General features: G+C 45.4%; 2 long non-coding RNA genes and 2 pseudogenes across 4 annotated transcripts; 2 read left to right on the top strand and 2 right to left on the bottom strand.

Annotated features, from left to right (window-relative positions):
* Window positions 1–32,383: 32,383 nt before the first annotated feature.
* LOC309654079 lies at window positions 32,384–91,646 on the bottom strand (annotated as a pseudogene). Its single transcript has 5 exons — window positions 91,638–91,646; window positions 88,673–89,274; window positions 62,385–63,518; window positions 60,553–60,790; window positions 32,384–32,412 (listed from the first exon to the last, which is right to left on the bottom strand). The product of its transcript is annotated as an uncharacterized misc_RNA (transcript).
* Window positions 91,647–92,818: 1,172 nt separating this feature from the next.
* On the top strand, window positions 92,819–104,548 carry LOC309654082. Its single transcript, XR_014259814.1, has 2 exons — window positions 92,819–93,613; window positions 99,735–104,548. It is a non-coding gene; the product is annotated as an uncharacterized lncRNA (long non-coding RNA).
* On the top strand, window positions 95,011–98,682 carry LOC309654081. Its single transcript, XR_014259813.1, has 2 exons — window positions 95,011–95,509; window positions 95,841–98,682. It is a non-coding gene; the product is annotated as an uncharacterized lncRNA (long non-coding RNA).
* Window positions 104,549–105,808: 1,260 nt separating the features above from the next.
* LOC309654080 (mitochondrial import inner membrane translocase subunit Tim8 A pseudogene) lies at window positions 105,809–108,648 on the bottom strand (annotated as a pseudogene). Its single transcript has one exon. The product of its transcript is annotated as a mitochondrial import inner membrane translocase subunit Tim8 A pseudogene (transcript).
* Between the last annotated feature and the right edge of the window lie 6 nt (window positions 108,649–108,654).

Raw genomic sequence — 108,654 nt, 5'->3', positions numbered from 1 at the left:
AAATCCACTTTCGGGTAATCATTTTGAGGTAGGATGAGAAACCAGGCTTGAAGAGGGCAAACATGACTCTTTCAGTTCACCAGTTGGACTGAGCTATACGTCAACTCTAGGTAATAGCGTGGGAACTGCACAAGCAAAGGGAGACACTGAAGATGACAATGGTAATGGCCGTACTGTTTTCTAATGGACAAAAAAAATGCTTATATTATAAGTTCTATTTCTCCTGCTTTCTGGCAGTATCATGCTCAGAGTGGAGTCCTGGCAAGGAAGTCAGGATACTTAGGTTCTGAAACCTGGTAATGACACTAACATAATGAGAGAACCTGAACAAGTCAACCCGACCTCTCTGAGCCTCAGTTTCCTTACTCGTGAAATGAGACTGAAAAAAGAGAAAGTTCTCTAAGGGCCTCCTAGTTCTAAAATGCTTCCAGTCTAGGAAATAGCATAGAAGTCAATACGAGTGCAGGCTGAAGGGAAAGACAGGGCAGGGAGAAGGTTGCTTCCAGCCTAGAGAACAATGTCTGAACCATACCACTTGGCTCTTCTGCCCATCTGTGCCCAAGATGGGAGCACAGGCAGTTAATACAGAAGAGTGGAAAACTGCTCAGTCCTTACAGCCATCATTAACTGTCTGATTTTGGGTTTCTCAGGAAGGGTCGATAGTAGAGGTGTCCTGAGAGCAAGAACCTTAAGATAATGCTGTTCCTCAAACGTAGTGAGAATTTCTCAACCTCCCTGAGTTTTTCATGACCCTCTTGTTCTTACAGAAAATTTCCAAAATCCATCTCTACTTGGAACTCTAAATTCTCTGCAGCATTGTCTTCCTGTGGTGAGCAATGCAACTTCCCTAACACGAAGTGTCTGCAACTTCTCCAGAGTCTCTGCCCCTGCCGTCAGTTCGGCATCGGCTACCGGTACCTCTTTCCAGACACTCATGGGTAGTGCCTACCTTTACCAACATTCCAGCACGACTATGTTATCTGGAGTTACTGACCACAGCCAGATCTCCACTTCAGCTCCTTCCTATCCAAGTGTTCTTGAGTGGGACATCACAGGAAGCACTGAAAAGAATTCCTCTTCACTCGGAGACTTTACTCTGGCACTCACTGACCGGCACCCAGCTGCTTCCTCCATGTTTATGGCAGCCCAGTATGATAAAACTTCAGACGCCAATAACATGGTCCCTCTATATCCATCACTTTCTGCCAGGCTTGCTCAGGGAGCACCATCTCAGATTCCAAATCAGGGGCATAGCCGCCTGTCACTTCCCTACCAGGAAGGAAGCCAGGTATATTACTATAACCAAGGCACACTGGGGTCTTCACTGTATGGAGAACTTGGCTCCTGCCCGCAATCCTATGGCTCCGCGTCATACACAGGAAGTAGGGCCTCTGCGCAACCAGAAATGGGAATGGGACTGAAGGAGATTCAGCCCACAAATATCCGACCACCAGCTTCCACCTCTGCAATCTGCCACCCTGTGTCTGCTCAACGCATCACAGAAACAAGTTTTCAAGGTGAGTATACAAACGGCAGAGAAAGCTGAAGAATGAGGTCGGCATTCACAAATGGGGTCAAATCGACAGCTGGGAAGGGGTGTAGAGACAGGTAGAATTTAGATCCTGAGCCTTTAGTAACCACTACCTTCGCTCAGTGCCCTCTGTTTTTAGACTCTATGTAAGAACACCTAGGGCTTCCCTGGTGGCGCCGTGGTTAAGAATCCACCTGCCAATGCAATGCGGGGGACACGGGTTCGAGCCCTGGTCTGGGAAGATCCCACATGCCGTGGAGCAACTAAGCCCATGTGCCACAACGACTGAGCCTGCATTCTAGAGCCCGTGAGCCGCAACTACCGAAGCCCACGCGCCTAGAGCGCATGCTCCGCAACAAGAGAAGCCCGCACAGCGCAACCAAGAGTAGACCCCGCTAGCCGCAACTAGAGAAAGCCCGTGCACAGCAATGAAGACCCTGTGCAGCCAAAAAAATAAATACGTAGAATAAATAAGTTCAAACAATCAATCAATAAATAAACGTAAATTTAAAAAAAACAAAAAAACAAAAAAACAAAAAGAACACCTAATGCAGGTGGGAAGGTGGCAGGGACACTGTAAAGGTCATCTATGCTACATGTACAAGAACCCCGAGAGCACACCAATAGGTACCACATTTTTCACTGCTGTAGCCGAGCATTCCCCCTGTACTACCACACTGTAGCACTCCCTTCCCTCGTCTACTGCTACAGTCTCTTTGGAAGGTGTCTCAGAACTCTTGTTATGAGAGTGCCAGTTGAAGTGTCCTCACTTCCGTCATTTATACCAGGATTTAAGACCTTGTGGTCCGAGATCCTGTCCAGAGAGCAAGCAGGCTAAGACTCTGTCTTTGTTTCTGTATTTCATCAGAAAGGGCTCTACCCCCTCTCCTAGTTCATGGTGTGAAGTGTTCTTAGCCTCTCGGGAAAGTGGGGAGAATTGAAAGGACTCTATATGAGAATGCTAGGCTTTGTAAAACATTTCAGTTGTTTAAAAAGAAGACTCATTTTGTATTGGACTTACAACAGTCCTATGAGATACAAAGAGAGCCAAGGATCAGTGACATGAAATGATCACCAGTTAAGCATTACAACAGTCACCGCTTACCTCGTAGCATAGGGCACTGTCCATGATCCTTAAGAAGAGTTAGTAGAAATGCCTTGCCCATCTTGCCCCTGAACCCCTTGAAAGGTACACGACTGCTGTGTTGGTGTTTAGGGGGAGCATCTCATTTACCAGGGACTGACTTCTCCCTTGATCCCTTTGTAGTGATGGAGCCTTCCCTGGTGATGAAAAATTCCCTGGGATTGCAACCTCCAAGCCAGACGTTTTGTGTGACACAAACTCAAGAACTCCCCAAGTCCTGCAGTAGCAGAAACAGTCACATACTTGAGAGTAACCCACCATCTGAACTTGGGGACATTTCAGTGACAGCTCCAGTCCAGAGTGCCAGGCGTCTCCTGGCCCTGCCTCCAGCTCCAAGCCAGGGACAAACAGAGAGTAAGAACGTGGAGGATATCAAAACCAAGCTGTCAAAGCCTCTGGAGGCCTACCAGATCCCAATAGAAAACCAAGATCCTCCACTACTCCCTTTGGGAATCCCTGATATTCCCCAGCCGCTGGCCTGCACCGATCCCCTCAGCCAAGAGGAGCAGCCTGGTTCTGAAAATGCTGATCTGGGAGAGAACAGCCTGAGTCGTCAGGACCTAGGGACACTTGAAAATGGGACTGAACCTAGCAGTGGTCTTGCAGACATTACTACACTGGCGGAGGATATTCACCTTCCCCAGCTCTTTAATTCTTGGAAAGATCTTGATCGATCCCAAGGTCCCAACGTGATCAAAGCTGAAGACACCAGAGCCATTAAGGTGAATCAGGTGCAGGAAAAGCCAAGTGTCGTAAAGGTTCCCTCTGATCAACCCAGGAAGAACAAACAGAAAGCCTCTGAGCCTATCGGTGGTGCTCCCAAGGCCAAAATCCAGCCAAAGGATCCAGAGTGCCTGTTAGGGGGAGAAGCGGTTATATGCACTGCTGCAGTCAGTGACAGGGCTCCTGCGAACACGGCCAAGCACTCTCAAGGCAAACCTCAGAAAGCTGCATCCGGAAAGATCAGCAAAACTGAGAGCCATGGGCAGGAAAAGACCAAAAGGACCAGAGGAAGAAACAAGGCTGAAGAGAACAAGCAGTCAGGGAACAAAGTCAAGGCAGAAGACAAGCCAGCAATCCCCAACACGAAGCGAAAGGAACACCAAACTGAGCTTCGCCAAGAGAGCTTTCAAAAGCCTCGAACCTCCCTTGGCGTGCGCATGCTGGAGTCTGTGAAGGTTCTTCATGCGCTGGGGAAGAAGAATGAGACGAAAACTGGGCTCTCTTCCTGTCGGCTCTTGGGAAATTCAAGCAACCCCAAAGACCCCCAGCCACCCCCAGCGATCCAGCCACGGCGGCATACCCCACGTGAGGGTAAGAGGCCTGAGAAAACGCAAGTCCAAGCCCAGAAACCAGACAGCAGTGCTGAAACAGAGTGTCCATCTCCATCCCAGTGTGAGCGGCCTCCTCCTGGGAAGGTCAAGTTGATACCTCTGCCTTTTTCTGCCTGGGACAAGCCTCAAGCTCGACCCGCTCCTCGGAGGCCACAGTCTCTGGCCTCACATCGGCCTGCTGTGGCTTACCGTGCCCAGCCTGGTTCTACTGACTCAGCTCAACCTGCTGCAGTCAATTCATCCCAGCCAGCTCCTGCCTCTTTGCCAGGTCCCGCCAAACCAGCTCAGCCAACTGTGGCCAACCCAACCCAACCGGCTTGGACCAACCATACCCAGCCTCGTGTCCCTCAGCCTGCTGCTCCTAGGCCTGCACCCTACAAAACTTCATCTGGCGCTTCTCTCCAGCGCGAGCCTGTTCCCCCTGCTGTGACTAAGCGCCAGTCCCCACCCAAGCTCCAAACCCAACTTCTACTCCAAGACTTCAGCAAGCAACGAGTTCCATGGAGGGAACCCAACGTGCCTGAGCCAGTCATGTCAAAGCCCATCGAACAAGAGCAGAGGCCAGAGCGAGAGGCCATGAAGAGGCGGGCTCAACAACAACGGGAGAATGCTGCCAGATACACCTCTTCGGGGAAGCTGCAATTTTTCACCCAGAGGGACAAAGAAATGGAAATTGCTGACTACTACGGATACGTCAGGTGACAGCTGCTAGGATTCTTGCTGCCACCTTGGCTACCAGCGGTTCTTCCATACATAGGTAAGATAGGTATAGAACCGAATAAGTAAATGGAATAGAATTAATAGATGAGTAATAAACCTTTCGAATTTTGAGATGCTGCTAACTGGGGCGTGAGAAAGGAAGGACTGAAAGTTGGATGGGAGAATGAAGGAAAGGGGTAAAAACTGAGGAAAGAGGAAGGAACTTGGCCCAGGGCTAGGAAGGCCAAAAGAGACGTATGGATTTAGGAAAGGAAGCAGGAGTGAGGATGAAATGGCAGAAGTAAAAAGCAGGGTCAGGGGTCTGGGTTGAAAGAACACAATTGGAGTAGAGTTGAAGGTGACAGGAGATGAGTCTAGGTTTACTAGGAGAAATAGAAACAAAGTCTCTCGGGGAGGTTGGCCTTAAGTCTCACAACCACCAGATAGGTATTTCAGAAAACAAGAGGTTCACGACACATCTCTGAAAGGTTTGAGTTGCCTTATTCAGGTGTGATTATAGTGGGGGAATAGGCAAATCTACCAGAGAAGTGGCTAGGGCTCAGAGTCCTCCTAGGGGCAGCTGACGACAGGGCCAGAGCCAAGGGAACTGCTGTATCAGGAGGCCCACGAACAAATCAGGGGCATAGCCGCCTGTCACTTCCCTACCAGGAAGGAAGCCAGGTATATTACTATAACCAAGGCACACTGGGGTCTTCACTGTATGGAGAACTTGGCTCCTGCCCGCAATCCTATGGCTCCGCGTCATACACAGGAAGTAGGGCCTCTGCGCAACCAGAAATGGGAATGGGACTGAAGGAGATTCAGCCCGCAAATATCCGACCACCAGCTTCCACCTCTGCAATCTGCCACCCTGTGTCTGCTCAACGCATCACAGAAACAAGTTTTCAAGGTGAGTATACAAACGGCAGAGAAAGTTGAAGAATGAGGTCGGCATTCACAAACGGGGTCAAATCGACAGCTGGGAAGGGGTGTAGAGACAGGTAGAATTTAGATCCTGAGCCTTTAATAACCACTACCTTCTCTCAGTGCTCTCTGTTTTTAGACTCTATATAAGAACAGCTAGGGCTTCCCTGGTGGCGCCTGCCAATGCAGGGGACACGGCTTCGAGCCCCGGTCTGCGAAGATCCCACATGCCGTGCAGCAACTAAGCGCATGTGCCACAACGACTGAGCCTGCATTCCAGAGCCCGTGAGCCGCAACTACCGAAGCCCACGCGCCTACAGCCCATGCTCCGCAACAAGAGAGGCCACCGCGATGAGAAGCCCGCACACCGCAACCAAGAGTAGACCCCGCTAGCCGCAACTAGAGAAAGCCCGTGCACACCAATGAGGACCCAGTGCAGCCAAAAAAATAAATACGTAGAATAAATAAGTTCAATCAATCAATCAATCAATAAACGTAAATTAAAAAAAAAAAACAAACAAAAAAACAGAACACCTAATGCAGGTGGGAAGGTGGGAGGGACACTGTAAAGGTCATCTATGCTACATGTACAAGAACCCCAAGAGCACACCAATAGGTACCACATTTTTCACTGCTGTAGCCGAGCATTCCCCCTGTACTACCACACTGTAGCACTCCCTTCCCTCGTCTACTGCTACAGTCTCTTTGGAAGGTGTTTCAGAACTCTTGTTATGAGAGTGCCAGTTGAACTGTCCTCACTTCCGTCATTTATACCAGGATTTAAGACCTTGTGGTCCGAGATCCTGTCCAGAGAGCAAGCAGGCTAAGACTCTGTCTTTGTTTCTATATTTCATCAGAAAGGGCTCTACCCCCTCTCCTAGTTCATGGTGTGAAGTGTTCTTAGCCTCTCGGGAAAGTGGGGAGAATTCAAAGGACTCTCTATGAGAATGCTAGGCTTTGTAAAACATTTCAGTTTTTTAAAAAGAAGACTCATTTTGTATTGGACTTACAACAGTCCTATGAGATACAAAGAGAGCCAAGGATCAGTGACATGAAATGATCACCAGTAAGAATTACAACAGTCACCGCTTACCTCGTAGCATAGGGCACTGTCCATGATCCTTAAGAAGAGTTAGTAGAAATGCCTTGCCCATCTTGCCCCTGAACCCCTTGAAAGGTACACGACTGCTGTGTTGGTGTTTAGGGGGAGCATCTCACTTACCCGGGACTGACTTCAACCTTGATTCCTCTGTAGTGATGGAGACTTCCCCGCTGATGAAAAATTCCCTGGGATTGCAACCTCCAAGCCAGACCGCTTTCCTATGGAATGACAGAGAACTTCAGAGAACTTGTCAAGATGAAACACCAGTCAGTCTGCGGGAGAAAGGGAAGAAGAGAACGATGGAAATCGTTTCTGGGAAACTATTTTTACATTATGTTTTGTTTGTTCCTGGTAAATAAACTGAAATCTTCTTAACATTCAAACAAAATCTAAACCACTAAATTCAACAACACAGGAGTATAACTTTTGAAAAAAATTTCTTTGGCTGCGCAGCATGTGGGATCTTAGCTCCCCAACCAGGGATTGAACCCACGCCTGCTGCATTGGAAGCGCAGAGTCTTCACCACTGGACCACCAGGGAAGTCCCAGGAATAGAACTTTTAAAGGAGAAGGTATAAACCCCTGGGTTATATGAACTGGAGATTTTTAGTAAGAAGTCAATAGATCTTTTGTTAGGCACATTTTATGTTAGGCTGTCTCCCTGCACAGGACGCAGGCGCCTTGAAAATGGAAATCACATCCCTCTATAGTACGTACCTCTTCTTTCTGCTTTGCAGTTTGCTGCTCCACTTGTTCAACCCCACCTAGTAATAACCTATACTTCCCTTGTTCCTGTTTTCCCATCTGGAAAACAGACAAAAGGCAACCAAACAACGCAAAGGTCTCAACAAATAAGGGATACCCAAAACCAGAGATGGCCAGAACTTCTGTATCCCTCATGAAACCTAGCCCGGTGTTCAATACTTAGGTATCATTAATACATGCGTGTTGACTGAAACAGTTGAAACGCAATTCTTCCACTTCCCAGTTTAGTTTTAGTCCTCATACAAAACCTGATCATCAAATTCCTTAATGCTAGGAATCACAGTGAAAAATAATTTCTCAACTGACTTCTGTCAGATGAGTGAGAACTAAGGTTAATTCAGTGTATCTGAAGCATAGAAAGTGAGGGCAAACGTGGCACAAGATGGGGCTAGAGAAGCAGAGAGGATTCTAGAGCACGCAGAGTCTTAAAGGCCACCAGTGTGTTTTCTATTCTCAAAACAATGTTTGTGAGCGATGTTTATGAGCAATGTTCCAACTTGCTTTGAAGCTTTCTTGTGTGAAGAATGGATTGGAGGGAAACAAGATATATGGACACTAGTTAGGACCTAATCGCAACAGACAGGCAAGTTCAGTATTAGGATGTTGAGGGAGAGCTGACAGATTCCAAAGAAATTCAGGAGATAAACTGAAGCGGGCTTAATGGGGTATGAGATGGAGGAAAGGAAGGTCTTAGGGAATTAAAGGGTTTACTGCACACATGAGCAGAGTCTCAAAATTAATCATTTGAACGTACAGAGGTGGATCTCCCAAATGACACCGGTTAGGAAGCAACGGTACGCCCTGTAGAATTCCTAGAGACAGCACAAATCAACTGTTTCGATGGAAAATTCGGCGGGACCCTTGATTTCCATGGGAATATAGAGAAAAGAGACACTGATCTGGCTTGCAGGTATTTAGGAAGTTGTTAGCCTGACATCACATACTAGTCTCATGTAAGTAGGCCGTCTGAAGTATGAAGCTTAGGGGAAAAACCTTGAAGAAAACTTAAAAGCTTAAGCCACACCTCTATACTACACCACCTTTCACAGTTTCTTCTCAGATAAGCAGCATCCCCATCAGTGAAGAAACTCACATCTCATAATAGGAACAACAGGCCTAAAAATTAAATGTGTGTCTTTGGAGGTCCCATCTATGCGATATCTTCCTGGTACCAGAAAAGTCCCCAGGAAGATCGATCTTTGCACCCCTGAAAGCTTACCACCAAGGAAAATGACTAGGTCCATAGATTTCCTCCCTCAAACCAGCCTACCTCACACATAAATCACTAGCAACTCAGCCCTTAACTCACATTATCACAGTCACAAGAGTGGTTAGGGAGAAAAGCACTAACCAGGGGAACTAACACAGAGGCAATCCAGGCCAAGCTGGGCTGGTGGCAGATATCTGCTCCTTACGCTCGGGTGCATAATGCGACTCACCACAATGCCTTTTTCACAGACCCTTTTTAAAGTTTCTCCACAAAATCCAACAGCTCAAGTTAGTTCATGACGCTTCAAGGTAAACAATCGTCAAGAGAAAAACATGCAATATGTCTTACAATGTTGGATTCCTTACAAATAGGACAAGGAAATAACCATGTAGACAAAACCAGAGCATTTGAAAACATCTGCGTTCTACAAACATACCAGTGAATGCTATAAATAAGGTAATATGACATAAAACAAAATGAAAACTAGATGTGAGACTGTTCTCTTCAGTGTACAGACTTCATGGCAGTTGCTGCACGATCTAGCTACTTATATCTACAACTCTCTGTTCTGTTAATACAAAATGAGGCCCAAGTGTGTCAACTTGTTTCCCACAGAAACCAAAAAACCTACATGCATCTCTTTTCTCCGGTGCCCTTTCACCTTACCTGCTCCCAGTTCTCCACCAATGTCCTCCTCTTTCTCTAATTATTCTCCTCTTCATTGTGCTTGGCCTTGCACCCAAGCATGCAAGACAGAGAGTCCTAGAGGTCCGAGATTCTAGAGGGGCTGTTTGCAAGGGGGAGGAGATTACGGTAACTGCCACACTGTATATACTTCTGTGCAAAGAAAGAGGGACAGTGTTCAGAATGTCTCTCACATATAAAAAGAGCTGGATGGCAGGATACCTGTGTGGCCCAAGGAACTAGAGCTAGCAAATCATGGGCAAAACAATTGCAACCAAAGGCTGGAAGAGGAAAGGTCTGCAACCAGCTCTGTCTCCTAGCTCTCTGGTATTTGCTGCCAATGGGCAGAGTCTATTTCGTGAAGCATCAAGCACTGAAAAGAAGACTCCTGCTGCTGGAAGTTGACAGGAAGGAACATCCAATGCAAGATCAAGGCTTGTCCTAGAAGCAATGCCCATAATGGAAGAAAAAAAAAAAAAAAAAAGAAAGCGGAAGAGAAATGTTAAGTCGCAAGTCCAACCTGGCCCCCAGCCTAGCCCAGCCCAAGGAAGGTAGGAGTCAAGGAGAAGAAACTAAAAGAGAAGAGCCTTGGACCACAACATTCTCCACAGGGTACACTCAACAAACTTCACCCTGCTCTTTAACCAAGTTACAACTGTAATAGTTCAAACTACATGGCTCTTTCCTTCCTAAGGATACTAGTTAAATAAGATCTATATAGCTCTAAGTATATGATACATAAAATAGAATACTCTGTAGAATATAAGTAACTGTTAGTTAATTATATTAATGAACGTCTGTAAGAAATGTTGCAATGATTTCCCTAATGGAAGAGCCTGGGGGAGGTAAATCTGTCTTCTAGGATTTCCTCCCCAGAGCTCAGAAATTGAGGGGTTGTTTTAGCTCTCCTACGCTCTCTTCACCCAAGCCCGCCCTCCTGTTGGGGATCGGACCTCCCTATTGGCTAGCTCATACCTTTCAACTGCCTGCTTTGTGACATCACTCTCCTACCAAACCTACTACCACTTGGTAGAGGTCTTGGGGTTTCCGTGGAGCCGTTTGGACCAGTAACCAGTGACCTTTGTACTGGACACGTGCGCCGTTCAGCTGCAGCCACTCAGACATCCTCTAGTGTTGTCTCCTCATCCCTTGTACCTGCAGTTGATGTCTCCTCTTCTCTGACCATGTCAGGTAAGAAAAGAAACTTTGGAAAGTTTTGCGTTCGATTTCTTTTGCCCCTAAATTGAGGAGGAGATTCAAAATAGCGTGGAATAATGAGGGAAAGTATTGAACTACAAGTCTGGAGACCTAATTTCAGTTTTGACTTTGACGTTTACTGTCTGTGTGACTTTGGACAAATCACTGACTGCCTCACAAAGCCTGCTGCTTTCCTTATCTGTTACGTTAGGATACCACATTGGGTTGATCACTCTGATCCCCTTCTTTTCCAATATTGAGCCTTAAAGGGTACCCATGTAGAAAATGAAATCAGAGACTTCTCAAAAGAGTGTTTCAACAGAAACATAGAAAAGCCAGGTGACACAGAAAACTAGCGATATGTACCAAGATGTTTCATCTCCAATGGTCTCCCTCCACTAGTATTTCGACTAGTTGAAAAGAGAGAATAGGGAGAGAGGATGGAGAGTACTGGGCTATATAGGGAGGCACAGAGTCAAACGTAAGCAAGTTTAGGATTGTTTTCATTAGCACAGGCCAACAGGAACCAAGAGATGGGAAAAAAATATAAGAATGAAGAGGGAAAGCATAGAGGAGCTCTCAAGAAAGAGGCAGTTTGCCATGGAATGTTGATGGGAGCCAAAGATTTTAAATTAAAGCAGAAACAGCACAGAGGGAAATCTGCTCAGAGCAGGGCAAAACAAAGCTGATGGTAGCAAATCCTTACATTAACAGACTAAGAAGGAAAGTAAGGCCAGAACAGGGGATCACCAGGAAGGGCAGCCTATCAGAAAAGTCATACTCCGTTTTCCTTCTTTTATTGCCTCTCTGAATACAGCTGGCACTTGACAGTTTGGAATAGAAACATTTTAGAAGTATGTTTTAGAAATGATGCTTCCTAGAAACCAGAAACCAAAGTGGTTATCTAGGGGGCTGCTTTTCAGTGTTCTATTCTTTCTAATTTTTAAACTAGGTAGACATTTGACCAATTAAACATTTTAAATGATATCTTCTACATTGAATCAGAAGGACTATTTCCTTTGTGTGATATGTAGCTTCTAAGGCAAGGTTGCTTTTCAATTTTTACAGTTATTTCCTTCCTAACACAGAGAGCACATTGATCAACAGCCATCGTTCGCTTGTAGATCTTAGCTACCGGAGAAGAAAAAGAAAAAGTCAAGCCCCCACATCTCTAATTCCCCATTTAGGGAATTCCCTGGCGGTCCAGCGCTTAGGACTCGGTGCTTTCACGGCCAGGGCCACGCGGCGCGGCAAAAGAAAAAAAGAAAACACAAACATCCACGTTTATCTAAAACAATGTTGTGGAGTCCTTTGGATTTTCTTACATTTGAAAATCTTTTTTAATTGGATTCTAGGGATGATGGTTTTTTGAGGTCTTGGGATGTCATCTTCTTGGATGTGGAAGATGATTCTAAGTTCTAGGATAAATACAAAAACCTTCTTGATACTTTTTAAGCTTCCTTTCTGCTTATTATATGAGTTATATTCATGGAAAGATATATTTCTCCTAGGCTTAATACCTGTTACTTGCTGGGTAAAAATATGAATGAGCACAATAATGAAACTCTTTTACACTTACTATTTTGCTGTCTGCTTTGTACCGGTTTTCATTGAAATACTTGTCTATATATGTTGTGGCTACCTATACATTCACATTTGTTGCATTCTGTTGCTTGTTGTGCATTTTTTACTGATTTATCGTCTCTGTCTGTATGCATTGGCTAGGAATTCATTCACCTCTATCACCTCCATCGTGTTTTTTGGTTAATAGTATTCACTAAAATAGAGTGGGCAAAATTCACTTTCATAATATTGCATGTATGGTACAGAATGTCATTTGTTAGTAAATTCATTAGGCTTTGATACTTGCCCACATACCCCAGTTTTCATTAATATCTATGGATTTCTTTTTCGTTACGTAACATGTTTTTCATGATTTTTCTTTGTCTTTCTAGAACTTATTGTATCTTCCTCCATATAAATCATACGCAATAGATCAGCTTATTCATCTATTAATTATTACTGCTATTATTATTGGTGGTGGTGTTATAACCACTTTATAGATGAGTAATCTGAAGTAATCAGATAACTTTTCTCTTTCCAAAAGCACTTAAGAAATCCACTTTCGGGTAATCATTTTGAGGTAGGATGAGAAACCAGGCTTGAAGAGGGCAAAAATGACTCTTTCAGTTCACCAGTTGGACTGAGCTATACGTCAACTCTAGGTAATAGCGTGGGAACTGCACAAGCAAAGGGAGACACTGAAGATGACAATGGTAATGGCCGTACTGTTTTCTAATGGACAAAAAAAATGCTTATATTATAAGTTCTATTTCTCCTGCTTTCTGGCAGTATCATGCTCAGAGTGGAGTCCTGGCAAGGAAGTCAGGATACTTAGGTTCTGAAACCTGGTAATGACACTAACATAATGAGAGAACCTGAACAAGTCAACCCGACCTCTCTGAGCCTCAGTTTCCTTACTCGTGAAATGAGACTGAAAAAAGAGAAAGTTCTCTAAGGGCCTCCTAGTTCTAAAATGCTTCCAGTCTAGGAAATAGCATAGAAGTCAATACGAGTGCAGGCTGAAGGGAAAGACAGGGCAGGGAGAAGGTTGCTTCCAGCCTAGAGAACAATGTCTGAACCATACCACTTGGCTCTTCTGCCCATCTGTGCCCAAGATGGGAGCACAGGCAGTTAATACAGAAGAGTGGAAAACTGCTCAGTCCTTACAGCCATCATTAACTGTCTGATTTTGGGTTTCTCAGGAAGGGTCGATAGTAGAGGTGTCCTGAGAGCAAGAACCTTAAGATAATGCTGTTCCTCAAACGTAGTGAGAATTTCTCAACCTCCCTGAGTTTTTCATGACCCTCTTGTTCTTACAGAAAATTTCCAAAATCCATCTCTACTTGGAACTCTAAATTCTCTGCAGCATTCTCTTCCTGTGGTGAGCAATGCAACTTCCCTAACACGAAGTGTCTGCAACTTCTCCAGAGTCTCTGCCCCTGCCGTCAGTTCGGCATCGGCTACCGGTACCTCTTTCCAGACACTCATGGGTAGTGCCTACCTTTACCAACATTCCAGCACGACTATGTTATCTGGAGTTACTGACCACAGCCAGATCTCCACTTCAGCTCCTTCCTATCCAGGTGTTCTTGAGTGGGACATCACAGGAAGCACTGAAAAGAATTCCTCTTCACTCGGAGACTTTACTCTGGCACTCACTGACCGGCACCCAGCTGCTTCCTCCATGTTTATGGCAGCCCAGTATGATAAAACTTCAGACGCCAATAACATGGTCCCTCTATATCCATCACTTTCTGCCAGGCTTGCTCAGGGAGCACCATCTCAGATTCCAAATCAGGGGCATAGCCGCCTGTCACTTCCCTACCAGGAAGGAAGCCAGGTATATTACTATAACCAAGGCACACTGGGGTCTTCACTGTATGGAGAACTTGGCTCCTGCCCGCAATCCTATGGCTCCGCGTCATACACAGGAAGTAGGGCCTCTGCGCAACCAGAAATGGGAATGGGACTGAAGGAGATTCAGCCCACAAATATCCGACCACCAGCTTCCACCTCTGCAATCTGCCACCCTGTGTCTGCTCAACGCATCACAGAAACAAGTTTTCAAGGTGAGTATACAAACGGCAGAGAAAGCTGAAGAATGAGGTCGGCATTCACAAATGGGGTCAAATCGACAGCTGGGAAGGGGTGTAGAGACAGGTAGAATTTAGATCCTGAGCCTTTAGTAACCACTACCTTCGCTCAGTGCCCTCTGTTTTTAGACTCTATGTAAGAACACCTAGGGCTTCCCTGGTGGCGCCGTGGTTAAGAATCCACCTGCCAATGCAATGCGGGGGACACGGGTTCGAGCCCTGGTCTGGGAAGATCCCACATGCCGTGGAGCAACTAAGCCCATGTGCCACAACGACTGAGCCTGCATTCTAGAGCCCGTGAGCCGCAACTACCGAAGCCCACGCGCCTAGAGCGCATGCTCCGCAACAAGAGAAGCCCGCACAGCGCAACCAAGAGTAGACCCCGCTAGCCGCAACTAGAGAAAGCCCGTGCACAGCAATGAAGACCCTGTGCAGCCAAAAAAATAAATACGTAGAATAAATAAGTTCAAACAATCAATCAATAAATAAACGTAAATTTAAAAAAAACAAAAAAACAAAAAAACAAAAAGAACACCTAATGCAGGTGGGAAGGTGGCAGGGACACTGTAAAGGTCATCTATGCTACATGTACAAGAACCCCGAGAGCACACCAATAGGTACCACATTTTTCACTGCTGTAGCCGAGCATTCCCCCTGTACTACCACACTGTAGCACTCCCTTCCCTCGTCTACTGCTACAGTCTCTTTGGAAGGTGTCTCAGAACTCTTGTTATGAGAGTGCCAGTTGAAGTGTCCTCACTTCCGTCATTTATACCAGGATTTAAGACCTTGTGGTCCGAGATCCTGTCCAGAGAGCAAGCAGGCTAAGACTCTGTCTTTGTTTCTGTATTTCATCAGAAAGGGCTCTACCCCCTCTCCTAGTTCATGGTGTGAAGTGTTCTTAGCCTCTCGGGAAAGTGGGGAGAATTGAAAGGACTCTATATGAGAATGCTAGGCTTTGTAAAACATTTCAGTTGTTTAAAAAGAAGACTCATTTTGTATTGGACTTACAACAGTCCTATGAGATACAAAGAGAGCCAAGGATCAGTGACATGAAATGATCACCAGTTAAGCATTACAACAGTCACCGCTTACCTCGTAGCATAGGGCACTGTCCATGATCCTTAAGAAGAGTTAGTAGAAATGCCTTGCCCATCTTGCCCCTGAACCCCTTGAAAGGTACATGACTGCTGTGTTGGTGTTTAGGGGGAGCATCTCATTTACCAGGGACTGACTTCTCCCTTGATCCCTTTGTAGTGATGGAGACTTCCCTGGTGATGAAAAATTCCCTGGGATTGCAACCTCCAAGCCAGACGTTTTGTGTGACACAAACTCAAGAACTCCCCAAGTCCTGCAGTAGCAGAAACAGTCACATACTTGAGAGTAACCCACCATCTGAACTTGGGGACATTTCAGTGACAGCTCCAGTCCAGAGTGCCAGGCGTCTCCTGGCCCTGCCTCCAGCTCCAAGCCAGGGACAAACAGAGAGTAAGAACGTGGAGGATATCAAAACCAAGCTGTCAAAGCCTCTGGAGGCCTACCAGATCCCAATAGAAAACCAAGATCCTCCACTACTCCCTTTGGGAATCCCTGATATTCCCCAGCCGCTGGCCTGCACCGATCCCCTCAGCCAAGAGGAGCAGCCTGGTTCTGAAAATGCTGATCTGGGAGAGAACAGCCTGAGTCGTCAGGACCTAGGGACACTTGAAAATGGGACTGAACCTAGTAGTGGTCTTGCAGACATTACTACACTGGCGGAGGATATTCACCTTCCCCAGCTCTTTAATTCTTGGAAAGATCTTGATCGATCCCAAGGTCCCAACGTGATCAAAGCTGAAGACACCAGAGCCATTAAGGTGAATCAGGTGCAGGAAAAGCCAAGTGTCGTAAAGGTTCCCTCTGATCAACCCAGGAAGAACAAACAGAAAGCCTCTGAGCCTATCGGTGGTGCTCCCAAGGCCAAAATCCAGCCAAAGGATCCAGAGTGCCTGTTAGGGGGAGAAGCGGTTATATGCACTGCTGCAGTCAGTGACAGGGCTCCTGCGAACACGGCCAAGCACTCTCAAGGCAAACCTCAGAAAGCTGCATCCGGAAAGATCAGCAAAACTGAGAGCCATGGGCAGGAAAAGACCAAAAGGACCAGAGGAAGAAACAAGGCTGAAGAGAACAAGCAGTCAGGGAACAAAGTCAAGGCAGAAGACAAGCCAGCAATCCCCAACACGAAGCGAAAGGAACACCAAACTGAGCTTCGCCAAGAGAGCTTTCAAAAGCCTCGAACCTCCCTTGGCGTGCGCATGCTGGAGTCTGTGAAGGTTCTTCATGCGCTGGGGAAGAAGAATGAGACGAAAACTGGGCTCTCTTCCTGTCGGCTCTTGGGAAATTCAAGCAACCCCAAAGACCCCCAGCCACCCCCAGCGATCCAGCCACGGCGGCATACCCCACGTGAGGGTAAGAGGCCTGAGAAAACGCAAGTCCAAGCCCAGAAACCAGACAGCAGTGCTGAAACAGAGTGTCCATCTCCATCCCAGTGTGAGCGGCCTCCTCCTGGGAAGGTCAAGTTGATACCTCTGCCTTTTTCTGCCTGGGACAAGCCTCAAGCTCGACCCGCTCCTCGGAGGCCACAGTCTCTGGCCTCACATCGGCCTGCTGTGGCTTACCGTGCCCAGCCTGGTTCTACTGACTCAGCTCAACCTGCTGCAGTCAATTCATCCCAGCCAGCTCCTGCCTCTTTGCCAGGTCCCGCCAAACCAGCTCAGCCAACTGTGGCCAACCCAACCCAACCGGCTTGGACCAACCATACCCAGCCTCGTGTCCCTCAGCCTGCTGCTCCTAGGCCTGCACCCTACAAAACTTCATCTGGCGCTTCTCTCCAGCGCGAGCCTGTTCCCCCTGCTGTGACTAAGCGCCAGTCCCCACCCAAGCTCCAAACCCAACTTCTACTCCAAGACTTCAGCAAGCAACGAGTTCCATGGAGGGAACCCAACGTGCCTGAGCCAGTCATGTCAAAGCCCATCGAACAAGAGCAGAGGCCAGAGCGAGAGGCCATGAAGAGGCGGGCTCAACAACAACGGGAGAATGCTGCCAGATACACCTCTTCGGGGAAGCTGCAATTTTTCACCCAGAGGGACAAAGAAATGGAAATTGCTGACTACTACGGATACGTCAGGTGACAGCTGCTAGGATTCTTGCTGCCACCTTGGCTACCAGCGGTTCTTCCATACATAGGTAAGATAGGTATAGAACCGAATAAGTAAATGGAATAGAAATAATAGATGAGTAATAAACCTTTCGAATTTTGAGATGCTGCTAACTGGGGCGTGAGAAAGGAAGGACTGAAAGTTGGATGGGAGAATGAAGGAAAGGGGTAAAAACTGAGGAAAGAGGAAGGAACTTGGCCCAGGGCTAGGAAGGCCAAAAGAGACGTATGGATTTAGGAAAGGAAGCAGGAGTGAGGATGAAATGGCAGAAGTAAAAAGCAGGGTCAGGGGTCTGGGTTGAAAGAACACAATTGGAGTAGAGTTGAAGGTGACAGGAGATGAGTCTAGGTTTACTAGGAGAAATAGAAACAAAGTCTCTCGGGGAGGTTGGCCTTAAGTCTCACAACCACCAGATAGGTATTTCAGAAAACAAGAGGTTCACGACACATCTCTGAAAGGTTTGAGTTGCCTTATTCAGGTGTGATTATAGTGGGGGAATAGGCAAATCTACCAGAGAAGTGGCTAGGGCTCAGAGTCCTCCTAGGGGCAGCTGACGACAGGGCCAGAGCCAAGGGAACTGCTGTATCAGGAGGCCCACGAACAAATCAGGGGCATAGCCGCCTGTCACTTCCCTACCAGGAAGGAAGCCAGGTATATTACTATAACCAAGGCACACTGGGGTCTTCACTGTATGGAGAACTTGGCTCCTGCCCGCAATCCTATGGCTCCGCGTCATACACAGGAAGTAGGGCCTCTGCGCAACCAGAAATGGGAATGGGACTGAAGGAGATTCAGCCCGCAAATATCCGACCACCAGCTTCCACCTCTGCAATCTGCCACCCTGTGTCTGCTCAACGCATCACAGAAACAAGTTTTCAAGGTGAGTATACAAACGGCAGAGAAAGTTGAAGAATGAGGTCGGCATTCACAAACGGGGTCAAATCGACAGCTGGGAAGGGGTGTAGAGACAGGTAGAATTTAGATCCTGAGCCTTTAATAACCACTACCTTCTCTCAGTGCTCTCTGTTTTTAGACTCTATATAAGAACAGCTAGGGCTTCCCTGGTGGCGCCTGCCAATGCAGGGGACACGGCTTCGAGCCCCGGTCTGCGAAGATCCCACATGCCGTGCAGCAACTAAGCGCATGTGCCACAACGACTGAGCCTGCATTCCAGAGCCCGTGAGCCGCAACTACCGAAGCCCACGCGCCTACAGCCCATGCTCCGCAACAAGAGAGGCCACCGCGATGAGAAGCCCGCACACCGCAACCAAGAGTAGACCCCGCTAGCCGCAACTAGAGAAAGCCCGTGCACACCAATGAGGACCCAGTGCAGCCAAAGAAATAAATACGTAGAATAAATAAGTTCAATCAATCAATCAATCAATAAACGTAAATTAAAAAAAAAAAACAAACAAAAAAACAGAACACCTAATGCAGGTGGGAAGGTGGGAGGGACACTGTAAAGGTCATCTATGCTACATGTACAAGAACCCCAAGAGCACACCAATAGGTACCACATTTTTCACTGCTGTAGCCGAGCATTCCCCCTGTACTACCACACTGTAGCACTCCCTTCCCTCGTCTACTGCTACAGTCTCTTTGGAAGGTGTTTCAGAACTCTTGTTATGAGAGTGCCAGTTGAACTGTCCTCACTTCCGTCATTTATACCAGGATTTAAGACCTTGTGGTCCGAGATCCTGTCCAGAGAGCAAGCAGGCTAAGACTCTGTCTTTGTTTCTATATTTCATCAGAAAGGGCTCTACCCCCTCTCCTAGTTCATGGTGTGAAGTGTTCTTAGCCTCTCGGGAAAGTGGGGAGAATTCAAAGGACTCTCTATGAGAATGCTAGGCTTTGTAAAACATTTCAGTTTTTTAAAAAGAAGACTCATTTTGTATTGGACTTACAACAGTCCTATGAGATACAAAGAGAGCCAAGGATCAGTGACATGAAATGATCACCAGTAAGAATTACAACAGTCACCGCTTACCTCGTAGCATAGGGCACTGTCCATGATCCTTAAGAAGAATTAGTAGAAATGCCTTGCCCATCTTGCCCCTGAACCCCTTGAAAGGTACACGACTGCTGTGTTGGTGTTTAGGGGGAGCATCTCACTTACCCGGGACTGACTTCAACCTTGATTCCTCTGTAGTGATGGAGACTTCCCCGCTGATGAAAAATTCCCTGGGATTGCAACCTCCAAGCCAGACCGCTTTCCTATGGAATGACAGAGAACTTCAGAGAACTTGTCAAGATGAAACACCAGTCAGTCTGCGGGAGAAAGGGAAGAAGAGAACGATGGAAATCGTTTCTGGGAAACTATTTTTACATTATGTTTTGTTTGTTCCTGGTAAATAAACTGAAATCTTCTTAACATTCAAACAAAATCTAAACCACTAAATTCAACAACACAGGAGTATAACTTTTGAAAAAAATTTCTTTGGCTGCGCAGCATGTGGGATCTTAGCTCCCCAACCAGGGATTGAACCCACGCCTGCTGCATTGGAAGCGCAGAGTCTTCACCACTGGACCACCAGGGAAGTCCCAGGAATAGAACTTTTAAAGGAGAAGGTATAAACCCCTGGGTTATATGAACTGGAGATTTTTAGTAAGAAGTCAATAGATCTTTTGTTAGGCACATTTTATGTTAGGCTGTCTCCCTGCACAGGACGCAGGCGCCTTGAAAATGGAAATCACATCCCTCTATAGTACGTACCTCTTCTTTCTGCTTTGCAGTTTGCTGCTCCACTTGTTCAACCCCACCTAGTAATAACCTATACTTCCCTTGTTCCTGTTTTCCCATCTGGAAAACAGACAAAAGGCAACCAAACAACGCAAAGGTCTCAACAAATAAGGGATACCCAAAACCAGAGATGGCCAGAACTTCTGTATCCCTCATGAAACCTAGCCCGGTGTTCAATACTTAGGTATCATTAATACATGCGTGTTGACTGAAACAGTTGAAACGCAATTCTTCCACTTCCCAGTTTAGTTTTAGTCCTCATACAAAACCTGATCATCAAATTCCTTAATGCTAGGAATCACAGTGAAAAATAATTTCTCAACTGACTTCTGTCAGATGAGTGAGAACTAAGGTTAATTCAGTGTATCTGAAGCATAGAAAGTGAGGGCAAACGTGGCACAAGATGGGGCTAGAGAAGCAGAGAGGATTCTAGAGCACGCAGAGTCTTAAAGGCCACCAGTGTGTTTTCTATTCTCAAAACAATGTTTGTGAGCGATGTTTATGAGCAATGTTCCAACTTGCTTTGAAGCTTTCTTGTGTGAAGAATGGATTGGAGGGAAACAAGATATATGGACACTAGTTAGGACCTAATCGCAACAGACAGGCAAGTTCAGTATTAGGATGTTGAGGGAGAGCTGACAGATTCCAAAGAAATTCAGGAGATAAACTGAAGCGGGCTTAATGGGGTATGAGATGGAGGAAAGGAAGGTCTTAGGGAATTAAAGGGTTTACTGCACACATGAGCAGAGTCTCAAAATTAATCATTTGAACGTACAGAGGTGGATCTCCCAAATGACACCGGTTAGGAAGCAACGGTACGCCCTGTAGAATTCCTAGAGACAGCACAAATCAACTGTTTCGATGGAAAATTCGGCGGGACCCTTGATTTCCATGGGAATATAGAGAAAAGAGACACTGATCTGGCTTGCAGGTATTTAGGAAGTTGTTAGCCTGACATCACATACTAGTCTCATGTAAGTAGGCCGTCTGAAGTATGAAGCTTAGGGGAAAAACCTTGAAGAAAACTTAAAAGCTTAAGCCACACCTCTATACTACACCACCTTTCACAGTTTCTTCTCAGATAAGCAGCATCCCCATCAGTGAAGAAACTCACATCTCATAATAGGAACAACAGGCCTAAAAATTAAATGTGTGTCTTTGGAGGTCCCATCTATGCGATATCTTCCTGGTACCAGAAAAGTCCCCAGGAAGATCGATCTTTGCACCCCTGAAAGCTTACCACCAAGGAAAATGACTAGGTCCATAGATTTCCTCCCTCAAACCAGCCTACCTCACACATAAATCACTAGCAACTCAGCCCTTAACTCACATTATCACAGTCACAAGAGTGGTTAGGGAGAAAAGCACTAACCAGGGGAACTAACACAGAGGCAATCCAGGCCAAGCTGGGCTGGTGGCAGATATCTGCTCCTTACGCTCGGGTGCATAATGCGACTCACCACAATGCCTTTTTCACAGACCCTTTTTAAAGTTTCTCCACAAAATCCAACAGCTCAAGTTAGTTCATGACGCTTCAAGGTAAACAATCGTCAAGAGAAAAACATGCAATATGTCTTACAATGTTGGATTCCTTACAAATAGGACAAGGAAATAACCATGTAGACAAAACCAGAGCATTTGAAAACATCTGCGTTCTACAAACATACCAGTGAATGCTATAAATAAGGTAATATGACATAAAACAAAATGAAAACTAGATGTGAGACTGTTCTCTTCAGTGTACAGACTTCATGGCAGTTGCTGCACGATCTAGCTACTTATATCTACAACTCTCTGTTCTGTTAATACAAAATGAGGCCCAAGTGTGTCAACTTGTTTCCCACAGAAACCAAAAAACCTACATGCATCTCTTTTCTCCGGTGCCCTTTCACCTTACCTGCTCCCAGTTCTCCACCAATGTCCTCCTCTTTCTCTAATTATTCTCCTCTTCATTGTGCTTGGCCTTGCACCCAAGCATGCAAGACAGAGAGTCCTAGAGGTCCGAGATTCTAGAGGGGCTGTTTGCAAGGGGGAGGAGATTACGGTAACTGCCACACTGTATATACTTCTGTGCAAAGAAAGAGGGACAGTGTTCAGAATGTCTCTCACATATAAAAAGAGCTGGATGGCAGGATACCTGTGTGGCCCAAGGAACTAGAGCTAGCAAATCATGGGCAAAACAATTGCAACCAAAGGCTGGAAGAGGAAAGGTCTGCAACCAGCTCTGTCTCCTAGCTCTCTGGTATTTGCTGCCAATGGGCAGAGTCTATTTCGTGAAGCATCAAGCACTGAAAAGAAGACTCCTGCTGCTGGAAGTTGACAGGAAGGAACATCCAATGCAAGATCAAGGCTTGTCCTAGAAGCAATGCCCATAATGGAAGAAAAAAAAAAAAAAAAAAGAAAGCGGAAGAGAAATGTTAAGTCGCAAGTCCAACCTGGCCCCCAGCCTAGCCCAGCCCAAGGAAGGTAGGAGTCAAGGAGAAGAAACTAAAAGAGAAGAGCCTTGGACCACAACATTCTCCACAGGGTACACTCAACAAACTTCACCCTGCTCTTTAACCAAGTTACAACTGTAATAGTTCAAACTACATGGCTCTTTCCTTCCTAAGGATACTAGTTAAATAAGATCTATATAGCTCTAAGTATATGATACATAAAATAGAATACTCTGTAGAATATAAGTAACTGTTAGTTAATTATATTAATGAACGTCTGTAAGAAATGTTGCAATGATTTCCCTAATGGAAGAGCCTGGGGGAGGTAAATCTGTCTTCTAGGATTTCCTCCCCAGAGCTCAGAAATTGAGGGGTTGTTTTAGCTCTCCTACGCTCTCTTCACCCAAGCCCGCCCTCCTGTTGGGGATCGGACCTCCCTATTGGCTAGCTCATACCTTTCAACTGCCTGCTTTGTGACATCACTCTCCTACCAAACCTACTACCACTTGGTAGAGGTCTTGGGGTTTCCGTGGAGCCGTTTGGACCAGTAACCAGTGACCTTTGTACTGGACACGTGCGCCGTTCAGCTGCAGCCACTCAGACATCCTCTAGTGTTGTCTCCTCATCCCTTGTACCTGCAGTTGATGTCTCCTCTTCTCTGACCATGTCAGGTAAGAAAAGAAACTTTGGAAAGTTTTGCGTTCGATTTCTTTTGCCCCTAAATTGAGGAGGAGATTCAAAATAGCGTGGAATAATGAGGGAAAGTATTGAACTACAAGTCTGGAGACCTAATTTCAGTTTTGACTTTGACGTTTACTGTCTGTGTGACTTTGGACAAATCACTGACTGCCTCACAAAGCCTGCTGCTTTCCTTATCTGTTACGTTAGGATACCACATTGGGTTGATCACTCTGATCCCCTTCTTTTCCAATATTGAGCCTTAAAGGGTACCCATGTAGAAAATGAAATCAGAGACTTCTCAAAAGAGTGTTTCAACAGAAACATAGAAAAGCCAGGTGACACAGAAAACTAGCGATATGTACCAAGATGTTTCATCTCCAATGGTCTCCCTCCACTAGTATTTCGACTAGTTGAAAAGAGAGAATAGGGAGAGAGGATGGAGAGTACTGGGCTATATAGGGAGGCACAGAGTCAAACGTAAGCAAGTTTAGGATTGTTTTCATTAGCACAGGCCAACAGGAACCAAGAGATGGGAAAAAAATATAAGAATGAAGAGGGAAAGCATAGAGGAGCTCTCAAGAAAGAGGCAGTTTGCCATGGAATGTTGATGGGAGCCAAAGATTTTAAATTAAAGCAGAAACAGCACAGAGGGAAATCTGCTCAGAGCAGGGCAAAACAAAGCTGATGGTAGCAAATCCTTACATTAACAGACTAAGAAGGAAAGTAAGGCCAGAACAGGGGATCACCAGGAAGGGCAGCCTATCAGAAAAGTCATACTCCGTTTTCCTTCTTTTATTGCCTCTCTGAATACAGCTGGCACTTGACAGTTTGGAATAGAAACATTTTAGAAGTATGTTTTAGAAATGATGCTTCCTAGAAACCAGAAACCAAAGTGGTTATCTAGGGGGCTGCTTTTCAGTGTTCTATTCTTTCTAATTTTTAAACTAGGTAGACATTTGACCAATTAAACATTTTAAATGATATCTTCTACATTGAATCAGAAGGACTATTTCCTTTGTGTGATATGTAGCTTCTAAGGCAAGGTTGCTTTTCAATTTTTACAGTTATTTCCTTCCTAACACAGAGAGCACATTGATCAACAGCCATCGTTCGCTTGTAGATCTTAGCTACCGGAGAAGAAAAAGAAAAAGTCAAGCCCCCACATCTCTAATTCCCCATTTAGGGAATTCCCTGGCGGTCCAGCGCTTAGGACTCGGTGCTTTCACGGCCAGGGCCACGCGGCGCGGCAAAAGAAAAAAAGAAAACACAAACATCCACGTTTATCTAAAACAATGTTGTGGAGTCCTTTGGATTTTCTTACATTTGAAAATCTTTTTTAATTGGATTCTAGGGATGATGGTTTTTTGAGGTCTTGGGATGTCATCTTCTTGGATGTGGAAGATGATTCTAAGTTCTAGGATAAATACAAAAACCTTCTTGATACTTTTTAAGCTTCCTTTCTGCTTATTATATGAGTTATATTCATGGAAAGATATATTTCTCCTAGGCTTAATACCTGTTACTTGCTGGGTAAAAATATGAATGAGCACAATAATGAAACTCTTTTACACTTACTATTTTGCTGTCTGCTTTGTACCGGTTTTCATTGAAATACTTGTCTATATATGTTGTGGCTACCTATACATTCACATTTGTTGCATTCTGTTGCTTGTTGTGCATTTTTTACTGATTTATCGTCTCTGTCTGTATGCATTGGCTAGGAATTCATTCACCTCTATCACCTCCATCGTGTTTTTTGGTTAATAGTATTCACTAAAATAGAGTGGGCAAAATTCACTTTCATAATATTGCATGTATGGTACAGAATGTCATTTGTTAGTAAATTCATTAGGCTTTGATACTTGCCCACATACCCCAGTTTTCATTAATATCTATGGATTTCTTTTTCGTTACGTAACATGTTTTTCATGATTTTTCTTTGTCTTTCTAGAACTTATTGTATCTTCCTCCATATAAATCATACGCAATAGATCAGCTTATTCATCTATTAATTATTACTGCTATTATTATTGGTGGTGGTGTTATAACCACTTTATAGATGAGTAATCTGAAGTAATCAGATAACTTTTCTCTTTCCAAAAGCACTTAAGAAATCCACTTTCGGGTAATCATTTTGAGGTAGGATGAGAAACCAGGCTTGAAGAGGGCAAAAATGACTCTTTCAGTTCACCAGTTGGACTGAGCTATACGTCAACTCTAGGTAATAGCGTGGGAACTGCACAAGCAAAGGGAGACACTGAAGATGACAATGGTAATGGCCGTACTGTTTTCTAATGGACAAAAAAAATGCTTATATTATAAGTTCTATTTCTCCTGCTTTCTGGCACTATCATGCTCAGAGTGGAGTCCTGGCAAGGAAGTCAGGATACTTAGGTTCTGAAACCTGGTAATGACACTAACATAATGAGAGAACCTGAACAAGTCAACCCGACCTCTCTGAGCCTCAGTTTCCTTACTCGTGAAATGAGACTGAAAAAAGAGAAAGTTCTCTAAGGGCCTCCTAGTTCTAAAATGCTTCCAGTCTAGGAAATAGCATAGAAGTCAATACGAGTGCAGGCTGAAGGGAAAGACAGGGCAGGGAGAAGGTTGCTTCCAGCCTAGAGAACAATGTCTGAACCATACCACTTGGCTCTTCTGCCCATCTGTGCCCAAGATGGGAGCACAGGCAGTTAATACAGAAGAGTGGAAAACTGCTCAGTCCTTACAGCCATCATTAACTGTCTGATTTTGGGTTTCTCAGGAAGGGTCGATAGTAGAGGTGTCCTGAGAGCAAGAACCTTAAGATAATGCTGTTCCTCAAACGTAGTGAGAATTTCTCAACCTCCCTGAGTTTTTCATGACCCTCTTGTTCTTACAGAAAATTTCCAAAATCCATCTCTACTTGGAACTCTAAATTCTCTGCAGCATTCTCTTCCTGTGGTGAGCAATGCAACTTCCCTAACACGAAGTGTCTGCAACTTCTCCAGAGTCTCTGCCCCTGCCGTCAGTTCGGCATCGGCTACCGGTACCTCTTTCCAGACACTCATGGGTAGTGCCTACCTTTACCAACATTCCAGCACGACTATGTTATCTGGAGTTACTGACCACAGCCAGATCTCCACTTCAGCTCCTTCCTATCCAGGTGTTCTTGAGTGGGACATCACAGGAAGCACTGAAAAGAATTCCTCTTCACTCGGAGACTTTACTCTGGCACTCACTGACCGGCACCCAGCTGCTTCCTCCATGTTTATGGCAGCCCAGTATGATAAAACTTCAGACGCCAATAACATGGTCCCTCTATATCCATCACTTTCTGCCAGGCTTGCTCAGGGAGCACCATCTCAGATTCCAAATCAGGGGCATAGCCGCCTGTCACTTCCCTACCAGGAAGGAAGCCAGGTATATTACTATAACCAAGGCACACTGGGGTCTTCACTGTATGGAGAACTTGGCTCCTGCCCGCAATCCTATGGCTCCGCGTCATACACAGGAAGTAGGGCCTCTGCGCAACCAGAAATGGGAATGGGACTGAAGGAGATTCAGCCCACAAATATCCGACCACCAGCTTCCACCTCTGCAATCTGCCACCCTGTGTCTGCTCAACGCATCACAGAAACAAGTTTTCAAGGTGAGTATACAAACGGCAGAGAAAGCTGAAGAATGAGGTCGGCATTCACAAATGGGGTCAAATCGACAGCTGGGAAGGGGTGTAGAGACAGGTAGAATTTAGATCCTGAGCCTTTAGTAACCACTACCTTCGCTCAGTGCCCTCTGTTTTTAGACTCTATGTAAGAACACCTAGGGCTTCCCTGGTGGCGCCGTGGTTAAGAATCCACCTGCCAATGCAATGCGGGGGACACGGGTTCGAGCCCTGGTCTGGGAAGATCCCACATGCCGTGGAGCAACTAAGCCCATGTGCCACAACGACTGAGCCTGCATTCTAGAGCCCGTGAGCCGCAACTACCGAAGCCCACGCGCCTAGAGCGCATGCTCCGCAACAAGAGAAGCCCGCACAGCGCAACCAAGAGTAGACCCCGCTAGCCGCAACTAGAGAAAGCCCGTGCACAGCAATGAAGACCCTGTGCAGCCAAAAAAATAAATACGTAGAATAAATAAGTTCAAACAATCAATCAATAAATAAACGTAAATTTAAAAAAAACAAAAAAACAAAAAAACAAAAAGAACACCTAATGCAGGTGGGAAGGTGGCAGGGACACTGTAAAGGTCATCTATGCTACATGTACAAGAACCCCGAGAGCACACCAATAGGTACCACATTTTTCACTGCTGTAGCCGAGCATTCCCCCTGTACTACCACACTGTAGCACTCCCTTCCCTCGTCTACTGCTACAGTCTCTTTGGAAGGTGTCTCAGAACTCTTGTTATGAGAGTGCCAGTTGAAGTGTCCTCACTTCCGTCATTTATACCAGGATTTAAGACCTTGTGGTCCGAGATCCTGTCCAGAGAGCAAGCAGGCTAAGACTCTGTCTTTGTTTCTGTATTTCATCAGAAAGGGCTCTACCCCCTCTCCTAGTTCATGGTGTGAAGTGTTCTTAGCCTCTCGGGAAAGTGGGGAGAATTGAAAGGACTCTATATGAGAATGCTAGGCTTTGTAAAACATTTCAGTTGTTTAAAAAGAAGACTCATTTTGTATTGGACTTACAACAGTCCTATGAGATACAAAGAGAGCCAAGGATCAGTGACATGAAATGATCACCAGTTAAGCATTACAACAGTCACCGCTTACCTCGTAGCATAGGGCACTGTCCATGATCCTTAAGAAGAGTTAGTAGAAATGCCTTGCCCATCTTGCCCCTGAACCCCTTGAAAGGTACATGACTGCTGTGTTGGTGTTTAGGGGGAGCATCTCATTTACCAGGGACTGACTTCTCCCTTGATCCCTTTGTAGTGATGGAGCCTTCCCTGGTGATGAAAAATTCCCTGGGATTGCAACCTCCAAGCCAGACGTTTTGTGTGACACAAACTCAAGAACTCCCCAAGTCCTGCAGTAGCAGAAACAGTCACATACTTGAGAGTAACCCACCATCTGAACTTGGGGACATTTCAGTGACAGCTCCAGTCCAGAGTGCCAGGCGTCTCCTGGCCCTGCCTCCAGCTCCAAGCCAGGGACAAACAGAGAGTAAGAACGTGGAGGATATCAAAACCAAGCTGTCAAAGCCTCTGGAGGCCTACCAGATCCCAATAGAAAACCAAGATCCTCCACTACTCCCTTTGGGAATCCCTGATATTCCCCAGCCGCTGGCCTGCACCGATCCCCTCAGCCAAGAGGAGCAGCCTTGTTCTGAAAATGCTGATCTGGGAGAGAACAGCCTGAGTCGTCAGGACCTAGGGACACTTGAAAATGGGACTGAACCTAGCAGTGGTCTTGCAGACATTACTACACTGGCGGAGGATATTCACCTTCCCCAGCTCTTTAATTCTTGGAAAGATCTTGATCGATCCCAAGGTCCCAACGTGATCAAAGCTGAAGACACCAGAGCCATTAAGGTGAATCAGGTGCAGGAAAAGCCAAGTGTCGTAAAGGTTCCCTCTGATCAACCCAGGAAGAACAAACAGAAAGCCTCTGAGCCTATCGGTGGTGCTCCCAAGGCCAAAATCCAGCCAAAGGATCCAGAGTGCCTGTTAGGGGGAGAAGCGGTTATATGCACTGCTGCAGTCAGTGACAGGGCTCCTGCGAACACGGCCAAGCACTCTCAAGGCAAACCTCAGAAAGCTGCATCCGGAAAGATCAGCAAAACTGAGAGCCATGGGCAGGAAAAGACCAAAAGGACCAGAGGAAGAAACAAGGCTGAAGAGAACAAGCAGTCAGGGAACAAAGTCAAGGCAGAAGACAAGCCAGCAATCCCCAACACGAAGCGAAAGGAACACCAAACTGAGCTTCGCCAAGAGAGCTTTCAAAAGCCTCGAACCTCCCTTGGCGTGCGCATGCTGGAGTCTGTGAAGGTTCTTCATGCGCTGGGGAAGAAGAATGAGACGAAAACTGGGCTCTCTTCCTGTCGGCTCTTGGGAAATTCAAGCAACCCCAAAGACCCCCAGCCACCCCCAGCGATCCAGCCACGGCGGCATACCCCACGTGAGGGTAAGAGGCCTGAGAAAACGCAAGTCCAAGCCCAGAAACCAGACAGCAGTGCTGAAACAGAGTGTCCATCTCCATCCCAGTGTGAGCGGCCTCCTCCTGGGAAGGTCAAGTTGATACCTCTGCCTTTTTCTGCCTGGGACAAGCCTCAAGCTCGACCCGCTCCTCGGAGGCCACAGTCTCTGGCCTCACATCGGCCTGCTGTGGCTTACCGTGCCCAGCCTGGTTCTACTGACTCAGCTCAACCTGCTGCAGTCAATTCATCCCAGCCAGCTCCTGCCTCTTTGCCAGGTCCCGCCAAACCAGCTCAGCCAACTGTGGCCAACCCAACCCAACCGGCTTGGACCAACCATACCCAGCCTCGTGTCCCTCAGCCTGCTGCTCCTAGGCCTGCACCCTACAAAACTTCATCTGGCGCTTCTCTCCAGCGCGAGCCTGTTCCCCCTGCTGTGACTAAGCGCCAGTCCCCACCCAAGCTCCAAACCCAACTTCTACTCCAAGACTTCAGCAAGCAACGAGTTCCATGGAGGGAACCCAACGTGCCTGAGCCAGTCATGTCAAAGCCCATCGAACAAGAGCAGAGGCCAGAGCGAGAGGCCATGAAGAGGCGGGCTCAACAACAACGGGAGAATGCTGCCAGATACACCTCTTCGGGGAAGCTGCAATTTTTCACCCAGAGGGACAAAGAAATGGAAATTGCTGACTACTACGGATACGTCAGGTGACAGCTGCTAGGATTCTTGCTGCCACCTTGGCTACCAGCGGTTCTTCCATACATAGGTAAGATAGGTATAGAACCGAATAAGTAAATGGAATAGAATTAATAGATGAGTAATAAACCTTTCGAATTTTGAGATGCTGCTAACTGGGGCGTGAGAAAGGAAGGACTGAAAGTTGGATGGGAGAATGAAGGAAAGGGGTAAAAACTGAGGAAAGAGGAAGGAACTTGGCCCAGGGCTAGGAAGGCCAAAAGAGACGTATGGATTTAGGAAAGGAAGCAGGAGTGAGGATGAAATGGCAGAAGTAAAAAGCAGGGTCAGGGGTCTGGGTTGAAAGAACACAATTGGAGTAGAGTTGAAGGTGACAGGAGATGAGTCTAGGTTTACTAGGAGAAATAGAAACAAAGTCTCTCGGGGAGGTTGGCCTTAAGTCTCACAACCACCAGATAGGTATTTCAGAAAACAAGAGGTTCACGACACATCTCTGAAAGGTTTGAGTTGCCTTATTCAGGTGTGATTATAGTGGGGGAATAGGCAAATCTACCAGAGAAGTGGCTAGGGCTCAGAGTCCTCCTAGGGGCAGCTGACGACAGGGCCAGAGCCAAGGGAACTGCTGTATCAGGAGGCCCACGAACAAATCAGGGGCATAGCCGCCTGTCACTTCCCTACCAGGAAGGAAGCCAGGTATATTACTATAACCAAGGCACACTGGGGTCTTCACTGTATGGAGAACTTGGCTCCTGCCCGCAATCCTATGGCTCCGCGTCATACACAGGAAGTAGGGCCTCTGCGCAACCAGAAATGGGAATGGGACTGAAGGAGATTCAGCCCGCAAATATCCGACCACCAGCTTCCACCTCTGCAATCTGCCACCCTGTGTCTGCTCAACGCATCACAGAAACAAGTTTTCAAGGTGAGTATACAAACGGCAGAGAAAGTTGAAGAATGAGGTCGGCATTCACAAACGGGGTCAAATCGACAGCTGGGAAGGGGTGTAGAGACAGGTAGAATTTAGATCCTGAGCCTTTAATAACCACTACCTTCTCTCAGTGCTCTCTGTTTTTAGACTCTATATAAGAACAGCTAGGGCTTCCCTGGTGGCGCCTGCCAATGCAGGGGACACGGCTTCGAGCCCCGGTCTGCGAAGATCCCACATGCCGTGCAGCAACTAAGCGCATGTGCCACAACGACTGAGCCTGCATTCCAGAGCCCGTGAGCCGCAACTACCGAAGCCCACGCGCCTACAGCCCATGCTCCGCAACAAGAGAGGCCACCGCGATGAGAAGCCCGCACACCGCAACCAAGAGTAGACCCCGCTAGCCGCAACTAGAGAAAGCCCGTGCACACCAATGAGGACCCAGTGCAGCCAAAGAAATAAATACGTAGAATAAATAAGTTCAATCAATCAATCAATCAATAAACGTAAATTAAAAAAAAAAAAACAAAGAAACAGAACACCTAATGCAGGTGGGAAGGTGGGAGGGACACTGTAAAGGTCATCTATGCTACATGTACAAGAACCCCAAGAGCACACCAATAGGTACCACATTTTTCACTGCTGTAGCCGAGCATTCCCCCTGTACTACCACACTGTAGCACTCCCTTCCCTCGTCTACTGCTACAGTCTCTTTGGAAGGTGTTTCAGAACTCTTGTTATGAGAGTGCCAGTTGAACTGTCCTCACTTCCGTCATTTATACCAGGATTTAAGACCTTGTGGTCCGAGATCCTGTCCAGAGAGCAAGCAGGCTAAGACTCTGTCTTTGTTTCTATATTTCATCAGAAAGGGCTCTACCCCCTCTCCTAGTTCATGGTGTGAACTAGTGTTCTTAGCCTCTCGGGAAAGTGGGGAGAATTCAAAGGACTCTCTATGAGAATGCTAGGCTTTGTAAAACATTTCAGTTTTTTAAAAAGAAGACTCATTTTGTATTGGACTTACAACAGTCCTATGAGATACAAAGAGAGCCAAGGATCAGTGACATGAAATGATCACCAGTAAGAATTACAACAGTCACTGCTTACCTCGTAGCATAGGGCACTGTCCATGATCCTTAAGAAGAGTTAGTAGAAATGCCTTGCCCATCTTGCCCCTGAACCCCTTGAAAGGTACACGACTGCTGTGTTGGTGTTTAGGGGGAGCATCTCACTTACCCGGGACTGACTTCAACCTTGATTCCTCTGTAGTGATGGAGACTTCCCCGCTGATGAAAAATTCCCTGGGATTGCAACCTCCAAGCCAGACCGCTTTCCTATGGAATGACAGAGAACTTCAGAGAACTTGTCAAGATGAAACACCAGTCTGCGGGAGAAAGGGAAGAAGAGAACGATGGAAATCGTTTCTGGGAAACTATTTTTACATTATGTTTTGTTTGTTCCTGGTAAATAAACTGAAATCTTCTTAACATTCAAACAAAATCTAAACCACTAAATTCAACAACACAGGAGTATAACTTTTGAAAAAAATTTCTTTGGCTGCGCAGCATGTGGGATCTTAGCTCCCCAACCAGGGATTGAACCCACGCCTGCTGCATTGGAAGCGCAGAGTCTTCACCACTGGACCACCAGGGAAGTCCCAGGAATAGAACTTTTAAAGGAGAAGGTATAAACCCCTGGGTTATATGAACTGGAGATTTTTAGTAAGAAGTCAATAGATCTTTTGTTAGGCACATTTTATGTTAGGCTGTCTCCCTGCACAGGACGCAGGCGCCTTGAAAATGGAAATCACATCCCTCTATAGTACGTCCCTCTTCTTTCTGCTTTGCAGTTTGCTGCTCCACTTGTTCAACCCCACCTAGTAATAACCTATACTTCCCTTGTTCCTGTTTTCCCATCTGGAAAACAGACAAAAGGCAACCAAACAACGCAAAGGTCTCAACAAATAAGGGATACCCAAAACCAGAGATGGCCAGAACTTCTGTATCCCTCATGAAACCTAGCCCGGTGTTCAATACTTAGGTATCATTAATACATGCGTGTTGACTGAAACAGTTGAAACGCAATTCTTCCACTTCCCAGTTTAGTTTTAGTCCTCATACAAAACCTGATCATCAAATTCCTTAATGCTAGGAATCACAGTGAAAAATAATTTCTCAACTGACTTCTGTCAGATGAGTGAGAACTAAGGTTAATTCAGTGTATCTGAAGCATAGAAAGTGAGGGCAAACGTGGCACAAGATGGGGCTAGAGAAGCAGAGAGGATTCTAGAGCACGCAGAGTCTTAAAGGCCACCAGTGTGTTTTCTATTCTCAAAACAATGTTTGTGAGCGATGTTTATGAGCAATGTTCCAACTTGCTTTGAAGCTTTCTTGTGTGAAGAATGGATTGGAGGGAAACAAGATATATGGACACTAGTTAGGACCTAATCGCAACAGACAGGCAAGTTCAGTATTAGGATGTTGAGGGAGAGCTGACAGATTCCAAAGAAATTCAGGAGATAAACTGAAGCGGGCTTCATGGGGTATGAGATGGAGGAAAGGAAGGTCTTAGGGAATTAAAGGGTTTACTGCACACATGAGCAGAGTCTCAAAATTAATCATTTGAACGTACAGAGGTGGATCTCCCAAATGACACCGGTTAGGAAGCAACGGTACGCCCTGTAGAATTCCTAGAGACAGCACAAATCAACTGTTTCGATGGAAAATTCGGCGGGACCCTTGATTTCCATGGGAATATAGAGAAAAGAGACACTGATCTGGCTTGCAGGTATTTAGGAAGTTGTTAGCCTGACATCACATACTAGTCTCATGTAAGTAGGCCGTCTGAAGTATGAAGCTTAGGGGAAAAACCTTGAAGAAAACTTAAAAGCTTAAGCCACACCTCTATACTACACCACCTTTCACAGTTTCTTCTCAGATAAGCAGCATCCCCATCAGTGAAGAAACTCACATCTCATAATAGGAACAACAGGCCTAAAAATTAAATGTGTGTCTTTGGAGGTCCCATCTATGCGATATCTTCCTGGTACCAGAAAAGTCCCCAGGAAGATCGATCTTTGCACCCCTGAAAGCTTACCACCAAGGAAAATGACTAGGTCCATAGATTTCCTCCCTCAAACCAGCCTACCTCACACATAAATCACTAGCAACTCAGCCCTTAACTCACATTATCACAGTCACAAGAGTGGTTAGGGAGAAAAGCACTAACCAGGGGAACTAACACAGAGGCAATCCAGGCCAAGCTGGGCTGGTGGCAGATATCTGCTCCTTACGCTCGGGTGCATAATGCGACTCACCACAATGCCTTTTTCACAGACCCTTTTTAAAGTTTCTCCACAAAATCCAACAGCTCAAGTTAGTTCATGACGCTTCAAGGTAAACAATCGTCAAGAGAAAAACATGCAATATGTCTTACAATGTTGGATTCCTTACAAATAGGACAAGGAAATAACCATGTAGACAAAACCAGAGCATTTGAAAACATCTGCGTTCTACAAACATACCAGTGAATGCTATAAATAAGGTAATATGACATAAAACAAAATGAAAACTAGATGTGAGACTGTTCTCTTCAGTGTACAGACTTCATGGCAGTTGCTGCACGATCTAGCTACTTATATCTACAACTCTCTGTTCTGTTAATACAAAATGAGGCCCAAGTGTGTCAACTTGTTTCCCACAGAAACCAAAAAACCTACATGCATCTCTTTTCTCCGGTGCCCTTTCACCTTACCTGCTCCCAGTTCTCCACCAATGTCCTCCTCTTTCTCTAATTATTCTCCTCTTCATTGTGCTTGGCCTTGCACCCAAGCATGCAAGACAGAGAGTCCTAGAGGTCCGAGATTCTAGAGGGGCTGTTTGCAAGGGGGAGGAGATTACGGTAACTGCCACACTGTATATACTTCTGTGCAAAGAAAGAGGGACAGTGTTCAGAATGTCTCTCACATATAAAAAGAGCTGGATGGCAGGATACCTGTGTGGCCCAAGGAACTAGAGCTAGCAAATCATGGGCAAAACAATTGCAACCAAAGGCTGGAAGAGGAAAGGTCTGCAACCAGCTCTGTCTCCTAGCTCTCTGGTATTTGCTGCCAATGGGCAGAGTCTATTTCGTGAAGCATCAAGCACTGAAAAGAAGACTCCTGCTGCTGGAAGTTGACAGGAAGGAACATCCAATGCAAGATCAAGGCTTGTCCTAGAAGCAATGCCCATAATGGAAGAAAAAAAAAAAAAAAAAAAAAAAAGAAAGCGGAAGAGAAATGTTAAGTCGCAAGTCCAACCTGGCCCCCAGCCTAGCCCAGCCCAAGGAAGGTAGGAGTCAAGGAGAAGAAACTAAAAGAGAAGAGCCTTGGACCACAACATTCTCCACAGGGTACACTCAACAAACTTCACCCTGCTCTTTAACCAAGTTACAACTGTAATAGTTCAAACTACATGGCTCTTTCCTTCCTAAGGATACTAGTTAAATAAGATCTATATAGCTCTAAGTATATGATACATAAAATAGAATACTCTGTAGAATATAAGTAACTGTTAGTTAATTATATTAATGAACGTCTGTAAGAAATGTTGCAATGATTTCCCTAATGGAAGAGCCTGGGGGAGGTAAATCTGTCTTCTAGGATTTCCTCCCCAGAGCTCAGAAATTGAGGGGTTGTTTTAGCTCTCCTACGCTCTCTTCACCCAAGCCCGCCCTCCTGTTGGGGATCGGACCTCCCTATTGGCTAGCTCATACCTTTCAACTGCCTGCTTTGTGACATCACTCTCCTACCAAACCTACTACCACTTGGTAGAGGTCTTGGGGTTTCCGTGGAGCCGTTTGGACCAGTAACCAGTGACCTTTGTACTGGACACGTGCGCCGTTCAGCTGCAGCCACTCAGACATCCTCTAGTGTTGTCTCCTCATCCCTTGTACCTGCAGTTGATGTCTCCTCTTCTCTGACCATGTCAGGTAAGAAAAGAAACTTTGGAAAGTTTTGCGTTCGATTTCTTTTGCCCCTAAATTGAGGAGGAGATTCAAAATAGCGTGGAATAATGAGGGAAAGTATTGAACTACAAGTCTGGAGACCTAATTTCAGTTTTGACTTTGACGTTTACTGTCTGTGTGACTTTGGACAAATCACTGACTGCCTCACAAAGCCTGCTGCTTTCCTTATCTGTTACGTTAGGATACCACATTGGGTTGATCACTCTGATCCCCTTCTTTTCCAATATTGAGCCTTAAAGGGTACCCATGTAGAAAATGAAATCAGAGACTTCTCAAAAGAGTGTTTCAACAGAAACATAGAAAAGCCAGGTGACACAGAAAACTAGCGATATGTACCAAGATGTTTCATCTCCAATGGTCTCCCTCCACTAGTATTTCGACTAGTTGAAAAGAGAGAATAGGGAGAGAAGATGGAGAGTACTGGGCTATATAGGGAGGCACAGAGTCAAACGTAAGCAAGTTTAGGATTGTTTTCATTAGCACAGGCCAACAGGAACCAAGAGATGGGAAAAAAATATAAGAATGAAGAGGGAAAGCATAGAGGAGCTCTCAAGAAAGAGGCAGTTTGCCATGGAATGTTGATGGGAGCCAAAGATTTTAAATTAAAGCAGAAACAGCACAGAGGGAAATCTGCTCAGAGCAGGGCAAAACAAAGCTGATGGTAGCAAATCCTTACATTAACAGACTAAGAAGGAAAGTAAGGCCAGAACAGGGGATCACCAGGAAGGGCAGCCTATCAGAAAAGTCATACTCCGTTTTCTTTCTTTTATTGCCTCTCTGAATACAGCTGGCACTTGACAGTTTGGAATAGAAACATTTTAGAAGTATGTTTTAGAAATGATGCTTCCTAGAAACCAGAAACCAAAGTGGTTATCTAGGGGGCTGCTTTTCAGTGTTCTATTCTTTCTAATTTTTAAACTAGGTAGACATTTGACCAATTAAACATTTTAAATGATATCTTCTACATTGAATCAGAAGGACTATTTCCTTTGTGTGATATGTAGCTTCTAAGGCAAGGTTGCTTTTCAATTTTTACAGTTATTTCCTTCCTAACACAGAGAGCACATTGATCAACAGCCATCGTTCGCTTGTAGATCTTAGCTACCGGAGAAGAAAAAGAAAAAGTCAAGCCCCCACATCTCTAATTCCCCATTTAGGGAATTCCCTGGCGGTCCAGCGCTTAGGACTCGGTGCTTTCACGGCCAGGGCCACGCGGCGCGGCAAAAGAAAAAAAGAAAACACAAACATCCACGTTTATCTAAAACAATGTTGTGGAGTCCTTTGGATTTTCTTACATTTGAAAATCTTTTTTAATTGGATTCTAGGGATGATGGTTTTTTGAGGTCTTGGGATGTCATCTTCTTGGATGTGGAAGATGATTCTAAGTTCTAGGATAAATACAAAAACCTTCTTGATACTTTTTAAGCTTCCTTTCTGCTTATTATATGAGTTATATTCATGGAAAGATATATTTCTCCTAGGCTTAATACCTGTTACTTGCTGGGTAAAAATATGAATGAGCACAATAATGAAACTCTTTTACACTTACTATTTTGCTGTCTGCTTTGTACCGGTTTTCATTGAAATACTTGTCTATATATGTTGTGGCTACCTATACATTCACATTTGTTGCATTCTGTTGCTTGTTATGCATTTTTTACTGATTTATCGTCTCTGTCTGTATGCATTGGCTAGGAATTCATTCACCTCTATCACCTCCATCGTGTTTTTTGGTTAATAGTATTCACTAAAATAGAGTGGGCAAAATTCACTTTCATAATATTGCATGTATGGTACAGAATGTCATTTGTTAGTAAATTCATTAGGCTTTGATACTTGCCCACATACCCCAGTTTTCATTAATATCTATGGATTTCTTTTTCGTTACGTAACATGTTTTTCATGATTTTTCTTTGTCTTTCTAGAACTTATTGTATCTTCCTCCATATAAATCATACGCAATAGATCAGCTTATTCATCTATTAATTATTACTGCTATTATTATTGGTGGTGGTGTTATAACCACTTTATAGATGAGTAATCTGAAGTAATCAGATAACTTTTCTCTTTCCAAAAGCACTTAAGAAATCCACTTTCGGGTAATCATTTTGAGGTAGGATGAGAAACCAGGCTTGAAGAGGGCAAAAATGACTCTTTCAGTTCACCAGTTGGACTGAGCTATACGTCAACTCTAGGTAATAGCGTGGGAACTGCACAAGCAAAGGGAGACACTGAAGATGACAATGGTAATGGCCGTACTGTTTTCTAATGGACAAAAAAAATGCTTATATTATAAGTTCTATTTCTCCTGCTTTCTGGCAGTATCATGCTCAGAGTGGAGTCCTGGCAAGGAAGTCAGGATACTTAGGTTCTGAAACCTGGTAATGACACTAACATAATGAGAGAACCTGAACAAGTCAACCCGACCTCTCTGAGCCTCAGTTTCCTTACTCGTGAAATGAGACTGAAAAAAGAGAAAGTTCTCTAAGGGCCTCCTAGTTCTAAAATGCTTCCAGTCTAGGAAATAGCATAGAAGTCAATACGAGTGCAGGCTGAAGGGAAAGACAGGGCAGGGAGAAGGTTGCTTCCAGCCTAGAGAACAATGTCTGAACCATACCACTTGGCTCTTCTGCCCATCTGTGCCCAAGATGGGAGCACAGGCAGTTAATACAGAAGAGTGGAAAACTGCTCAGTCCTTACAGCCATCATTAACTGTCTGATTTTGGGTTTCTCAGGAAGGGTCGATAGTAGAGGTGTCCTGAGAGCAAGAACCTTAAGATAATGCTGTTCCTCAAACGTAGTGAGAATTTCTCAACCTCCCTGAGTTTTTCATGACCCTCTTGTTCTTACAGAAAATTTCCAAAATCCATCTCTACTTGGAACTCTAAATTCTCTGCAGCATTCTCTTCCTGTGGTGAGCAATGCAACTTCCCTAACACGAAGTGTCTGCAACTTCTCCAGAGTCTCTGCCCCTGCCGTCAGTTCGGCATCGGCTACCGGTACCTCTTTCCAGACACTCATGGGTAGTGCCTACCTTTACCAACATTCCAGCACGACTATGTTATCTGGAGTTACTGACCACAGCCAGATCTCCACTTCAGCTCCTTCCTATCCAGGTGTTCTTGAGTGGGACATCACAGGAAGCACTGAAAAGAATTCCTCTTCACTCGGAGACTTTACTCTGGCACTCACTGACCGGCACCCAGCTGCTTCCTCCATGTTTATGGCAGCCCAGTATGATAAAACTTCAGACGCCAATAACATGGTCCCTCTATATCCATCACTTTCTGCCAGGCTTGCTCAGGGAGCACCATCTCAGATTCCAAATCAGGGGCATAGCCGCCTGTCACTTCCCTACCAGGAAGGAAGCCAGGTATATTACTATAACCAAGGCACACTGGGGTCTTCACTGTATGGAGAACTTGGCTCCTGCCCGCAATCCTATGGCTCCGCGTCATACACAGGAAGTAGGGCCTCTGCGCAACCAGAAATGGGAATGGGACTGAAGGAGATTCAGCCCACAAATATCCGACCACCAGCTTCCACCTCTGCAATCTGCCACCCTGTGTCTGCTCAACGCATCACAGAAACAAGTTTTCAAGGTGAGTATACAAACGGCAGAGAAAGCTGAAGAATGAGGTCGGCATTCACAAATGGGGTCAAATCGACAGCTGGGAAGGGGTGTAGAGACAGGTAGAATTTAGATCCTGAGCCTTTAGTAACCACTACCTTCGCTCAGTGCCCTCTGTTTTTAGACTCTATGTAAGAACACCTAGGGCTTCCCTGGTGGCGCCGTGGTTAAGAATCCGCCTGCCAATGCAATGCGGGGGACACGGGTTCGAGCCCTGGTCTGGGAAGATCCCACATGCCGTGGAGCAACTAAGCCCATGTGCCACAACGACTGAGCCTGCATTCTAGACCCCGCTAGCCGCAACTAGAGAAAGCCCGTGCACACCAATGAAGACCCTGTGCAGCCAAAAAAATAAATACGTAGAATAAATAAGTTCAAACAATCAATCAATAAATAAACGTAAATTAAAAAAAAACAAAAAAACAAAAAAACAAAAAGAACACCTAATGCAGGTGGGAAGGTGGCAGGGACACTGTAAAGGTCATCTATGCTACATGTACAAGAACCCCGAGAGCACACCAATAGGTACCACATTTTTCACTGCTGTAGCCGAGCATTCCCCCTGTACTACCACACTGTAGCACTCCCTTCCCTCGTCTACTGCTACAGTCTCTTTGGAAGGTGTCTCAGAACTCTTGTTATGAGAGTGCCAGTTGAAGTGTCCTCACTTCCGTCATTTATACCAGGATTTAAGACCTTGTGGTCCGAGATCCTGTCCAGAGAGCAAGCAGGCTAAGACTCTGTCTTTGTTTCTGTATTTCATCAGAAAGGGCTCTACCCCCTCTCCTAGTTCATGGTGTGAAGTGTTCTTAGCCTCTCGGGAAAGTGGGGAGAATTGAAAGGACTCTATATGAGAATGCTAGGCTTTGTAAAACATTTCAGTTGTTTAAAAAGAAGACTCATTTTGTATTGGACTTACAACAGTCCTATGAGATACAAAGAGAGCCAAGGATCAGTGACATGAAATGATCACCAGTTAAGCATTACAACAGTCACCGCTTACCTCGTAGCATAGGGCACTGTCCATGATCCTTAAGAAGAGTTAGTAGAAATGCCTTGCCCATCTTGCCCCTGAACCCCTTGAAAGGTACATGACTGCTGTGTTGGTGTTTAGGGGGAGCATCTCATTTACCAGGGACTGACTTCTCCCTTGATCCCTTTGTAGTGATGGAGCCTTCCCTGGTGATGAAAAATTCCCTGGGATTGCAACCTCCAAGCCAGACGTTTTGTGTGACACAAACTCAAGAACTCCCCAAGTCCTGCAGTAGCAGAAACAGTCACATACTTGAGAGTAACCCACCATCTGAACTTGGGGACATTTCAGTGACAGCTCCAGTCCAGAGTGCCAGGCGTCTCCTGGCCCTGCCTCCAGCTCCAAGCCAGGGACAAACAGAGAGTAAGAACGTGGAGGATATCAAAACCAAGCTGTCAAAGCCTCTGGAGGCCTACCAGATCCCAATAGAAAACCAAGATCCTCCACTACTCCCTTTAGGAATCCCTGATATTCCCCAGCCGCTGGCCTGCACCGATCCCCTCAACCAAGAGGAGCAGCCTGGTTCTGAAAATGCTGATCTGGGAGAGAACAGCCTGAGTCGTCAGGACCTAGGGACACTTGAAAATGGGACTGAACCTAGCAGTGGTCTTGCAGACATTACTACACTGGCGGAGGATATTCTCCTTCCCCAGCTCTTTAATTCTTGGAAAGATCTTGATCGATCCCAAGGTCCCAACGTGATCAAAGCTGAAGACACCAGAGCCATTAAGGTGAATCAGGTGCAGGAAAAGCCAAGTGTCGTAAAGGTTCCCTCTGATCAACCCAGGAAGAACAAACAGAAAGCCTCTGAGCCTATCGGTGGTGCTCCCAAGGCCAAAATCCAGCCAAAGGATCCAGAGTGCCTGTTAGGGGGAGAAGCGGTTATATGCACTGCTGCAGTCAGTGACAGGGCTCCTGCAAACACGGCCAAGCACTCTCAAGGCAAACCTCAGAAAGCTGCATCCGGAAAGATCAGCAAAACTGAGAGCCATGGGCAGGAAAAGACCAAAAGGACCAGAGGAAGAAACAAGGCTGAAGAGAACAAGCAGTCAGGGAACAAAGTCAAGGCAGAAGACAAGCCAGCAATCCCCAACACGAAGCGAAAGGAACACCAAACTGAGCTTCGCCAAGAGAGCTTTCAAAAGCCTCGAACCTCCCTTGGCGTGCGCATGCTGGAGTCTGTGAAGGTTCTTCATGCGCTGGGGAAGAAGAATGAGACGAAAACTGGGCTCTCTTCCTGTCGGCTCTTGGGAAATTCAAGCAACCCCAAAGACCCCCAGCCACCCCCAGCGATCCAGCCACGGCGGCATACCCCACGTGAGGGTAAGAGGCCTGAGAAAACGCAAGTCCAAGCCCAGAAACCAGACAGCAGTGCTGAAACAGAGTGTCCATCTCCATCCCAGTGTGAGCGGCCTCCTCCTGGGAAGGTCAAGTTGATACCTCTGCCTTTTTCTGCCTGGGACAAGCCTCAAGCTCGACCCGCTCCTCGGAGGCCACAGTCTCTGGCCTCACATCGGCCTGCTGTGGCTTACCGTGCCCAGCCTGGTTCTACTGACTCAGCTCAACCTGCTGCAGTCAATTCATCCCAGCCAGCTCCTGCCTCTTTGCCAGGTCCCGCCAAACCAGCTCAGCCAACTGTGGCCAACCCAACCCAACCGGCTTGGACCAACCATACCCAGCCTCGTGTCCCTCAGCCTGCTGCTCCTAGGCCTGCACCCTACAAAACTTCATCTGGCGCTTCTCTCCAGCGCGAGCCTGTTCCCCCTGCTGTGACTAAGCGCCAGTCCCCACCCAAGCTCCAAACCCAACTTCTACTCCAAGACTTCAGCAAGCAACGAGTTCCATGGAGGGAACCCAACGTGCCTGAGCCAGTCATGTCAAAGCCCATCGAACAAGAGCAGAGGCCAGAGCGAGAGGCCATGAAGAGGCGGGCTCAACAACAACGGGAGAATGCTGCCAGATACACCTCTTCGGGGAAGCTGCAATTTTTCACCCAGAGGGACAAAGAAATGGAAATTGCTGACTACTACGGATACGTCAGGTGACAGCTGCTAGGATTCTTGCTGCCACCTTGGCTACCAGCGGTTCTTCCATACATAGGTAAGATAGGTATAGAACCGAATAAGTAAATGGAATAGAATTAATAGATGAGTAATAAACCTTTCGAATTTTGAGATGCTGCTAACTGGGGCGTGAGAAAGGAAGGACTGAAAGTTGGATGGGAGAATGAAGGAAAGGGGTAAAAACTGAGGAAAGAGGAAGGAACTTGGCCCAGGGCTAGGAAGGCCAAAAGAGACGTATGGATTTAGGAAAGGAAGCAGGAGTGAGGATGAAATGGCAGAAGTAAAAAGCAGGGTCAGGGGTCTGGGTTGAAAGAACACAATTGGAGTAGAGTTGAAGGTGACAGGAGATGAGTCTAGGTTTACTAGGAGAAATAGAAACAAAGTCTCTCGGGGAGGTTGGCCTTAAGTCTCACAACCACCAGATAGGTATTTCAGAAAACAAGAGGTTCACGACACATCTCTGAAAGGTTTGAGTTGCCTTATTCAGGTGTGATTATAGTGGGGGAATAGGCAAATCTACCAGAGAAGTGGCTAGGGCTCAGAGTCCTCCTAGGGGCAGCTGACGACAGGGCCAGAGCCAAGGGAACTGCTGTATCAGGAGGCCCACGAACAAATCAGGGGCATAGCCGCCTGTCACTTCCCTACCAGGAAGGAAGCCAGGTATATTACTATAACCAAGGCACACTGGGGTCTTCACTGTATGGAGAACTTGGCTCCTGCCCGCAATCCTATGGCTCCGCGTCATACACAGGAAGTAGGGCCTCTGCGCAACCAGAAATGGGAATGGGACTGAAGGAGATTCAGCCCGCAAATATCCGACCACCAGCTTCCACCTCTGCAATCTGCCACCCTGTGTCTGCTCAACGCATCACAGAAACAAGTTTTCAAGGTGAGTATACAAACGGCAGAGCAAGTTGAAGAATGAGGTCGGCATTCACAAACGGGGTCAAATCGACAGCTGGGAAGGGGTGTAGAGACAGGTAGAATTTAGATCCTGAGCCTTTAATAACCACTACCTTCTCTCAGTGCTCTCTGTTTTTAGACTCTATGTAAGAACAGCTAGGGCTTCCCTGGTGGCGCCTGCCAATGCAGGGGACACGGCTTCGAGCCCCGGTCTGCGAAGATCCCACATGCCGTGCAGCAACTAAGCGCATGTGCCACAACGACTGAGCCTGCATTCCAGAGCCCGTGAGCCGCAACTACCGAAGCCCACGCGCCTACAGCCCATGCTCCGCAACAAGAGAGGCCACCGCGATGAGAAACCCGCACACCGCAACCAAGAGTAGACCCCGCTAGCCGCAACTAGAGAAAGCCCGTGCACACCAATGAGGACCCAGTGCAGCCAAAAAAATAAATACGTAGAATAAATAAGTTCAATCAATCAATCAATCAATAAACGTAAATTAAAAAAAAAAAAACAAACAAAAAAACAGAACACCTAATGCAGGTGGGAAGGTGGGAGGGACACTGTAAAGGTCATCTATGCTACATGTACAAGAACCCCGAGAGCACACCAATAGGTACCACATTTTTCACTGCTGTAGCCGAGCATTCCCCCTGTACTACCACACTGTAGCACTCCCTTCCCTCGTCTACTGCTACAGTCTCTTTGGAAGGTGTTTCAGAACTCTTGTTATGAGAGTGCCAGTTGAACTGTCCTCACTTCCGTCATTTATACCAGGATTTAAGACCTTGTGGTCCGAGATCCTGTCCAGAGAGCAAGCAGGCTAAGACTCTGTCTTTGTTTCTATATTTCATCAGAAAGGGCTCTACCCCCTCTCCTAGTTCATGGTGTGAACTAGTGTTCTTAGCCTCTCGGGAAAGTGGGGAGAATTCAAAGGACTCTCTATGAGAATGCTAGGCTTTGTAAAACATTTCAGTTTTTTAAAAAGAAGACTCATTTTGTATTGGACTTACAACAGTCCTATGAGATACAAAGAGAGCCAAGGATCAGTGACATGAAATGATCACCAGTAAGAATTACAACAGTCACCGCTTACCTCGTAGCATAGGGCACTGTCCATGATCCTTAAGAAGAGTTAGTAGAAATGCCTTGCCCATCTTGCCCCTGAACCCCTTGAAAGGTACACGACTGCTGTGTTGGTGTTTAGGGGGAGCATCTCACTTACCCGGGACTGACTTCAACCTTGATTCCTCTGTAGTGATGGAGACTTCCCCGCTGATGAAAAATTCCCTGGGATTGCAACCTCCAAGCCAGACCGCTTTCCTATGGAATGACAGAGAACTTCAGAGAACTTGTCAAGATGAAACACCAGTCAGTCTGCGGGAGAAAGGGAAGAAGAGAACGATGGAAATCGTTTCTGGGAAACTATTTTTACATTATGTTTTGTTTGTTCCTGGTAAATAAACTGAAATCTTCTTAACATTCAAACAAAATCTAAACCACTAAATTCAACAACACAGGAGTATAACTTTTGAAAAAAATTTCTTTGGCTGCGCAGCATGTGGGATCTTAGCTCCCCAACCAGGGATTGAACCCACGCCTGCTGCATTGGAAGCGCAGAGTCTTCACCACTGGACCACCAGGGAAGTCCCAGGAATAGAACTTTTAAAGGAGAAGGTATAAACCCCTGGGTTATATGAACTGGAGATTTTTAGTAAGAAGTCAATAGATCTTTTGTTAGGCACATTTTATGTTAGGCTGTCTCCCTGCACAGGACGCAGGCGCCTTGAAAATGGAAATCACATCCCTCTATAGTACGTCCCTCTTCTTTCTGCTTTGCAGTTTGCTGCTCCACTTGTTCAACCCCACCTAGTAATAACCTATACTTCCCTTGTTCCTGTTTTCCCATCTGGAAAACAGACAAAAGGCAACCAAACAACGCAAAGGTCTCAACAAATAAGGGATACCCAAAACCAGAGATGGCCAGAACTTCTGTATCCCTCATGAAACCTAGCCCGGTGTTCAATACTTAGGTATCATTAATACATGCGTGTTGACTGAAACAGTTGAAACGCAATTCTTCCACTTCCCAGTTTAGTTTTAGTCCTCATACAAAACCTGATCATCAAATTCCTTAATGCTAGGAATCACAGTGAAAAATAATTTCTCAACTGACTTCTGTCAGATGAGTGAGAACTAAGGTTAATTCAGTGTATCTGAAGCATAGAAAGTGAGGGCAAACGTGGCACAAGATGGGGCTAGAGAAGCAGAGAGGATTCTAGAGCACGCAGAGTCTTAAAGGCCACCAGTGTGTTTTCTATTCTCAAAACAATGTTTGTGAGCGATGTTTATGAGCAATGTTCCAACTTGCTTTGAAGCTTTCTTGTGTGAAGAATGGATTGGAGGGAAACAAGATATATGGACACTAGTTAGGACCTAATCGCAACAGACAGGCAAGTTCAGTATTAGGATGTTGAGGGAGAGCTGACAGATTCCAAAGAAATTCAGGAGATAAACTGAAGCGGGCTTCATGGGGTATGAGATGGAGGAAAGGAAGGTCTTAGGGAATTAAAGGGTTTACTGCACACATGAGCAGAGTCTCAAAATTAATCATTTGAACGTACAGAGGTGGATCTCCCAAATGACACCGGTTAGGAAGCAACGGTACGCCCTGTAGAATTCCTAGAGACAGCACAAATCAACTGTTTCGATGGAAAATTCGGCGGGACCCTTGATTTCCATGGGAATATAGAGAAAAGAGACACTGATCTGGCTTGCAGGTATTTAGGAAGTTGTTAGCCTGACATCACATACTAGTCTCATGTAAGTAGGCCGTCTGAAGTATGAAGCTTAGGGGAAAAACCTTGAAGAAAACTTAAAAGCTTAAGCCACACCTCTATACTACACCACCTTTCACAGTTTCTTCTCAGATAAGCAGCATCCCCATCAGTGAAGAAACTCACATCTCATAATAGGAACAACAGGCCTAAAAATTAAATGTGTGTCTTTGGAGGTCCCATCTATGCGATATCTTCCTGGTACCAGAAAAGTCCCCAGGAAGATCGATCTTTGCACCCCTGAAAGCTTACCACCAAGGAAAATGACTAGGTCCATAGATTTCCTCCCTCAAACCAGCCTACCTCACACATAAATCACTAGCAACTCAGCCCTTAACTCACATTATCACAGTCACAAGAGTGGTTAGGGAGAAAAGCACTAACCAGGGGAACTAACACAGAGGCAATCCAGGCCAAGCTGGGCTGGTGGCAGATATCTGCTCCTTACGCTCGGGTGCATAATGCGACTCACCACAATGCCTTTTTCACAGACCCTTTTTAAAGTTTCTCCACAAAATCCAACAGCTCAAGTTAGTTCATGACGCTTCAAGGTAAACAATCGTCAAGAGAAAAACATGCAATATGTCTTACAATGTTGGATTCCTTACAAATAGGACAAGGAAATAACCATGTAGACAAAACCAGAGCATTTGAAAACATCTGCGTTCTACAAACATACCAGTGAATGCTATAAATAAGGTAATATGACATAAAACAAAATGAAAACTAGATGTGAGACTGTTCTCTTCAGTGTACAGACTTCATGGCAGTTGCTGCACGATCTAGCTACTTATATCTACAACTCTCTGTTCTGTTAATACAAAATGAGGCCCAAGTGTGTCAACTTGTTTCCCACAGAAACCAAAAAACCTACATGCATCTCTTTTCTCCGGTGCCCTTTCACCTTACCTGCTCCCAGTTCTCCACCAATGTCCTCCTCTTTCTCTAATTATTCTCCTCTTCATTGTGCTTGGCCTTGCACCCAAGCATGCAAGACAGAGAGTCCTAGAGGTCCGAGATTCTAGAGGGGCTGTTTGCAAGGGGGAGGAGATTACGGTAACTGCCACACTGTATATACTTCTGTGCAAAGAAAGAGGGACAGTGTTCAGAATGTCTCTCACATATAAAAAGAGCTGGATGGCAGGATACCTGTGTGGCCCAAGGAACTAGAGCTAGCAAATCATGGGCAAAACAATTGCAACCAAAGGCTGGAAGAGGAAAGGTCTGCAACCAGCTCTGTCTCCTGGCTCTCTGGTATTTGCTGCCAATGGGCAGAGTCTATTTCGTGAAGCATCAAGCACTGAAAAGAAGACTCCTGCTGCTGGAAGTTGACAGGAAGGAACATCCAATGCAAGACCAAGGCTTGTCCTAGAAGCAATGCCCATAATGGAAGAAAAAAAAAAAAAAAGAAAGCGGAAGAGAAATGTTAAGTCGCAAGTCCAACCTGGCCCCCAGCCTAGCCCAGCCCAAGGAAGGTAGGAGTCAAGGAGAAGAAACTAAAAGAGAAGAGCCTTGGACCACAACATTCTCCACAGGGTACACTCAACAAACTTCACCCTGCTCTTTAACCAAGTTACAACTGTAATAGTTCAAACTACATGGCTCTTTCCTTCCTAAGGATACTAGTTAAATAAGATCTATATAGCTCTAAGTATATGATACATAAAATAGAATACTCTGTAGAATATAAGTAACTGTTAGTTAATTATATTAATGAACGTCTGTAAGAAATGTTGCAATGATTTCCCTAATGGAAGAGCCTGGGGGAGGTAAATCTGTCTTCTAGGATTTCCTCCCCAGAGCTCAGAAATTGAGGGGTTGTTTTAGCTCTCCTACGCTCTCTTCACCCAAGCCCGCCCTCCTGTTGGGGATCGGACCTCCCTATTGGCTAGCTCATACCTTTCAACTGCCTGCTTTGTGACATCACTCTCCTACCAAACCTACTACCACTTGGTAGAGGTCTTGGGGTTTCCGTGGAGCCGTTTGGACCAGTAACCAGTGACCTTTGTACTGGACACGTGCGCCGTTCAGCTGCAGCCACTCAGACATCCTCTAGTGTTGTCTCCTCATCCCTTGTACCTGCAGTTGATGTCTCCTCTTCTCTGACCATGTCAGGTAAGAAAAGAAACTTTGGAAAGTTTTGCGTTCGATTTCTTTTGCCCCTAAATTGAGGAGGAGATTCAAAATAGCGTGGAATAATGAGGGAAAGTATTGAACTACAAGTCTGGAGACCTAATTTCAGTTTTGACTTTGACGTTTACTGTCTGTGTGACTTTGGACAAATCACTGACTGCCTCACAAAGCCTGCTGCTTTCCTTATCTGTTACGTTAGGATACCACATTGGGTTGATCACTCTGATCCCCTTCTTTTCCAATATTGAGCCTTAAAGGGTACCCATGTAGAAAATGAAATCAGAGACTTCTCAAAAGAGTGTTTCAACAGAAACATAGAAAAGCCAGGTGACACAGAAAACTAGCGATATATACCAAGATGTTTCATCTCCAATGGTCTCCCTCCACTAGTATTTCGACTAGTTGAAAAGAGAGAATAGGGAGAGAGGATGGAGAGTACTGGGCTATATAGGGAGGCACAGAGTCAAACGTAAGCAAGTTTAGGATTGTTTTCATTAGCACAGGCCAACAGGAACCAAGAGATGGGAAAAAAATATAAGAATGAAGAGGGAAAGCATAGAGGAGCTCTCAAGAAAGAGGCAGTTTGCCATGGAATGTTGATGGGAGCCAAAGATTTTAAATTAAAGCAGAAACAGCACAGAGGGAAATCTGCTCAGAGCAGGGCAAAACAAAGCTGATGGTAGCAAATCCTTACATTAACAGACTAAGAAGGAAAGTAAGGCCAGAACAGGGGATCACCAGGAAGGGCAGCCTATCAGAAAAGTCATACTCCGTTTTCTTTCTTTTATTGCCTCTCTGAATACAGCTGGCACTTGACAGTTTGGAATAGAAACATTTTAGAAGTATGTTTTAGAAATGATGCTTCCTAGAAACCAGAAACCAAAGTGGTTATCTAGGGGGCTGCTTTTCAGTGTTCTATTCTTTCTAATTTTTAAACTAGGTAGACATTTGACCAATTAAACATTTTAAATGATATCTTCTACATTGAATCAGAAGGACTATTTCCTTTGTGTGATATGTAGCTTCTAAGGCAAGGTTGCTTTTCAATTTTTACAGTTATTTCCTTCCTAACACAGAGAGCACATTGATCAACAGCCATCGTTCGCTTGTAGATCTTAGCTACCGGAGAAGAAAAAGAAAAAGTCAAGCCCCACATCTCTAATTCCCCATTTAGGGAATTCCCTGGCGGTCCAGCGCTTAGGACTCGGTGCTTTCACGGCCAGGGCCACGCGGCGCGGCAAAAGAAAAAAAGAAAACACAAACATCCACATTTATCTAAAACAATGTTGTGGAGTCCTTTGGATTTTCTTACATTTGAAAATCTTTTTTAATTGGATTCTAGGGATGATGGTTTTTTGAGGTCTTGGGATGTCATCTTCTTGGATGTGGAAGATGATTCTAAGTTCTAGGATAAATACAAAAACCTTCTTGATACTTTTTAAGCTTCCTTTCTGCTTATTATATGAGTTATATTCATGGAAAGATATATTTCTCCTAGGCTTAATACCTGTTACTTGCTGGGTAAAAATATGAATGAGCACAATAATGAAACTCTTTTACACTTACTATTTTGCTGTCTGCTTTGTACCGGTTTTCATTGAAATACTTGTCTATATATGTTGTGGCTACCTATACATTCACATTTGTTGCATTCTGTTGCTTGTTGTGCATTTTTTACTGATTTATCGTCTCTGTCTGTATGCATTGGCTAGGAATTCATTCACCTCTATCACCTCCATCGTGTTTTTTGGTTAATAGTATTCACTAAAATAGAGTGGGCAAAATTCACTTTCATAATATTGCATGTATGGTACAGAATGTCATTTGTTAGTAAATTCATTAGGCTTTGATACTTGCCCACATACCCCAGTTTTCATTAATATCTATGGATTTCTTTTTCGTTACGTAACATGTTTTTCATGATTTTTCTTTGTCTTTCTAGAACTTATTGTATCTTCCTCCATATAAATCATACGCAATAGATCAGCTTATTCATCTATTAATTATTACTGCTATTATTATTGGTGGTGGTGTTATAACCACTTTATAGATGAGTAATCTGAAGTAATCAGATAACTTTTCTCTTTCCAAAAGCACTTAAGAAATCCACTTTCGGGTAATCATTTTGAGGTAGGATGAGAAACCAGGCTTGAAGAGGGCAAAAATGACTCTTTCAGTTCACCAGTTGGACTGAGCTATACGTCAACTCTAGGTAATAGAGTGGGAACTGCACAAGCAAAGGGAGACACTGAAGATGACAATGGTAATGGCCGTACTGTTTTCTAATGGACAAAAAAAATGCTTATATTATAAGTTCTATTTCTCCTGCTTTCTGGCACTATCATGCTCAGAGTGGAGTCCTGGCAAGGAAGTCAGGATACTTAGGTTCTGAAACCTGGTAATGACACTAACATAATGAGAGAACTTGAACAAGTCAACCCGACCTCTCTGAGCCTCAGTTTCCTTACTCGTGAAATGAGACTGAAAAAAGAGAAAGTTCTCTAAGGGCCTCCTAGTTCTAAAATGCTTCCAGTCTAGGAAATAGCATAGAAGTCAATACGAGTGCAGGCTGAAGGGAAAGACAGGGCAGGGAGAAGGTTGCTTCCAGCCTAGAGAACAATGTCTGAACCATACCACTTGGCTCTTCTGCCCATCTGTGCCCAAGATGGGAGCACAGGCAGTTAATACAGAAGAGTGGAAAACTGCTCAGTCCTTACAGCCATCATTAACTGTCTGATTTTGGGTTTCTCAGGAAGGGTCGATAGTAGAGGTGTCCTGAGAGCAAGAACCTTAAGATAATGCTGTTCCTCAAACGTAGTGAGAATTTCTCAACCTCCCTGAGTTTTTCATGACCCTCTTGTTCTTACAGAAAATTTCCAAAATCCATCTCTACTTGGAACTCTAAATTCTCTGCAGCATTCTCTTCCTGTGGTGAGCAATGCAACTTCCCTAACACGAAGTGTCTGCAACTTCTCCAGAGTCTCTGCCCCTGCCGTCAGTTCGGCATCGGCTACCGGTACCTCTTTCCAGACACTCATGGGTAGTGCCTACCTTTACCAACATTCCAGCACGACTATGTTATCTGGAGTTACTGACCACAGCCAGATCTCCACTTCAGCTCCTTCCTATCCAGGTGTTCTTGAGTGGGACATCACAGGAAGCACTGAAAAGAATTCCTCTTCACTCGGAGACTTTACTCTGGCACTCACTGACCGGCACCCAGCTGCTTCCTCCATGTTTATGGCAGCCCAGTATGATAAAACTTCAGACGCCAATAACATGGTCCCTCTATATCCATCACTTTCTGCCAGGCTTGCTCAGGGAGCACCATCTCAGATTCCAAATCAGGGGCATAGCCGCCTGTCACTTCCCTACCAGGAAGGAAGCCAGGTATATTACTATAACCAAGGCACACTGGGGTCTTCACTGTATGGAGAACTTGGCTCCTGCCCGCAATCCTATGGCTCCGCGTCATACACAGGAAGTAGGGCCTCTGCGCAACCAGAAATGGGAATGGGACTGAAGGAGATTCAGCCCACAAATATCCGACCACCAGCTTCCACCTCTGCAATCTGCCACCCTGTGTCTGCTCAACGCATCACAGAAACAAGTTTTCAAGGTGAGTATACAAACGGCAGAGAAAGTTGAAGAATGAGGTCGGCATTCACAAATGGGGTCAAATCGACAGCTGGGAAGGGGTGTAGAGACAGGTAGAATTTAGATCCTGAGCCTTTAGTAACCACTACCTTCGCTCAGTGCCCTCTGTTTTTAGACTCTATGTAAGAACACCTAGGGCTTCCCTGGTGGCGCCGTGGTTAAGAATCCGCCTGCCAATGCAATGCGGGGGACACGGGTTCGAGCCCTGGTCTGGGAAGATCCCACATGCCGTGGAGCAACTAAGCCCATGTGCCACAACGACTGAGCCTGCATTCTAAAGCCCGTGAGCCGCAACTACCGAAGCCCACGCGCCTAGAGCGCATGCTCCGCAACTAGAGAAGCCCGCACACCGCAACCAAGAGTAGACCCCGCTAGCCGCAACTAGAGAAAGCCCGTGCACAGCAATGAAGACCCTGTGCAGCCAAAAAAATAAATACGTAGAATAAATAAGTTCAATCAATCAATCAATCAATAAACGTAAATTAAAAACAAACAAACAAACAAAAAAACAGAACACCTAATGCAGGTGGGAAGGTGGGAGGGACACTGTAAAGGTCATCTATGCTACATGTACAAGAACCCCGAGAGCACACCAATAGGTACCACATTTTTCACTGCTGTAGCCGAGCATTCCCCCTGTACTACCACACTGTAGCACTCCCTTCCCTCGTCTACTGCTACAGTCTCTTTGGAAGGTGTTTCAGAACTCTTGTTATGAGAGTGCCAGTTGAACTGTCCTCACTTCCGTCATTTATACCAGGATTTAAGACCTTGTGGTCCGAGATCCTGTCCAGAGAGCAAGCAGGCTAAGACTCTGTCTTTGTTTCTATATTTCATCAGAAAGGGCTCTACCCCCTCTCCTAGTTCATGGTGTGAAGTGTTCTTAGCCTCTCGGGAAAGTGGGGAGAATTCAAAGGACTCTCTATGAGAATGCTAGGCTTTGTAAAACATTTCAGTTTTTTAAAAAGAAGACTCATTTTGTATTGGACTTAACAACAGTCCTATGAGATACAAAGAGAGCCAAGGATCAGTGACATGAAATGATCACCAGTAAGAATTACAACAGTCACCGCTTACCTCGTAGCATAGGGCACACTGTCCATGATCCTTAAGAAGAGTTAGTAGAAATGCCTTGCCCATCTTGCCCCTGAACCCCTTGAAAGGTACACGACTGCTGTGTTGGTGTTTAGGGGGAGCATCTCACTTACCCGGGACTGACTTCTCCCTTGATTCCTCTGTAGTGATGGAGACTTCCCCGCTGATGAAAAATTCCCTGGGATTGCAACCTCCAAGCCAGACCGCTTTCCTATGGAATGACAGAGAACTTCAGAGAACTTGTCAAGATGAAACACCAGTCAGTCTGCGGGAGAAAGGGAAGAAGAGAACGATGGAAATCGTTTCTGGGAAACTATTTTTACATTATGTTTTGTTTGTTCCTGGTAAATAAACTGAAATCTTCTTAACATTCAAACAAAATCTAAACCACTAAATTCAACAACACAGGAGTATAACTTCTGAAAAAAATTTCTTTGGCTGCGCAGCATGTGGGATCTTAGCTCCCCAACCAGGGATTGAACCCACGCCTGCTGCATTGGAAGCGCAGAGTCTTCACCACTGGACCACCAGGGAAGTCCCAGGAATAGAACTTTTAAAGGAGAAGGTATAAACCCCTGGGTTATATGAACTGGAGATTTTTAGTAAGAAGTCAATAGATCTTTTGTTAGGCACATTTTATGTTAGGCTGTCTCCCTGCACAGGACGCAGGCGCCTTGAAAATGGAAATCACATCCCTCTATAGTACGTCCCTCTTCTTTCTGCTTTGCAGTTTGCTGCTCCACTTGTTCAACCCCACCTAGTAATAACCTATACTTCCCTTGTTCCTGTTTTCCCATCTGGAAAACAGACAAAAGGCAACCAAACAACGCAAAGGTCTCAACAAATAAGGGATACCCAAAACCAGAGATGGCCAGAACTTCTGTATCCCTCATGAAACCTAGCCCGGTGTTCAATACTTAGGTATCATTAATACATGCGTGTTGACTGAAACAGTTGAAACGCAATTCTTCCACTTCCCAGTTTAGTTTTAGTCCTCATACAAAACCTGATCATCAAATTCCTTAATGCTAGGAATCACAGTGAAAAATAATTTCTCAACTGACTTCTGTCAGATGAGTGAGAACTAAGGTTAATTCAGTGTATCTGAAGCATAGAAAGTGAGGGCAAACGTGGCACAAGATGGGGCTAGAGAAGCAGAGAGGATTCTAGAGCACGCAGAGTCTTAAAGGCCACCAGTGTGTGTTTTCTATTCTCAAAACAATGTTTGTGAGCGATGTTTATGAGCAATGTTCCAACTTGCTTTGAAGGTTTCTTGTGTGAAGAATGGATTGGAGGGAAACAAGATATATGGACACTAGTTAGGACCTAATCGCAACAGACAGGCAAGTTCAGTATTAGGATGTTGAGGAAGAGCTGACAGATTCCAGAGAAATTCAGGAGATAAACTGAAGCGGGCTTAATGGGGTATGAGATGGAGGAAAGGAAGGTCTTAGGGAATTAAAGGGTTTACTGCACACATGAGCAGAGTCTCAACATTAATCATTTGAACGTACAGAGGTAGATCTCCCACATGACACCGGTTAGGAAGCAACGGTACGCCCTTTAGAATTCCTAGAGACAACACAAATCAACTGTTTCGATGGAAAATTCGGCGGGACCGGTGCGTTTTTTCACTCCAACTTAGTTCCAAATTCCTATTACTCACATTTTCTGTGCCAAAACAACACAGCTGGAGGAACTGAAGGGGATTCCGTTTTGGTAATTGAGGAGTGTCCCCAACACTGACAGTCCCATCTTAAAAAGCACTCCCTCTGCATTTTACCCGAGGAGCAATGGCCAGAGCCTCCCTTTGAAAACGATGGGGAGAAATCAGAACATAACACACTGTCCCTTTCAGCTACTGTGAACTGAGCCGCGAGACGACCAATACGCCCTGACACAGCGCGGACGGGCCAGCGCGCGGCGGCAACAGGGACAGGAGACAGCACAAGAGACGAAGTCCAGGCCCAGGGGCCAAGGCCTATTACCTTTCCGGCATGTGCAAAACATAAAACAGAAGCAATATTGTAACAAATTCATTAAAGACTTAAGAAAAAAAAAAAAATCACATGCTAAAGTGCATACTCTAAAAACTATACTATATTGCTTCTATAAAACAAGCACTAAACGTCAGATACAGAAAAAACCCTTTTCGTGTCCTCACACCTAGGTCAAAATTACAAAGAGTTAATTCAGGAGACAGAAAGAGAAGGAATAAATCTGAATGAATCTGAGTCAGAACACAGTGCTATAGTATAACCTTAGGCACATTCCACAATACCCATGCCTAAACATGGCAAATTCCACAATACCCATGCCTCAACCTCCCTATCTATAAAGGAGTTAACCACACCAGCGCTAACCATTACTTGCCTCCTGGTAGCTTGTGAGTGTTAATATTACTTGTAAAAAAAAAAAAAAAAATTATTTTGTAATAAATACACAGATCATCAGTTGAAAGAAACAAGGAAAACTACAGCGTTATTATTATTGCCTTGTTACTAGAGCTAAACACCAGAAATCAACATAAAGAAGTTATGTACACCAAGAATGTAGGGTTTGAATATGTACTTTGAGAGGCAATCTTATAATTAGTTGTTGTACCTCTAATTGCTTCTCCTTTTTTTTTTTTTTTTAATTTAAAAAAGCAATACAGGGACTTCCCTGGTGGTTCAGTGGTAAAGAATCCGCCCTGCAATGCAGGGGACGCGGGTTCGATTCCCGGTCGGGGAACTAAGATCCCACACGCCGCGGGGCAACTAAGCCCTCGCGCCAAACTACTGAGCTCGCACACCTCAATGAGGTAGCCCACGTGCAGCAAACTACAGAGCCCACGCGCTCTGGAGACTGCACGCCACAACTAGAGAGAGAAAACCCGCACGCCACAACTAGAGAGAAGCTCTCATGCTGCAACGAAGAGCCCGTGCGCCGCAATGACAAAAAAGATCCCACATGCCTTAACGAAGGTCCCGCGTGCCGCAACTAAGACCCAATACAGCCAATCAACCAATCAATCAATCAATCAATCAAGTGGGGCAGGGGGAGCAATACAGGAATTTCCCTGGCAGTCCAGTGGTTAAGACTCCAAGCTCCCAATGCAGGGGGCACGGGCTCGATCCCTGATTGGGGAACCAAGATCCCACATGTGGCACAGCGTAGCCAAAAAAAAAAAAAAAAAAAGCAACACATACCATACGGCATTTACCCCAGAGAACGCATGTTCGCACAAAAAAAGGTACACAAATGTCCACAGCATCTCTCTCAGTAATAGTCAAGAAATGGGAAAAAACTCAGATGTTCTTCAATGGGCAAGTGATTAAACAAACTGAAGTATAGCCAAACCATGGAATACCACTCAGCAATTAAAAAGAAAGCGGCACTGGGACCTCTCTGGTGTTCCAGCGGTTAAGACTTTGCACTCTCAATGCAGGGGGCCCAGGTTCCATCCCTGGTCAGGGAACTAGATCCCGCATGCTGCAACTAAATACCCGCACAGCCAAATAAATAAATAAATAAATATATATATATATTTTTTTTTAAAAAAAGGAGCACTATTGATTCATGCAATTTGGATGACTCTCCAGGGAATTACATTGATTGAAAAAGGCCAATCCAAAAGGTTACATACTGGGAATTCCCCGGCGGGCCAGTGTTTAGCACTCAGCACTTTCACTACCTGGGCTGGGTTCAATCCTTGGTCGGGGAACTAAGATCGCATAACCGGCAGCGCAGCCAAAAACAAACTTTTTTTTAATTAAGAAAAAAAAAAAAGGTTACACACTATATGATTTTATTCACATAGCATTCTTTTTTTTTAATTAATTAGTTAATTTATTTTATTTTTGGCTGCGTTGGGTCTTCGTTGCTGCGTGTGGGCTTTCTCTAGTTGCGGCGAGCGGGGGCTACTCTTTGTTGCAGTGCGCGGGCTTCTCGCTGCGGTGGCTTCTCTTGTTGCAGAGCACGGGCTCTAGGCACGCGGGCTTCAGTAGTTGTGGCACGTGGGCTCAGTAGTTGTGGCTCCCGGGCTCTAGAGCGCAGGCTCAGTCATTGTGGCGCATGGGCTTAGTTGCTCCGCGGCATGTGGGATCTTCCCGGACAAGGGATCAAACCCATGTCCCCTGCAATGGCAGGCAGATTCTTAACCGCTGCGCCACCAGGGAAGTCCCACATAACATTCTTGAAATGACAGGTTGCCAGGGACAGATAGGGCCGGGGGACTGGGAGATGGGCCATCTTCCCCAGGGGCTATTTTCCCTTGATCATCTGCACAAAAACTTTAGTGCAACTTTATCCCCTGCACTATCAGATCATTATGATTTGGTGGGGAGTGGGGGAGCAGCAGTGGCTATAAAATGGCATCAGGAGAGATCCTGTGGGATGGAAATGTTCTGTATCTTGACTGTGTCAATGGCAATACCCAGGTTGTGACAGTATACTATGGTTCTGTAAGATGTTACCATTGGGGAAAACTGGGTAAAGGACACACAGGACCTATCTCACTATTATTTCTTACAACTGCATGTAAACCTACAATAATCTGTAAACAAAAAGCTTAATCAGAAATGAAGGCAACACATGCCTCTTGTAACAAGTAAAACAATAGCCTGTGGTCAATCTCTTTCTCTACCCGTCCCATTCCCTCCCTCTTGAGATAACCATGCAAACTCACTGCCCATACAAACAGGCATGCATTTAATACTTTCTGTTTACTGTATCAAAATGGGATCATACATACTACATTATTACCCTGCAGCCTACCTTCTTCACCCATCATCCCTATATCATAGAGACCTTAAAAAAAAAAAACTATTTTAAGTGCCAAGCAGGATGGCAGGTATAGAAAATTTTCTGACTAGGGCAAATCTGACAAATGTTTACCGTGCTAATGTGCCATAGCTCAGCCAGGTGCACTCAGTGAGAGCATAATATACAAGTAGCATTCTAAAGAGATCTGCAAAAAATGCAAGGTCTTCAGCAGCTCTTCGAGGATCCCATCCCCCTCTCTGCCTCCTCCATGGAACCATCCCATGGAGGTTTAACAGTTTAACTCCATTTGCCCCCTCCTGCTGTTTGTGCTTTTGTTGTATACTTCTGTTCTACATCTCCACAAGACATTATTATTGTCATTTATTTACAAAACAACATATAAATATAAAGGTGTATGTACCTGGGTATATGTACATATATATATTAAACACACACACAGACTTTAAGTGCTCTTTGCTCTTTCCTGCAGTTCTGTTCTTTATTTTTGGGGGGGGGGGGGCAAGTTTTTATATTGGTAAAGTTCTGTACTACTAGAAATATAAGATTTGAAAAGAAAAATGAGACTTGAGGATTATCTGTGGAGCTTATCCTCATTCTCCTGCTGACGCATTATGTGTTTATAATTTGAGAACTGCAGATAAATACAAACTGGTCTTCTCCATACTTGCTCACTAAGGAATTCCTCATTTCTAGGAAACGTCTATTTCAAGGAAAGGAAACAAACAAAAACACCTAGTGCACTAGATGATTAAAAGGTACACATTTTATAGCCTGAGTTCGAGAAAAAAATTACCCAAGAAACGGCCTTTTTCCCTAGGAGCCAGCTTCTACTAGGGGAGTCTAGGGTTCTCTAGGCAAAGAAAAAAAACTTGCCAGTTTAAACAGAATAACAGAAACGTTCAGCCAATCAAATATACAGAACTCATCACTTGCAGTGAGGAATGAAAGGCCTGTATCAACAGAAAAAATAAATGGCACAGGCAACGTCTGGAACAGAAAACAAACAGGAGGTACTTTAAAAAGCCAAAATTGCAAAGACAGATTAACAGGGTATGAAATTACACGCCGGGCAATGCACCTGTTAAAGGAAAAGAGGCGCACACCAAGTCTGAAGTCTTAAGAATTCGGTGTTTAACATTACTTCTGCATGCTGCCCAGCAGGAAACTCGGGTCCTGGCTTAATCCACAACGCACACTTCATTTAAGGAGGTGAACTGCTTGGTCTGACTCAGTTTCTTATTCTGTAAAATGAATGCAACACAGCTGTCGTGAGTCGCCAAAGAATTCTGCACAAACGCTTTGTAACTCCAAAGTGCTGTGCAAATCAGAGCAGCCCTTCTCTCCTTCACATTCGTTTGACTTGGAATTTCAGAAGTTTAGCTGAAAATATAGACGACTCGGAAGCAAGGGACTGAGAGTGACCCACACAGGTGGACAGAAATGCAAAAACTGGAGCACCTCATACAAACCACAAGAGAACACGTTCACGTGCACACGTTATCAGTAACAGAAAACGCCACCGGTAGCAACCGTAAACCACTGAGAGGACCAGCAACGACATGTGTCCAAATCCAGCCGGCAGCACAGCCTCGTCGGCGGCAGTGCCTTAAACACAGCTCCCCGCACTCCGCGGCCTAACAAGATCCACTTTTTCCAAAAAGTTTAGCAACTTGCCAAGTACACTGGCATAGTTCACCTTTTTTAATTGCTAAGCAAACATGCAGGAGAGTTGAGACAATCAAGGGAATGTTCAGCCTTCCTCAAAAATAAGATCCAGGAAATTCACGTTTTGCTTGAACAGTTTCATGTCTAAAACTGATCACAAACCTCTGTTTGATGTTGTTTTCTCGCTGCTGGCCAATGAGCCCGGGAAAGACAACGAATTCTTTCAAACAGGGAGGGCTCTCTGCACTCTTCAGCTAAACCAGCGAGGCTTTACCACCGTCACGTTTAAAATAATGAGGAGGACGCCTCGATGGAGTTTACCGGGCTGCGCTAATCACGAGGGGCCTCGGGCGCCCAGGGCGGGCCCCAGCGCCGGTGGCCGCGGGACCGGACGCCCTCCCCGGGACCCCCCCAGGACCCCCTCCCCGGGACGCGGCCGCGGGACAGGACGCCCCCCAGAACCCCTGACCGGGACGCAGCTGCGGGACAGGACGCCCCCCAGAACCCCTGCCCGGGACGCGGCTGCGAGACAGGACGCCCCCCAGGACCCCTGCCCGGGACGCGGCCGCGGGACACGAAGCTCCCCCCTCCCCAGGAACCCCTCCCCAGAGCGCGGGCCTCGCCGCCGTCACGCGGCACCCGCCGCGCTCACCGCGGGCCGGGAAACCCCTCAGGCCGACTGACCCCCGCCCGCCGCCCAGCCTCCCTCCGGCCCGCGCCGCCCGCCGCGCCTACCGCGTTCTTCTGCATCATCTTGTCCATCTTCTGGGCAATGCGGACCACCTCGTCCTCCATGGCCCCGGCAGGCCTGCCCCGCGCCGGGCCGCGGGGGACGGGAAACGAGCGGAGCTGGCGGGGCGGCGGGTAAGCCCAGGCGTCGGCGAGGGCCCTCAGCAGGCCTGACCGAGGCGCTTCCTCACTCACGGCGACGGCGACGGCGACGGCGGCGGCGGCGGCGGCGGCGGCGGCGCTCCTCACCCGCAGGCAGCGCCAATCCAGCTCCCAGCTCGCGGGGGCGGCGCTCCTCCCCCGCAGGCAGCGCCAATCCAGCTCCCAGCTCGCGGCGGCGGCGGCGGCGGCGCTCCTCCCCCGCAGGCAGCGCCAATCGAGCTCCCAGCTCGCGGCGGCGGCGACGGCGCTCCTCCCCCGCAGGCAGCGCCAATCGAGCTCCCAGCTCGCGGCGGCGGCGCTCCTCACCCGCAGGCAGCGCCAATCCAGCTCCCAGCTCGCGGCGGCGGCGGCGGCGGCGCTCCTCCCCCGCAGGCAGCGCCAATCGAGCTCCCAGCTCGCGGCGGCGGCGCTCCACCCCGCAGGCAGCGCCAATCGAGCTCCCAGCTCGCGGCGGCGGCGGCGCTCCTCCCCAGCAGGCAGCGCCAACTGAGCTCCCAGCTCGCGGCGGCGGCGGCGCTCCTCCCCCGCAGGCAGCGCCAATCAAGCTCCCAGCTGGCGGCGGCGGCGGCGGCGCTCCTCCCCCGCAGGCAGCGCAAATCCAGCTCCCAGCTCGCGGCGGCGGCGGCGGCGGCGCTCCTCCCCCGCAGGCAGCGCCAATCAAGCTCCCAGCTCGCGGCGGCGGCGGCGGCGGCGCTCCTCCCCCGCAGGCAGCGCCAATCGAGCTCCCAGCTCGCGGCGGCGGCGGCGGCGGCAGCGGCGGCGGCGGCGGCGACGCTCCTCCCCCGCAGGCAGCGCCAATCGAGCTCCCAGCTCGCGGCGGCGCTCCTCCCCCGCAGGCAGCGCCAATCGAGCTCCCAGCTCTCGGCGGCGGCGGCGGCGCTCCTCCCCCACAGGCAACTCCAATCGAGCTCCCAGCTCTGTTCTTTTTTTTTTTTTTTTTGAATTTTGAGATTTTTCATTTGAAGTAAGTCTTAATGCTATTAAATTCACAAATATGCTAATTTAAATACCCAAGTCTATTATCTAAGACACACATTGCAAACACAAATATCTATTCTCTCCACATGTCAGAGCCCATTCATTTCATGGTTTGGAAATGGGGAGAATAGATCCCCTTAAACTGCAAGTCAGCAGGTGTTTCTTTACAGTTAACTTCAGCAAAATTCATACAAAATATTAATTAACAATGATCTTCTTGTTAACTCACAAGGAAACACCTTCAAAGCTGCATTTTGTTAAAGTTTCTGTACTAAAATGTAGAAAAACTGAACTACACAAATATTGAAAAGTTAAAAATTCCTTAATTTTTTATTCCTGGTACCACTACCACAATTTACAGGGCAATATACCTGATGTAATGAAAAGAAAAAGAAAAAGACAAAGCTACAACAGATAAAAGACCTCAGGAATGTACATCTAATTGACACTCCATTGCATTAATCAATAGCTGCACTTTTTGCAAACTGTGGCTAGGACAGTCCTGAGCAAGAAGGGTTTCCTGTTTAAGCTGCAGTAACTTTTCTGACTATGGATCATCGTTCCTTCTGTGGCAGATTTTTACAGTTCCTCTAATGCATTCGGGACGACTGTCTCAAAGTAACCTGCAGCTTTCCTGACACCTCCTCGCTCTCTCTCCTGCCAAGAACTGTAGCCCTTTTCTTGTGAGTTTTGAGAACCTTCTGCTACCATATCCACCACTTCCACCACCAGATCCATAACCACCACCATAGGGACTTCCCGAGCTTCTTCCACCAAAACTGCCTCCCTTCATGGGTCCATCATTTGATTGCTGTTGTCCACTATAATTTCCAAAATCATTATAGCTCCCACCACCACCATAGTTACCTCCAAAATTTCCTCCTTCATTGTAACCATCATATCCTCCACCACCGCCACCATATCCCCCATCTTGGTTTCCATATCCTGGTCCACCACCACCATAGCCTCCTCTACTACTGTAACCAGGACCACCGCCATAGTTACCACCGTCGCCTCCAAATCCGTTCTATCCACCATCACCTCCTCCATAACTACCTCTGCTGCCACCACCTCCACCACCATAGCCTCCTCTTCCACCAAGTTTCCACCACGGCCAAAGTTACCTCCACCACCTCCAAAGTTTCCTCCACGACCCATAAAGTTGCCAGATCCACCTCCACGACCTCTTTGTGATCCAGCAGATTGCGTTTCTTCTTTAGGAAGGGCCTTTTTCACTTCACAATTATGCCCATTAATAGTGTGGTATTTCTGAACAACAATTTTATCAACTGTATCATGATCATCAAAAGTTACAAAAGCAAATCCTCTCTTTTTTCCACTCTGCCCGTCTTCCATAACTTCTATGGTTTCAATCTCGCCATGCTTTTCAAAGTAGTCTCTCAAATTACATTCTTCTGTATCTTCTTTAATACCACCAACAAAAATTTTCTTCACTGTTAGATGGGCACCAGGCTTTACAGATCCTCTCTAGAACCAGCTCTCTTTGGTTCCACTACACGCCCATCAACCTTGTGTGGTCGAGCACACATTGCTGCATCCACCTCTTCAACCCAAGAGTAAGTCACAAAACCAAAGCCCCTGGAACGTTTTGTTTGGGGGTCTCTTATCACCACACAATCTGTAAGTGTGCCCCATTCCTCAAAATGTTCTCTTAAGCTATCGTCTGTAGTTTCAAAGCTCAGACCACCAATAAACAGTTTTCTCAACTGTTCTGGTTCCTTTGGATCATGGCCCTCCTCCCCACCCCACCCCCGGCGGCGGCGGCGGCGGCGACGGCGGCGGCGGCGGCGACGGCGACGGCCGGAGTCGGGCTGGGGGCGACCGGGCGGCGGTTTTACCTCCGTTTTGAGACCGGACTCGCCTCTTCCAACTCGAGTTCAATATGGGACGGAGAGGCCAGCTCTGTTCTATGTTGGGCCATTTTACTTCAGCCTAAAAAAATTTCTTCTAGTATTCCCTAAGGTCTGCTGGGGATCAGTTTTCTTATTTTTCATTTATCTGTATTTGATTTTTTAAAATTGATTCCAATTTTCTGTTGAGATTCTCCATATTTTAATCTATTAATCCCCATCTTTTACTCTCAATATAGTCATTTTAAAGTTCTGTGCTAACTCCAGAATCTGAATTCCCTCTAAATCAATTTTTCTTGTTTTGTTTTGTTTTTTTTTTGTCTTAATTTTTAGTCACTTTTTCCTGCTTCAGGAATTTCATAATTTTTGATTGTGTGCTGGACATGGTGAATAAAAAATTCATAGAGACTGAAGATGCTATTACTTTGAACCAGAGAAGATTTACCCCTTTCTCTGTTAATCAGAGTGGCTGATCATTTCAGTCATTTCAGGAATTTTACTAGGTCAGAACTGGGTTGGAGCTTTACTTGTCTCATGCTACCTATGATTTTTCCTGATTTGTGGCCTCCCTGGATTTTTGCTGTGAGCCTGACAGGTCTTTGATTCTTCAATAAATACAGTCAGTTATTGACTTCAGTCTTTCAGATGTTTGAATTCAGCTCTTTAGGCTCTCAGTTCTCACAGCTTCAGAGTATGGCAAATGTAAGGAGAGACCAGCTATGTATTTGTTACCGTTACACTTTCTCAATGAAAATTTGTCTCATAAACACTGAAACATTGCAGATGATTTCACTTTTTCTGACTCAGCCCCCTTCTTGGGGATGGCACTTCTGGGTTTTTACTGTGAGTCTGGTAGGTCTCTGATTCCTCACTTTGGAAAGTTCTCTCCCTCAGGCATTAGGTATTTAAGCTTCCTGCTTTCTATAGGTTCAAAAACTGGCAAATGTCTTGAAGAGGAGACCTAATGATTGTCACAGGCCCCTTTATCTAGCGGGATTTGGTTTGTTCGTGCCATGACTGTGCAGGAAATTTCACTCTGCTTTCTTGGCTCAGTCCCCCATCATCCTGTACCACCCTGACACTAAGGAAATGTCCTGTGGGGGAAATCGGCTTGACATTCTGCTAGATTTCACTCCATCATGCCAGCAAATGAGTTCATCAAAAGGTATGGTGATTTCTCTTTTCCAGTGGAGTATGTCCACTACATAAGGAAATACAAAAGACAGTATAAATGTATTTTTGTTTGTAATTCAGTTTTTCTCCTATATGACTTAAAAGACAAATGCAGTATAAGCAAGTCCCAAATACATAAAGAAAAACTAACAGAATTAAAATGATAAAGCCTGACACTATTTTTTAAATAAATAAATAAATTTATTTATTTATTTATTTGTATTTTTATTTTTGGCTGCGTTGGGTCTTCGTTGCTGCGCGCGGGTTTTCTCTAGCTGTGGCGAGCAGGGGCTACTCTTTGTTGTGGTGCGTGGCCTTCTCGTTGCGGTGGCTTCTCTTGTTGAGGAGCACGGGCTCTAAGTGCATGGGCTTCAGTAGTTGTGGCTCTTGGGCTCTAGAGCGCAGGCTCAGTAGTTTTGGCGTGCGGGCTTAGTTGCTCCGCGGCATGTGGGATCTTCCCAGACCAGGGCTCGAGCCCGTGTCCCCTGCATTGGCAGGCGGATTCTTAACCACTGTACCACCAGGGAAGTCCGAAAAACTGACACTATTAAAGGGAGAAATATTTCAAGCCAATAGCAAAAGGTCATATATTGTATAATTCCAAGTCTATGAAATGTCCAGGATGAGCAAATCCATATAGACAGAAAGTAGATTAGTGGATGCCAGGGGATGTTGGGGAGGGGAAAATAGGGAGTAACAGCTAACATATACAAGATTTCTTTGTGGGGGGCGTGACAAAAATGTTCTGGAATTAGATAGCAATATTGGTTGTGAAAATACTAAGAACTAGTGAATTGTACACTTACTTTAATCGGTGAATTTTTTTTTTTTAATCTTGTAGAAGTTTTTATTTCAGTGATTACAAGAACGCAGTAAATGGAAACTATGCTGGTTTACATTAGGCATGCACCTCTACCTGAAACTGCTGTTAGTTTTTGACTGGCCTAAATCTTTATAACTTATTTTTGCATTAGGCACATCTTTAAATTTTTTTGGACCCTGACATACAGGGTAAGTTAACTTCTTCCTTGTGGCAGTTTAGTATGAGAATTATGTTCGCTGGCTAGATTCCTTTAACTAAAGGCCTCTAAGACTCTCAGGCTACCTGTACTAGCTCAAGACTGTACTTTATATATAGATATAAAGATGATAAAATAAAATAAAATAAAGCTTTTGGGAGGTCTGACGTCTTCTGCCAGCGTTCAGTGGGTGTTCTGTAGGAGCAGTTCCACGTGTAGATGTATTTCTACTGTATCTGTGGGAAGGAAGGTGATCTCCACGTCTTACTCTTCTGCCATCTTGCCCCTCCCTCCCCCCAGGAATATCACTTTCAAAGGAGAAGGTATAAACCCCTTGGTTATATGAACTGGAGATTTTAGTAAGAAGTCAATATATTTTTTGTTAGGCACATGTTATGTTAGGCTGTCTCCCTGCACAGGACGCAGGCGCCTTGAAAATGGAAATCATATCCCTCTATAGTACGTCCCTCTTCTTTCTGCTTTGCAGTTTGCTGCTCCACTTGTTCAACCCCACTTAGTAATAACCTATACTTCCCTTGTTCCTGTTTTCCCATCTGGAAAACAGACAAAAGGCAACCAAACAACGCAAAGGTCTCAACAAATAAGGGATATCCAAAACCAGAGATGGCCAGAACTTCTGTATCCCTCATGAAACCTAGTCCCGTGTTCAATACTTAGGTATCATTAATACATGCGTGTTGACTGACACAGTTTAAACTCAATTCTTCCACTTCCCAGTTTAGTTTTAGTCCTCATACAAAACCTGATCATCAAATTCCTTAATGCTAGGAATCACAGTGAAAAATAATTTCTCAACTGACTTCTGTCAGATGAGTGAGAACTAAGGTTAATTCAGTGTATCTGAAGCATAGACAGTGAGGGCACAAGTGGCACAAGATGGGGCTAGAGAAGCAGAGAGGATTCTAGACCACGCAGAGTCTTAAAGGCCAACACTGTGTTTTCTATTCTCAAAACAATGTTTGTGAGCGATGTTTATGAGCAATGTTCCAACTTGCTTTGAAGGTTTCTTGTGTGAAGAATGGATTGGAAGGAAACAAGATATATGGACACTAGTTAGGACCTAATCGCAACAGACAGGCAAGTTCAGTATTAGAATGTTGAGGGAGAGCTGACAGATTCCAAAGAAATTCAGGAGATAAACTGAAGCGGGCTTAATGGGGTATGAGATGGAGGAAAGGAAGGTCTTAGGGAATTAAAGGGTTTACTGCACACATGAGCAAAGTCTCAAAATTAATCATTTGAACGTACAGAGGTAGATCTCCCAAATGACACCGGTTAGGAAGCAACGGTACGCCCTTTAGAATTCCTAGAGACAACACAAATCAACTGTTTCGATGGAAAATTCGGCGGGACCGGTGCGTTTTTTCACTCCAACTTAGTTCCAAATTCCTATTACTCACATTTTCTGTGCCAAAACAACACAGCTGGAGGAACTGAAGGGGATTCCGTTTTGGTAATTAAGGAGTGGCCCTAACACTGACAGTCCCATCTTAAAAAGCACTCCCTCTGCATTTTACCCGAGGAGCAATGGCCAGAGCCTCCCTTTGAAAACGATGGGCAGAAATCAGAACATTACACACTGTCCCTTTCAGCTACTGTGAACTGAGCCGGGAGACGACCAATATCCCCTGGCACAGCACGGACGGGCCAGCGCGCGGGGGCAACAGGGACAGGAGACAGCACAAGAGACGAAGCCCAGGCCCAGGGGCCAAGGCCTATTACCTTTCCGGCATGTGCAAAACATAAAACAGAAGCAATATTGTAACAAATTCATTAAAGACTTAAGAAGAAAAAAAAATCAGATGCTAAAGTGCATACTCTAACCACTATACTATATTGCTTCTATAAAACAAGCACTAAACCTCAGGTACAGGAAAAAACCCTTTTCGTGTCCTCACACCTAGGTCAAAATTACAAAGAGTTATTAATTCAGGAGACAGAAAGAGAAGGAGTAAATCTGAATGAATCTGAGTCAGAACACAGTGTTATAACCTTAGGTAAATTCCACAATACCCATGCCTCAACATGGCAAATTCCACAATATCCATGCCTCAACCTCCCTATCTATAAAGGAGTTAACCACACCAGCACTAACCATTACTTGCCTCCTGGTAGCTTGTGAGTGTTAATTATTATTTGTAAGAAATACACAGATCATCAGTTGAAAGAAACAAGGAAAACTACAGCGTTATTATTATTGTCTTGTTACTAGAGCTAAACACCAGAAATCAACATAAAGAAGTTATGTACACCAACAATGTAGGGTTTGAATATGTACTTTGAAAGGCAATCATATAATTAGTTGTTTTACCTCTGATTGCTTTTCCTTTTTTTTTTTTTTTTTTAATTTAAAAAAGCAATACAGGGACTTCCCTGGTGGTTCAGTGGTAAAGAATCCGCCCTGCAATGCAGGGGACGTGGGTTCGATTCCCGGTCGGGGAACTAAGATCCCACACGCCGCGGGGCAACTAAGCCCTCGCGCCAAACTACTGAGCTCGCACACCTCAATGAGGTAGCCCACGTGCAGCAAACTACAGAGCCCACGCGCTCTGGAGCCTGCACGCCACAACTACAGAGCCCACGTGCCACAACTAGAGAGAGAAAACCCGCACGCCACAACTAGAGAGAAGCTCTCATGCTGCAACGAAGAGCCCGTGCGCCGCAATGACAAAAAAGATCCCACATGCCTTAACGAAGGTCCCGCGTGCCGCAACTAAGACCCAATACAGCCAATCAACCAATCAATCAATCAATCAATCAAGTGGGGCAGGGGGAGCAATACAGGAATTTCCCTGGCAGTCCAGTGGTTAAGACTCCAAGCTCCCAATGCAGGGGGCACGGGCTCGATCCCTGATTGGGGAACCAAGATCCCACATGTGGCACAGCGTAGCCAAAAAAAAAAAAAAAAAAAAAAAAGCAACACATACCATACGGCATTTACCCCAGAGAACGCATGTTCGCACAAAAAAAGGTACACAAATGTCCACAGCATCTCTCTCAGTAATAGTCAAGAAATGGGAAAAAACTCAGATGTTCTTCAATGGGCAAGTGATTAAACAAACTGAAGTATAGCCAAACCATGGAATACTACTCAGCAATTAAAAAGAAAGCGGCACTGGGACCTCTCTGGTGTTCCAGCGGTTAAGACTCTGCACTCTCAATGCAGGGGGCCCAGGTTCCATCCCTGGTCAGGGAACTAGATCCCGCATGCTGCAACTATATACCCGCACAGCCAAATAAATAAATAAATATATATATATTTTTTTTTTAAAAAAAAGGAGCACTATTGATTCATGCAATTTGGATGACTCTCCAGGGAATTACATTGATTGAAAAAGGCCAATCCAAAAGGTTACATACTGGGAATTCCCTGGCGGGCCAGTGTTTAGCACTCAGCACTTTCACTACCTGGGCTGGGTTCAATCCTTGGTCGGGGAACTAAGATCGCATAACCGGCAGCGCAGCCAAAAACAAACTTTTTTTTAATTAAGAAAAAAAAAAAAGGTTACACACTATATGATTTTATTCACATAGCATTCTTTTTTTTTAATTAATTAGTTAATTTATTTTATTTTTGGCTGCGTTGGGTCTTCGTTGCTGCGTGTGGGCTTTCTCTAGTTGCGGCGAGCGGGGGCTACTCTTTGTTGCAGTGCGCGGGCTTCTCGCTGCGGTGGCTTCTCTTGTTGCAGAGCACGGGCTCTAGGCACGCGGGCTTCAGTAGTTGTGGCACGTGGGCTCAGTAGTTGTGGCTCCCGGGCTCTAGAGCGCAGGCTCAGTCATTGTGGCGCATGGGCTTAGTTGCTCCGCGGCATGTGGGATCTTCCCGGACAAGGGATCAAACCCATGTCCCCTGCAATGGCAGGCAGATTCTTAACCGCTGCGCCACCAGGGAAGTCCCACATAACATTCTTGAAATGACAGGTTGCCAGGGACAGATAGGGCCGGGGGACTGGGAGATGGGCCATCTTCCCCAGGGGCTATTTTCCCTTGATCATCTGCACAAAAACTTTAGTGCAACTTTATCCCCTGCACTATCAGATCATTATGATTTGGTGGGGAGTGGGGGAGCAGCAGTGGCTATAAAATGGCATCAGGAGAGATCCTGTGGGATGGAAATGTTCTGTATCTTGACTGTGTCAATGGCAATACCCAGGTTGTGACAGTATACTATGGTTCTGTAAGATGTTACCATTGGGGAAAACTGGGTAAAGGACACACAGGACCTATCTCACTATTATTTCTTACAACTGCATGTAAACCTACAATAATCTGTAAACAAAAAGCTTAATCAGAAATGAAGGCAACACATGCCTCTTGTAACAAGTAAAACAATAGCCTGTGGTCAATCTCTTTCTCTACCCGTCCCATTCCCTCCCTCTTGAGATAACCATGCAAACTCACTGCTCATACAAACAGGCATGCATTTAATACTTTCTGTTTACTGTATCAAAATGGGATCATACATACTACATTATTACCCTGCAGCCTACCTTCTTCACCCATCATCCCTATATCATAGAGACCTTAAAAAAAAAAAACTATTTTAAGTGCCAAGCAGGATGGCAGGTATAGAAAATTTTCTGACTAGGGCAAATCTGACAAATGTTTACCGTGCTAATGTGCCATAGCTCAGCCAGGTGCACTCAGTGAGAGCATAATATACAAGTAGCATTCTAAAGAGATCTGCAAAAAATGCAAGGTCTTCAGCAGCTCTTCGAGGATCCCATCCCCCTCTCTGCCTCCTCCATGGAACCATCCCATGGAGGTTTAACAGTTTAACTCCATTTGCCCCCTCCTGCTGTTTGTGCTTTTGTTGTATACTTCTGTTCTACATCTCCACAAGACATTATTATTGTCATTTATTTACAAAACAACATATAAATATAAAGGTGTATGTACCTGGGTATATGTACATATATATATTAAACACACACACAGACTTTAAGTGCTCTTTGCTCTTTCCTGCAGTTCTGTTCTTTTTTTTTGGGGGGGGGGGGCAAGTTTTTATATTGGTAAAGTTCTGTACTACTAGAAATATAAGATTTGAAAAGAAAAATGAGACTTGAGGATTATCTGTGGAGCTTATCCTCATTCTCCTGCTGACGCATTATGTGTTTATAATTTGAGAACTGCAGATAAATACAAACTGGTCTTCTCCATACTTGCTCACTAAGGAATTCCTCATTTCTAGGAAACGTCTATTTCAAGGAAAGGAAACAAACAAAAACACCTAGTGCACTAGATGATTAAAAGGTACACATTTTATAGCCTGAGTTCGAGAAAAAAATTACCCAAGAAACGGCCTTTTTCCCTAGGAGCCAGCTTCTACTAGGGGAGTCTAGGGTTCTCTAGGCAAAGAAAAAAAACTTGCCAGTTTAAACAGAATAACAGAAACGTTCAGCCAATCAAATATACAGAACTCATCACTTGCAGTGAGGAATGAAAGGCCTGTATCAACAGAAAAAATAAATGGCACAGGCAACGTCTGGAACAGAAAACAAACAGGAGGTACTTTAAAAAGCCAAAATTGCAAAGACAGATTAACAGGGTATGAAATTACACGCCGGGCAATGCACCTGTTAAAGGAAAAGAGGCGCACACCAAGTCTGAAGTCTTAAGAATTCGGTGTTTAACATTACTTCTGCATGCTGCCCAGCAGGAAACTCGGGTCCTGGCTTAATCCACAACGCACACTTCATTTAAGGAGGTGAACTGCTTGGTCTGACTCAGTTTCTTATTCTGTAAAATGAATGCAACACAGCTGTCGTGAGTCGCCAAAGAATTCTGCACAAACGCTTTGTAACTCCAAAGTGCTGTGCAAATCAGAGCAGCCCTTCTCTCCTTCACATTCGTTTGACTTGGAATTTCAGAAGTTTAGCTGAAAATATAGACGACTCGGAAGCAAGGGACTGAGAGTGACCCACACAGGTGGACAGAAATGCAAAAACTGGAGCACCTCATACAAACCACAAGAGAACACGTTCACGTGCACACGTTATCAGTAACAGAAAACGCCACCGGTAGCAACCGTAAACCACTGAGAGGACCAGCAACGACATGTGTCCAAATCCAGCCGGCAGCACAGCCTCGTCGGCGGCAGTGCCTTAAACACAGCTCCCCGCACTCCGCGGCCTAACAAGATCCACTTTTTCCAAAAAGTTTAGCAACTTGCCAAGTACACTGGCATAGTTCACCTTTTTTAATTGCTAAGCAAACATGCAGGAGAGTTGAGACAATCAAGGGAATGTTCAGCCTTCCTCAAAAATAAGATCCAGGAAATTCACGTTTTGCTTGAACAGTTTCATGTCTAAAACTGATCACAAACCTCTGTTTGATGTTGTTTTCTCGCTGCTGGCCAATGAGCCCGGGAAAGACAACGAATTCTTTTCAAACAGGGAGGGCTCTCTGCACTCTTCAGCTAAACCAGCGAGGCTTTACCACCGTCACGTTTAAAATAATGAGGAGGACGCCTCGATGGAGTTTACCGGGCTGCGCTAATCACGAGGGGCCTCGGGCGCCCAGGGCGGGCCCCAGCGCCGGTGGCCGCGGGACCGGACGCCCTCCCCGGGACCCCCCCAGGACCCCCTCCCCGGGACGCGGCCGCGGGACAGGACGCCCCCCAGAACCCCTGACCGGGACGCAGCTGCGGGACAGGACGCCCCCCAGAACCCCTGCCCGGGACGCGGCTGCGAGACAGGACGCCCCCCAGGACCCCTGCCCGGGACGCGGCCGCGGGACACGAAGCTCCCCCCTCCCCAGGAACCCCTCCCCAGAGCGCGGGCCTCGCCGCCGTCACGCGGCACCCGCCGCGCTCACCGCGGGCCGGGAAACCCCTCAGGCCGACTGACCCCCGCCCGCCGCCCAGCCTCCCTCCGGCCCGCGCCGCCCGCCGCGCTTACCGCGTTCTTCTGCATCATCTTGTCCATCTTCTGGGCAATGCGGACCACCTCGTCCTCCATGGCCCCGGCAGGCCTGCCCCGCGCCGGGCCGCGGGGGACGGGAAACGAGCGGAGCTGGCGGGGCGGCGGGTAAGCCCAGGCGTCGGCGAGGGCCCTCAGCAGGCCTGACCGAGGCGCTTCCTCACTCACGGCGACGGCGACGGCGGCGGCGGCGGCGGCGGCGGCGGCGGCGGCGGCGGCGGCGCTCCTCACCCGCAGGCAGCGCCAATCCAGCTCACAGCTCGCGGGGGCGGCGCTCCTCCCCCGCAGGCAGCGCCAATCCAGCTCCCAGCTCGCGGCGGCGGCGGCGGCGGCGCTCCTCCCCCGCAGGCAGCGCCAATCGAGCTCCCAGCTCGCGGCGGCGGCGGCGGCGCTCCTCCCCCGCAGGCAGCGCCAATCGAGCTCCCAGCTCGCGGCGGCGGCGGCGGCGGCGCTCCTCCCCAGCAGGCAGCGCCAACTGAGCTCCCAGCTCGCGGCGGCGGCGGCGGCGGCGCTCCTACCCCGCAGGCAGCGCCAATCGAGCTCCCAGCTCGCGGCGGCGGCGGCGGCCCTCCTCACCCGCAGGCAGCGCCAATCCAGCTCCCAGCTCGCGGGGGCGGCGCTCCTCCACCGCAGGCAGCGCCAATCCAGCTCCCAGCTCGCGGCGGCGGCGGCGGCGGCGCTCCTCCCCCGCAGGCAGCGCCAATCGAGCTCCCAGCTCGCGGCGGCGGCGCTCCACCCCGCAGGCAGCGCAAATCGAGCTCCCAGCTCGCGGCGGCGGCGGCGGCGGCGCTCCTCCCCAGCAGGCAGCGCCAACTGAGCTCCCAGCTCGCGGCGGCGGCGGCGCTCCTCCCCCGCAGGCAGCGCCAATCCAGCTCCCAGCTCGCGGCGGCGGCGGCGGCGGCGCTCCTCCCCCGCAGGCAGCGCCAATCGAGCTCCCAGCTCGCGGCGGCGGCGGCGGCGCTCCTCCCCCGCAGGCAGCGCCAATCGAGCTCCCAGCTCGCGGCGGCGGCGGCGGCGGCGCTCCTCCCCCGCAGGCAGCGCCAACTGAGCTCCCAGCTCGCGGCGGCGGCGGCGGCGGCGCTCCTCCCCCGCAGGCAGCGCCAACTGAGCTCCCAGCTCGCGGCGGCGGCGGCGCTCCTCCCCCGCAGGCAGCGCCAATCCAGCTCCCAGCTCGCGGCGGCGGCGGCGGCGCTCCTCCCCCGCAGGCAGCGCCAATCGAGCTCCCAGCTCGCGGCGGCGGCGGCGGCGGCGCTCCTCCCCCGCAGGCAGCGCCAACTGAGCTCCCAGCTCGCGGCGGCGGCGGCGGCGGCGCTCCTACCCCGCAGGCAGCGCCAATCGAGCTCCCAGCTCGCGGCGGCGGCGGCGGCGCTCCTCACCCGCAGGCAGCGCCAATCCAGCTCCCAGCTCGCGGGGGCGGCGCTCCTCCACCGCAGGCAGCGCCAATCCAGCTCCCAGCTCGCGGCGGCGGCGGCGGCGGCGCTCCTCCCCCGCAGGCAGCGCCAATCGAGCTCCCAGCTCGCGGCGGCGGCGCTCCACCCCGCAGGCAGCGCCAATCGAGCTCCCAGCTCGCGGCGGCGGCGGCGGCGGCGCTCCTCCCCAGCAGGCAGCGCCAACTGAGCTCCCAGCTCGCGGCGGCGGCGGCGGCGGCGGGAGCGGCGGCGGCGGCGGCGACGCTCCTCCCCCGCAGGCAGCGCCAATCGAGCTCCCAGCTCGCGGCGGCGCTCCTCCCACGCAGGCAGCGCCAATCGAGCTCCCAGCTCTCGGCGGCGGCGGCGGCGCTCCTCCCCCACAGGCAGCTCCAATCGAGCTCCCAGCTCTGTTCTTTTTTTTTTTTTTTTTGAATTTTGAGATTTTTCATTTGAAGTAAGTCTTAATGCTATTAAATTCACAAATATGCTAATTTAAATACCCAAGTCTATTATCTAAGACACACATTGCAAACACAAATATCTATTCTCTCCACATGTCAGAGCCCATTCATTTCATGGTTTGGAAATGGGGAGAATAGATCCCCTTAAACTGCAAGTCAGCAGGTGTTTCTTTACAGTTAACTTCAGCAAAATTCATACAAAATATTAATTAACAATGATCTTCTTGTTAACTCACAAGGAAACACCTTCAAAGCTGCATTTTGTTAAAGTTTCTGTACTAAAATGTAGAAAAACTGAACTACACAAATATTGAAAAGTTAAAAATTCCTTAATTTTTTATTCCTGGTACCACTACCACAATTTACAGGGCAATATACCTGATGTAATGAAAAGAAAAAGAAAAAGACAAAGCTACAACAGATAAAAGACCTCAGGAATGTACATCTAATTGACACTCCATTGCATTAATCAATAGCTGCACTTTTTGCAAACTGTGGCTAGGACAGTCCTGAGCAAGAAGGGTTTCCTGTTTAAGCTGCAGTAACTTTTCTGACTATGGATCATCGTTCCTTCTGTGGCAGATTTTTACAGTTCCTCTAATGCATTCGGGACGACTGTCTCAAAGTAACCTGCAGCTTTCCTGACACCTCCTCGCTCTCTCTCCTGCCAAGAACTGTAGCCCTTTTCTTGTGAGTTTTGAGAACCTTCTGCTACCATATCCACCACTTCCACCACCAGATCCATAACCACCACCATAGGGACTTCCCGAGCTTCTTCCACCAAAACTGCCTCCCTTCATGGGTCCATCATTTGATTGCTGTTGTCCACTATAATTTCCAAAATCATTATAGCTCCCACCACCACCATAGTTACCTCCAAAATTTCCTCCTTCATTGTAACCATCATATCCTCCACCACCGCCACCATATCCCCCATCTTGGTTTCCATATCCTGGTCCACCACCACCATAGCCTCCTCTACTACTGTAACCAGGACCACCGCCATAGTTACCACCGTCGCCTCCAAATCCGTTCTATCCACCATCACCTCCTCCATAACTACCTCTGCTGCCACCACCTCCACCACCATAGCCTCCTCTTCCACCAAGTTTCCACCACGGCCAAAGTTACCTCCACCACCTCCAAAGTTTCCTCCACGACCCATAAAGTTGCCAGATCCACCTCCACGACCTCTTTGTGATCCAGCAGATTGCGTTTCTTCTTTAGGAAGGGCCTTTTTCACTTCACAATTATGCCCATTAATAGTGTGGTATTTCTGAACAACAATTTTATCAACTGTATCATGATCATCAAAAGTTACAAAAGCAAATCCTCTCTTTTTTCCACTCTGCCCGTCTTCCATAACTTCTATGGTTTCAATCTCGCCATGCTTTTCAAAGTAGTCTCTCAAATTACATTCTTCTGTATCTTCTTTAATACCACCAACAAAAATTTTCTTCACTGTTAGATGGGCACCAGGCTTTACAGATCCTCTCTAGAACCAGCTCTCTTTGGTTCCACTACACGCCCATCAACCTTGTGTGGTCGAGCACACATTGCTGCATCCACCTCTTCAACCCAAGAGTAAGTCACAAAACCAAAGCCCCTGGAACGTTTTGTTTGGGGGTCTCTTATCACCACACAATCTGTAAGTGTGCCCCATTCCTCAAAATGTTCTCTTAAGCTATCGTCTGTAGTTTCAAAGCTCAGACCACCAATAAACAGTTTTCTCAACTGTTCTGGTTCCTTTGGATCATGGCCCTCCTCCCCACCCCACCCCCGGCGGCGGCGGCGGCGGCGACGGCGGCGGCGGCGGCGACGGCGACGGCCGGAGTCGGGCTGGGGGCGACCGGGCGGCGGTTTTACCTCCGTTTTGAGACCGGACTCGCCTCTTCCAACTCGAGTTCAATATGGGACGGAGAGGCCAGCTCTGTTCTATGTTGGGCCATTTTACTTCAGCCTAAAAAAATTTCTTCTAGTATTCCCTAAGGTCTGCTGGGGATCAGTTTTCTTATTTTTCATTTATCTGTATTTGATTTTTTAAAATTGATTCCAATTTTCTGTTGAGATTCTCCATATTTTAATCTATTAATCCCCATCTTTTACTCTCAATATAGTCATTTTAAAGTTCTGTGCTAACTCCAGAATCTGAATTCCCTCTAAATCAATTTTTCTTGTTTTGTTTTGTTTTTTTTTTGTCTTAATTTTTAGTCACTTTTTCCTGCTTCAGGAATTTCATAATTTTTGATTGTGTGCTGGACATGGTGAATAAAAAATTCATAGAGACTGAAGATGCTATTACTTTGAACCAGAGAAGATTTACCCCTTTCTCTGTTAATCAGAGTGGCTGATCATTTCAGTCATTTCAGGAATTTTACTAGGTCAGAACTGGGTTGGAGCTTTACTTGTCTCATGCTACCTATGATTTTTCCTGATTTGTGGCCTCCCTGGATTTTTGCTGTGAGCCTGACAGGTCTTTGATTCTTCAATAAATACAGTCAGTTATTGACTTCAGTCTTTCAGATGTTTGAATTCAGCTCTTTAGGCTCTCAGTTCTCACAGCTTCAGAGTATGGCAAATGTAAGGAGAGACCAGCTATGTATTTGTTACCGTTACACTTTCTCAATGAAAATTTGTCTCATAAACACTGAAACATTGCAGATGATTTCACTTTTTCTGACTCAGCCCCCTTCTTGGGGATGGCACTTCTGGGTTTTTACTGTGAGTCTGGTAGGTCTCTGATTCCTCACTTTGGAAAGTTCTCTCCCTCAGGCATTAGGTATTTAAGCTTCCTGCTTTCTATAGGTTCAAAAACTGGCAAATGTCTTGAAGAGGAGACCTAATGATTGTCACAGGCCCCTTTATCTAGCGGGATTTGGTTTGTTCGTGCCATGACTGTGCAGGAAATTTCACTCTGCTTTCTTGGCTCAGTCCCCCATCATCCTGTACCACCCTGACACTAAGGAAATGTCCTGTGGGGGAAATCGGCTTGACATTCTGCTAGATTTCACTCCATCATGCCAGCAAATGAGTTCATCAAAAGGTATGGTGATTTCTCTTTTCCAGTGGAGTATGTCCACTACATAAGGAAATACAAAAGACAGTATAAATGTATTTTTGTTTGTAATTCAGTTTTTCTCCTATATGACTTAAAAGACAAATGCAGTATAAGCAAGTCCCAAATACATAAAGAAAAACTAACAGAATTAAAATGATAAAGCCTGACACTATTTTTTAAATAAATAAATAAATTTATTTATTTATTTATTTGTATTTTTATTTTTGGCTGCGTTGGGTCTTCGTTGCTGCGCGCGGGTTTTCTCTAGCTGTGGCGAGCAGGGGCTACTCTTTGTTGTGGTGCGTGGCCTTCTCGTTGCGGTGGCTTCTCTTGTTGAGGAGCACGGGCTCTAAGTGCATGGGCTTCAGTAGTTGTGGCTCTTGGGCTCTAGAGCGCAGGCTCAGTAGTTTTGGCGTGCGGGCTTAGTTGCTCCGCGGCATGTGGGATCTTCCCAGACCAGGGCTCGAGCCCGTGTCCCCTGCATTGGCAGGCGGATTCTTAACCACTGTACCACCAGGGAAGTCCGAAAAACTGACACTATTAAAGGGAGAAATATTTCAAGCCAATAGCAAAAGGTCATATATTGTATAATTCCATGTCTATGAAATGTCCAGGATGAGCAAATCCATATAGACAGAAAGTAGATTAGTGGATGCCAGGGGATGTTGGGGAGGGGAAAATAGGGAGTAACAGCTAACATATACAAGATTTCTTTGTGGGGGGCGTGACAAAAATGTTCTGGAATTAGATAGCAATATTGGTTGTGAAAATACTAAGAACTAGTGAATTGTACACTTACTTTAATCGGTGAATTTTTTTTTTTAATCTTGTAGAAGTTTTTATTTCAGTGATTACAAGAACGCAGTAAATGGAAACTATGCTGGTTTACATTAGGCATGCACCTCTACCTGAAACTGCTGTTAGTTTTTGACTGGCCTAAATCTTTATAACTTATTTTTGCATTAGGCACATCTTTAAATTTTTTTGGACCCTGACATACAGGGTAAGTTAACTTCTTCCTTGTGGCAGTTTAGTATGAGAATTATGTTCGCTGGCTAGATTCCTTTAACTAAAGGCCTCTAAGACTCTCAGGCTACCTGTACTAGCTCAAGACTGTACTTTATATATAGATATAAAGATGATAAAATAAAATAAAATAAAGCTTTTGGGAGGTCTGACGTCTTCTGCCAGCGTTCAGTGGGTGTTCTGTAGGAGCAGTTCCACGTGTAGATGTATTTCTACTGTATCTGTGGGAAGGAATGTGATCTCCACGTCTTACTCTTCTGCCATCTTGCCCCTCCCTCCCCCCAGGAATATCACTTTCAAAGGAGAAGGTATAAACCCCTTGGTTATATGAACTGGAGATTTTAGTAAGAAGTCAATATATTTTTTGTTAGGCACATGTTATGTTAGGCTGTCTCCCTGCACAGGACGCAGGCGCCTTGAAAATGGAAATCATATCCCTCTATAGTACGTCCCTCTTCTTTCTGCTTTGCAGTTTGCTGCTCCACTTGTTCAACCCCACTTAGTAATAACCTATACTTCCCTTGTTCCTGTTTTCCCATCTGGAAAACAGACAAAAGGCAACCAAACAACGCAAAGGTCTCAACAAATAAGGGATATCCAAAACCAGAGATGGCCAGAACTTCTGTATCCCTCATGAAACCTAGTCCCGTGTTCAATACTTAGGTATCATTAATACATGCGTGTTGACTGACACAGTTTAAACTCAATTCTTCCACTTCCCAGTTTAGTTTTAGTCCTCATACAAAACCTGATCATCAAATTCCTTAATGCTAGGAATCACAGTGAAAAATAATTTCTCAACTGACTTCTGTCAGATGAGTGAGAACTAAGGTTAATTCAGTGTATCTGAAGCATAGACAGTGAGGGCACAAGTGGCACAAGATGGGGCTAGAGAAGCAGAGAGGATTCTAGACCACGCAGAGTCTTAAAGGCCAACACTGTGTTTTCTATTCTCAAAACAATGTTTGTGAGCGATGTTTATGAGCAATGTTCCAACTTGCTTTGAAGGTTTCTTGTGTGAAGAATGGATTGGAAGGAAACAAGATATATGGACACTAGTTAGGACCTAATCGCAACAGACAGGCAAGTTCAGTATTAGAATGTTGAGGGAGAGCTGACAGATTCCAAAGAAATTCAGGAGATAAACTGAAGCGGGCTTAATGGGGTATGAGATGGAGGAAAGGAAGGTCTTAGGGAATTAAAGGGTTTACTGCACACATGAGCAAAGTCTCAAAATTAATCATTTGAACGTACAGAGGTAGATCTCCCAAATGACACCGGTTAGGAAGCAACGGTACGCCCTTTAGAATTCCTAGAGACAACACAAATCAACTGTTTCGATGGAAAATTCGGCGGGACCGGTGCGTTTTTTCACTCCAACTTAGTTCCAAATTCCTATTACTCACATTTTCTGTGCCAAAACAACACAGCTGGAGGAACTGAAGGGGATTCCGTTTTGGTAATTAAGGAGTGGCCCTAACACTGACAGTCCCATCTTAAAAAGCACTCCCTCTGCATTTTACCCGAGGAGCAATGGCCAGAGCCTCCCTTTGAAAACGATGGGCAGAAATCAGAACATTACACACTGTCCCTTTCAGCTACTGTGAACTGAGCCGGGAGACGACCAATATCCCCTGGCACAGCACGGACGGGCCAGCGCGCGGGGGCAACAGGGACAGGAGACAGCACAAGAGACGAAGCCCAGGCCCAGGGGCCAAGGCCTATTACCTTTCCGGCATGTGCAAAACATAAAACAGAAGCAATATTGTAACAAATTCATTAAAGACTTAAGAAGAAAAAAATATCAGATGCTAAAGTGCATACTCTAACCACTATACTATATTGCTTCTATAAAACAAGCACTAAACCTCAGGTACAGGAAAAAACCCTTTTCGTGTCCTCACACCTAGGTCAAAATTACAAAGAGTTATTAATTCAGGAGACAGAAAGAGAAGGAGTAAATCTGAATGAATCTGAGTCAGAACACAGTGTTATAACCTTAGGTAAATTCCACAATACCCATGCCTCAACATGGCAAATTCCACAATATCCATGCCTCAACCTCCCTATCTATAAAGGAGTTAACCACACCAGCACTAACCATTACTTGCCTCCTGGTAGCTTGTGAGTGTTAATTATTATTTGTAAGAAATACACAGATCATCAGTTGAAAGAAACAAGGAAAACTACAGCGTTATTATTATTGTCTTGTTACTAGAGCTAAACACCAGAAATCAACATAAAGAAGTTATGTACACCAACAATGTAGGGTTTGAATATGTACTTTGAAAGGCAATCATATAATTAGTTGTTTTACCTCTGATTGCTTTTCCTTTTTTTTTTTTTTTTTTAATTTAAAAAAGCAATACAGGGACTTCCCTGGTGGTTCAGTGGTAAAGAATCCGCCCTGCAATGCAGGGGACGTGGGTTCGATTCCCGGTCGGGGAACTAAGATCCCACACGCCGCGGGGCAACTAAGCCCTCGCGCCAAACTACTGAGCTCGCACACCTCAATGAGGTAGCCCACGTGCAGCAAACTACAGAGCCCACGCGCTCTGGAGCCTGCACGCCACAACTACAGAGCCCACGTGCCACAACTAGAGAGAGAAAACCCGCACGCCACAACTAGAGAGAAGCTCTCATGCTGCAACGAAGAGCCCGTGCGCCGCAATGACAAAAAAGATCCCACATGCCTTAACGAAGGTCCCGCGTGCCGCAACTAAGACCCAATACAGCCAATCAACCAATCAATCAATCAATCAATCAAGTGGGGCAGGGGGAGCAATACAGGAATTTCCCTGGCAGTCCAGTGGTTAAGACTCCAAGCTCCCAATGCAGGGGGCACGGGCTCGATCCCTGATTGGGGAACCAAGATCCCACATGTGGCACAGCGTAGCCAAAAAAAAAAAAAAAAAAAAAAAGCAACACATACCATACGGCATTTACCCCAGAGAACGCATGTTCGCACAAAAAAAGGTACACAAATGTCCACAGCATCTCTCTCAGTAATAGTCAAGAAATGGGAAAAAACTCAGATGTTCTTCAATGGGCAAGTGATTAAACAAACTGAAGTATAGCCAAACCATGGAATACTACTCAGCAATTAAAAAGAAAGCGGCACTGGGACCTCTCTGGTGTTCCAGCGGTTAAGACTCTGCACTCTCAATGCAGGGGGCCCAGGTTCCATCCCTGGTCAGGGAACTAGATCCCGCATGCTGCAACTATATACCCGCACAGCCAAATAAATAAATAAATATATATATATTTTTTTTTTTAAAAAAAGGAGCACTATTGATTCATGCAATTTGGATGACTCTCCAGGGAATTACATTGATTGAAAAAGGCCAATCCAAAAGGTTACATACTGGGAATTCCCTGGTGGGCCAGTGTTTAGCACTCAGCACTTTCACTACCTGGGCTGGGTTCAATCCTTGGTCGGGGAACTAAGATCGCATAACCGGCAGCGCAGCCAAAAACAAACTTTTTTTTAATTAAGAAAAAAAAAAAAGGTTACACACTATATGATTTTATTCACATAGCATTCTTTTTTTTTAATTAATTAGTTAATTTATTTTATTTTTGGCTGCGTTGGGTCTTCGTTGCTGCGTGTGGGCTTTCTCTAGTTGCGGCGAGCGGGGGCTACTCTTTGTTGCAGTGCGCGGGCTTCTCGCTGCGGTGGCTTCTCTTGTTGCAGAGCACGGGCTCTAGGCACGCGGGCTTCAGTAGTTGTGGCACGTGGGCTCAGTAGTTGTGGCTCCCGGGCTCTAGAGCGCAGGCTCAGTCATTGTGGCGCATGGGCTTAGTTGCTCCGCGGCATGTGGGATCTTCCCGGACAAGGGATCAAACCCATGTCCCCTGCAATGGCAGGCAGATTCTTAACCGCTGCGCCACCAGGGAAGTCCCACATAACATTCTTGAAATGACAGGTTGCCAGGGACAGATAGGGCCGGGGGACTGGGAGATGGGCCATCTTCCCCAGGGGCTATTTTCCCTTGATCATCTGCACAAAAACTTTAGTGCAACTTTATCCCCTGCACTATCAGATCATTATGATTTGGTGGGGAGTGGGGGAGCAGCAGTGGCTATAAAATGGCATCAGGAGAGATCCTGTGGGATGGAAATGTTCTGTATCTTGACTGTGTCAATGGCAATACCCAGGTTGTGACAGTATACTATGGTTCTGTAAGATGTTACCATTGGGGAAAACTGGGTAAAGGACACACAGGACCTATCTCACTATTATTTCTTACAACTGCATGTAAACCTACAATAATCTGTAAACAAAAAGCTTAATCAGAAATGAAGGCAACACATGCCTCTTGTAACAAGTAAAACAATAGCCTGTGGTCAATCTCTTTCTCTACCCGTCCCATTCCCTCCCTCTTGAGATAACCATGCAAACTCACTGCTCATACAAACAGGCATGCATTTAATACTTTCTGTTTACTGTATCAAAATGGGATCATACATACTACATTATTACCCTGCAGCCTACCTTCTTCACCCATCATCCCTATATCATAGAGACCTTAAAAAAAAAAAACTATTTTAAGTGCCAAGCAGGATGGCAGGTATAGAAAATTTTCTGACTAGGGCAAATCTGACAAATGTTTACCGTGCTAATGTGCCATAGCTCAGCCAGGTGCACTCAGTGAGAGCATAATATACAAGTAGCATTCTAAAGAGATCTGCAAAAAATGCAAGGTCTTCAGCAGCTCTTCGAGGATCCCATCCCCCTCTCTGCCTCCTCCATGGAACCATCCCATGGAGGTTTAACAGTTTAACTCCATTTGCCCCCTCCTGCTGTTTGTGCTTTTGTTGTATACTTCTGTTCTACATCTCCACAAGACATTATTATTGTCATTTATTTACAAAACAACATATAAATATAAAGGTGTATGTACCTGGGTATATGTACATATATATATTAAACACACACACAGACTTTAAGTGCTCTTTGCTCTTTCCTGCAGTTCTGTTCTTTTTTTTGGGGGGGGGGGGGCAAGTTTTTATATTGGTAAAGTTCTGTACTACTAGAAATATAAGATTTGAAAAGAAAAATGAGACTTGAGGATTATCTGTGGAGCTTATCCTCATTCTCCTGCTGACGCATTATGTGTTTATAATTTGAGAACTGCAGATAAATACAAACTGGTCTTCTCCATACTTGCTCACTAAGGAATTCCTCATTTCTAGGAAACGTCTATTTCAAGGAAAGGAAACAAACAAAAACACCTAGTGCACTAGATGATTAAAAGGTACACATTTTATAGCCTGAGTTCGAGAAAAAAATTACCCAAGAAACGGCCTTTTTCCCTAGGAGCCAGCTTCTACTAGGGGAGTCTAGGGTTCTCTAGGCAAAGAAAAAAAACTTGCCAGTTTAAACAGAATAACAGAAACGTTCAGCCAATCAAATATACAGAACTCATCACTTGCAGTGAGGAATGAAAGGCCTGTATCAACAGAAAAAATAAATGGCACAGGCAACGTCTGGAACAGAAAACAAACAGGAGGTACTTTAAAAAGCCAAAATTGCAAAGACAGATTAACAGGGTATGAAATTACACGCCGGGCAATGCACCTGTTAAAGGAAAAGAGGCGCACACCAAGTCTGAAGTCTTAAGAATTCGGTGTTTAACATTACTTCTGCATGCTGCCCAGCAGGAAACTCGGGTCCTGGCTTAATCCACAACGCACACTTCATTTAAGGAGGTGAACTGCTTGGTCTGACTCAGTTTCTTATTCTGTAAAATGAATGCAACACAGCTGTCGTGAGTCGCCAAAGAATTCTGCACAAACGCTTTGTAACTCCAAAGTGCTGTGCAAATCAGAGCAGCCCTTCTCTCCTTCACATTCGTTTGACTTGGAATTTCAGAAGTTTAGCTGAAAATATAGACGACTCGGAAGCAAGGGACTGAGAGTGACCCACACAGGTGGACAGAAATGCAAAAACTGGAGCACCTCATACAAACCACAAGAGAACACGTTCACGTGCACACGTTATCAGTAACAGAAAACGCCACCGGTAGCAACCGTAAACCACTGAGAGGACCAGCAACGACATGTGTCCAAATCCAGCCGGCAGCACAGCCTCGTCGGCGGCAGTGCCTTAAACACAGCTCCCCGCACTCCGCGGCCTAACAAGATCCACTTTTTCCAAAAAGTTTAGCAACTTGCCAAGTACACTGGCATAGTTCACCTTTTTTAATTGCTAAGCAAACATGCAGGAGAGTTGAGACAATCAAGGGAATGTTCAGCCTTCCTCAAAAATAAGATCCAGGAAATTCACGTTTTGCTTGAACAGTTTCATGTCTAAAACTGATCACAAACCTCTGTTTGATGTTGTTTTCTCGCTGCTGGCCAATGAGCCCGGGAAAGACAACGAATTCTTTCAAACAGGGAGGGCTCTCTGCACTCTTCAGCTAAACCAGCGAGGCTTTACCACCGTCACGTTTAAAATAATGAGGAGGACGCCTCGATGGAGTTTACCGGGCTGCGCTAATCACGAGGGGCCTCGGGCGCCCAGGGCGGGCCCCAGCGCCGGTGGCCGCGGGACCGGACGCCCTCCCCGGGACCCCCCCAGGACCCCCTCCCCGGGACGCGGCCGCGGGACAGGACGCCCCCCAGAACCCCTGACCGGGACGCAGCTGCGGGACAGGACGCCCCCCAGAACCCCTGCCCGGGACGCGGCTGCGAGACAGGACGCCCCCCAGGACCCCTGCCCGGGACGCGGCCGCGGGACACGAAGCTCCCCCCTCCCCAGGAACCCCTCCCCAGAGCGCGGGCCTCGCCGCCGTCACGCGGCACCCGCCGCGCTCACCGCGGGCCGGGAAACCCCTCAGGCCGACTGACCCCCGCCCGCCGCCCAGCCTCCCTCCGGCCCGCGCCGCCCGCCGCGCTTACCGCGTTCTTCTGCATCATCTTGTCCATCTTCTGGGCAATGCGGACCACCTCGTCCTCCATGGCCCCGGCAGGCCTGCCCCGCGCCGGGCCGCGGGGGACGGGAAACGAGCGGAGCTGGCGGGGCGGCGGGTAAGCCCAGGCGTCGGCGAGGGCCCTCAGCAGGCCTGACCGAGGCGCTTCCTCACTCACGGCGACGGCGACGGCGGCGGCGGCGGCGGCGGCGGCGGCGGCGGCGGCGGCGGCGCTCCTCACCCGCAGGCAGCGCCAATCCAGCTCACAGCTCGCGGGGGCGGCGCTCCTCCCCCGCAGGCAGCGCCAATCCAGCTCCCAGCTCGCGGCGGCGGCGGCGGCGGCGCTCCTCCCCCGCAGGCAGCGCCAATCGAGCTCCCAGCTCGCGGCGGCGGCGGCGGCGCTCCTCCCCCGCAGGCAGCGCCAATCGAGCTCCCAGCTCGCGGCGGCGGCGGCGGCGGCGCTCCTCCCCAGCAGGCAGCGCCAACTGAGCTCCCAGCTCGCGGCGGCGGCGGCGGCGGCGCTCCTACCCCGCAGGCAGCGCCAATCGAGCTCCCAGCTCGCGGCGGCGGCGGCGGCCCTCCTCACCCGCAGGCAGCGCCAATCCAGCTCCCAGCTCGCGGGGGCGGCGCTCCTCCACCGCAGGCAGCGCCAATCCAGCTCCCAGCTCGCGGCGGCGGCGGCGGCGGCGCTCCTCCCCCGCAGGCAGCGCCAATCGAGCTCCCAGCTCGCGGCGGCGGCGCTCCACCCCGCAGGCAGCGCAAATCGAGCTCCCAGCTCGCGGCGGCGGCGGCGGCGGCGCTCCTCCCCAGCAGGCAGCGCCAACTGAGCTCCCAGCTCGCGGCGGCGGCGGCGCTCCTCCCCCGCAGGCAGCGCCAATCCAGCTCCCAGCTCGCGGCGGCGGCGGCGGCGGCGCTCCTCCCCCGCAGGCAGCGCCAATCGAGCTCCCAGCTCGCGGCGGCGGCGGCGGCGCTCCTCCCCCGCAGGCAGCGCCAATCGAGCTCCCAGCTCGCGGCGGCGGCGGCGGCGGCGCTCCTCCCCCGCAGGCAGCGCCAACTGAGCTCCCAGCTCGCGGCGGCGGCGGCGGCGGCGCTCCTCCCCCGCAGGCAGCGCCAACTGAGCTCCCAGCTCGCGGCGGCGGCGGCGCTCCTCCCCCGCAGGCAGCGCCAATCCAGCTCCCAGCTCGCGGCGGCGGCGGCGGCGCTCCTCCCCCGCAGGCAGCGCCAATCGAGCTCCCAGCTCGCGGCGGCGGCGGCGGCGGCGCTCCTCCCCCGCAGGCAGCGCCAACTGAGCTCCCAGCTCGCGGCGGCGGCGGCGGCGGCGCTCCTACCCCGCAGGCAGCGCCAATCGAGCTCCCAGCTCGCGGCGGCGGCGGCGGCGCTCCTCACCCGCAGGCAGCGCCAATCCAGCTCCCAGCTCGCGGGGGCGGCGCTCCTCCACCGCAGGCAGCGCCAATCCAGCTCCCAGCTCGCGGCGGCGGCGGCGGCGGCGCTCCTCCCCCGCAGGCAGCGCCAATCGAGCTCCCAGCTCGCGGCGGCGGCGCTCCACCCCGCAGGCAGCGCCAATCGAGCTCCCAGCTCGCGGCGGCGGCGGCGGCGGCGCTCCTCCCCAGCAGGCAGCGCCAACTGAGCTCCCAGCTCGCGGCGGCGGCGGCGGCGGCGGGAGCGGCGGCGGCGGCGGCGACGCTCCTCCCCCGCAGGCAGCGCCAATCGAGCTCCCAGCTCGCGGCGGCGCTCCTCCCACGCAGGCAGCGCCAATCGAGCTCCCAGCTCTCGGCGGCGGCGGCGGCGCTCCTCCCCCACAGGCAGCTCCAATCGAGCTCCCAGCTCTGTTCTTTTTTTTTTTTTTTTTGAATTTTGAGATTTTTCATTTGAAGTAAGTCTTAATGCTATTAAATTCACAAATATGCTAATTTAAATACCCAAGTCTATTATCTAAGACACACATTGCAAACACAAATATCTATTCTCTCCACATGTCAGAGCCCATTCATTTCATGGTTTGGAAATGGGGAGAATAGATCCCCTTAAACTGCAAGTCAGCAGGTGTTTCTTTACAGTTAACTTCAGCAAAATTCATACAAAATATTAATTAACAATGATCTTCTTGTTAACTCACAAGGAAACACCTTCAAAGCTGCATTTTGTTAAAGTTTCTGTACTAAAATGTAGAAAAACTGAACTACACAAATATTGAAAAGTTAAAAATTCCTTAATTTTTTATTCCTGGTACCACTACCACAATTTACAGGGCAATATACCTGATGTAATGAAAAGAAAAAGAAAAAGACAAAGCTACAACAGATAAAAGACCTCAGGAATGTACATCTAATTGACACTCCATTGCATTAATCAATAGCTGCACTTTTTGCAAACTGTGGCTAGGACAGTCCTGAGCAAGAAGGGTTTCCTGTTTAAGCTGCAGTAACTTTTCTGACTATGGATCATCGTTCCTTCTGTGGCAGATTTTTACAGTTCCTCTAATGCATTCGGGACGACTGTCTCAAAGTAACCTGCAGCTTTCCTGACACCTCCTCGCTCTCTCTCCTGCCAAGAACTGTAGCCCTTTTCTTGTGAGTTTTGAGAACCTTCTGCTACCATATCCACCACTTCCACCACCAGATCCATAACCACCACCATAGGGACTTCCCGAGCTTCTTCCACCAAAACTGCCTCCCTTCATGGGTCCATCATTTGATTGCTGTTGTCCACTATAATTTCCAAAATCATTATAGCTCCCACCACCACCATAGTTACCTCCAAAATTTCCTCCTTCATTGTAACCATCATATCCTCCACCACCGCCACCATATCCCCCATCTTGGTTTCCATATCCTGGTCCACCACCACCATAGCCTCCTCTACTACTGTAACCAGGACCACCGCCATAGTTACCACCGTCGCCTCCAAATCCGTTCTATCCACCATCACCTCCTCCATAACTACCTCTGCTGCCACCACCTCCACCACCATAGCCTCCTCTTCCACCAAGTTTCCACCACGGCCAAAGTTACCTCCACCACCTCCAAAGTTTCCTCCACGACCCATAAAGTTGCCAGATCCACCTCCACGACCTCTTTGTGATCCAGCAGATTGCGTTTCTTCTTTAGGAAGGGCCTTTTTCACTTCACAATTATGCCCATTAATAGTGTGGTATTTCTGAACAACAATTTTATCAACTGTATCATGATCATCAAAAGTTACAAAAGCAAATCCTCTCTTTTTTCCACTCTGCCCGTCTTCCATAACTTCTATGGTTTCAATCTCGCCATGCTTTTCAAAGTAGTCTCTCAAATTACATTCTTCTGTATCTTCTTTAATACCACCAACAAAAATTTTCTTCACTGTTAGATGGGCACCAGGCTTTACAGATCCTCTCTAGAACCAGCTCTCTTTGGTTCCACTACACGCCCATCAACCTTGTGTGGTCGAGCACACATTGCTGCATCCACCTCTTCAACCCAAGAGTAAGTCACAAAACCAAAGCCCCTGGAACGTTTTGTTTGGGGGTCTCTTATCACCACACAATCTGTAAGTGTGCCCCATTCCTCAAAATGTTCTCTTAAGCTATCGTCTGTAGTTTCAAAGCTCAGACCACCAATAAACAGTTTTCTCAACTGTTCTGGTTCCTTTGGATCATGGCCCTCCTCCCCACCCCACCCCCGGCGGCGGCGGCGGCGGCGACGGCGGCGGCGGCGACGGCGACGGCCGGAGTCGGGCTGGGGGCGACCGGGCGGCGGTTTTACCTCCGTTTTGAGACCGGACTCGCCTCTTCCAACTCGAGTTCAATATGGGACGGAGAGGCCAGCTCTGTTCTATGTTGGGCCATTTTACTTCAGCCTAAAAAAATTTCTTCTAGTATTCCCTAAGGTCTGCTGGGGATCAGTTTTCTTATTTTTTATTTATCTGTATTTGATTTTTTAAAATTGATTCCAATTTTCTGTTGAGATTCTCCATATTTTAATCTATTAATCCCCATCTTTTACTCTCAATATAGTCATTTTAAAGTTCTGTGCTAACTCCAGAATCTGAATTCCCTCTAAATCAATTTTTCTTGTTTTGTTTTGGTTTTTTTTTGTCTTAATTTTTAGTCACTTTTTCCTGCTTCAGGAATTTCATAATTTTTGATTGTGTGCTGGACATGGTGAATAAAAAATTCATAGAGACTGAAGATGCTATTACTTTGAACCAGAGAAGATTTACCCCTTTCTCTGTTAATCAGAGTGGCTGATCATTTCAGTCATTTCAGGAATTTTACTAGGTCAGAACTGGGTTGGAGCTTTACTTGTCTCATGCTACCTATGATTTTTCCTGATTTGTGGCCTCCCTGGATTTTTGCTGTGAGCCTGACAGGTCTTTGATTCTTCAATAAATACAGTCAGTTATTGACTTCAGTCTTTCAGATGTTTGAATTCAGCTCTTTAGGCTCTCAGTTCTCACAGCTTCAGAGTATGGCAAATGTAAGGAGAGACCAGCTATGTATTTGTTACCGTTACACTTTCTCAATGAAAATTTGTCTCATAAACACTGAAACATTGCAGATGATTTCACTTTTTCTGACTCAGCCCCCTTCTTGGGGATGGCACTTCTGGGTTTTTACTGTGAGTCTGGTAGGTCTCTGATTCCTCACTTTGGAAAGTTCTCTCCCTCAGGCATTAGGTATTTAAGCTTCCTGCTTTCTATAGGTTCAAAAACTGGCAAATGTCTTGAAGAGGAGACCTAATGATTGTCACAGGCCCCTTTATCTAGCGGGATTTGGTTTGTTCGTGCCATGACTGTGCAGGAAATTTCACTCTGCTTTCTTGGCTCAGTCCCCCATCATCCTGTACCACCCTGACACTAAGGAAATGTCCTGTGGGGGAAATCGGCTTGACATTCTGCTAGATTTCACTCCATCATGCCAGCAAATGAGTTCATCAAAAGGTATGGTGATTTCTCTTTTCCAGTGGAGTATGTCTCCCTACACCAAACCCCTGCTCCAAATCTCTAAATGTCCCTCTCTAGCATACTAGTTGATATTGTTTCTTGATTGCTTCCTTAGCTCGATGATCCTTTATTCAAGTTTGTTTGCTCGTTGCAGCAGGAGTGATGGCCTGTGCCTACCTAGTGCAGGCATATTATTATGGAGATATGGCTTTGGTCCCAGACACCACAATAAGGAGAATATCATAAGAAAGCAAGTCACACGAGTTGTTTGGTTTCCCAGTGCATGTAAAAGTTATGTTTATGCTATACTGTAGTCTATTAAGTGTGCAATAGCATTATGTCTAAAAAAAGTACATATCTTAATTTGAAAGCAGACTTTAAGAATGCTACCCATCATCTGAGCCTTCAGCAAGCTGTAATCTTTTTGCAATAGTAACATCAAAGATCACTGATCACAGATCATGTAACAAGTATAATAGTGAAAAAGTTTGAAATATTGTGAGACTTACCAAAACATGACATAGAGACACGAAGTGAGCAAATGCTGTTGGAAAAAATGGCACCACCAGTAGAGCTGCTTGACACAGGGTTGCCACAAACCTTCAATTTGTTACAAAAAAAAAAAAAAAAAAAAAAAAAAAAGCATTATCTGCAAGGTACAATAAAGTGAAGTGCAATAAAGTGAGGTATGCCTATATATCCTGCCTCAAAGTAGAAATCCTATTTAGATCACCTTTAATTTCTCTCTATGATATATTAATAGTTTTCTGTTCAGGGTTCTTACATTTTTTATTACACTTATTATTAGGTATATGATGTTTTGATGATAATGTAGATGGCATATTTTTTAGTTTTTAATTTTATAACTTTTCAGACACAGAAAAATGTTAGTGGAATTTTTTAATGTTTGGTCTCTTATCTGGCAACTCTTCTAAAAACTAACTGATATTCTAATAAGTTATCTGTAGATGGTTTTGGATTTTCTGTATCCTTAATTATATCAAATATGGAAAGTGACAGTATTATTTCTTCCTTTCTTAGCCTTATATTTCTGATTTCTTTTTCCTGCCTTACTGCTAATGCCATTTAATACTTTTACTAACAGGTTGAATAGAAAAGGTAAGAGTTGGCATTCTTATTTTGTTCCTAATCTTACAGTGGACATTCTCCACATTTCACTATAAATAGGATGGTGGCTCTAAAGTTTTTTGTAGTTTCCCTTTGCTATGAGTTTTTAATCATACATAATTATTGAATTTTATCAAATGCTTTATCTGACTATACTGATATGATCATATACATTTTCTCCTTTATTTTATTCACGTGGTGCATGACATTTATTGATATTTGAATGTTAACTCACCTTGCATTTCTGGAGTAAAACAACTTGGTAGGAATTCACACACACACACACACATTCACTCACTCACACACTCTACATTTGATTGTCTAACATTTTGTGTATGATTTTTGCTTCTGTATACATAAAGGAGATGGGCCTATTTTCTTTTCTCATAATTGTCCTTTTAATTAGTGAATAGTATATAGAGGGTAGAGATTTAAAAGACCTTTTAAAAGGTCTTCTTCTTCTGTGATATAATACAATACAGTATTACTCCATTTTTTAAAAATGACCTTTTTTATTTTCAAATAGTTTCAAATCTGCAGAAAAGATACAAACAGAGTTCCCTTTACCTCTCTCCCAGTTTTTCCTATTGCTAACATCTTATACTACCATACTATATTTTTCAAAATTAAAAAGCCAACATTTATACATTACTATTAACTAAACTTAAGACTTTTTTTGGATTTCACCAGTTTTCCTGTTAATGACCTTTTTCTGTTCTAGGACCCAATCCAGTATATCACATTCCACTTAGTTAGTTGTCATGTCTCCTTAGTCTTCTCTGGTCTATGACAGTTCCTCATTCCTTCCTTGTTTTTTATGATTTTGACAGTCTTGAGGAATATTTGTCTGATATTTTGTAGAATTGTCCTCAGTCTGGGTTTGGCTGATGTTTTTCTCATGATTAGACTGGAGTTATAGGTTTTGACAAAGAATACCACAGAAGCGAAGTAACCGTCTCATCACATCATAACAGAGAGTATGTAGTGTCTCCGTGACATCACTGGTGATGTGAAACATCATCACTTGCATAACATGGTGTTTGCTTGGTTTCTCCACTGTAAAGTTACTTTTTCTCCCATTTTATACTCTCTTTGGAATTCAATCATTAAGGCCAGCCCAGGACTGGACTTAAGGGGAAGATTAAGCTTCACCTCCACCTCCTTGGGGAGGAGATGGATGCCGGCGGGGGGGGGGGGGGGGTGGCGTGGGGGAGGTTACCTACATATGGAATTCTTCTGTTGGCAAGATTTGTCTTCTCCCTCCCTCCTATTATTTATTTATTTATACACTCATTTATTTACTCCATTATGTTTTAATATGGATTCTTTATCATCTATATACATAATTACAACCTTAAAAACCTCTGGTTCCCCCACTGACATATAAACTCTTTGAGGAAAGGCTCTGCTTCTTTTTTATTTTTGTACACTCTATGCGTTTAGCATAGTCCCCTAATTTATAGTGGACTTCCAGTAATTATTTTGTAATGGATATCTTTCCACTTCAACTGAAAAGTACCCTTTCCTTATATAATAGCATTCTAAATCCAAAATAAAAGTAGATTTTAAAATAAGTAAAAGTAAACTCATGCATGATCACCCTGTAATAAGTATGTAAAAAAGCAAAGGGTACTGCAGAAATAACTTAACCATTGGAGTTGGATGTGTCTCCAAAAAATATTGAAGCCACATTTGGAAAGAAATTACAGTATTTGATAAGCCAAGGATATGACCTGCTGTGTGCTTTCCCTTTTTTGTTCAGATCACCAAAGGAGATTAAGACCCCGTTTTCTCCCGTCTCTGGAAAATTATCATCTGATGCAGTCACTCAGATAACAACAGAGAGTCCAGGAAAAACCATGTTTTCATCTGAGATTTTTGGTAATGCTGAAGATCGTGGACATGATATTCCAGAGCTCAGTACACAGAAGTTGGGCAAAGTTCCTGTCAAGTTTGCTTCATCATCTTCAGTCCAACAGATTACTGTTCTTCATGGCACAGATGGTAAGAGAATTTTAGGTCACATTACCAACTTTTGTGTGTCATTAACCAATAAATTTCTTGATTGGGTCTTTCTAGTTAGAAAACCTAATTTTAATTTTAAGCATTAGGTTGTACATGATGATAACATCTTTTATTTACATAGCTATGAAGAGAATATAATTTATTATGTTTTTACTTCAATTTCTAGTGAAGTTAACAACCTATGTGAAACTCATGCTACTTGTGGCTGACGTATTTTCAACTCATAATACTTGTCATAAGAATGCAAGTAGTTCATGAAAACATAAAAACTATAGAGGTTCAATTTTAGGGAGGTAGATAATTATTTGGCATTGTTTCTTTTACTATTGTTTTGCATGAGACAGTGAACAGATAGCAAACACAATACCAGTCTATTTCTTGCTCAAGAAACGTTGAGCAGGGACCCAGGTTGACTGTGACTCTGCTTTCTTTAAAACATGGAACCTTGGATTCATCATCATAGTCAACTGGAAGGGACGAAAAGCATGGAGGAGCACATGTTGGGAGGCTTTTATGGTCTAGGCCTAGGTGTGGCCCACATCACTTTCCACTGACTAGGAATAGTTTAGCTGTGCTTTCCAGGATGAAAAAGAAATGAGTTTTGGTGAACAGCTAGCAATTTCTACCATAAGGTCTACAACATTTAGAGTGTTCCTATGCTATCATGACAGTGATATTTTTATAGTGCTTACACTATATAACATTCAAAATTATAGCAAGTTATTTTCTTTTTCAGACCAGTAACTGGAAAGTTAAGTTCCCATTCTACCTCCAAATGAGGGTGGGAACTTTCAATTACTAATTTTAAAGTATTCAACAGTTTGTACAAATCTATTCAAAATAGATTTTAAGTGTTCCTACTTGTGCAAAAAGTTTATCTGTCTGTAGGTATAAATGGAATATGCCTAAATGTATAAAGAAAATTGCTTAGTTCCACATTTAAATTGCACTGAATTTAATTTGAATAAATACATTTATATGTTGAAATGGTTATATTTCTTTTCTTTTTTTTTTATTTTATTTATTTTATTTTGGCTGTGTCGGGTCTTCATCGCTGCGTGCAGCCTTTCTCTAGTTGCGGCGAGCGGGGGCTACTCTTCATTGCGGTGCACGGGCTTCTCATTGCGGTGGCTTCTCTTGTGGTGGAGCACGGGCTCTAGGCACGTGGGCTTCGGTAGTTGTGGTGCATGGGCTCAGTAGTTGTGGCTCGCGGGCTCTAGAGCGCAGGCTCAGTAGTTGTGGCACATGGGCTTAGTTGCTCCGCGGCATGTGGGATCTTCCCGGACCAGGGCTGGCACCCGTGTCCCCTGCATTGGCAGGCGGATTCTTAACCACTGAGCTATCAGGGCAGCCCGAGATGGTTATATTTCTTATACACTTTTATTGTGAAATAAAATTATGCCCCCCAAATGTATAGTCTAATCAATATCACACAGAACACCTTTAATGTGTCAGTTACCTATTGCCACCGTGATACTGTATAAGAACCTCGAAAATCTCAGTGCTTTATAACAACAGACATTTGCTTTCCTCACTCATGGGCTTATGAGTCCGTTGGAGTTTGGCATCAGGATGCAAAAACGGTTTGGGTCTGTTCCACATGCCTTGTACTGAAACCCAGGCTACTCTGGGCTATGCTGTTTTCATGTTGGTGGAAGAGCACAGGAGAGGAAATCCAACTGTGAAAGTGTATTTTATACCTCTTCTGACATCAAATGGATCAGTCTATAGAGAGCCCACAGTTCATGGTCTTACCTTTACATACAGGTACTTGGTAGAAAGGACTCCTTTAAAAGAGAAATATTATTTGGTTTAATAATAAAATATTTTTAACTCTGTGGATTCAGAAGTAAAATTTTAAAAAATATTTTAAAAGTATACAGAATAGGGCTTCCCTGGTGGCGCAGTGCTTGAGAATCCGCCTGGCAATGCAGGGGACACGGGTTCGAGCCCTGGTCTGGGAAGATCCCACATGCCGCAGAGCAACTAGGCCCGTGAGCCACAAATACTGAGCCTGCGTGTCTGGAGCTTGTGCTCTGCAACAGGAGAGGCCGCGATAGCGAGAGGCCCGCGCACCGCGATGAAGAGTGGCCCCCGCTTGCCGCAACTAGAGAAAGCCCTTGCACAGAAACGAAGACCCAACACAGCCAAAAATAAATAAATAAATAATAAAAATAAAGGAATTGCTTTAAAAAAAAAAAAAAAGTATACAGAATAGCATGTTGAATTTATGACTATGTGTCCACTGCTCTGAATTAACAAATTAAGAGTAATATGCTATATGTTTATATTTAGTTCCATTTGCAAGTTTTTTGAAGAAATAAATTTTATGGTTGGACTTTCTTCTTTACCCTTCTCCAGTCCTTTCTTTCTCTCCCAGGAACAACCATTATTTGCTGAATAGTCGCTTCTTCCCCCAGAGATAGGCAGTCCAAAGTAACTTTAAGACTTCTGCATCCAAACATAAAGTTGTTGAGAATTTCAAAAAGCCACTTATCTTGCCTCTGAATTCTCCATCTCCACATGGTAACCATTCTTGCTCTGGGTCCATTGTAATTCTGCCCAATTGTTGTTGTCCATTTTCTGCAAACTTTGAACTAAATGGTAAATTTAACCATCACCACCAAGCTTTATATACACTGGTGGAGGAAGAAAACTACTAAGTCAATATCCTAACAATAATGACTACAGCAACGTCCAAAGAGAAGTAGAGGCTACAACCTATTTTTCCTGTTATTTAAATTCTTCCAGCCTCTATACATTTCTTCATTCTCCTTGAATTCAGCCAGGTTCTCATTGGCTGGGGTTTTGCCTGATAGGTTGGTACAAGTGTTCCTAAGTAGTCTAAGGCTTTGCTAGCCCTGCATAGGTTTAAGGTAATTTTTTGTTAATTTCTATGACCAGGCTTGGTAAAGTGGTCCCCTAGGTGTAAGCCATACTCCTACTGACTTTCTTCTTTTAAGGTAACCTTATTTCTCCCTGATAGTTAAGGTCAATTGTAGTTTTAGTCAACACTATGGCATCCTATTCCCTGTATTGTTTCAGTGACATAAAGAATGTAAAATGACTAGATGGCTCCTGTCTCCCGGTAGAAGTGCCCCTCCCTTATTTCTAAGATCTTCCATCAAACAAAGCAGAGTCACAGAGATAGAAAGCAAAAGATTTTAAAGGCTTCTGCCTTTGTTCCTAAATACATGCATTCTGTCTGTGGGATAGGCAAGTGCCACATGTGGTTCTGAGCACATGCCGTATTCAGTAAGCTAGCATTCCAGCCTCAGAAAGTGATGCCTCCCAGCTTGTGCCATGACAGTTATCAGTAAATTGTTCACTCGCTTTTTTGTTCTTGAGTTTACCATAGCTGTGGGTGATCAGGCTTGTGAGGAGAACAGTGACTCCCTTTAGTCGTCAGCCTTTTGTCTCATTTCCTTCACTATGAAGTCAGTTCCTTGGTTGGAAGCAGGGTACTAGTAATATGGATTCCATGTCAAATCATCAGAATCATGGAGTGGCCAAGGATGGTAACACAATTCTAAGTAGTTTATAAGTTGTTATTGCATCCAGAATGAAGGAGATCTCATTCTACTCTGGGACTATCAGACTCTGTCTAGAGTATTTTGATTTTTATAAACTAGACATGGGCAACTAGGAGTCCATCTAGAGGTGATTACAGGATGCAAGAGAAGACCATGGTCCATAAAGATAAACTGAAGAAGCTGTTGTGTTTAATCAGGAGAAGTGGTAGCTATCTACAAAATTCTATTTGAATGAGCAGTACAACCCCATGAATACTGAGGAGTAACCTAAACAAGAATTTTATAGGGCTCATGTGATGGCAATACTAATCCTTTGTGTAGGCATAGAAAAGGACAGTAGACTAAAAGGAGGGATGGGATATTTCTGAATGGGAAAATTGAATATTTAAAGATGTCATTTATTCCCAAATGAATTTAAACTCTAATGTAATTCTACTCAAAATTCTAATGGAATTGTTCTTTTGAACTTGTTTAATTGATCTTAAGTTTTTTCAGGAAGAATAATAAAGAAAATACTGGAAAAGAAGAGTAATGGGGAGGATAAATTTTAGCAGCAGCCAGTGGAGTGTTTTCATGGGATGCCTGGAAGTTGCAGACATTATTCTCACCCTTGACCTATGGGCCCAGACTCAGTCATATGTCCATACATGTCTGCAAGGGAGATTGGGAAATACAGTGTACAGATGAGCAGTATGTACCCAGCTAAATATCAAAATGCTGTTACAGAGACAGAGTTTCTACCACATCATGAAAGAAAAACAAGTGTATAGAAAAAGATTTCAGGGACTGCCCTGGTGGCGCAGTGGTTAAGAATCCACCTGCCAGTGCAGGGGACACGGGTTCGAGCCCTGGTCCGGGAAGATCCCACATGCCGCAGAGCAACTAAGCCCGTGCTCCACAACTACTGAGCCTGTGCTCTAGAGCCCGCGAGCCACAACTACTGAGCCCATGCTCCACAACTACTGAAGCCTGCATGCCTAGAGCCTGTGCTCCACAACAAGAGAAGCCACTGCAGTGAGAAGAGTGAGAAGCTCGCGCACCACAACGAAGAGTAGCCCCCCACACCGCAACTAGAGAAAGCCCGCGTGCAGCAATGAAGACCCAATGAAGCAAAAAAATAAGAAGAAGAAAAAGATTTCATCTTCTATAATAATCAAATTACTACCATGTCACAGACATTTTAGAAAGAATTTTAGCAGTTAGTATTTAAAAAAACGAAACTTTATAAATGACATAATTTTTCACTCTGAAATCAGGAAACTTATGTGAAATGGGGCAGCAGGGGAGAATGGGTATGCTATGAACAGGAAGTCTTTATTACAGAATTCTTTATTATTGAAAATTTAATCCAGCCTAAATTTTTAACATTATGAGAAGGGTTAAAAACACTTAATGTGTAGTAGAATGATAAAAAATGTGAAGATAGGAAATAAAATGAATATTTTATTATCAATGTAAAGTAGAAAAACTGAATTCCACATTATACATACTATACACAACTATGTAAACAAATAAGCAATACAGAGGAAAGACCTGTAGAAATACATTAAAATATTAATAATAGTTATCTTTGAGTGGTAAGACTTTGTCTTTTTTATTTCTGTGTATTTTTTTAATATTGAGAATTTATACTTTTATAATGGAAAACTTATTTTGAAAATCTGCCACATAGAAGAGAATTAGATTTACTTTCTATGACTCTGGAGGGAGAATCTTCAAAGATCAGTAGTAGGGGTTAACAACGACCAGGTTTGGGTTCAATATAAGATAAAGTGTTTCTTAGTTAGAGCCATCTAAATATGGAATAGATTGCTAAGAAGTCGTCTTCTCAATGAATCCTACCCTTACCACTCTATTTAAACTGCATCCTGCTGCAATTTCCCAAATACTTCTAATCTTCCTCAGCATTTTCTAATTTTTTGGGGGGGGGAGTGGCTGTTTTGGGTCTTTGTTGCTGCACACGGGCTTTCCCTAGCTGTGGTGAGTAGGGGCTACTCTTCGTTGTGCTGCATGGGTTTCTTATTGTGGTGGCTTCTCCTGTTGCAGAGTGCGGGCTCTAGGCGCACAGGTTTCAGTAGTTGCAGCACGAGGGCTCAGTACTCGCAGCACAAGGGCCCTAGAGCACGTGGGCTTCAGTAGTTGCGGCACATGGGCTCAGTAGTTGTGGCGCTCGGGCTCTAGGGCGGGCGGGCTTTGGTAGTTGTGGCACGCAGGCTCAGTAGTTGTGGTGCACAGGCTTAGTTGCTCCACAGCATGTGAGATCTTCCCAGACCAGGTATCGAACCCCTGTCCCCTGCATTGGCAGGCAGATTCTTAACCCACTGCACGACCAGGGAAGTCCCAGTATTTTCTAATTTTTTATGTCACTAATAATTTATAAAAACACTAGATGATTTACTTATTTAGTATGCTAATTGTTTACTGTCTATCTCCCTCTTCTAGAATGCTAGTTTACTGATACATTCCAAGAATCTTGACCACTGCTTGGCACATTAAAGGTACTTAATATTTGTTCAGTTAATTAATAAATGTTTTCTTATTAATTATTCTGATCTTTATGTCCTTAGGCCAGCCTTTACTGTTGCCATATAAGCCTTCTGGTAGTACAAAGATGTACTATGTTCCCCAATTAAGACAAATTCCTTCATCTCTGGATTCCAAGTCAGACACCACCATTGAGAGCTCACACTCAGGTATTATGCAGAAATTATTCAAAATTTTACTTTTTGAAATTTTATTTGTGGATTGGCTGTTTAATTCTGGATGACATATGAAAGCTCAGTGCTATTTAATCTTTAAGTGAAACATGGAGATTTTCATGACACAGTCTCTGGTTCAGATAGGTGAGTTATTTGGTCAGATGTATTGTGTACACTCAAACATTTGATAAATATTTGAAGAAAATTGTATGAACAGTTACTTGTTTGGGTTAGTGGACTCCATCTAGGACAAAGGTTTCCAAGTTTTCTCTGTTCACAGTCACCTTAGTGTTTGGGTGATTTCTTTTCTCATCATCGTGGGGATATAAATCATCAGCAGCATATAAATACATGAAGTATTTTTTCAGATACTAAGCTATTATGTTATTAGGGTATAAAAATACTTACCGTTTTGATCTTACAGCTTAATAAGCAAAAATATTTTTGGTTTTGTGTTTGAAAGAAAACATTTTACTTTGTTCAGAAATATGCATAATTACTTGCTAACGAGATATGTGTGGCTATTAGGGCACAGTTTCTCACACCTTGAGATGAGATTGGACACAACCACCCTCATTTATTGCTTTTGTTACAGAAACTGTCAAAAATCCAACTCTGCAGAGATACAGACAGCAGCATTGAAAGGAATGTAGCAGTATCTAATGTTGAAACTTTAAACTATCTTTAGCTATTAGTTTTTGTCCTGTACACCAGATATTACATATCACTGTTTCTCTAGAGTTTTAAAATATCCCACAACATCCCTGTGAGATCACCACAATAGAACTGCAGATTTAGAAAATGAATAGCATCCTGTGGAGGAACTGAATAAATATTTTCTGTGGAAAATTATAAGGATACGGAGTTGGTATGGTGCGGGGTTTTGATTGTTGGGATAACATATTGATTGGTCCACAGGAGTTGACTTGGTTCCGTGTAGATATAAATTGTTCATGATTTGTCAATAGACATCTTTATAGGTGTAGAAATTAAAAAGAAAGTAGTTGTCCCTGGTCTTATGCAGATTTTCTGTTAATTTTAAGAGGACCCAACTAGTATCTAATGGTAACTGAGTTAAAGCCCCTGATATAATTGCTCCTGATTTCCCACTGTGATGCCACTGAAAAAAAGAACCACAAAATGCTCATATGTTAGGATTGATTATGAAGCCTATAACCAGGAACTGGAAGAAATTTTCACTACCTGCATGGCTATGATTTTAAAAACTCACTTAGTGGCTACGAGACATAAAACAAGCTTACTTAATTGATTGTAGGTAGGAAAATCTTTTATCTCAGTCTCACTTTCAGCCCCCTAGTTCAGAAGACAGAATGTACCAATAGAAGTGTAATCAGGTGTTCCAGTATTTTTTGAGGCCTCCTGTGTACTTCTATTCATTTACATCCTAACTCTTCCCTTTGGAGACATTAACTTTGAGAAAAATTGGACAGTAGTGGGAAGAGGAAATGACTACTCAGGGATGGTACACTGTATCCTGAGAAATACTGTCCGTATAAATAAAGTACTGAATGCATCAATTAGACAAGAAGAGATCTGTTGGCTATATATACTTGAGGTTGTCATTTATCATGTTCTGCATCTATTCTGAGAGTGAGGGAGTTGACAGAAGAAAATAATAGTTTCTTAGACCAGTAGAGCTGATCTAGCTGAAAGCCTAGGAATTGTTCTGATAGATAGTGTCTATTAGTGTGTTGTGATTCTATAGATACTAGAAAGATCCAACTAGAGTTTGGGGCCAAGGGCAAGTCATAAACCGTTGCAGATATTTGGACCAAATAATTTCTCCTCAGTTGAGAATGAGTAAACAATTGAACTCATAAAATTCTTTTAAAGACAAAAACAAAGGGACTTCCCTCGTGGCGCAGTGGTTAAGAATCCGCCTGCCAATGCAGAGGACACGGGTTCCAGCCCTGGTCCGGGAAGATCCCACATGCCACAGAGCAACTAAGCCTGTGCGCCACAACTACTGAGCCTGCGCTTTAGAGCCTGCGAGCCATGACTACTGAAGCCCGCATGCCTAGAACCCATGCTCCGCAACAAGAGAAGCCACCGCAATGAGAAGCCCGCGCACTGCAACGAAGAGTAGCCCCCGCTCGCCGCAACTAGAGAAAGCCCGTGCACAGCACCGAAGACCCTACACAGGCAAAAATAAAAATAAATAAATTAAAAACAAAACAAAAACAAAAAAACAAGGCAAAGGTAACCTCGCAAAGAAAGAGATAGATGTTAGAGATTTACTCATTAGGTCAAGTAACACTCTGAAGTAGTAACAGGATTTCATTTATATCTGACAGTAAGTTCTGTGAAGATAGGTACTATGCCTTTTTTTTTGTAAGCCATTTTATACCTCATACCAATATATAATATAGATGTTATTTTGATATTCATTTAAAGACATTTAAATACTTTATGTACTAGTACTGTCAATAGGAGCAAAAAGCCATGGGGAGAGAACTGGCTGGGAGTTTTAAAACAAAGTGAGGAGTTAATAGCAGAAAAAAATGGTGGAGTAAAGACCTCCAACATTTTGCCCTGTGATAAAAGCAACAGAATTTTGGCAAAACTTTATGGAAAACTTTTCCAAAACTCTGGAAATTAACCAAAGGCTTGTAGCTTTTGTAGTAAGCATTTATTCAAGAAAAATGGCTGAACCTTGATAAGAATAGTAATAAGCTTGTGGCATTTTACCTTGCCCTATTCTCATTGCCATACTCAGCTCAGTGATTGATAACCTTGAAAAATATCAGCCTGCATTCCCAGGACTGGAGGGAGCAGAACAGAGCTGGACCTCTTTCACAATTTCATTCCCAAAGAATTGTCAGTATTTGACCTGTCTGATGGCTCTCTGGAAGACTCCACTCAAAAGGCTTATCTTTATTCGACCTTACTCAGAGCTATCCAGTGCGTATGAGCCTCTGTGTCTATGTGTGAGGTGTTTGTCAAAAAACACTTACAGGCAAGTGTTTTATTTTAGTTTCTTAAATATTTATTTATTTAATTTATTTATTTTGGCTGTGCCGGGTCTTAGTTGCACCACTCAGGATCTTCGTTGCGGCATGCGGACTCCTTAGTTGCAGGACCTAGTTCCCTGACCAGGGATCGATCCCAGGGCCCCTGCATTGGGAGCTCGGAGTCTTACCCCCTAGACCACCAGGGAAGTCCCCAAGCAACTGTTTTAATGTCACAATGCATGAGGCAGTGGATAACACTTGAGACAAACAATAGACTAACCAAAAGCTTTATCGGAAAAACTGAGGATGAGATGTCCATAGATATGTTGAAAAGCACTGATATATTCCTAGGACTCTAGAAGACCACAAGTGTGCACAGGCCTGAGTGCATGCTCAGGAAAGATCTGAGAGGGGCCTACCCTTTACCTTTGGCTGCCCTTGAGGCTCTGGGCAAGAAGAAAGGGAAGGCTAAGGCCGAATTGATAACTCCCTGCCCTCAGCGTTGATGGCTATGTGCACGTAGTCCCTCGGCAAAGACTGGGAGATTTATTGTTTCTAGATGTTTAAGGATATCTCCATCTAGGCATTAGCTGACCACTAAGCTAGTTGAGTGGCAGCTTCAGTAGACTTTATAGAATTTGTTCAGAAAAGTTACTTAAAAAAAAAAAAACAGCGTAAAGCAACAGCAGGAAACCCTAGGGAGGTAGTAGACTCTGATTTCCAGGGTTGTCACATTATATTTTTTAAGATGTCCAGTTTTCAACAAAAAGTTACAAGATATGGAAATTCAAAGTAAAAAAATATATATATGGACCATACAAAAGAAAAATAGCAGTTTAGAAACTGTCTGTGAGGAATCTCAGACATTGGACTTACTAAATGAAGATGTTAAAATAGCTATTTAAAATATGTTCAAAGAACTAAATGAAACCATGTCTAAAGAAGTATAAGAACAGTGTCTTACCAAATAGAGAATATCAATAAAGAGAAATTACAAAAAAGAACCAAATAGAAGATCTGTAGTTGAAAAGTACAATAACTAAAATAAAAAATTGACTGGAGAAAGCTCAGTATCAGACTTGAACAGGCAGAAGTATGAGTCAGTGAACATGAAGATAGGCCAATTGAGATTATCCAGTGTGAGAAACAGAAAGAAAAAAGAACGAAGAGAAATTAACAGAATCTCAGAGTCCTATGGGACACCTTCAAGCATCCTATTATACACATAATGGGAGTTCCAGATGAAGAGACAGAAAAAGAGACTGAAGGAGTATTTGGAGAAATAATGGCCTAAAATTTCACAAATTTGATGACTGCTGTTAATCTGCACATCCCAAAAGCTCAAGGAAGTCCAAGCATGATACAGTCAAAGAGAGCCACATCTACATACATCATAAACCATCAAATGACAAAGACAGTGTTAAAGCAGCAAGAGCAGAGTTATCATGTACAAAGAATCTTCAATAAGACTAATTGCTGATTTTTCATCAGAAACCATAGAGGCCAGAAGGCATTGCAATGACATATGCAAAGAGCTGAGGAAAAAAACCTGCCTACCAAGTATTCTGTACCTAGCAAAACTACCCTTCAGAAATGAAGGAGAGATTAAGACATTCTCAGATAAACAACAGTTGAAAGACTCCACTGCTAGCAAACTGACCCACAGAAAATACTAAAGAGATTTTTTTCAAGATGGAATGGTGAACACCAGACAGTAACTTAAATCCACATGAAAAAAGTACTAAAGGTAACTACATAAGGAAATACAAAAGACAGTATAAATGTATTTTTGTTTGTAATTCAGTTTTTCTCCTATATGACTTAAAAGACAAATGCAGTATAAGCAAGTCCCAAATACACACAAAAAAAACTAACAGAATTAAAATGATAAAACCTGACACTATATTTTTAAATAAATAAATTTATTTATTTATTTATTTGTATTTTTATTTTTGGCTGCGTTGGGTCTTCGTTGCTGCGCGCGGGTTTTCTCTAGCTGTGGCGAGCAGGGGCTACTCTTTGTTGTGGTGCGCGGGCTTCTCGTTGCGGTGGCTTCTCTTGTTGAGGAGCACGGGCTCTAAGTGCATGGGCTTCAGTAGTTGTGGCTCTTGGGCTCTAGAGCGCAGGCTCAGTAGTTTTGGCACGCGGGCTTAGTTGCTTCGTGGCATGTGGGATCTTCCCAGACCAGGGCTCGAGCCCGTGTCCCCTGCACTGGCAGGCGGATTCTTAACCACTGTACCACCAGGGAAGTCCGAAAAACTGACACTATTAAAGGGAGAAATATTTCAAGCCAATAGCAAAAGGTCATATATTGTATAATTCCATGTATATGAAATGTCCAGAATGAGCAAATCCGTATAGACAGAAAGTAGATTAGTGGATGCCAGGGGATGTTGGGGAGGGGAAAATAGGGAGTAACAGCTAACATATACAAGATTTCTTTGTGGGGGGCGTGACAAAAATGTTCTGGAATTAGATAACAATATTGGTGGTGAAAATACTAAGAACTAGTGAATTGTACACTTACTTTAATTGGTGAATTTTTTTTTTTTTTGAATCTTGTAGAAGTTTTTATTTCAGTGATTAAAAGAACGCAGTAAATGGAAAGTATGCTGGTTTACATTAGGCATGCACCTCTACCTGAAACTGCTGTTAGTTTTTTTTTGTTTTTCTTTTTTTAAATTTATTTATTTATTTATTTATGGCTGTGTTGGGTCCTCGTTTCTGTGCGAGGGCTTTCTCCATTTGCGGCAAGCGGGGGCCAATCTTCACCACGGTGCGCGGGCCTCTCACCATCGCGGCCCCTCTTGCTGCGGAGCACAGGCTCCAGACGCGCAGACTCAGTAGCTGTGGCCCACGGGCCCAGCTGCTCCGTGGCACGTGGGATCCTCCCAGACCAGGGCCCGAACCCGCGTCCCCCGCACTGGCAGGCAGACCCCCAACCACTGCGCCACCAGGGAAGCCCTGCTGTTAGTTTTTGACTGGCCTAAATCTTTATAACTTATTTTTTCATTTAGGCACATCTTTAAATTTTTTTGGACCCTGACATACAGGGTAAGTTAACTTCTTCCTTGTGGCAGTTTAGTATGAGAATTATGTTCGCTGGCTAGATTCCTTTAACTAAAGGCCTCTAGACTCTCAGGCTACCTGTACTAGCTCAAGACTGTACTTTATATATAGATATTTAAGTGAATCACAGTATAAGGGAGGGAGATAATCTAGAAAGGTGAAATGTACTGTATGAATACTCCATACATTTTTTTTCTAGCACAGATAATCAAACACTAGATAAGGAGGCCTACAGTCAAGTACCAAATTACTCTTTCCCCCACTGCTGCCCTTTCTGAGAGACACAAAGATGTATATCGATCTCTCCAGAAATCTGAAAGGAATCCACACAAATAACAGATTATTACCTATGTGGTCCCACATATCAAATTATAGAGCAGTTCCACTATTAAAATTATAGGAAGCAGTTAATGGGACTATGAGGAAAGCATCGTCCCACATACAGTAACATACACCTAGTAGAGTTTTCCATTCATCTGTCAATTGTTTTCCCAAGATTAGCATTAAAAAACACAACCCCAAACACATTTGACCCTCAAACCACCCCCACACACAAAAATTGGTCTTTGTTCATTCTCAGATGACAGGATGTCCCAAGAGTGACAAAGGTGGGAGCCGATCCCCCCACAGCCTTTTCTTCAACCATCCCATCAACTGCTCTTCATTTCTTGAACTACCTTCCTTTTCCAGAGAGGTAATAATCAGGTCAGTCAGAAAGGCTTTCTGAGAAGACTGGCTTGGATTTCTGGGTCTGTTCCAGTCGATTCAAGATGAATTGGCTTGTATCAATGAAGCGCTCAACGCAGTTCACAAAACAGGCCTCAGCCCGACTGTCCAACTTTGGCCCAGGCTTGTCCATGCACATTTCCCAACAAAGTTCCGTCATCTGGTGCACCAGCTGCTGGAAGCACTTCTTCTGAGTCTCTACCTCGATGAAATGCTGCAGCTGCGGGTCGACCGAGCCCAAACCCGCTGCGGAGGAAGACGAGGAGGACGCCATCCCAGCGCGGCCACGCGTGCCGAGACAAACTCCGCACCAACTCACCGACCTTCACGTGTCTCCGCGGCGGAACCCTTAATTGGTGAATTTCATGTTTTGTCTCAATTTAGAAAAAAAAGTGTGTGTGTTGGGGGGGGTGTGGGCAGGAATGAACATATGAAGGAAAAGACTGCCTAAAACTGTAAAGATTTGGTAACAGATTTAAAATACATTTTGCAGGCAAAAAGGGTGGAATTAACATGAAGGAAGTTAAATTAGTGATGAGGACAAATCTGAGAGTCTGCAAAATTACAGAGGAAAAAGAAGAAGAAAATGAAAATGCTGTGAAAGATGATGAGAGACATAAGAAACATAGCTAAGTAAACCAAACCAAGAATTATATCTGTAGCTGAGGAAGAAAGTAATATTCAAACACTTAATTGAATAAAACATCCTCCTCCTGAAAAGGGGAACACTGTATGCAGATTGAAAGTTGCCATAAAAATCCAGGGAAAAATCAGAGACTGAGACACATATCAGAAAAAGATTTTTGAGTTAAAATAAATAGAAGAAAATCCCATAAATATACAATTAAAAAAAAAAAGTTAAGAGAAGAAAATTTAGTCTGATATCAGGCTTATTTAAAATACTAAATGTAAAAATAATGGAACCAAATCTGTATTTATTGGGAAAATTATATAATTCAAGGATTTATGGACCCAGTGCATTTTCATTAAGCACTATGACAATGAAAAGACATTTTCACAAGTACACAGCAGCTAGAAAGTATATTCAACCTCTGTACCTTCTTGAAAAATTCACTTGAAGACTCACCCAGCTGAAGAGATGAATCAAAATGAAGAAGTCATTACAGAGAAATGAAGCAATGCTGAAAGTGATCAGTGGTGAACTTTGAAGTCAGTTTGACACAACACTCATCTAAACAGCAAATTTAGTTACAAGGTGGAAAAAAAAATGCCAAAAGTTAATTTTGGAATGAAAGGCATGAAAAGAAAAAACAATTGTGTTTCTTGTCTTTTTGACTAAAGAGGTGTCATTTTATTCATGACTTGGTGATCAGATAGGTTAAAGAAGTTTTCATAAAAAATAAATTTGACTTGATTAAAATTTAAAACTTGTGTGCACCAAAAAACAAAACACCATCAACATAGTAAAAAGGTTGCACACAGAATTGGGAAAAACATGTGCAATTCATATATCTGATGAGAGATGACTATCCATAATATATGAAGAACTCTTACAGTTCAACAACAGCAAAAAGCAATCTAATTTTTAAATGAGTACAGAATCTGAAGAGCCATTTCTCCAGGAAAGATACAGATGGCCAAAGAGAACGTGAAAAGATGTTTTACATCATTAGTCATGAAGGAAATGTAAATAAAAACTACAAAGAGATACCACTTCATACCCATTAGGATGGCTTTTATGAAATAAAAAAGAGCAAGGGTTGGCAGGGATATGGTGAAATTGGAACTCTTGTGTATTGCTGATGGGAATGTAAAATGGTAGAGCCACCGTGGAAAACAGTGTAGTGGTTCCTCAAAAAATGAAACATAGAATTACTATATGATCTAGCAATTCTTCTTCTAAGTATATACCCAAAAGAATCGAAAGCAGGGATTTGAACAGATTTTGAACACCCAGGTTCATAGCAGCATTATTAACAATAGCCAAAGGGTGAGAACAATCCAGATGTCTACCACCTGATGAATGGATCAATACAATGTGATATATACATACAATAGAA

This window comes from Balaenoptera physalus (assembly GCF_965194825.1).
Source record: "Balaenoptera physalus genome assembly, contig: HAP1_SCAFFOLD_1904, whole genome shotgun sequence".
In the NCBI taxonomy this organism is placed as follows: domain Eukaryota; kingdom Metazoa; phylum Chordata; class Mammalia; order Artiodactyla; family Balaenopteridae; genus Balaenoptera; species Balaenoptera physalus.
The sequence above is the reverse complement of the archived record's forward strand: the minus strand, read 5'-3'. Positions and strand labels throughout refer to the sequence as shown.